The sequence below is a fragment of the Hyperoodon ampullatus genome (assembly GCF_949752795.1).
Source record: "Hyperoodon ampullatus genome assembly, chromosome: 5".
Classification (NCBI taxonomy): Eukaryota; Metazoa; Chordata; class Mammalia; order Artiodactyla; family Ziphiidae; genus Hyperoodon; species Hyperoodon ampullatus.
Genome location: NC_136918.1, coordinates 146,604,684 through 146,748,862, shown reverse-complemented (window position 1 = coordinate 146,748,862; position 144,179 = coordinate 146,604,684). Strand labels below are relative to the sequence as shown.

General features: G+C 45.9%; 2 pseudogenes across 2 annotated transcripts; both read right to left on the bottom strand.

The window, feature by feature from the left end:
• Positions 1 to 35,790: 35,790 nt before the first annotated feature.
• On the bottom strand, positions 35,791 to 37,436 carry LOC307053860 (putative ATP-dependent RNA helicase DDX28; annotated as a pseudogene). Its single transcript has one exon. The product of its transcript is annotated as a putative ATP-dependent RNA helicase DDX28 (transcript).
• Positions 37,437 to 59,694: 22,258 nt separating this feature from the next.
• On the bottom strand, positions 59,695 to 119,502 carry LOC307053859 (phosphoethanolamine/phosphocholine phosphatase-like; annotated as a pseudogene). The gene is made up of 3 exons: positions 119,435 to 119,502; positions 60,483 to 61,274; positions 59,695 to 59,712 (listed from the first exon to the last, which is right to left on the bottom strand). The product of its transcript is annotated as a phosphoethanolamine/phosphocholine phosphatase-like (transcript).
• Positions 119,503 to 144,179: the final 24,677 nt, after the last annotated feature.

Sequence of the window (144,179 nt, the reverse complement as noted above, 5' to 3'; positions counted from 1 at the left end):
CTGTCTTCTCATTTCTTTTAACTTCTATGTATGTCTAATGGAATGATGTAGAAAGGCTGGTTTTTATGCTTTAAAAGATTTTACATCACAAAGAAACTAGAAGTGGCTAACAGAACTTATTCACATCAATGTTACATAGAGACTTTGATATTAAATTTGTATACTAAAATGGGTTAATCCAAATTTTCTCTTTCTTTTTGAGTGAATATTTGTAACATATTTTTGTAGATAATAATTTATCCTAGATATACAAAATTGTGAGAATGGGTACCATTTTTCACCACTTAAATGATTTCTTTTAAATGAATAGGTCGTACACTTTAAAGGCCAATGTTGTCTTACATGTTGTTTTTTAATTCCTTGATTTCCAAAACTTGTGTTTATTTAATTGATTTCTATCTAATAATCTGTGTCTCCTTTATTGTTTCTTACTTTATATTTTATTGATCTATAGTTAATTTACATTATTATATTAGTTTCAGAGGTACAACATAGTGACTCATAAATGTTTAGGTTCTTCTCCATTTATACTTATTATAAAAGAGTGGCTCTATTCCCCATGCTATACAGAACGTCACTGTAGATTATTGATTTTATACATAGTGGATTCTTCCTCAGAATCTCCTACCACTATTTTGCTCCTCCACCCTGTCTCTCCCTGCTGGTAACCACTAGTCTGTTCTTTAATCTGTGAGTCTGTTTCATTGTTGTTGTTGTTGTATTCAATGTTTTAGATGCCACGTGTAAGTGATAACCTACCAGGCTTGTTTTCTCTGCGGCTTATTTTACTAAGCATAATACCCTCCAAGTCCATCCATGTTCTTGCAAATAGCAACATTTCATTTTTTGCTGAAGTCATCATAAATATCATTTTTTATCCCCTAACCTATTGATGAACACTTAGTTTGACTCTATATCTTGGCTATGGCAAATAACACTGTTATGAACATTGGTGTGCAGTTATTTTTTTTTTAGATAGTGTTTTTGTTTTCTTCTGATATACCCAAGAGGGAAATTGCTGGATATTATGGTAGTTCTATTTTTAGTTTTTTGTGGAACCTCCATTCTTCTTTCCACAGTAGCTGCACTACTTCACATTCACATCGAGAGTTCACAAGAGTTTCCCTTTCTCCACATCCTCACTAACCTTTGTTATTTGTGACCTTTTTGATGACAGCCATTCTGACAAGAGTGAGGTGATATATCTCATAGTTTTGATTTGCATTTTATTGCCGATTAGCTATGTTTAGCATCTTTGTGCATTCTGGCTGTCTATCTGTATTTTTTCCTTGGAAAAATGTCTATTTAGGTCTTCTCATTTTTAAAAAAAATATTTTGGGTGCAGTTCTGATATTGAGCTGTATGTGCTGTTTCTGTAGTTTAGATATGAACCCTTGCTTGGTCATCTTTTTGGTGTTAACCTCTTATCATGTGCAAATATTGTCTCTCCTTCAGCAGGTTGTCTTTTCATTTTGTCTTTGGTTTCCTTTGCTGTGCAAAATCTTTTAAGTATAGTGAAGTCCCATTTGTTTATTTTTGCTTTTGTTTCATTTGCCTTAGTAGACTGAACGCAAAACTGTTGCTATCATTTATGTTGAAGAATGTTCTGTATTTTCCTCTCGGGGTTTTATGGTCCTACATTTAGGTCTTTATTCAGTTTTGCGTTAATTTTATATACAGTGTGCTAAAATACTCTAATTTTATTCTTTTCCATGTAGCTGACCAGTTTTCCCAGTACCACTTATTGAAGAGACAGTTCTTTCTCCATATTGCCTGCTTTGTCATAAATCAATTAAATATACGTGTGTGGGCTTATTTCTGGGATCTCTATTCTATTCCAGTGATCTTTGTGTCTGTTTTTGCTCTGGTCCGATTCTCTTTGATTACTGTCGCTTTGCAGTATAATCTGAAGTCAAGGTGCCTGATGCCTCCAGCTCTGTTCTTTCTCAAGATTGTTTGGCTATTTGGGGTCTTTGTGTTTCTATACAAATTTTAAAATTACTTTTTCAAGTTCTATGAAAATGCCTTGGTATTCTGATAGGGATTGCATTAAATCTGTAGATTGTCTTTGGCAGTATGGTTATTTTAACAGTATTAATTCTTCCAGTCCATGCACCTGCTATATTTTCTCATCTTTTTCTGTTGCCTTCAACTTCTTTCACCAATGGCTGATACATTTCTGTACATGTCTTTTACCTGCTTAGGTGTGTTTGTTCTTAGGTATCTTATTATTTTTAGTGTGATTGCATATGGTATTGTTTTCCTAATGTTTTTCTTTCTGACAGCTTTGAGTTTTGTTTTTTTCTTCTTTTTCTAATTCCTTCAGGTGTAATGTTAGGTTGTTTATTTGATATTTTTCTTGTTTCCTAAGAATAAGCTTGTATCACTATAACTTCCCCCTGTGAACTGCGTTGGCTGTGTCCCATAGATTTTGGATCACTGTGTGTTCATTTTCATTTCTCTTGGGTATTTTTAGAATCCCTCTTTAATTTCTTCACTGTTCCTTTCTTCCTCTTTTATTCATCTGTGATGTGAGGACTATCTTTAATATTGTTTGGATTTCTTTCAGTTGTGTGTGTGTGTGTGTGTGTGTGTGTGTGATTATTTAAGTGGCTGAGCTCTTAATTTCACGTGGACACTAACAACCCTGCATTGTTACTCTGCTCCCCCACAGTTACTGAATTTGACCTTATATTTTACATCTACTTGTTTTGTGTGTCCCTTAACTTCTTATTGTGAATATAGATGATTTTATTACTGTTTTCTTTCATCCTTCCTATTAGCTGTGTACATGGTTGATTTACTGCCTTTGTTGAATATTTGCCTTATCCAATGAGGTTTTTCCGTTAGTAAGTTTCCTTTTCTAATTTTTATGTTTCAGTCATGGCCTTTTCTTTTTCACTGAGAAAAGCCCCTTTAAGATTTCTCATAAAGCTGGTTTGGCGATGCTGTGCTCTTTTAGTTTTGCTTCTCTGTAAAACTTTAGATCTCACCATCAAATCTGAAGGAGAGCCTTGCTGGGTAGAGTATTTTTGGTTATAGGCTTTTCCCTTTCATGACTTTAAATATACCATGCCACTCCCTTCTGGCATGCAGAGGTTATCCTGAAAAGTCAGCTGAGAACTTAATGCAAGTTCGCATGTTTGTAACTTGTTGCTTTTCCTTTGCTCCTTTTAATAGTGTCTTTTTATCTTTATTTTTTTGCCATTTTAATTACAATGAGTCTTGGTGTGGTCCTCTTTGGGTTGATCCTGTTTTGGCCTTACTGTGTTTACTGGACTTGGATGTCTGTTTTCTTTCCCAGGTTATGGAAGTTTTCAGCTCTTATGTCTTCAGGTATGCTCTACACTGCTTTCTCTTTCCTTTTTGCTTCTGGGACCAGTATAATGCAAATATTAGTACACTTGATGTTTCACATGTCTGTTCAACTTTCTTCACTTCATTTTAATCTATTGTTTTACAGTTCATCTTCAGTGATTGCCAGTACTCTGTCCTTCAGTTTTCTGATTCATTCCTCTGTGTCATTTAGTCTATAGTAGTTTCCTTTTAGTGTTTTTTTCATTTCAGTTATTGTATTCCTCATCTCTGTTTTGTTGTTCTTTAATGCTCTAACTCTTTTTAAAAAAATTCTACCTTCTTGCTCTGGTCGTCCATTCTTCTCCTGGGTTCTTTGATCATCTTTATAGTCATTACCTTGAACTATTTTGTGAGGAGATTGGCTACCTCCACTTCACTTAGATCTTCTTCTGAGTTCTTATCTTGTTCCTTCATTTGGATCGTGTTTCAGGGTCACCTCATTTTTCTTAACTTGCTGTTTTTATTGCTATGTATGTAGTAGGTTCGTTACATTTCCTGACCTTCTAGAAGTGGCTTTTTGTAGGAGAGGTCCTATGTGTCCCAGAAGCCCACTGTCCCCTGGTCACTAGAACTATTTGTTCTAGGTGTACCCCCTATGTTGGCTACTTGGGCTCTTCTATTGTGGTGGGCTGACTACTGTGGGTGGCCTGGTAGGCTTGGCTGCCCCCAGACTGCTTGTTTGACAGACTCTGCCTTGTATGGAGGCTGTCTGTGCTGCTTGGTGAGGCTAAATCATAAGGCAGTTGGCAGCACGACTCTGTGGGACACCAAATCTAGTGCTGGTTCACTTATGGGTAGAATTGCAGTCCAGGTGATATCAGGGCTAGTGCCCAGTCACTGGGGTGATGCTGGCTACTGGGAGGAAGACACAGGTCCTGAGTTCTGGCTGCAGGGCCCAGGAGTCTCAGAGTTGGTGTTGGATCACTGTTCCTGACACAGCTATCTGCAGGGTCTGGGGTATCCCTAATCTTGTGCTGTCATTCTGATGGTCAGGGTCAAGACCCAAGTGAGTCCATGGCTGCTTCTGGCCTGCAAGTGAGTGTTCTGGTCACACAGGCTGCTGGGCTGTGGTATTCCTGGAGCTGGTGTGTGCCTGTTGGTGTATGAGGCTGATCCCACTGCTAGAGCAGATTTGTTGTTGGGTAGGTCCAAGCTCCATCCAGTCCCTGTGCAGTAATCACCTGCCGACGATGAGACTGATTCCAAGGCCAGAGCAGGCTCACTTGTCAGAGGGGCCAAGGACTCTGGTGCTGGTGCCTCTCCACTTAGGTGTGGAGGCTGGTCCTGGGGCTTTTGGTTGCTGGGCCCATGTCCAGCAGCAGCTGTGCATTGAGAGGGTCTGAAAGCAGCCTGTTTGCTGGTGGATGGGGCTATGCCCCTGCTCAGTTAGTTGCTTGGCCTGCAGCATCCTAGTACTTGTGTCTATAGTCTGGTGGAAATGGGTAGGGCTAGACCCTGAGGCTAAAAAGATAGAGGGAGGACTCTGAAATTATGCTTGCTGGTACCAGTGGCCACGAGGTAGAAGGAGCTCCCCCAAGTGGCTGCTGCCAGTGTCTATGTCCCTGAGGCTGTGCTGTAGTTGCCTCTGGACTCTCTGGGAGACTCTCCAAGATCAGGAGGTAGGTGTGACCCAGGATCTGTTCAAATGACTGCTTCCGTTCTGATTCTCGGGTCATGTGGGATTTTGTGAGCATTTTTTTTTTTTTTTTTTGGCAGTACGCGGGCCTCTCACTGCTGTGGCCTCTCCCGTTGCGGAGCACAGGCTCCGGACGTGCAGGCTCAGCGGCCATGGCTCACGGGCCCAGCCGCCCCGCGGCATGTGGGATCCTCCCGGAACGGGGCACGAACCCGTGTCCCCTGCATCAGCAGGTGGACTCTCAACCACTGAGCCACCAGGGAAGCCCTGTGAGCATCTTTTAAGTGTGGAATCTCTATTTCCCACAACCCTCTGGCTCTCTGGAAAATAAGCACCACTGGTCTTCAAAGCCCAACTTTCTAGGAACCCTTCTTTCCAGCACAGGGTCCCTGGGCTTGGGAGCCTGATGTTGGGTTCATACCCCTTGCCACCTTGGTGCACCTCAGAAATTGTAATTATTCTCCCATCTGTGGGCCACCCACCTGGGGGGATGGGTCTTGACTCTGTTGAGATTTTGCCCTTCCTTCCTGTCTTGCCGAGGTGCCTTCCTTATATCTTTAGCTCTAAAACATCTTTTATGGTAGGTCCCGGCCTTTTTCATCAATTGCTGTTCTGTAGACAGTTGTGACTTTGGTGTGCCCATGAGAGGCATCAAGCTCTGGGTCTTTGAATGCTACCATCTTAGACAATCTCTCCACTTCATTCTTAAATCATATGATTTAATTTTTCTTAGTATCTTATTTGACTAGCGACAGTTTAAAATTTATTATCACTCATGTTTACTTCTCCTGTTTTAAAAAAAATTGAATAGTGCATTCATTCATTTTGAAATGAAGGTAGTGACCTGTGAATTTCCATACCTCAAAAATCAAGGATAGAACAAAAGCATTTTCTACCGGTTTTACCCTCAAACTCTGCACCCCACGCCAGACTGGGGATTAACCTCTTGCACCCATGCTCACCTTCTTTTTTTGGACCGTTAACCATCGCTGCATCTGTATGTGTGTTGACAAAGTGAACTCTAGTCTTTCCAGTTTTTGTGTTTTGTTTTTTGGATTAGGGAACAGTCCTACTATGAATGTACATTTACTGGTCTGCTGAAGTTCATATTAAACCTGTCAAACACATTACCAGAATTGGAATTGCTTGTATGTACACTTTGATAAATTTTAGAGACAGTGGTAGAACAGAAGTAAATTGTATTTCAAATCCCACAATATTCTCACACCGTGAAAACCCTTCCCTTTTTAATATATTTGTGTGTAGTTTATCTTTTTGCCCATACTGTATTTCCCAGAGATGGGTAAGTGTTACGTTTCTTGCTAGCACATTTACGGTATTATTCAAAGTCAGGCGTTTAGTGATTTAACATGATCATATTTCCATGAACTTGCAAGTACAAGATCTTCTCTCACACTGTCTTTTACTCCCTGCTTTTTTATATTGCCCTCCTAATTCTCAGTCCTGGTCTTTCTTTATGTCCTTCATCAACCTGGATAGGTTATACTATTTTTTCCCTTATTCAAGACCAATAGAATAGAATAGAACACCCAGAAATAAACCCTGATATATGGCCAAATGGGTTTTGACAAGTTGCCAAGTCTTTTCAAAGTAGAAAGGATAGTATTTTCAACAAATGATGCTGAGAAGTCTTGTTGTCAACATGCAAAAGAAGGAAGATGGACCCTTACCTAACATCATATGCAAAAATTAATGAAAACATATCAAAAAACTAAATATAAGACCTAATAAAAAGTCTTAGAAGAAGACACAGGAGAAGAGCTTCATGACATTGTATTTGGCAGTGATTTCCTCAATATGAAACGAAGGAACAACAAAGGTACAGCTAACAAAAAAATAAACAATTTGCAGTACATATTTAAAAAAATGTGTATCAAAGGAATGTAAACAGAATAAAATGGCAACCCACAAGATGGGAGAAAATATTTGAAAGCCATCTATCTGACAAGAGATTTCTATTCAGAATATACAGAGAACTCCTACAACTCAACAAGAAGCAAACACCCTGATTCAAAAATGGATAAAAGACTTGAATAGATGGTTCTTCAAAAAGATGTACAAATGACTAAGCACTTGAATAGATGCTCCATATCATTAAATGCATGTTTATATATTTGTGTGCATGCATACACACACAAGCACACACACACATACACAAGCAGAAAACAAGTATTGGTGAGGATGTGAGGGAGTTGGAAGCATTGTGCTCTGTCAGTGGGAATGTAGAATGATACAGCTGCTTTGCAAAAGAGTATGGCAGTTTTTCAGATATTGAAAAATAGAATTACTACATGATCCAGGAAATTTTTACTATGAGGTATACCCAAAGGAATTGAAATCAGGGTCTTAAAGTAATATTTGTACTCCAGTGTATAGAGCAGTAATAATCACAGTAGCTAAAATATGAAAGCAACCTAAATGTTCATCCACTAGTTCCTGGATAAGCAAAGTGTGGTATACCCATATAATACAATATTATTCAGTGTTAAGAAGGAAAACATCTAGGAATATGCTACAACGTGGATGAATCCTCAGGAAATTTAGCTACCAAATATGCCATTTTTGTGACTTTTAGTGAGTCATAACAATGCAACTACTTATTTCAATTATATGGGGTACTTAGTGTAGTCAAAACCATAGAAATTGGGAGGGTAATGATGCTTTTCAGGTGGTTATGGAACAAAAAGGAAAGTTATGTTTAAAGGATATAGAGTTACAGTTTTAGAACGTAGAAAAGAATTAGAAAGATAAATGGCGATGTTGATCGCCCAATAATATGAATGTATTTAATATCACTGAACGGTGCACTTTATAATAATTAACATGTTATACTTTATGTTATTTGATGTTACTGACATACAAAATTGGGAAAGGATGTAATATCAGGAAAGGGAGTGGCCCTGGGATACAGCAGAGAGTAATCAGAAGGGTGAGACACTGCATATGTTGAAGAAGAAGAGCTGAGAGTCTTCATTGGACAGAAGAGACTTTATAAAAAAGAAAAAAAATACTCTGAGGGTGTATTAAATAGATATCTGTGGGTGTACTGCTATCTCCCATGGGTTATCTTTAAGAGTCTTTAATAAAGTCCATAAGGCTTGCTGAGGCTTTTTTAAAAACTGGATTCCCTAGGAGATAATTAGAGGGTGGTACTTAAGTCTATGTCTAAGTTGACAGATTTTGCAGGGAGGACGAACCTGAGAACAGTGGAGGTCCTGAGAGTGTAAGTACATGGAAATTGGAAAAAATAATAATAAAGGGAATTAGGAAAACTTTTGACTTTGAAGGTCATGTATTACTGAGTCATACCTGAGGTTTCTAAGGAGTTATATACACAGTTGCTATTTGGATTGCTTGTTGATGAAGATCAGTGGAAAAACTAGAGTCGTTTCCAAGTGTAGGTAAGATATAATGAGAGGATGGAGGTGGGAAGTAGGGAGGCCCAGAGAAAAGTGGGAAGGTCATACTGGGCCAAGATGGTGGTAATATCCAGCAGAACGGATGGTAGGGCAGACTGTGGTTTCATCTTTTTTATTTCGGCTCCCCACCTCATCCTTAATAATTCTTTGGGAATATTTCATTGCTCTGTGATGCAGGTACAGAATTCGAGTGAGGAGACTACACCCTCAGCGTCCAGCTGTCTGAGTCCTCAGTGTGCTTCAAATGATGGAGAACTATTGCTTCTTTATGAGAAGAGTTAGTACCTCGTAGCTAAGCTTTAGCTGGAGCTTATGCAGGATTGATTCCAATTTATATATACTGTTGGCATGGAGGTTCCTCCTCCTCTTTTCTTGACCATTATGAAATGAATCTATATTTCTCAATATTTGTGTATATCAGATAAATACATTAAGTAAAGGAATCTTATATATTGCTCCCTGCATAGTTTGCTCCTTCTTGTTTCTCTTTTACCTTTACTAAAGTAGCACAGTGAGAGACCGTGCAATGTTCTGATCAGGAGAGATTAGAACATCATATTTCTAGAGAGGTTGGTGGGACAGAGCAGGGGCCCCAGGGAGAATCAAAGCTTCTGTTTCTACTTGGAAGTGTACCTGTATAGAGTAGAGGGCTCCAGGCAATATCCTAGAATATTGCAATGTCCCTGCGGGAGATCATTAAGAGAGGCAGGATCTGGTCCCAGATCAGTGCACTATGACATGTTTGTCAGTCATCTGGTGTGAGATTCTCAGAGCCAATCCCATATGGTAAGGCTGAGTGCAGAGTATGAAGCACCTGTGAAAGCCTTTGATTGAATGTTAAAGATGAAGCTCTGATTTTGGGGAGAATTTTCTTACCTGACTGAATGTCACCCTTCTGTGGGGATGAGATTCTGTGCTTTTCTTCTCTTGATGACCACTGACTGAAAGTCATTAGAGGATCATGTCTAGACAGCATTCTTTATTTAATTTCTTAAAGAAGAAAACATAGAAAACATTTTTATCCACTTTCAAATTGAGGATCAAGGGGAATGACATCAGTGAAAATGTCAGAGTAGGGAGCTCTAGCTTGTGTCCATCACCAGAAACACTGACATACGTGGTAAAACCTGTCAGAATGATCTTATCAACACATGTAAGTTTTCTTTTCTTTTCACCCTGTAGATTTATCTTTCACTGAAACTTAACTTACTACAAGATGTGGAGAATAAACAGGGAAGTAGGAACTGCATTTCCTGATGAGAGAATCACTAAGTCACATTAGTTGTTCTAAGCTATGTCTTACTCACCGTGACTGTAATTAAAACAAACAAACAAACAAAACACTTTTTTTTTGGTAAGTCAGTTCTGACATTTCCTCGTTAAAGACAAGGTAACAGATACAGATTTAGATCTACCAGAACTGAGCAAAATGTTGATTGTACCTGTGCTGCATATATGAGCATGACCTGCTACAAATCTTCATTATACTTATTGCCACAACTGACAAATTCACTTTGGCCACTCCTGATATGTTGCATGTAAGGAATGCATAGGACACTAACCCCAGCTGGTCACAGGTAAACTCTGCCACGTGGATTACTGCATGTTTTCCTGCTGGAAGACCACACATTCTCGAGTATCATGACTGCAGAGTATGTGGGCTCTTCTTTTTTCTGGATAAAGGTTAGATAATCACCTAATTTTATGAGAAATATATAAATTGTATTTGCATATTCTTCAGGTTTTTATTTATCCATTCTCTTTCAAGTCCTAAGTGCAAATATTAAAGTGATTTCCAAGAGGTAAATAAGACAGCTACGTTTATGCTCCAAAATTAGCAATAAAGCATAATACAATTGTAAATGCGTTAATGTGTGATTATTATGTAGATACTATGTAAATGCAATTTTAGTAATGCTTTGTGGAGAGCTTCAGAATCTAGGTATTTAAAAAAAAAAAGAAGAAGGAGTTTTTGAAACTCTCATGGAATTATATAGAAGTCTTTGTGTCTATAATTATCAATCTGGAATAATGCATTTTCTCAGAAATAAACTAGGCATAAAATTGTAGGAAAAAACTTCATGAAATGAAAGAGCATGTGAGATGGGCATACAAGAAAAAGAATATTCTCAGAGAATAATGAACAGTGTGAAGTTCAGCAGAAGTGTAATACAGATTCAAAGAGTAAAACTTTGGAGAGCCTAATTATGAGTTCCTCATATTGCATCTTTGGAGAGACGGTAGTCATTTGAAATATGATGTTATAAGATGACGTTAACATACTTAAATACTTTCGTTTAGAAATGACCACTTAGAACCAGAATAAGTGAAAGAGAGCACAAAATTATGTTTTTGTTGATTTTTGAAGATCTCAGGTGAGTGCTGATAATGTAAATATATATAATGTCAGGCTTCCCTGGTGGTGCAGTGGTTGAGAGTCCGCCTGCCGATGCATGGGACACGGGTTCGTGCCCCGGTCCGGGAAGATCCCACATGCCACGAAGCGGCTAGGCCCGTGAGCCATGGCTGCTGAGCCTGCACGTCCGGAGCCTATGCTCCACAATGGGAGAGCCCACAACACTGATAGGCCCGCATACTGCAAACAAACAAACAAACAAACATGGTGTCTTTCACTGCAAAATAAAGGAGCTGTGGAGGATTCCTGGAATGAATGTCAATATTATGACAATAGTATGAGTGTGTTTCATGTTTGGTAATTACAATCCTTGTTGCTTTTGCTGTGGTCATCCATTTACAATGTTTGGTGTCAGTTGATTTTTCTCTTGTAAAAATAAAATGCAGTCTGTGTGTGTGGAAAAAAAACATACATGATGTCGTGATAAAGTTGTATGTAATTTGAGATCTGGGAAAAAGCATTTCTTTGCCATAATGCTAGGATGCTAATTGGACATTTTTGCAAGAAAGAGATTTCAGGATGCAAATCTCGTGTCTCTAAGGTGGGAAGCCAGTTCATGGTGGAACATTCTATTAAACTTGTGTGAGTGCAGAAATATTTCTTTGGAAGAAAGAGGTCATGAATCCCTTTTTAACAGTTAGTGGTTTATAGTATACCGAATGAGCAAAATGGGTATTTCTGAACTTTAGAAAAAAATAATATAGTTTTTCTGCATTTATATTATGCAGCTGATGTAGAATATCAAAAATTCTTTATTTTGAAAAACAGTGTAATCAATTTGACATAATTCATATATATTGAACCTGTGGTACACACACACAATAAAACATACATTCAAAAAATCTTTTTCACTTAAGAAATATTTTCTAGTGTAGTTGATTTACAATGTTGTGGTATTTTAAAATACATGTTTATTAGAGTATAATTGCTTTATAACACTGTATTAGTTTCTGCTTTACAACAAAGTGAATCACCTATATGTATACATATATCCCCATATCCCCCCGTCTTGAGGCTCCCTCCCAGACTCCCTATCCCACCCCTGTGGGGGACATAAAGCACCGAGCTGATCTCCCTGTGCTATGCGGCAGCTTACCACTAGCTCTTTTACATTTGGTAGTGTATATATGTCAGTGCTACTCTCTCACTACGTCCCTGTCTCCCCTTCAGCCCTGTGTCCTGAAGTCCGTTCTCTACATCTGTGTCTTTATTCCTGCCCTGTCACTAGGTTCGTCAGTACCATTTTTCTGAATTCCATATATATGTGTTCACATACAGTATTTGTTTTTCTCTTTCTGACGTACTTCACTCTGTATGACAGACTCTAGGTCCAACCACCTCACTACAAATAACTCAATTTTATTCCTTTTTATGGCTGAGTAATACTCCATTATATATATAGGCCATATCTTCTTTCTATATTCATCTGTCGATGGACATTTAGGTTGGTTCTATGTCCTGGCTATTGTAAATAGTGCTACAGTGAATATTGTGATACATGTATCTTTTTGAATTATGGTTTTCTCCGGGTATATGCTCAGTAGTGGGATTGCTGGGTCATATGGTAGTTCTATTTTTAGCTTTTAAGGAACCTCCATATTGTTCTCCATAGTGGCTCTATCAGTTTACATTCCCACCAACAGTGCAGGAGGGTTCCCTTTTCTCCACACCCTCTGCAGCCTTTATACATTATTGTATTAATTTCTGCTGTGCAGCAAAGTGATTCAGTCATATATATATATATATATATATATATATATATATATATATATATATATTCTTTTCCATTATGGTTTATCACAGGATACTGAATATAGTTTCCTCTGCTGTACAGTAGGTCTTTGTGGCTTGTCCATCCTATGTAGAATAGTTTGCTTCTGCTATTCCAAAACTCCCAATCTTTCCATCACTCTCTCCTTGGCAACCACAACTCTGTTTTCTATATCTGTGTGTTTGTTTCTGTTTTGCTGACATGTTCATTTGTGTCCTGTTTTTGATTCCACATGTAAGTGATATTATATGGTATTTGTCTTTCTCTTTATGACTTACCTCAGTTAGTATCATTATCTCTATGTCCATCCATGTTGCTGCAAATGGCATTATTTCATTCTTTTTTATGTCTGAGTAATATCTATTGTATACGTATACCACACTTTCTTTATACATTCATTTTTTAATGAACATTTAGGTTGTTTCCATGTCTTGGCTATTATAAATAGTGCTTCTATGAACATAGGGTTTTATATATTTTTTGAATTATAATTTTGTCTAGATATATGTCCAGAAGTGGGATTGCTAGATCATATGGCAACTCTCTTTATAGTTTTTTTGCGGAACCTCCATACTGTTTTCCGTAGTGGCTGCACCAACTTACATGGCCACCAACAGTGCTGAAGGGTTCCCTTTTCTCCATACCCCATCCAGCATTTGTTAATTGTAGATTTTTTTTTAATGATGGCCATTCTGATCAGTGTGAAGTGATACCTCATTGTAATTTGGATTTGCATTTCTCTAATAATTAGTGATGATTAGCATCTTTTCATGTGCCTATTGGCTATCTGTATGTCTTCTTTAGAGAAATGTTTATTTAGGTCTTCTACTCATTTTTCCATTGAGTTATTTGTTATATTGTTATTGAGTTGTAGGAGCTGTTTGTATAGTTTGTAAATTAAGCCGTTGTCAGTCTCATCATTTGCTAATATTTTCTCCCAGCCCATAGGTTGTATTTTCATTTTGATTATGGTTTCCTTTGCTGTGCAAAAGCTTATAAGTTTGATTAGTTCCTGTTTCTTTTTTGCTTTTACTGTAAGTCCGCTACGTATGAACAAGTTCTGTTCCAAGAGTGTGTTTGTAAGTCCAATTTGTTTGTAAGTCCAACAAAGTTAGCCGAGGTACCCAGCTTACACAGTCGGCTATATGGTATTGTACCATAATAGGTTTATAATACTTTTCACACAAACAGTATATAAGAAACAAACACAAAAACAAAGAAGACATTTTTAGTCTTACAGTACAGTAACTTGAAAAGTACAGTAATACAGTACAACAGCTGGGATACTGGGGCTGGCATCGAGGGAACAGGCGAGAAGAGTTACTGATTGGAGGAGGGAGACGAGGCGGGAGATGGTAGAGGTGAAGGATTATCAGCAGTGGGAGACAGGGGGCACGCTCCAATTTCACTCGTACCTGACATTGATGACGCAGGTTCTGGTTCCTTGCTGGATTTAATTCTATCTACCCTCTTGAAGAAATGATCCACTGATGTCTGGGTTGTAGCTCGTTTTTTCTCATCATAGATGATGACATGGTAGCACTGGTTTGCATTCTGAATGGCTGCTGCCACCTTTGGGTACCATTGTAGGTTCGAGCCCTGTGCCTCAAAAACTAACAGTGCCTCCTCAAATTTAGAAGATTCCCTTGCCATTTTCTGTGTCGTGAATCTCTTCAGTTCTTCAGTTACTTCTTCTTCCTCCTGTCCCTCTTCGTCCTTTCTCTGCGCCTCCAATTCCATCAGTAAGCTGCTCATGTTGCACAGCAAGGAGTTCAATGAAATCGTCCTCTTGCAGATCTAACTCCAGCTTCTCGCTGAGGGTCACTACGTTGCTGAAGACCTCTTCAGACTTCTGATCTGCCTTCTCAAATCCACAAACATCATGAACAAACTGTGGGCAAAGGTTCTTCCAAACCCCATTCATGGTGACCAACATACACTCACACCATGCAAAGTCAATGTTTTTTTATGGCCTTGTAGATGTTATAGTCCTTCCAAAATTGTCCCTAGGTTCTTCCTGATTTCTCACTTACCTTTACTGCCTGACAAAAAGTGTGACATAAATAATATTTCTTGAAAGTCGCTATAACTTCCTGGTCCATAGGATGGATGAGCAATGCAGTATTCGGTGACAGATGCACTACTTTGACGTTGGGAAAAGTCATCCATGAAAGGGGGGTGGCCCAGAGCATTGTCAAGCAGCAAAAGAATGTTTTTCTGGGACGTCCTTCTCCGAGCAATATTTCTCTACATCTGGGATAAAGTGTTGGCAAAACCAGTCCTGGAACGTGGCCTGTGTAATCCAGGATTTGGGGTTACACTTCCACACAATAGGAAGAGAGTCATTGGCTATGTTTTTAAGGGTTCTTGGATTCTCTGAATGATGAACTAAGAGAGGCTTCAGCTTCATATCACTGGAAGAATTGTCACCAAACAACAGTTAGCCTATCTGTTGCTGCTTTACAGCCCGGCATCAACTTTTCCTTCTTACTGATGTAACTTCGGTCTGGCATCCTCTTCCAGTACAGTTGTGTCTCATCCACATTAAACACCTGGTTGGGTAAATGCACACCATTATCAATAATTTCTCAAAGTGTTTCAGGAAGTTCCTGGACAGCTACCCTATCTGCACCTGCTGCCTCTCCACTTACTTTTACCTTGTTGAGGTTGGCTCTACTCTTGAACCGATGAAAACAGCCATGGCTGGCATTAAAAAATATGCCCTCTGATTCTTTCCCGTGTTTCTTCTTCAAATCTTCATAAAGGCTTTTAGCTTTCTCTTGAATCACCATAAGCTGAGCAGGATTTAGCGCTGATGTTGATCCTGCATCTGCACACTGAGAAGTTTCTCCATCTCCTCCATCACTTTTCCGTGCTTCTTTGATATTTTGTCATGAGCATTGAATATTATATTGGCTGTGGGTTTGTCATAAATAGCTTTTATTATGTTGAGATATGTTTCCTTTATACCCATTTTATTAAGCGTTTTTATCATGAATGGATGTTGAAGTTTCTCAAATGCTTTTTTGGCATCTATTGAGATGATCATTTGTTTTGTGTTTTTCCTTTGTTGATGGAGTGTATCATGTTGATTGATTTGCATATGTTGAAACAGCTTTGTGACACGGGGGTGAATCAAATTCGATCATGGTGTATGATCCTCTTATGTGCTGTGAGATTCGGTTTTCTAATATTCAGTTGAGAATTTTTGCATCCATATTTATCAGAGATATTGGCCTGCAATTTTCTTTTTTGCTAGTGTCTTTCTCTGTGTTTTTTTTTTTTTAAGTCTTTATTGAATTTGTTACAGCATTGCTTCTGTTTTATGTTTTGGTTTCTTATTTGTGAGGCATGTGGGATCTTAGCTCCACCACTAGGCATTGAACCCACACCCCCTGCACTGGAAGGCAAAATCTTAACTGCAGGACCACCAGAAAAGTCCCCATCTGTGTTTTTTATTTTTCACTAAATTTCTTTCTTTCTTTATTTTTGGATGCATTGGGTGTTTGTTGCTGTGAACGGGCTCTCTCTAGTTGTGGCGAGTATGGGTTACTCTTCGTTGTGGTGTGTGGGCTGTTCACTGCACTGGCTTCTTTTTTGCAGAGCATGGGCTCTAGGTGCGTGGGCTTCAGTAGTTGTGGCTATCAGGCTCAGTAGTTGTGGCTCGTGGGCTGTAGAGCACAGGCTCAGTAGTTGTGGCACACAGGCTTAGTTGCTCCACGGCATGTGAGATCTTCCCGGACCAGGGCTTGAAACTATGTCCCCTGCATTGGCAGATGGATTCTTAACCACTGTGCCACCAGGGAAGTCCCCCCCCATCTGGTTTTGATATCAGGGTGATGGTGGCTTCATAGAATGTCATTGGATGTATTCCTTAATCTTCAATCTTTTCGAAGAGTTTGAGAAGAATCAGTGTACGTTTTGCTTTGTATATTTGGTAGAATTTGCCTGTGAAACCATCTGATCCTGGATTTTTGTTGGTAAGGAGTTTTTGTAAATTACAGTTTCTATTTTGCTTGTAGTGATCAGTCTGTTCAAGTTATCTATTTCTTCTTGATTCAGTTTTGTTTGGCTGTAAAAAACAACATATATTTTTAAGTTATGTTAGCAGCTAAATACTTACCATGTATTAGACCACAAAGGAGCAAAGAAAAAAATATTAAAGTATTTTTTCAAATAGAAAAAGTATTGAAATATTTTTAAGAAATTGGGATAATAGTACTAGTTACAATAATGACAAATTGTTCTGAAATTAAACACTACTTTATCTAAGATGCATATCATATGCTTATCGTTTTACTGTTTTTAAATACATGGAATGTTTTCACCTTTCTAAAGTAATTATTTTATTTTACCTGTATATTGGGAAAAAATTTTAGTTGCACATAATATAAAAAATTACACTTTAATAGGAGACATTAATCCATTTACCTTTGCTGTAGTATTGAAAATACTTAGGTTTAGAGTTACCATGTTATTGAGTACCCTTATTTATTTATTTATTTATTTATTTATTTATTTTTTGCGGTACGCGGGCTTCTCACTGTTGTGGCTTCTCCTGTTGCGGAGCACAGGCTCCAGACGTGCAGGCTCAGCAGCCATGGCTCACGGGCCTAGCTGCTCCGCGGCATGTGGGATCTTCCCAGGCTGGAGCACGAACCCGCGTCCCCTGCATCGGCAGGCGGACTCTCAACCACTGCGCCACCAGGGAAGCCCTATTTATTTATTTTTAAAAAGACTTAATTTGGGGGAGGTATAAATTATTTATTTATTTATTTATTTTTAGCATCTTTATTGGACTATAATTGCTTTACAATGGTGTGTTAGTTTCTGCTGTATAACAAAGTGAATCAGCTATACATATAAATATATCCCGATTTCTCCTCCCTCTTGCATCTCCCTCCCACCCTCCGTTTCCCACCCCTCTAAGTGGTCACAAAGCACTGAGCTGATCTCCCCATGCTATGCAGCTGTTTCCTACTAGCTATCTATTTTACCTTTGGTAGTATATATAAGTTAATGCCACTCTCTCACTTCGTCCCGGCTTACCCTTCCCCCTCCCCATGTCCTCAAGTCCATTCTCTAGTGTGCGTCTGTATTCCTGTCCTGCCCGTAGTTTCTTCCCAACCATTTTTTTTTCTTTTTTTAGATTCCATATATATGGGTTAGCATACAGTATTTGTTTTTGTCTTTCTGACTTACTTCACTCTGTATGACAGACTCTGGGTCCATCCGCCTCACTATAAATAACTCAATTTCATTTATTTTTATGGCTGATAATATTCCATTTTATATTGAAGATGTGCAAAATCTTTTTTATCCATTCATCAGTTGATGGACACTTAGGTTGCTTCCATGTCCTGGCTATTGCAAATAAGAGTTGCAGTGAACATTGTGGAACATGATTCTTTTTGAATTATGGTTTTCTCCAGGTATATGCCCAGTAGTGGGATTGCTGTGTCATATGGTAGCTCTATTTTTAGTTTTTTAAGGAACCTCCATACTGTTCTCCATAGTGTCTGTGTATCAATTTACATTCCCACCAACGGTGCAAGAGGGTTCCCTTTTCTCCACACCTCTGCAGCATTTATTGTTTGTAGATTTTTTGAATGATGGCCATTCTTACCTGTGTGGGATGATACCTCATTGTAATTTTGATTTGCAATTCTCTAATGATCAGTGATGTTGAGCATTCTTTCATGTGTTTCCTGGCAATCTGTATATCTTCTTTGGAGAAATGTCTAATAGGTCTTCTGCCCATTTATGGATTGGCTTGTTTGTTTCTTTGATATTGAGCTGCAGGGGGTGCTTATAAAGTTTGGAGATTAATCCTTTGTCAGTTGCTTCATTGGCAAATATTTTCTCCCATTCTGGGGGTTGTCTTTTCATCTTGTTTACGTTTTCCTTTGCTGTGCAAAAGCTTTTAAGTCTCATTAGGTCCCATGTTTTTATTTTTATTTTTATTTTTATTTCCATTTCTCTAGGAGGTGGGTCAAAAAGGATCTTGCTGTGATTGATGTCATAGAGTGTTCTGCCTATGTTTTCCTCTAAGAATTTTATAGTGTCTGGCTTTACATTAAGTCTTGTATCCATTTTGAGTTTATTTTTGTGTATGGTGTTAGGGAGTCTTTTAATTTAATTCTTTTACCTGTAGCTGTCCAGTTTTCCCAGCACCACTTATTGAAGAGGCCGTGATTTCTCCATTCTATATTCTTGCCTCCTTTATCAAAAATAAGACCATATGTGTCTGGGTTGATCTCTGGGCTTTTTCTCCTGTTCCATTGATATATATTTCTGTTTTTGTGCCAGTACCATACTGTGTTGATTACTGTAGCTTTGTAGTATAGTCTGAAGTCAGGGATTCTGATTACTCCAGCTCTGTTTTTCTTCTCAAGATTGCTTTGGCTGTTCGGGGTCTTTTGTGTTTCCATACAAATTGGGAAATATTTTGTTGTAGTTTTCTGAAAAATGCCATTTGTATTTTGATAGGGATTGCATTGAATCTGTAGATTGCTTTGTGTAGTATAGTCATTTCACAGTGTTGATTCTTCCAATCCAAGAACATGGTATATCTCTCCACCTGTTTGTGTCATCTTTGATTTATTTCATCAGTGTCTTATAGTTTTCTGAGTAAAAGTCTTTTGTCTCCTTAGGTAGGTTTATTCCTAGGTATTTTATTCCTTTTGTTGCATGGGTAAATGGGAGTGTTTCCTTAATTTCTCTTTCAGACTTTTCATCTTTAGTGTATGGGAATGAAAGGGATATCTGTACATTAATTTTGTATCCTGCAGCCTTACAAACTTCATTGATTAACTCTAGTACATTTCTGGTAGCACCTTTAGGATTCTCTATATATAGTATCATGTCATCTAGTGGCAAACAGTGACAGCTTAACTTCTTCTTTTCCGAGTTGGATTCCTTTTATTTCTTTTTCTTATCTGATTGTTGTAGGTAAAAATTCCAAAAGTGTGTTGAATAATAGTGGTGAGAGTGGGCAACGTTGTCTTGTTTCTGATCTTAGTGGAAATGGTTTCACTTTTTCACCATTGAGAACAATGATGACTGTGGGTTTGTCATATATGGCCTTTACTATGTTGAGGAAAGTTCCCTCTATGCCTGCTTTCTAGAGGTTTATCATAAATGGCTGTTTAATATTGTCGAAAGCATTTTCTGCATGTATTGAGATGATCATATGGTTTTTATCCTTCAGGTTTTTTAATATGGTGGATCACATTGATTTGCATGTATTGAAGAATCCTTGCATCACTGGGATAAACCCAGCTTGATTATGGTGTATGATCCTTTTAATGTGCTGTTGGATTCTTTTTGCTAGTATTTTGCTGAGAATTTTTGCATGTATGTTCATCAGTAATATTGGCCTGTAGTTTTCATTATTTGTGACATCTTTGTCTGGTTTTGGTATCAGGGAGATGGTGGTCTCATAGAATAAGTTTGGGAGTGTTCCTCCCTCTGCTATATTTTGGAAGAGTTTGAGAAGGTCAGGTGTTAACTCTTCTCTAAATATTTGATAGAATTTGCCTTTGAAGCCATCTGGTCCTGGGCTTTTGTTTGTTGGAAGATTTTAATGAAAGTCTCAATTTCAGTGCTTCGGATTGGTTTGTTCATAGTTTCTATTTCTTCCTGGTTCAGTCTTGGAAGTTTGTGCTTTTCTAAGAATTTGTCCATTTCTTCCAGGTTGTCCATTTTACTGGCATATAGTTGCTTGCAGTAACCTCTCATAATCCTTTGTATTTCTGCAGTGTCAGTTGTTACTTCTCCTTTTTCATTTGTAATTTTATTGATTTGAGTTTTCTCCCTTTTTTTCTTGATGACTCTGGCTAATGGTTTTATCACTTTTGTTTATCTTCTCAAAGAATCAGCTTTTAGTTTTTTTGATCTTTGCTGTTGTTTCCTTCATTTCTTTTTCATTTATTTCTGATCTGACTGTTATGATTTCTTTCCTCTGCTGACTTTGGGTGTTTTTTTTTCTTTCTTTCTCTAATTGCTTTAGGTGTAAGTTTAGCTTGTTTATTTGAGATGTTTCTTGTTTCGTGAGGCAGGAGTGTATTGCTATAAATTTCCCTCTTAGAACTGCTTTTGCTGCATCCCATAGGTTTGGGGTCGTCATGTTTTCATTGCCATTTGTTTCTAGGTATTTTTTAATTTCCTCTTTGATTTCTTCAGTGATCTCTTGGTTATAAAGTAGTGTATTGTTTAGCGTCCATGTGGTTGTATTCTTTTACAGATTTTTTCCTGTAATTGATATCTATTCTGATAGCATTGTCGGAAAAGATACATGATACAATTTCAATTTTCTTAAATTTACCAATGCTTGATTTGTGACCCAAGATATGATCTATCCTGAAGAATGTTCCTCAAACACTTGAGAAAGAGTGTATTTTGTTGTTTTTGGATGGAATGTCCTATAAATATCAATTAAGTCCATCTTGTTTAATGTATCATTTAAAGCTTGTGTTTCCTTATTTATTTTCATTTTGGATGATCTGTTCATTGGTGAAAGAGGGGTGTTAAAGTCCCCTACTACGATTGTGTTACCTTCGATTTCCCCTTTTATGGCTGTTAGCCTTTTCCTTATGTATGGAGGTGCTCCTATATTGGGTGCATAAATATGTACAATTGTTATGTCTTCTTCTTAGGTTGATCCCTTGATGATTATGTAGTGTCCTTCTTTGTCTCCTGTAATAGTCTTTATTTTAAAGTCTCTTTTTTCTGATATGAAAATTGCTACTCTAGCTTTCTTCTGATTTCCATTTGCATGGAATATTTTATTCCATCCCCTCACTTTCAGTCTGTATGTGTCCCTAGGTCTGAAGTGGGTCTCTTGTAGACCGCATATATACCGGTCGTGTTTTCAGATCCATTCAGCCAGTCTATGTCTTTTGGTTGGAGCATTTAATCCATTTACATTTAAGGTAATTATTGATATGTATGTTCTTATTACCATTTTCTTAATTGTTTTGGGTTTGTTATTGTACGTCTTTTCCTTCTCTTGTGTTTCCTGCCTAGAGAAGTTCCTTTAGCATTTGTTGTAAAGCTGGTTTGGTGGTGCTGCATTCTCTTAGATTTTGCTTGTCTGTAAAGGTTTTAGTTTCTCTGTCGAATCTGAATGAGATCCTTGCTGGGTAGAGTAATCTTGGTTGTAGCTTTTCCCCTTTCTTCACTTTAAATATGTCCTGCCTGTCCCTTCTGGCTTGCAGAGTTTCTGCTGAAAGATCAGCTGTTAACCTTATGGGGATTCCCTTGTATGTTATTTGTTGTTTTTCCCTTGCTGCTTTTAATATTATTTCTTTGCATTTAATTTTTGATAGTTTGATTAATATATGTTTTGGCATGTTTCTCCTTGGGTGTATCTTGTATGGGACTCTCTGCACTTTCTGGACTTGATTAACGATTTCCTTTCACATATTAGCGAAGTTTTCAACTATAATCTCTTCAAATATTTTCTCTGTCTCTTTCTTTTTGTCTTCTACTTCTGTGACCCCTATATTCGAATGTTGGTGTGTTTAACATTGTCCCAGAAGTGTCTCAGATTGTCCTCAATTCTTTTCATTCTTTTTTCTTTATTCTGCTCTGTGGTAGTTATTTCCAGTATTTTATCTTCCAGGTCATTTATCCATTCTTCTGCCTCAGTTATTCTGCTATTGTTTCCTTCTAGAAAATTTTTAATTCCATTTACTGTGTTGTTCATCATTGTTTGTTTGCTCTTTAGTTCTTCTAGGCCCTTGTTAAACATGTCTTGTATATTCTCCATTCCAGTTCCAAGATTTGGGATCATATTTAGTATCATTACTCTGAATTCTTTTTCAGGTAGGCTGCCTATTTCCTCTACATTTGTTTGGTCTGGTGGGTTTTTACCTTGTTCCTTCATCTGCTCTGTGTTTCTCTGTCTTCTCATTTGGCTTTGTGGACGGTGTTTGGGGTCTCCTTTACGCAGGCTGAAGATTCGTAGTTCCCGTTGTTTTTGGTGTCTGCCCCCAGTGGCTAAGGTTGGTTCAGTGGGTTGTGTATGCTTTCTGGTGGAGGTGCCTGTGTTCTGGTGGGTTTGTCTGGATCTTGTCTTTCTGTTGGGCAGGTCCGCATCCGGTGTTGTGTTTTGGGGTGTCTGTGACCTATTATGATTTTAGGCAGCCTCTCTGATAATTGGTGGGCATGCATTCCTGTCTTGCTAGTTGTTTTGCATTGGATGTCCAGCATGGGATCTTACTGGTCTTTGAGTGGAGCTGGGTCTTAGCATTGAGATGGATATCTCTGGGAGGCTTTCGCCGTTTTGATATTACAAGGTGCCCAAGGTCTCTGGTAGACCAATATTCTGAACTCTGCTCTCCCAACTCAGAGGCACAGGCCTGACACCCGGCTGGAGCACCAAGTCCCTCTCAGCCACACAGCTGGGGGTGAGAGCAAGAGCTAGCTTTAGTACATCTCAAAGAACACCAATGAGATTCACTCACCATTTTCTCTCCATCAGTGAAGAAAACAAAATTCAGTGTTCGGTGAGTCAGCCACCTTGGTAGCCAGCCTCCAAGAAGGCCCTAATCATGCCCTAATTATCTCCCAGTCATCATGCACCTGTGTGCCTCCTCACAGTTGAAAAGGGCTGATGTTTTAACGAATAAGACATTGCAGAAATGACAAAGTGCAGCTTCCAAAGGTATAAAAGATATTGGAGCTTCTGCTTTGGTTTCTGCTAGATCACTCATCCTGGGGTAAGCCAGCTGCCATGGCATGAGGACACTCAAGCAGCCCTAAGGAGAGATTCATGTGGCAAGGAGCTGAGGCCTCTTACTTACAGCCACATGAGTGAGTCATCTCACAAGTCACAATACTTAATTTTATTTATTTATGATTGTGTTGGGTCTTTGATGCTGCACAGGGTTTCTCTAGTTGTGTCGAGCAGGGGCTACTCATCATGGTGGTGCATGGGTTTCTCCTTGCTGTGGTTTCTCTTCTTGTGGAGTATGGGCTCTAGGTGCATGGACTTCAGTAGTTGTGTCATGCAGGCTCAGTAGTTGTTGCTTGCAGGCTCTAGAACGCAGGCCAGGTAGTCGTGGCACACGGGCTTCGTTGCTCTACAGCCTGTGGGATCTTCCCAGACCAGGGATTGAACCCCTGTCCCCTGCATTGGCAGGCAAATTCTTACCCACTGAGCTACCCGGGAAGTCCAGTGTGCTCTTTTTTAAACCTAGTCTGTTTTCATTCTTTTCTCTCTTAACTGTTCTCTATTAAATAAAAAAAATACTCCTTTCTACCCCTCCTCTTTGAGGGTGATGTATGAAGAAGTATGTCTTATTTATTAATCTGAAATTTTCACCTTACTTTTAAGAAGTAATCACAATGTCAAGTATTTAATACCTTTCACTTCCACCTTGGAAAGCATGGATATTAAAGTGCTAATATAATTACCTTCCCTAGTCTATCATTTTTACTTTTTGTTATGTATAAAAAACAACTAAAAATATGCTTGTAAGGAAATGACAAATTTCAGAAAATTCAGAATCTGCATACACTCTATACATAGCTTCTAGATACAGACACAGAAAATTGCCAGATACTCAGAGCCCCCCTTGTCCAATTCTAGTGACTCCCCTTAAGGTTTAATATTGTTCTGGTATCTAACAAAAAGATCACTTTACCTGTATTTTGTATTTTATATAAATGTAATGGCACAGTAAAATCACTTTTGGATTGGGCTTTTTTATTTTGTTTATGAATACGCCTATATGGTTGCCTGTTGTTGTTGTCATGCACTGACACTGTTGCATAGGATTCCATAGTGTAAATATTTAACTATTAATCAATTTTTTCCAAAATGTATTACAATATGAGTGATTTTCAGTTTGGGTCTATTGAGAATTGCACTGGTATATACATACTAGAACTTGAGCTTTGGTGGTATGTGTATAAATTATTGTTCAATATACATGTAGTAGTAAAATTTTTGACTCATAGCTTTCATCTGTTTATCTTTTTAGATATTTCTAAATATTTTCAAAACATTTGTATGATTTTTCATCCTCAGCAGCAGTGAATGAGATTCAAGGATTACACACATTCTTGTCAAACTTGATAATACCTGTCATTTTCATTTGAACTTTCTGGTTGGTGAGTGATAATTCCAGGTATGACTTTTTTGCATTTAATTGACTACTAAGAAGCCAAGCATCTTTTGATATGTTTACTTAACGTTCTGTACTCTCTTTCTTGAAATATCTTTTGGTATATTTTTCCCATCTTTGCTATTACATTATCTTCTCATTGAAGACTTTTTTTTTTTAACATCTGAAGACTTCTTATTTAGGAGTTTTAAATATATACTTGATATAAATTCTTCTCTCTTTCTGTCTCTCCTCTTTCTTTAGATGAGTGTCAGTTTTTAATGTTAATAACATCTAATTTGTTATTTTCCTCTATTTAGTCTTATTTCTATTTATTTATGTAATCTTCTTATCTGTTGCAGAACACATTATATATTCTAAACCACAAATATGTTTTCATTTCTTCAATAAATCTAATTGTTAAGCTTTAAATTTAAGTTAACTTTCTGAACTAAATATGTTGTATCGTAGTGAGCATTAATTTGTCTATGACAGCTGAAAGGTTACATTTATTCAGAAAATGTTGTATTCAGCTTTCTTTTCATTTGCTCCTACTTCTCATTAATTCACAGAGGTAAACATCACTTCATCCATGGATCTGACTTTTCTTGACTTCTCATGGTCATTCTCATTAATTCTTCTTGCCTCATGAAATCTTTAGGCATTGCATTATTCCACAAAAGCAAAAAGCTTCCTTGGGCCTTTTTCCTCAGAAGATTGATTATTCCCACATTTTAAATGGGAGATTGCAATAAGTTAGGAGAAAATGCCACAGGGGTCTCTCTCTTTTTTTTTTTCTTTCACATCTTGTATCAGCCTCTGCTTGCACTCTGTGTTCAAAGATTTTTGTACAACACATTGATAGAAGTGCCAGGTGTTTCTCTCCTTGGGGCAAAAGACAGATTAATTACCTGACAAATAAAATAAAGACAGTGTCTTTCTCTGTTCAAATGTTGGAAAGGATTGCTTGCATCCTAATTTAAAAGTTTCAGGTGAGTGAAGCTTAAGATTCCAAAGCTTTAATCCATATTTGCACCATGCACAGCATCCAACAGGACTGCTTTACATAACCCCATGAGACTTTTGTGTGCAAGTGAAATAGATAAAAATATAAAACTATTGCTGTCTTTTTGGGTCATAAAAGAGATTTTTTGTCTCATTTTAAGTATTTTTTTTTCCTAAAATCCAAAAACGTGTCAGGCTAAAATATTGGAATTTCAAACATGGTAAAACCCCTTTTGAACGATGCGAAGTGAGACTTCTTTGTAGTACTGATTTGCATTGCCCACTTGCTTGGTTGGCCAAAAAGGGCCTACGCGTTTTTTCCTGAATATATTCAGGAAAAAAAAACGTACGCCCTTTTTGGCCAACTGCATCATTGTCGAAGTTCTGCCGCTTTTCATGTGCTTTAAAGGCGACTCCGATCTACCTCTTGAAAACGGTTTCCTGCAATTCTGCCTTGTTTTCAAATCCTCTTCGTTGCCTTACCTCAATAAGGTACGAAAGTTATCATTTATTATCCTGCAGGTTTGTGAATTTTAGTGCCTCTGAGATCCATTTTTCAACTCGCCTTTTTGGGAGCTGGCCTCCAAACCGCAGGATTGCTTCAGGCCCTATTCTGGTTCCGGGGGGCAGGCAGAGCCTTTGGTTAATTTCTCTTCCTGATTGGAAATTAGAGTGACATGTGTCTGTCCAAACACCTAGAGCTGATCTCTCATTGGTTCCCCCTCTACCCGTTCAACCTCTGGACAAATTGCAAACTGTACGAAACAGGAGGTTAAAGGTGCTGATTCTCCAAGTGGGGAGATTGTTGGTAAAGCAGCTGGAATGGCGAACCTGAGCACCACGTGATGAAAAATGAGGTGCGTTTTAGAAACGTTTCCTGATCATATGGTGTACCATCCTCTGGGTTTCCCATGCATGTTTTAGCTGTAGGAAGATTCCCTTGAACCTGGAGATTTCTGACCCATGGAATGGGTAGCACGCAGTATTACTTTAAAGGGTCTGCATTTGCTCACGCAACCTCACCAATCCGGTCGCCCTCAAGAGTGTCCAGCCTTATGTCTCTTCCAGCTGTGGGTCTAGATGTGGTCAATCCAGGTTGCATCACAGCCACTGAACGAATTTTGTAAGAAATTCTCTCTCTTCCAGCTGTGGGTCTAGATGTGGTCAATCCAGGTTGCATCACAGCCACTGAACGAATTTTGTAAGAATTTCTCTCTCTTTCACTATCTTTGCTTTTTTTTGTAATTTGTATTTATAATGGGATTTAGCTGATTTTCAATGCTGTGTTTGTGCCCCTTTACACCCACTATATTTGCTTACCAAGAAATATCAATAAATACTTTTTAAGATTCTTACTATGCGGATATATTCTTCTGTGGTGAATAAGGTGTGTTGAGTCCAGTTCACTGAGCAATGAGTAGGTCTTTTCTATTACATATTTGGTTGATGGAACAGTATCTGTGCTAATTTCAAACTATTGTTTTATGCATCACCCCACCTCACCTTTCCCCTTAAGCAGCCATAAGTGTGTTTTCTAAATGTGTGACTCTGTTCTGTTTTGTAATTTAGTTCATGTAGCGATTTTTACATTCCGTCTATAACTGATATCTTATGGTAAGTTTCTTTATCTGTGTGACGTATTTCTCTTAGAATCATCGTACCTAAATCCACTCATTATGCTGCTACAGCCTTAGGACATTGATTTCATGGCTGAGTGATATTCCATTGTACATAAGTACTACAACTTGTTTATCCATTTTTCTCTTTCATGAGATACTTAAGGTGTACCCGAGTCGAGGATTTTGTGAACACAGCAGCCCTAAAATTTGGGGTGCCTGTGTCCTGTCGATTTTTGGTTTTCTCAAGATATAAGCCCATGAGTGGAAGTGCCCTGTGCTCTGTAGCTCTGTTTTTTAGATGTTTTAGGAAACACCATACAATTTTCGAGAGTGGCCGTTGGCAATTTATATCACGCCCATCAGCGTAAAAATGCTCCCTTTTCTCCTTGACTTGCCCTGCATTTCTGGTTTTTACACTTTTTCAGCATGGCCCTTTTGACCAATGCCTAGTGAGACTTCTTTGCAGTGTTGATTTGCATTGCCCGCTTGTTTAGTTGGCCAAAAAGCGTGAATGCGTTTTTTCCTGAATATATTCAGGTGCTCACCAGGGCATGTAGCAGGTGTGGGTGAGTGTCACGTAGCGCACACCCAGCGCATAGAAGGTACGCAAGATGGAGAGGCTACTGTCCAGTGAGTGGCCGCCCTCCACACCAGTAAGGCAAGCCAACTTCCGGGTATTGTTGAGAGCTGGGGGCATGTAGGTCAGATGATCATTTTCAGAGGCAGGGGTAGCTTACTGAAGTCCCTAACACCCACTACCACCAGTCTGTTTACCTTTTTTTTTGGCCGTGCCACGCAGCATGAGGGCTCTTAGTTCCCCCACTGGGGATCAAACCCGACCCCCCCCTGCAGTGGAAGCGTGGAGTCTTAACCTCTAGACTACCAGGGAAGTCCCCCGTCTACCTTTAACTGAGGTCACAAGCTCCAGCTCAGAATAGGAGGCACACATGAGGCGGATGAGGTCAATTTGTTCCAGGGTGAGGTGCACAGCATCCCGTTCGTGGGTCTGGCATGGGACGTAGGCTGACCAGAACTGAGGGAATGACAGGGCTTAGTTTGGGCTTTGGAACTCCTTGGGCTTCTCATAGCCTCCTCAGCTGGCACAGCACTTACTGTGCCCAGAAGTCACATGTAATGCGTTGCTTTTTCTGTGGTACTTGGAAGCCCGTCAGGTGGGCTCACTGTGACCCCTGTAGCCCCCAGCATCCATGGCATGGCACTTTCTAGGTCACTATGGTAACTTCGTTCCAATGTGACTAACCTGTGGTCTCTGTGGCCCCCAAACTGCCCCACATTCCCCAGCAGCCATGGTGGCACCTTGTGTGTCCCTTTGGTACCTGGCCACCCACGAGACCATCTTTCAGCCTGTCCAAGCTGGTCTAGCCATGGCTGAAATTGCGCAGATTAACATGCTATAGCCCATTGTGGTAAAACTGCCTCAGGACCAGGGGCATGTTGTTGTGGCTGGAGGGAGGTCAAGGCGAATGGGTGGGCTCCTTAGGTCTTGGGATCGGGCAGGACACATTGCCTGGCCTGGGCCAGCCTGGGGGGTCCCCCACCTCACACTGTCACACAGACTATACTAGGAGCAGCTGAGGCCTGGGAGGGGATGACAGAGAAGGGGAAGGGCATCCATCCATAGATGATGGAGAGGACATCCAGGGGTGGTGTGAGGGAGCCTCCCCACTAGCGCTACATGCTCCAGACCTCCTCCCCTGCCCAGGGCCAGGCTAGGCCCCCACCGGCCCCCAGCAGCCCGCACACACTGCAGCCACCCTTCCACAAGCGGGAAGTCCCGCATCAGGGCCCGCGTGCGCTCCCTCGGACTTGGGGTGCTGGAGGTGCCCAGCGTGGTCTGCACAAGGGTTACCGATCACAGCAGCAGACCCAGCAGGAGCAGCAGGCACAGCAGAGGCCGCTGGCTGCGTGCACGGGGACCTTCAAGGCCCCCGGGCCGCAAGCTGCGCAGGGCAAGGCAGGCGGGCAGAGGCGGGTCTGAGAGGGGCGGGCGATGGGGTTCTGCCCGTCGACACAGGCCACCCAGCGGCGCGGCCTCGCGAGGGGGGCGGGGTGAGGGAGGGGATACAGAGTCACAGGACCCTGCGACCCGTGTGCGGAGAGCCGCGATCCGGGAAGCCCGGCAGCCACAGGGCGGCACTGCCCTCCCGCCCCCTGCTCAGAGGCAGCTCCCGCGGGCTAAGCTGGCCTCTGCTGAGAGCCCACTCGCCTCCCATCGCGGGTTCCCTCCGCCCCCGCCCCTCTTCCCACACCCACTGCTCCGAGGGGGCGCCCTAGGTTGCTCTCCCCCGCCTCTAACCTTCCTGTCCAAGCTGGGGTGCTTCTCTCAGAGGGCCACCTGCAGCCCGTGGCCTCCCGGGAGCACACCTCGTCCCCATCTGCCTGCAGCCGGCCCCGCCCACCCCGAGGGCTGCGTGCGAGGGTCTCTGTGGCCACAAGTGCTCTGGGCTCCCGGTTTCCCGGGACTGGGCCATGGGGGCTGGTGTGGAGGAAGAGATAGTTTCTGGAAATGGCGGGGGTAACCTTGTGAGCTCTGGATTCAGGAGGGGGCCCTCTGCCCCCGACCTTCTCTCTCCTCCTACTTGACTCCCCAACCTGCATGACCATTCTCTGGGGACTTGAACCAGCGCCTGGGAACTATCAGGAGCCTCCCCCACTTCTGTCAGCCAGCCCCAGGAGAGCGCCCTCAGGAGTTGCTACACCTCCCCAGGGCCTGAATAGAGGGACTTTTGGGATGTGAACTGAACAACCTTCTGGGGAGAGTCAACACCCTTTTACTCAACAGAGCAGGAACTCAGTCAGTAGGCTATTTGTGTGGAAGGAAATGAAGTCGCTTCCATGGCAGAAGAGCCCCCGCCGCAGCAACCTTCGTCCCAGAGCTGCTGGCTGACCTTCTGGCCAGGATCCCTCCTACCTCAGCGTGAAAGGCCCAGCCTCGTGGAGAAGTGTAGGTTCTGAAGAAAGACCTGGCACCTGGGTTCTGCTGCTACACTTGCCTTATCTCGTGACCCTTGTGGCTCTAGCTTTCCCAGAAACCTCAAGGGCTAAGTGCCTGTGCTTGCTCAGAGGCCGCACGCCATTCCCCATTTCCAGCCTCAGGCCCTCCCGCTAGCTGCCTCCTCTAGGGACCCCCTCCCCCCAACACACACACACACACACACACACACACACACACACACTGGGGATGTGCCTTCTCACAGCAGCTCAACCACTGAGATGATTTAGGGACTGTGCCCAAACTCCTGCATCCCCAGCCTCTCAAGTTTTTGCTCTGATCCCTGGCACCCCCTGGAGCTGTTCCACCTTTGGAATCTTTCCCAGGTGGCAGGAGTGCCTAGCACAGGGGTAGTGACCTAAGTCTGAGCACTGGCGACCCTACAAATCTGTTACAGAAAAACATTTTATTGAGCAGTAAGGGACCCCACTGGGGACAGAAAAGGCTGGCAATAAAGGAGCATGTGAACCTCGGGGCGGGGTGCGTGCTGCTTGACTCTCCATCCTGTTCTTGCTTCAGGGAGCAGGGCTTCCTGGGCCTCTCTATCCTGCCTCCTGAGACCCCAGGCAGGAGGCTCTTTGGGAAGCCACAGATTGCTGCTTTCAGTTTCAAAAAGCCCAGCTCCCCACTGGTTTGTGGTGGTGGCCGCTGACAATGGCTCAGGGCAGAAGCCCATGTGGTAGACTGCTAAGGCTTCTCTGCACCCTGTCTCTGCTCCTGCATCCTCCTCGGCTCGCAGAGTGCAGACTTCACTTTCTCCAGCTCACAAAGGGGCCCGTGAGGATTGAGCAGAGGAATGCCAGGTTTTCTTCCAGGCCAGCTTCCGCCCTGGGATGTTCAGGGCAGACTCTCATTTCAAACCTCACTTTCTGAGGCTCCTGGCTTATGGCCATTGAGTGTGCAGGGAGGCTCCTGGCTGAGGAAGGCTCAGACAGAACGACGCAGGTTCTAATCTGTGGTAGTGGGCAGTGGGGGTGGGCGGGAGGGGTCACTGCAGGAAGAGGCATTCGCTGTCTTAGGCAGTTAAACCATTGCCCTGTCTTCAGAATGGTTCAGCCAGCAAGAGTCTGTGGAGTCCGCCTCCTGGCACCGGATTTTGGGTCTGGAGCAACCGAGATCTTCGTCCGACTCTTCCGGAGCGTGCTTTCTCTCGGGAGCACATCTGGGGACTGGCTTCTCGGCTTCCGCCTTTGCTGGCGTGGCCAAAGGAGCATCCCCGTAGGCCCGGTAGCCACCAACCAGGCAGTATGTCTCCCCATGCCGGCCCAACTGCGTTTCTCCACACCCTCGGTTGAGGACATGGTAGTGACCAGGTTTAGGAGGAGAAATGGGAGCCACAGCTGCTGCAAAGAAAAGCAGAACTGATCAGTCACTTCTGCTGTACACAGTCTCCTGCCAGAATTTCCCTCTCTCATGTCTCTCCCAGTTTCTGGCTGAAGACCTTTAATCTACTTGACATCCAAAACACAGACTTGGCCCATCACCTCTATGAGTCCCTAGAAAAGGGACACTGGCTGCAAAAGCAATTCCTAGAGCCTACGGCTGCATCAGGTGAGGTAGTCTCTTCACCGTTGCCAGGGAAAACAGTAGAACCCAAAAGAAATTGCAATCATGATCCTCTCCATCTCTCCCTTCCACAACAGAGAAAACATTTCTTGCAGTGTGTCACTTCTGAGGCTTTAATGGAAACGTCTTTCAAGTTTTGGAAAAAGATAATCTAATATAAATAGGTTAAGGACCCCCTCCCACTTTGGCAACCCCTCTTGGGCCCCATTTATAATGCCTGTTACAACCACACTGAACTCTAGCCCTCTGATACTTTTATCTAGATTAGAACAAGGCCAAATACTGAGGCAGAGTGATCAGGAGACTCAGAACCGGGTTCTGGGTACCAAGTGTAGGCTCACATCCACCCAGCCTCCTGGGACACCATCTGCTCAGCCCTCCAGTCTCACTAGCACTTCATCACCCCCCTTGGTTCTTCCGGTATTCCCATGAATATGGCACCACCCTCTCCCCTAGTACTCAGCAGCTCTGTATGGGATGTGTCTGAGGGGACCGATATAGATGTGTACATGACAGCACAGAGGTACCTGGGTTTGAAGGTGTGGTTCAAGAGTGGCCCTCTTCCTCAAACTCCGTTTACTATCTGCCAACAAAAATGCACTTGCCTTTTGCTAAGAGGCCAATCAGGAAAGGGTCTGAATGGAAGCATCCTGTAGCCCAAAGCGGAAGGCAACATTTATAAAGATCAGAAGCTTCCTGAACACTAGTTCAGGGATGACCTTTCACTTGTCCTCAGCAGTGAGCACTGTGGGACCCTGAAGGTGTCCCAGGTCACTGGTATTACTTACAGCTGGGAAAGTGCTGAGGTTTACGTAGTGGGCACGCCCCACAGGAACATGTGGCAGCCAGGTGAGGTTGTGTGTACACCATGCCTCTTCTACAGATGCCCGGTCTCGGTGTACCTGCTGCACTGCCCAGCCAGGGAACAGAGCACAGGTTTGAGTAAATATAGACGATCCGGTCAGACATTCTCTCTCAGACAACCAAAGAGATTGGTATCTGGTGGAGAACTGGTAGGGAAGTTTCTCTGAGGGCAGCACGTTTCCATAGTTACGCTGCCATGGAAATTTTGAGAAGGCCTGTGAGGTCATCACTACCCAGTGAGGTCATAATAAGGAACCTGTGACTTGCGGTCAGGCTTCAGGAGGAGGGGCAGTTTTGTGGAGGAGAGCAGGGTGGAGGCAGAGGTACTCTGCCTGGTCCCTCACACCTGGGCCTCCCCGCCCATGCCCTAGTCTAGTAGACACCCCACGTGGGGCGTGCAGGTGGGCTGGTACAGCCCCAGGGGCCCCAGGAGGGCAAGAGAGACCCACATTCTGAAACTGGCTTGAGAGGCAAGATTAACGTTAAGAGACAGCTAGGTTGTATGGCACTGACCCTAAGAGGCAGAGAATTGTGTGGACTGGGGAATCAGGGGAGGCTCCTTGGCAGTGGGCCTGAAGGACAAGTGAGATTTGGACCCATGGGGAAGAGAGGGAAGACATTCCAGTTTGGAAGAATACAAGCAAAGACACACTCTTCTCGGCCTTGTCCTGCCCCAAATATAAATTCATAGAACCCTCACATTTTTACACCTGAGGGCTTAGAAAAACCAAGATGTTAAGGAGCCTACCCAGTGTTACACAGCTAGTGGAGAGGGGTTCTGCTCAATGGTTACGTTCATGTCGGGGCTCCGGATTTACAGCTGATAGGAATGTGAGGACGAGCTCATGCCGTTTCAAACATTTCCAAGTGATACTGAGAGAGATGTTAAAGGTGCAAACTGAGGGTGCTGAATGACCTCACAAAGTGGGAATGGTGGGCCCATTTTAATATGAAATTCAAAACAAATTCATGACAAAAGGACACAATACAAAATGACAACGTAATCATTCCACTCCCCTCTCCCCTAGAAGTAAAAATCATTACAATCCTCTCTCTCTCCACCATGAAAGGATGAGAGAAAGGCTCAGCAGCAGCCCCCGTGAAAATCACGGTCAACACTGTGAAGAGGGGTTAGTAAGACAACTTGGTCCGACTCAGAGAAGGAAAGAGACAACTCTGCCCTTAGCCTGATCAGGCCCACAGGAAGGAACCACATTTGGGGCAGCTTTTGATAGTGTGGCAATGAGAGAGAACCTTCTTTAGGAGGGGACTCCCTGTTGCCGACCTTGAAAAAGCAAAGATGGGACCTTCGTTTACTGGGGCTGTTGCAGAGGGGATGTGCCCTGGAGGTAGAGACTGCTTGGACTACCCTTTTAGAGGTTGGGCCACCCTGGTCGAGAACCACAGCACCTTCTGTCCCTAAACTGCTTGAATCAGTGGGTGCCCGTTAGGACAGACGAAGTCAGGCCTCATTGGAGCAGACTGCCTTTGGGAGTGGTAGAAGGTAAATGTGAAGGGGAATGCTCGCTCTGGCGGAGGTTTGTCACGGCAGGTGGGCCAGCATGAGACCATTCAGAATCTCCAAGGCTCCGGAGATTACCTGGCTGGGAGCATCCCTCTGATGTGGTGTGGGGACTCCTACCTTAACAGGACCTGGCTGGGCATCCGGGGGAGGCAGAATAAACGGTTTATGAACTTAAGAGAGCGAGCGAATCACCTGGGGGTTCCCCCAAACCACTTAAAAGGCCTTGTACCCGGAGTCTTGAGCCAACCCTCAGAAAACTTATCTAGACCTGGAGTAGGGCTCAGGAAGCTGCACTTTTCATAAGCTTCCTGGGCAGTCCCACCACAGCGGTCCATGGATAGAGAGACCAAATTATTGTGTATTCTCGGTTGCTTTTGGGAGTCAAAGTGGGCAATATTAAAAACTGCAGCAGGCATATGTATAAACAGGGGATATTCAAGGCAAGCAGAGGTGTATAGTTATTCTATGCATGAATCAGATTTGAGAAGAGCTAGCCTGGTGGTTAAAGAACACAACCCTGAGGACAGACAAACCAGATTCTTTCCTACTGACTTGTGTGATTTTGACCAAGTTCTTTTATCCTTCTGACTGTTTCTTCATATGGAAAAGAGCTATGACTGTACATTTAGCACAATATTCTCTTTCGGCAAAGGTTGCTCTGGGTCCATTTGTGTTCTCTGCAACTTAACCCTTTCCAGTGCGCAAGCATTTTTAAGTTGTTTGGTGAAGTATTACATTTGACTTTCAACAGTTCATTACTTTGGGCAAAGCTTATATAATGCTGCAGAGACTAGAACCTATGCAGAGATAGTGGCAGGATGTTATAAGCTTATTCTGGTTTATAAAAAAGTTTAACCTTTTCTTCTCTTCCTCCACCTGCCACCAAGAGATGAGAAAGAAGACAGAGCCTGGAAATGCACACCAAGCAATATTTCTGTGTCAGTTTGCCTTTTATTCCTCTGCCAGTACTTCCCAGAGAGATTTCACCAAAAGTGCTTAAGCTTGCCATGGCCATTGTTGTGAAGAAAATTTCTCTTTATTGCTAGTCACATCCCCTTTTCCTTCTCCTGGAGGCTTAATGGATGTTTGGGGGCAGGAAACAAAATTTAAACTAAAACATCAATTGAAAGAGCCTTCGTCCTAAGTGTGGTAGTTTGGAGTGTGAATCTTCTCAGGGTCTACTGAATTCTGCCCCAGTGGAAACTGTTATTAAGGGGAACCCATAGAAACATCGCTTATTGTTAGAAACCATGACATAATACAGAGCCAAGATCGACATTATTCTTCACGTGAAAGACTACAGAGAGCCAAGCTCAGTAGTTCACCCTCAAGTGTTGGCCAGCAACTTACCTTTTGAAGTCAGACAGCAGCCCGGGTCCTCAGAAGGTGACTAGGCAGCCCAGAGCACCCTACTGACAAGTGTGCTCACCCATCCAGCACAGAGGGAAAGGTCCCTGTTATGGCATCATATATAAGCCCGCTGCAATAAGGTTTGCTGGTGCAAAGGCTCTCTCACTGAGGACCCCAGTCCTGGAAGGCTTCTCCTCTGGCAAGCTGCCAGTTCAATCTTCTGAGCCAGGCTCACGTCCCAGGGATGGGTCACAAAGCTGATGACAGTGACTGGCACCTCGATCCCCACCCGGCCCACCCTCCCTGCTCTGTGGATGTAGTCTTGCAGGGTGAGAGGGAAATCATAATTGATGACTAGCTCCACCTGGGTGCTGTCCAGGCCCTGAGAGGCGATGTCTGTGCAGAGAAGAATGTCTCGGGAGCCCTTCTGGAAGGACTGGAAGATGCCTGCTCTCATTGAGGCTGACATTTGTCCCTGCAGTCTTAAGTGTTGGATTTTGTGGTCATCCAGAATATATACCCCAGCCAGTTCACAGTGCTGTAGCAATTACAGAACACCAGAACAGTTCCTGTGGCGCCAGTCCTATATGCTCTGTCATGCTGCCTAAGGATCTGTACCAACCCAGTCACCTTCTCTGTTCCCTTCAGCCTCATGAATGTCTGTCTGACATGAGGCATGATGCAGTGGAGCTTGTCACTGGTAACGGGGGTTAGAGAGTCTAAGCTGGCAACTTTACTCAGCAGCTGGCCTACACCTTCGGGAAATGTGGCACCCACCAGCACTAACTGAGCTTTGGGATTGAAGGGGTCTTTTATGTCAGCTGAGCCTTCTGCTATATGGCTCCCCTCCAAGATGTAATCCACCAGTTCCAGGAAGATTTCATCCAACAGCATATCTGTATCATCCAACACCAAGAAGGAGAGCTGCTCCAGGCTGATCAGTTGAGTTTTCAGGGCCTTCCACAGAGCCCCCGGAGTGGCCACCAGAATATCTGCTGGAGGTTGTTTGGACAGTTGCAGCCTGATCCTCCTCATGCCATGGCCTCCCCCTAACTCCCGCACCTGGAGGTCCAAGGAGCTGCCCAAGGCCTGGGCCACGGCACGCACCAGTTCGGCTAATTCTCGAGAAGGCACAAGAACCAGGCCTCGAGGAGCAGGGACACGACAGGGGTCCAGGCTTGGCTGGCCCAACAGCCATTGAAGGAGAGGTAGCATGTAGCTGAGAGTTTTGCCACTGCTGGTTTCTGCGGCGCAGAGAATGTGGCGGCCGCGAAGAAGTGGGGGAATGGTACTCGACTGCACGTTTGTGGGCCGAACAACTTCGGGAGCAGCCTCCTGTAGCGCGCTCAGAACGGGGAGCTACAGACACACTTCAGTGCAGCTGCCCTTGGGCGAAAGGTTCCGCAGCGCTGGAGCCTCATGTTGCGCGCACTCGATGGAGAAATGGTCCGCGTGGGTGCACCGATTCCTCCAGCCGCACGAAGAGAGTGGCGCGAGTTCCAAGAGCCCAGCGTGAGGTGAGCCGGCTGGTTCAAGTCGGGTCGCCTCACTGACATCAGCGGCAGCCAAGGACGCGCCAGCATCGGCCACGGGGGGGCTACGCCGGCCGCTATGCCGCTCTTCCTGCTGCCGCTGTAGAGCCCGCGGGATGCGCACCAAGGGCAGCGGCTCGTTGGGACCGCGGACCGTCAGATCCCGGCAAGACGCCAGAAGCAACCGAGCCGCGAGCGACAACAGCCGCAGCCACCATGCCAGAGCCATACTCCGCTTGCTGCGGGAGAGGCGCACGACAGTGACGTCACAGGCGCGCCAACACCCCTTGTGGCGGGAGAGGCGCACGCAGTGACGTCACAGGCGCGCCAAGGCCTCGCGGACGGCGGCCGGCGCGGCTGAGTAAGGCCCACGGACTCGGCGAACTGTGTGGAAGGAGCGGGATCTGTAGAGCTCAGCATCGGCGAGGTCTGTCGGTCCGAACCGGGGATGGTGACTCCAGACCCCCGCCGACCTTGGGGAAGGGTGCGCGACGGAGGCAGGACCGGGGTCCGGCGATACGCGGCGATGGGGCCCTGGCATTACGAACCAGGAGGGCGGAGGGCTTCTGGCGATCCGATGTCCGATCCCTGCCGTGCTCTTTTGTCGCCCTCACAGCTCCTGTCATGGCTTGGCCAGTTCGGGTCTCCCCCTGTGACTTATGATGAGGGTGCGGCGATGTTTTCCCAGATGTGGTCCCCGTGTAAGGTCTTTGAATACAAGTATTTATTGAGAGTCTGAGTGAATGGTCAGGCCTGGGGGCCGAGACCAGGAGTCCGGAGTCGTAGGTCCAGGCTCACCCTTCCCTTAGAGCTCCCCAGAGAGCTGAGGGCCCCGAGGGCAAGCTGATGGCTTTCAGCGTATCTTCTCTTCAGTCAAGAGAACTCATCTCTTGGTACTTTTCCCCTTTCTTTTCAGCTGAGGTTCATTCTCCCCTCCCTTGTCACCCTTTCCAAATTCTCATCCTGAACCCACTGCTTTCTTGGGTAGTTCACCTCCAACGGCTTTCCAGTCAGATACCTCAATTCCGTAAACAGCAGAGAGGAGGGTCCTGCTACAGGTTTGTGTCTTGTCTCACAAAGCCACGGTCAGGCAGAATATTTTACTTTAATTCAGTTGTTCAGGTTGCCAAAAAGCCTCAGACAACAGGTACTTCCTGAACGGATACCGAAAATGGGTGTCCGATCATTTCTGTAATTTCCAGTGTCTTGGGTAGGAGATAAGGTAAACGTGGATTAATCACCTGGGAGGTTATTAACATCTGGCGAAAGAGTTTTACTTTCATCAGATACCGTTATAGAGATAAATACTATCAAATTTCAAATAGCATTTTGATCCACGATAGACGTTCTGGAGAGTCGAATGCTAAGCCAGCAGAGGAGAGGGTTTTGAGTCCTCCTGGGTGAACAGAGTCATTGGAAAGAGCAGTGGCTCCTTAATGAGGGTGATTTTGCCATCACCCGTCCTCCAGGACGTTTGACAGTGGCTGGAGACATTTTTCTTTGTCACATCCGGGGTGTGTGTGTGGGGGGGGCGGTGCTGCAGACATCTAGTGGGTAGTGGCCAGGATGCTACTACATATGGTACAAGGCATAGGACAGCCCTCCCCACCACCCCAAAAGAATTATCTGGCCCAAAATGTCAATAGCGTGCTATGGAGAAACCTTGGATAGAGGCTGAGGACTGAAGAGAGGCTGAGGTTGTCCCATGTACTCTCACCTCAGGTTGTCAGTCACACTTGCCAGACCCTCGTGTGGCCCTGCCCCTTTCCTAGAATCTGTAGCAGGCACACTGATGCCATTGCTTGTCATGGCCTTGGGATGAGAAAACCTTGGGGGCTCCTCAAAGTCATAAACACAGGAAGGAAGGAGTGATTTAGGAGGGTGACATGGGAGAAGAGAGCTTCAGGGAGAACAAAATTGACCCTAATGGTCACTTCATGTGAACAAGTACTGCATGGCTGTAAAGAAAACCTTCCCTCAAAATGTCTTGAGGGAGGTAATGGCCAAAATATTTCAAAATGTGACTCATACTTTAAGAAAACACTTTGAAGAGCTAAGCTGTAATCACAGTGTGAAAAATAAGAAGGACATGCCTTAAAGCTTAATGTCAAGGGATTATGAGACACACGGAAATTCAACCACAAAGAGGTATCAGTTCACACCCCTCAGAATAACCTTCAGCACGAAACCCATAATCAATAAATGCTGGGGCTTCCCTGGTGGCGCAGTGGTTGAGAGTCCACCTGCGATGCAGGGGATGCGTGTTCGTACTCCGTTTTGGGAAAATCCCACATGCCGTGGGTGCCTGTGCTCCGCAACGGGAGAGGCCACAACAGTGAGAGGCCCGCGTACCGCTAAACAAACAAACAAAAATAAATAAATAAATGCTGAAGGTGTTGTGGAGAAATGCATACCCTTTCAGTGGGATGTACCCTGGAAAGAGCCACTAATGAGAACAGAATGGAGATGATGCCTTTAAAAGGTAAACATTGAGGTACAATATAAACCAGGAGGCCCATTCCTGGACCTATAACCAAAGAAGACAGAATTGGAAAGGCACAGGAAGGCAAATGTGCACTGCACATATTACAATAGCCAAGATAAGGAAGTAACCAAAAAGTCCGGCAACAGATGGGTGGACAAAGAAGAACTGCTACACGTAGAGATGGAATATTAGCTGGGGGAAAAATGAAACAATGCCATTTGCAGCACCATCGATGAGTCTAGAAGTAATCACCCGAGTTGTTGTAAGTGAGAAAGTGAAAGACACATATCCTATCATATCACTTATAGGTGTGAGCTAAAAGTTGATACCAATGAAGATATTTCCACAGAGAAAGGCAATTACAGATTCATTAAACCAACGTAGGGTCCACCATAAGGAAAGGTGTGAGGATTGGATACATTACATTATTGGGGTTTACAGAGATATACAAACGCATGTGAAATATATAATCACCAAAGACCTACGGCATACCAAGAGAAGACTACTCAACTTTGTGTCATAACCTACATGGGAAAAGGATCTGAAGAAGACTAGATATATGTATATGTGTAAAACATCCCCATCTTGCACACCTAGAACAAAGAAAACATTGTAATCAAATTGGCTGTGATCAAAAATAGTAATTAAATTAAAAAACGAACAGGACAGAATGAGACATAATCTTAAGGGGATTTTCCTGGCACTTTCCGTTCCAATTTACAACCTACAGCACAACTTCCATTTTGGCTGTCTTGCCCTAGAAACCAGATTTGGTAAGGAGAAATGCTTCTGTCTTCTGGCCGTTTCACACAACAGCAGCTTTGAACCCAGCGCTAGTGGTCATTTAATATTCAAAATAATTGCAGGCCTGTAATAGACACCTACCATCAAAGAAAAAAATCCTGGGGTCGTAAATCAATCAGAAAATTCAAAAGACGTCAACGTTTCAAAAACACAGTCAAGAGGCATATTTTACGCACATTTTGTCTTTTCTTGCTTTTTTTTTCTTTAAGAAAAAGGGAATGGGAATGCTCAACGTCAGCAATTAATAAAGATTGCAAATCCAATCTACAGAAACCTTTACCACACAGCCATCAGAATGATCACCAGGAGAATAGTGTACAAAGGTATAAATGCTGAAAAGGTTTTAGAGAACTATGTATCCTCTAGCCGCTGCGAGTAGATAAACTGGTAAGAGACAGTAGGGAGAAGAGAGTGGCGGTGCATTTAAAGGTAAAAATTGAGCTGCCATGTGATCTGGTAGGTCCTTTCATGCGCCTATCACCTGAGCAGACCAGAATGAAAAAGGTACCGGCTGGCAATACTGCACTGCAGGAACATTAACCATAGCCAAGACTTGGAAGAACCCAAAATGTCCATCAACAGAAAAATGTACAAGGAAGAAGTGGTCCATGTACACAATGGAATATTAGCCATGGAATAGAATAAAAGTGTGCCGTTTGCACCACCATAGAAGGACCTAAAGATCATCACCCAACTTGAAGTATGAAAAAAATTGAAAGACAGACATCCTATGACATCACTTATAGGTGTTAGCTAAAAATTGATACCCACAAACTTATTTCCAAGAGAAGGAAAAGCATGGATTAAGAAAATAAAAGTACATTTAACCTGATGGAAAGTTGTAAGGAATGGATGAATTAGGATATGGAGGTGAAGAGACATGTATTAATACATATGAAATATTTAATCACAAAATACCTATGGAATACCAAGAAAGGTCTACTCGACACTCTGTAATAATCTACACGGGAAGGGCTCCAAAGATGAGTAGACAGATACATTGATATAATGAACCAGATTCTGTAAACCTAGGAGAAACAAAATATTTTTTTTATTGAATTTGCTCTGATAATTAATAAAAACTAAATTTAAAAACAATCAAGAAGAAAGGAGATATAAGCTCTTGGGGGTTTTCCCTGGCACATTCTACTCTAATTTGCAGCCTACTAACACGATTTCCTGGAAGGCTGTACTGCCCAAAAATGGAGTGGGAAATGTACAAATGCTGCTGGACGTTTGTGGACGTTTCCCACAATTGCAGCTTTAAGCCCACAGCTAATGGTCACTTAACATTCACAAGGACTCAGCGCTGTAAAGGACACCTGCCCTAAAAAAATTGTGCTGCGGAAGGGAATGGACAAAAAATTTCAGAACAGGCAAATGTTTCAAGAAGAGAGTGTGAAGAGGTACGTTTGACTCACTCTCTTTAAAAAAAATGGAAAATGAATAAAAACCTAACCTTAGGAATTATTAGATTCATGCAACTCTAATTTACAGAAAGTTTACAACTCACACCTGTCAACTGACGATCAGCAAAAATTCTACAAACAATAAATACTGAAGGATATTTAGAGGACTGTGTACCCTCTAGCTGCTGGTGAGATGTAAAGTGGTAAGAGTGAATCATGAGAACAGAAAGGAGCTGTGTTAGAAAAACAAAAATTGAACTACCATTCAATGCAGCAGACCCACCAGCAGGCCTCTCACCTGAGAAGTGCCGAATCGGGAAGACAGAGGCTGCAACAGCTGCACTGCAGCCTTATTCACAATAGCCAAGATGGTGAAGCAACCAAAATGTCCATCAACAGGTGAATGGATAATGAAGTAGTGGTCCATGTATACAGTGGAACGTTCCCCATTTAAAACAATGAAACACTGCTCTTTGAGGCACCACAAATGAGCTTAGAGATAATCATGGAACATGAGGTAATTTGCAAAGCAAAAGACCTATATCCTATGATATTACTTATAGGCGTTATCTAATAGCTGACCCAAATTTACATACTTCCACAGAGAAAGACAATAACAAATGTAGGAAAAAAATATACTTACCTTAAAGGAAAGGTGGGTGGAATGGATAAATGAAGATCAGTGTTATGTATACCAATACATATTATATACATGTGTCAAAAAGACCGACCATATAGCAAGGGAGGTCTACGGAACACTGTGTAATATTTTGCATGGGAAGAGGATCTGTATATGAATAGACATATAAAATGTACAAATGAACCAGATTGTGTACACCTAGGACAAACAATATTCTAATCATTACACCGATTACAAAAATTAAGACAACCAACAAGAAGTAATGAGACATAAACTTATGGGGGTTTCTCCTGGCACATTCCATTCTAATTTACAACCTAGGAACACGACTTCCAGAAAGGCTCTGCTGCCCTACTACCCAGATTGGGGAATGCAGAAATGCTGCCTCCTAGTGGCCGTTTCACACAACAGCAGCTTTAAACCCACTGCTAATGGTCACTTAACTTCACCAATCTTGCAGTTCTGTAATGACTACCTGTCCACCAAAATAATCCCAGGGTCGAAAATTGAATAAGAAATTGAAAAGAGGGCAACCTTCTTAGAGGACAACTTTAAAAGGTTTATTGTATGCATACTTTTTTCTCCTTTTTTTAAAAACACAAACAAAAAGCTTGGAAAAATGATGAGTTTTAGGAATTTATAAAGACATGCAAACCCAAATTAAAAAAACCTATCAGCTCACAGCAGTTAGAATGGCCATTAACAAAATGCTGCAAGCAATAAATGCTGAAGCGATTGTGGAGAAGTGCGTACCCTCCGTTCTAAGGGGGATGTGGTAAGAGCCACTAATGAAAACACAATGGAGGTGCTTTGAAAAGGGAAACATTGCGCTACCAGGCAATCAATCATACCCACTGCTGGACCTGTCACCTGAGAAAATGAGAATCAAAACCTCACAGACTGGCAATTCTGCACTCCAGCAATACTTACCATAGCCAACACTTGGAAGCAACGAAAATGTCCATCAACAGAGGAGTGCACCAAGAAGCAGTGGTCCATGTACACAATGGAATATTACTCCAATAAAAAGTATAATTTAAATTTAAAATGAAATATAAGTAAGGAGACAGAAGCAATTGGGGGTTTATCCAGGCACATTCCTCTCTAATTTATAACCGAGGAACACCACTGGCAGGAAGGTCTGTTTCCCTAGTACCAGCATGGGGAACGTAGAAAGGCTGCCACCCTCTGGCCGTTACCTGCAAAAGCAGCTTAAAACCTGTGCTAATGGTCACTTCATGTGAACAAGTACTGCATGGCTGTAAATGAGACCTGCCCACAAAATGCCTTGAGGGAGGTAATGGCCAATAAATTTCAAAATGTGACACATACTTTAAGAAAACACTTTGAAGAGCTAAGCTGTAATCACAGTTTGAAAAATAAAATGGACATGCCTTAAAGCTTAATTTCAACGGATTAGGAGACGCACGCAAATTCAGCTACAAAGAGGTTTCAGCTGGTACACCTCAGAATAACCATCAGCAAGAAACCTATAAACAATAAATGCTGAAGTGTTTGTGGAGAAATGCATAACCTCAACTTTCAGTTGGACATACCCTTGAAAGATCCACTAATGAGAACAGAATGGAGATGCCTTTAAAAGGTACACATTGAGCTACAATATCATTCAGCAGGCCCATTCCTGGACCTATAACCAAAGAAGACAGAATTGGAAAGGCACAGGAAGGCAAATGTGCACTGCACAGTATTACAATAGCCAAGGCATGGAAGCAACCAAAAAGTCCAGCAACAGATGAGTGAACAAAGAAGAACTGGTACAAGTACAGACAAAATATTAGCCAAGGAACAAAAAAGGACACATTGCCCTGTGCAGCACCGTAGATGATTCTAGATGTAATCACACAACCTGGAGTAAGTCAGAAAGAGAAAGACACATATCGTATGATATCACTTATAGGTGTTACCTAAAAATTGATACCAGTGAAGATATTCCCACAGAGAAGGGCTATCAGAGATTCATTAAACAAATTTATGGTTCACCAATGGAAAGGTGTGAGGATTGGATACATTAGGATATTGGGGTTAACAGACGTATACAAACACAGGTGAAATATATAATCACCAAAGACCTACGGAATACCAAGAGAAGACTATTCAACATTCTGTCATAACGTACATGGGATAAGGATCCCAGGAAGAATAGACATATGTTTATGTGTAAAAGAACCACATCTTGCACACCTAGAACAAGCCAAACCCTGTAATCAAACTTGCTATGATAAAAAATAAAAATTAAATAAAAACAATGAACAAGAAGTAGTGAGACATATACTTAAGGGGCTTTTTCCTGGCACATTCCATTCTAAGTTATAACCTAGAACACGACTTCCATTGAGGCTCTGTTGCCCTAGTAACAAGATTTGGTAAAGGAGAACTGCTGCCACCTTGTGGCCGTTTCACACAACAGCAGCTTTAATCCCAGCGCTAATGGTCAGTTGATATTCAAAATAATTTCAGGCCTGTAAATGACACCTGCCCTGAAAACAAATCCTGGGATCATATATCAACCAAAAAACTCAAAGGCTGGCAATCCTGCACTGCAGCAGCATGTACCATCCCAAGACCTGGAAGAAACCAAAATGTCTATCAACAGAAAAATGCACCAAGAAGAAGTCGTCCATGTACACAATGGAATATTAGCCATGAAAAAGCATGGAACAGTGCCGTTGGCACCACTATAGAAGGATCTACAGATAATCACCCAACTTGAAGTAAGAAAGAAACCGAAAGACAGACATCCTATGACATCACTTAATAGGTGTTACCTAAAAATTGATACCCATGAAATAATTTCCAAGAGAAGGACACACATAGATTCAGAAAACCAAATTATGTTTAACCAAATGGAAAGGTGTAAGGAATGTATGAATTAGGATATGGGGGTTAACAGACATGTACTAATACATATGAAATATATAATCACACAATACCTATGGAATACGAAGAGAGATCTACTCAACAGTCTATAATAACATACACGGGAAAGGATCCAAAGAGGAATAGACAGATACATTGATAGGATGAACCAGAGACTGTACACCTAGGAGAATCTACATTTTTATCAAATTTGCTCTGATAATTAATAAAAATTAAATTTAAAAAACAAACAATAATTTAGGAGATATAAACTCTTGGGGCTTTTCGCTGGCACATTCCACTCTAATTTGCAGCTTACTAACACGATTTCCAGGAAAGCTCTGTTGCCCAAAAACCCAGAGTTGGAAATGTAGAAATGCTGCCGCCTTGTGGCTGTTTCCCACAAGAGCAACTTTAAACCCACAGCTAATGGTCACTTAACATTCACAAGGACTCAGGGCTGTAAAGGACACCTGCCCTAAACAATTGTGCGGAGGTAGGGAGTGGCCAAAAAAATTCAAAACTGGCAAATTTTCAAGGAGATAGTATGGAGGGGTAAGTTTTACTCATTTTCAAAAAAGAGGAAAATGGATAAAAGCTCAACATCAGGAATTATTAGACTCATGCAAGTCTAACCTCCAAAAATTTTCAACTCACACATGTCAACTACCATCAGCAAAAAGTCTACAAGCAATAAATGCTGAAGGGGTTTTAGAGAACTCTGTACCCTCTAGCTTCTGGTGAGATGTAAAGTGGTAACAGCAAATAATGAGAACAGAAAGGAGCTGCGTTTAAACGTAAAAATAGAGCCACCATTCCATTCAGCAGGCCCACTGCTGAGCCTCTCACCTGAGAAGTCCAGAGTCGAGAAGGCACAGGCTTCAACAGCTGCACTACAGGAATTTTCACAATAACCAAGACATGGAGGTAACCAAAATGTCCGTCACCAGATGAGTGGAAAAAGAAGGAGTGGTCCATGTACAAAATGGAATATTCGCCATGGAAAACAATGAAACACTGCTCTTTGAGGCACCATAGTTGATCCTGTAGATAATCACAGAACATGAGGTAAGTCGGAAAGCAAAAGACATATCCCATGATACCACTTATAGGCGTTATCTAACAACTGACACAAATGAACATATTTCCACAGAGAAAGACACTCACAGACTTAGAAAACAAACTATGCTTATCTGAAAGGAATGGTGGGGTGAAGGGAAAAATTAAGATTAGGGCTACCATACGTGTACAAATACCTATTAAATACATATATTAAAAAGACTGACCATATAGCAAGGGAGGTCTATGGAACACTCTGCAATAATTTACATGGGGGCTTCCCTGGTGGCGCAGTGGTTGAGAGTCCGCCTGCCGAGGCAGGGGACACGGGTTCGTGCCCCGGTCCGGGAAGATCCCGCATGCCGCGGAGCGGCTGGGCCCGTGAGCCATGGCCGCTGAGCCTGCGCGTCCGGAGTCTGTGCTCCGCAGCGGGAGAGGCCACAGCAGTGAGAGGCCCGCGTACCGCAAAAAAAAAAAAAAAAAAAAAAAAAAAAAAATTTACATGGGAATTGGCTCTGTACAGGAATACATATATATATATATATATATATATATATATATATATATATATAATGCACAAATGAACCAGATTGTGTACACCTAGGACAAACAATATTCTAATCATTACCCTGATTGAAAAACTGATTAAAAAACTAAAACAACGAACAAGAATTAATGTAAGATAAACTTATGGGGGTTTCTCCTGGCACATTCCATTTTAATTTACAACCTAGGCACAGGACTTCCAGAAAGGCTCTGCTGCCCTAGTAACCAGATTTGGGAATGGAAAAATGCTGCCGCCTTGTGGCCGTTTCCCACAACAGCAGCTTTAAACCCAGTGCTATTGGTCACTAAATATTCACACTCATTACAGGCCTGTGAATGACACCTGCCCTAAAAAACAATCCTGGCGGGCCTCCCTGGTGGCGCAGTGGTTGAGAAGTCCGCCTGCCGATGCAGGGGATACGGGTTCGTGCCCCGGTCTGGGAGGATCCCATATGCCGCGGAGCGGCTGGGCCCGTGAGCCATGGCTGCTGAGCCTGCGCATCCGGAGCCTGTGCTCCGCAACGGGAGAGGCCACAACAGTGAGAGGCCCGCATACCACAAAAAAAAAAAAAAAAAAAAACAATCCTGGGGTCGAAAATTGACCAAAAAATTCAATTTTGACGGCAACCTTTCAAGAAGACAATTTCAGGTGGTTAATTGTACTCTCCGTTTTTTTTTCACTTTTTAACAAATTTTAAAAGGTGTGGACATATGGTAGTATATATAAGTCCATGCCACTCTCTCACTTTGTCCCAGCTTACCCTTCCCCCTACCCGTGTCCTTAACCATATGTAAAACAGATAGCTAGTGGGAAGCATCCACGTAGCACAGGGAGATCAGCTCAGTGCTTTGTGACCACCTAGAGTGTTGGGGTAGGGAGGGTGGGAGGGAGGGAGATGCAAGAGGGAGGAGATATGGGGATATATGTATATGTACAGCTGATTCACTTTGTTATAAAGCAGAAACTAACACACCATTGTAAAGCAATTATACTGCAATAAAGATGTTCAAAAAAAAGGTGTGGACAAATGCTGAACATTAGGAATAATTAAAGACATGCAAATCCAAATTACAAAAATCCTATCAGCTCACACCAGTCAGAATGGCCATCAGCAAAAATTCTGCAAACAATAAATGCTGAAGGGGTTGTTGAGAAATGCCTACCCTTGGTTCAACGTGGGACATGGTAAGAGCCAGTAAGGAAAACACAAAGGAGGTGCCTTGAAAAGGTAAATAATGAGCTACCATTCAATCAAGCAAACCCACTGCTGGGCCTATCGCCTGAGAGGATGAGAATCAAAAAGACACAGGCTGGGCTTCACTGGAGGCACAGTGGTTGACAGTCCACCGGCGATGCAGGGGACACGGGTTCATGCCCCGTTTCAGGAAAATCCCACATGCCGCGGAGTGGCTGGTCCCGTGAGCTATGGCTGCTGGGCCTGTGTGTCCGGAGCCTGTGCTCTGCAATGGGAGGGGCCACGGCAGAGAGATGCCCACGTACCGCAAAAAAAAAAAAAAAAAAAATAAGACACGGGCTGGCAATCTTGCACTCCAACAATATTCACCATAGCCAACACTTGCAAGCTACGAAAATGTCCATCAACAGAGGAATGCAGAAAGAAGAAGTGGTCCATGTACACAATGGAATATGACTCCAATAAAAAAATATAAATTCAATTTAGAAAACAAACATAAGTAAGGAGACATCAGCTTTTGGGGGTTTATCCGGGCACATTCCACTCTAATTTATAACCGAGGAACACCACTGCCAGGAAGATCTTTTTCCCTAGTTACCAGATTGGCAAAAGCAGAAATGCTGCTGCCCTCTGGCCTTGACCTGCAACAGCATCTTTAAAACCTGTGCTAAGGGTCACTTCATATGCACCAGTACTGGAGGGCTGTAAATGAAACCTGCCCTCAAAATGTCTTGAGGGAGGTAATGGCCAAAATATTTCTAAATATCACACATACTTCACGAAAACAATTTGAAGAGGTAAGCTGTACTCACAGTTTGAAGAATAAAAGGACATGCCAGAAAGCTCAATTTCAAGGGATTATGAGACGCATGCAAATCCAACCACAAACAGGTATCAGAACACACTAGTCAGAATAAACATCAGCAAAAATCTACAAACAATAAATGCTGAAGGTGTTGTGGAGAAGTGCATACCCTCAACTTTAAGTGGGACGTAACCTGGTAAGAGCCACTAATGAGAACAGAATGGAGGTGCCTTTACAAGGTAAACATTTTGCTACCATATGATTCAGCAGGCCCACCCCTGGGCCTATAACCTAAGAAGACAGAATTGGAAAGACACAGGCAGGCATATGTGCATTGCCGCAGCATTACAATAGCCAAGGCATGGAAGCAACCAAAAAGTCCATCAACAGATGAGTGGAAAAAGACTACCTGGTACATGTACAGACGGAATATTAGCCAAGGAAAAAAAGGACACAATGCCATTTGCAGCACCGTAGATGAGTCTAGAGGTAATCACACAACATGTAGTAAATCAGAAAGGGAAATACACATATCGTATGATATCACTTATAGGTGTTACCTATAAATTGATACCAGTGAAGATATCTCCACAGAGAAGGGCAATCACAGATTCATTAAACAAACTTACGTTTCACCAATGGAAATTTGTGTGGATTGGATACATTAGGATATTGGGGTTAACAGACGTATACAAACACAGGTGAAATATATAATCACCAAAGACCTACAGAATACCAAGAGAAGACTACTCAACATTCTGTTGTAACGTACATGGGAAACGATCCCAGGAAGAATACACATGTTTATGTGTACAAGAACGACATCTTGCACACCTAGAACAAGCCAAATATTGAAATCAAACTTGCTGTGATAAAAAATAAAATTATATTAAAAAAACGAACAAGAAGTTGTGAGACAAACTTAAGGAGCTTTCTCCTGGGATATTCCATTCTAAATTACAACCTAGAACACGACTTCCATTGAGGCTCTGTTGCCCTAGTAACCAGATTTGGTAACGGAGAACTGCTGCCACCTTGTGGCCGTTTCACACAACAGCAGCTTTAATCCCAGCGCTAATGGTCAGTTGATATTCAAAATAATTTCAGGCCTGTAAATGACACCTGCCCTGAAAACAAATCCTGGGGTCGTATATCGAACAAAAAATTCAAAAGACGTCCACATTTCAAAACGACAGTTTCAAGAGGCATATTTTACGCACATTTGTGTTCTGTTTCTTTTTCTTTCTTTTTTTGTTAAAAAAACAGGAATGGAAAAAGGCTGAACATCAGGAATTAATAAAGCCATGCAAATCCAGTGTACAAAAACTTTCACCTCACAGCCTTCAGGATGATCATCAGCAAAAAAAAAGTCTACAAAGAATAAATGCTGAAGGGGTTTTAGAGAACTGTGTACCCTTTAGCTGCTGGTGTGATGTAACCTGGTAACAGCCAGTAGTGAGAACAGAATGGAGGTGCGTTTAAGGGTAAAAATGGAGTTACCATGTGATCTGGTAGGCCCACTAATGGGCCTATCACATGAGTAGACCAGAATCAAAAAGACACAGGCTGGCAATCCTGCACTGCAGCAAAATGTACCATAGCCAAGACCTGGAAGAAACCAAAATGTCTATCAACAGAAAAATGCACCAAGAAGAAGTCATCCATGTACACAATGGAATATTAGCCATGAAAAAGCATGGAACAGTGCCGTTGGCACCACTATAGAAGGATCTACAGATAATCACCCAACTTGAAGTAAGAAAGAAACCGAAAGACAGACATCCTATGACATCACTTATAGGTGTTACCTAAAAATTGATACCCATGAAATAATTTCCAAGAGAAGAACACACATAGATTCAGAAAACCAAATTATGTTTAACCAAATGGAAAGGTGTAAGGAATGTATGAATTAGGATATGGGGGTTAACAGACATGTACTAATACATATGAAATATATAATCACACAATACCTATGGAATACGAAGAGAGATCTACTCAACACTCTATAATATACACGGGAAAGGATCCAAAGAGGAATAGACAGATACATTGATAGGATGAATCAGAAACTGTACACCTAGGAGAATCTACATTTTTATCAAATTTGCTCTGATAATTAATAAAAATTAAATAACAATTTAGGATATATATGCTCTTGGGGCTTTGCGCTGGCACATTCCACTCTAATTTGCTGCTTACTAACACAATTTCCAGGAAAGCTCTGTTGCCCAAAAACCCAGAGTTGGAAATGTAGAAATGCTGCCGCCTTGTGGCCGTTTCCCACAAGAGCGGCTTTAAACCCACCGCTAATGGTCACTTAACATTCACAAGGACTCAGGGCTGTAAAGGACACCTGCCCTAAACAACTGTGTGGAGGTAGGGAATGGCCAAAAAAATTCAAAACTGCAAATTTTTCAAGAAAATAATATGAAGAGGTTAATTTGGCTCACTCTCTTTTAAAAAAAGGAAAATGGATAAAAGCTCAACCTCAGTAATTATTAGACTCATGCAAATCTACTCTACAAAAAGGTTTCAACTCACACCAGTCAACTGGCCATCAACAGAAAGACTACAAACAATAAATATTGAAGGGGTTTTAGAGAACACTGTACCCTCTAGCTTCTGGTGAGATGTAAAGTGGTAACAGCCAATAATGAGAACAGAAGGGAGCTGCAATTAAAATAAAAATTGAGGTACCATTCAATCCAGCAGTCACACCACTGGGCCTCTCACCTGAGACCTGAATTGAGAAGACCCGGGCTGAAAAATCTGCACTGCAGCCTTATTCACAATAGCCAAGACAGTGAAGCAACCAAAATGTCCATCAACAGATGAACAGATAAAGAAGAAGTGGTCTATTTATACAACAGAATATTAGCCATGGAAAACAATGAAACACTGCTATTTGAGGCACCATAGATGAGCTTGGAGATAATCACAGAACATGAGGTAAGTCAGAAAGCAAAAACCTATATCTTATGATATCACTTACAGGTGTTAACTAATAACTAACACAAATGAACATATTTCCATAGAGAAAGTCACTCACAGACTTAGAAGTATGCTTATCTAAAAGGATAGGTGGGGTGAATGGAAAAATTAAGATTAGGGTTACCATACGTGTACAAATACCTATTAAATACATATATCAAAAGACCGACCATATAGCAAGTGAGGTCTATGGAACTGTGGAGACGTCCCAATCACCTGACCGCCCTCCGACCTGCCGTGAATTGGAGACTGAGACCAGGCACGCCTCTCTCCTTCTCCATTCACTCAGGGACAGACTGGGGGTCATGGGAACCTCAGAATCGAAACCAGATTCTAAGACACCCCTGGGGTGTCTCCTAGCCAATTTTACAGCCCTCGGTTTCTCCCAAGTTCTCCGTTGCCGACGGCTTATTTTCTATTCCACTGTGGCCAGGCCACAATATCTTCTAGACAATCAATCCAAATGGCCTCCTGAAGGGACTTTCAATTTTAACATCCTCCGTGATCTAGATAATTACTGCCGCAGGATGGGCAAATGATCCGAGGTCCCCTATGTTCAGGCCTTCTGGTATTTACGCTCCTGCCCCTCCCTCTACGTCGATTGTTCCACTTCCCAGATCTTTCTTGCCAAACAGGCATCTCCTACATCCAAGCCCCTAATTTCCTTTGATGATGACTCCTCTCCACTAGGCGACCCACCCGAATCTCTCGCCTCTCCCCCCTCCAGAGCTCCTCTCCAGCCTCCACCCAACCCTGAAGCGGTCCCTCCTCATCCCGCAGCCGCTCCGGCCCATCCAACCGCATCCCCGCCTCCCTCAACGGTTTCTCCTCCCTCGCCCCTTGCTTCGCCAATTAGTGCACATACACGCTCTCACGACTCCCAAGATCCAAATCTCCTCTGCCCTCTGAGGGATATAGAAGGAGCGGAAGGATTAGTTAGAGTTCATGTTCCCTTTTCCCTCCAAGTTCTCGCTCAGATAGAAACGCGATTAGGCTCCTGTTCTGCTGACTCTTCCCGCTACATCAAAGAATTTTGCTACCTCTCTGAAGCTTATGATCTAACCTGGCAGGTTATCTTTGTGATCCTATCTTCTACTCTGACCCCTGATGAGAGGGAAAGAATTCAAACTGCTGCCCGAAACCATGCAGATCAGGTTCACCTTACCGACAACTCCATGCCTGTCGGAGTGACTGCTGTACCTGGTACCAATCCAGGCTGGACTTATCAGGATGGCCAAGATGGCCGTCATAAACACAAACTCATGATCCAGTGCCTCCTGGCTGGCATGCAGGCTGCTGCTCATAAGGTAGTCAATTTTGAAAAACTAAAGAGATAATCCAAGAACCTAACGAAAATCCAGCTATCTTTCTCTATCGCCTTACAGCGGCCTTAACTTTCTACACCCAGCTGGATCCCGACACCCCGGCAGGGGCAGCGGTCCTAGCCACCCATTTTATCACCCAATCAGCCCCAGACATCCGAAAGAAATTAAAACGGGCAGAAGATGGCCCTCAAACCCCTATTCGAGATCTGGTAAAGATGGCCTTTAAAGTCTACACTGGCCGTGAGGATTTGGCAGGATCCAGCTGACAGGCTCGGATGCACCAGAAGGTGGCCCTCCAAACCCAACCTCTTGTAGCCGCCCTAAGGCCGGCCATCTCCCATGTATCACAGCATCCATGGGGTCCGCAAAAGGCAACCCCGCCGGGGGCCTGCTTCAAATGCGGAAAAGGCCACTGGGCTCGCCAATGTCCCCATCCCCGACCTCCTTCTAAGCCCTGTCCCAGCTGCGGGCTAACGGGCCACTGGAAGAGCGACTGCCTTACGACTGGCCCTCCCTCAGCGTCTCCACGCGGGAGGCAGGCCGACCCAACGGCATTACCACTCGAACTGCTGGGATTGGCTGACGACTGACGACACCCGGACTCGAAGACCCCCATCACCCTCGCCGAGCCCAGGGTAACGCTACAGGTAGCGGGTAAGTCCATCTCATTTCTGGTGAACACGGGGGCTGCCTATTCGGTCCTGCCTACTTATTCTGGGCCTTACTCCTTCCCAGATCTCGGTCATGGGTATTGATGGCAAACCACCCTTCCCACTCCAGACCGGTCCACTCCCATGTCATATCGGAGAACTTCCTTTTACTCATTCCTTCTTAGTGATACCATCCTGCCCAGTTCCCTTGCTAGGCCGAGATGTCCTTTTCCACTTAGGGGCCTCCCTCCAGCTGGATAGACTTGACCCTAAGGTCCCCTCCTCCCAACTCCTGCTTCCTCTTCTCGGCCTGTCTCTAGAACCCTCCCCCTCCTATCCCCCTCTTCCAACCACACCGAACCCAATCAATCCCCATGTCTAGGATGCTTCGAAGCCCATAAAAGCAACACACCATTCCCCCGTCCTCATCCGCCTAAAGGACCCCTCCAAATTTCCATCAAGGCCCCAATTTCCCATCTCTGAGACTCACCTTAGGGGCCTACGACCTATTATCACCAGACTCCTAAACCAGGGACTCCTTATCCCCACTGACTCCCTGAAACACCCCCATCCTGCCTGTCCGCAAGGCCTCTGGGGATTATCGCCTAGTCCAGGACCTCCTCCTAATCAATGAAGCCATAATCCCTCTCCACCCAGTAGTACCAAACCCATACACCTTGCTCTCCCATATCCCCCCATCCACAACCCGCTTTACGGTTCTGGATCTCAGAGATGCCTTTTTCACTATCCACCTACATCCCGACTCCTATTTCCTCTTCGCCTTTACCTGAACGGATCTGGATACTCATACTTCCAGTCAGCTCACCTGGACAGTTCTTCCCCAGGGCTTCCACGACAGTCCTCACCTCTTCGGTCAGGCGCCGGCACGGGACCTCACTTCCTGCTCCCTTACCCCCAGCACACTCCTTCAATATGTAGATGACCTCCTCCTTTGTAGCCCATCTCTCAGCCTCTCAAGACAACATACTGCAGATCTCCTCAATTACCTTGGCTTTCGCGGTTATCGGGTCTCCCCAGCCAAGGCTCAGTTATCTGTATCTTCTGGAACCTACCTGGGGCTCTACCTTACCCCTACCACAAAAGATCTAACAGCCGATCACACCCAGATTATCCGTGAACTCCAGCCTCTGGAAACAGCGGAACATATTCTCTCCTTTTTGGGCCTTATAGGATTTTTCCGACACTGGATCCCCAACTTTGCTCTCCTCGCTAAACCCTTATATCTAGCCGCTAAAGGAACCCCTCAAGGACCCCTCACCTCTCCTTCCGCCGTTCGACAGGCCTTTCTCACCCTCCGTAACGCTCTGATATTTTCTCCTCCCCTTTCTCTGCCCAACCCAAACCGACCTTTTCACCTTTTTGTGGGTGAACGGGCCGGAATAGCCACTGGACTCCTTGCCCAGCCTGTAGAGCCTTCCTACCGCCCCGTGGCTTACCTCTCCAAACAGCTAGACCCAACCATTCGGGGATGGCAACAATGCCTTCAGGCCCTAGCAGCAGCAGCCGAACTGACCAAACAAACACTACAGATACTCAACCACACAGGAATAGGTAACATCTCCGGCTGCTTTCTATGTGCCTCGCTTGGCCGTCCACCCTTGGCTGCTGTCCCACTCAACCAGCCCTTCAATTCTACTTCCTACACATCCCAAAACCCACCTTTTTCCCCGTTAAAAGTCCCCATATTCCTTGATTCAAAAAAAATCTCACTGTTACGGCAGCCGCCCAAATCTAGCTGATACTGGGTTTCTTTGCAACACATCCCTCACGGTAAACACATCAATTGAAGCACCACCAGGCATGTTTTTGTGGTGCAATGGTTCCCTCACAAAAGAGATCAATTCTTCCTCCCCCTTCCCATGTATCCCCGTTACTCTTGTCCCACAACTCACACTGTATAGCCAAGACGAATTTTCCTCGCTAATCACGCCGCCCTTTACCCGACAAAAAAAAGCTATCTTTCTTCCTCTGGTCGCAGGCATCTCTCTCGCCTCCTCCCTGGTCGCTGCAGGCCTCGGGGGGCAGGGGGGAGCTCTCACACATAGTGTTTCAACATCCCGCGACTTAGAACATAAACTCCAGCTAGCCATTGAAGGCTCCGCCACCTCCATCTCCTCTCTCCAGGGCCAAATCACCTCCATAGCCTGAGTCGCTCTCCAGAATCGATGAGCCCTGGATCTCCTGACGGCCGACAAAGGAGGTACCTGCCTCTCCTACAGGAGGAATGCTGCTGTAAACGCCCTCCATCGCTTAAGAGAAGAACTCCAACGCAAACACCAACAGTCCGCCTCCCCAATTCCCGATTGGTGGCGATCCACCCTCTATACCTGGCTAACACCAATCTGAGGCCCCTTAATTCTCATGTGTATCTTGCTCATGTTTGCCCTGTTTTCTTAGGTTCCTTCGCCGGCGCATGAAGGAAGTCTCTCGGGTGGCCACAAACCAAATGTTCCTCGGTCCTTACACCTTGCTTCCTGCAGAAACCCCCACTGGTCTCCCCTAAGCCTCGGACCTCTGGTCGCCCGACTCCCCTTTTGACACCCCCATTCAGCATGAAGTAGCCAGAGATCGGAACGCCGCCCCATTACACCAAAGATGTCGGGATGTAAGGCCAACTGGCCCGAGGCAGGGGAACGCAATCAGATTCACAGGTTGCATCAGACCGAAACTCTCCAGACCACCCCGTTCCAGAAACTGACCTGGAGACATTCCGGACCACCCAGTTCCAGGAACTGACCTGGGGGCTTTCCACCCGGCCCAGCCTTCCCGCCTTTCGAGGGACGGGACTAGCGGTCCCAAGACTGATGGAACCGGCACCAGATAGTGCCACGACACCCGAAGAGACCACCAGATAAGGAATTCCCTGCGCCCTCCCAGGTTCACCACACCCCTTTCCCTTCTTCCCCTATAAAATCTTGCCCAAACTTCGCCCGGGGGCGACTTCTCTGGCCCCTTTCTCTCGGACCAGTGAAGCTCGCCCGGGAGTGCCCCCTAATAAAGCTCACTTGAAGCTTTCCTCTGTTTCGCGATGCCGTTTGTTAAGATCCGACCTTACACTTACACATCAAGGATGGCTCTGAGCTGAATTTCTGCAAAACAAGACTATCCCATGCAAAGAACAACCCAGTAGAGCTTTGTATCCCATCAGCTACAGAAGAGAATGGCTGCCGGCTACTGAAAGACAGCAGCATTTACAACTTAACTCCCATGGCCTCTGCAGTGGTACGTCTGAGTTTTCTGTTTCTGCCCCTGTACCAAACAGCTCTGGTGTAATTCGTCGTTCCTTCCTCCACCCACCCCCACCAACCCCTGTCCCCTTACCTGCGATCCGCAGCCCTCCGCTCCGCGCTCGGATGCCACTGGGGTGCCAGGGACCCACGGGACGGGTCGCTCCCAGCCGCCGGGCGCTGGCTCCCTAGACTCCCTCCGCTCCGCGCTCAGATGCCGCTGGGGTGCCTGGGACCCACGGGACGGGTCATTCCCAGCCGCCGGGCGCTGGCTCCCTAGACCCCCGCCAGCTCGCGTGGCGCCAACGGCGAGAAGACCCGAGGACGCCCCGCGCCAGGTGCGCTCTGGCCGGGACGCCCACTTCCGGGACACTCTCTTCCGGGAGAGGCGCGCAGACCGCCGCCGCGCTTAGGTGACCCGCAGCCAATGCCGAGCAAGACCCGCCCCGTTAGGCGCAGCACGATCTCGGTGCTCCAGGCACGGGCGCCGGGGGGCGGGCGTCTCCTTTCCTGAGAGGCAGCTAGCGATGCCCCGGGGCGCGGGCCCCTGCGGCACGCAGATCACTCCAGGCTGGACTCACCGACACCAACGCCGCCAGGAGGAGCGCTTGGCGGGACTCGGCAAACAACCCAATGTTTTAAATGGAAAAAGGACTTGAAAAGACCCTTCTCCAGATAAGACATACAAATGGTCAGCAAGCACATGAAGAGATGTTAATCGTCATTAGTCGCGATGAAATGCAAGTTAACACCACAACACTGACCCCTCCACACACTAGAAGGCCTACAATCAAGAAAGCTAAAAATAACAAATGTTGGCAAAAATTTAGAGAAACGGATACAGAATTTTCCATAGGGAAAATGAATAACTTCCGGAGGTGGATGCTGAGAATATTTGTACAACAACGTGAATGTAGTTAATGCCATAGAACTGTATGCTCAAAGTAATTTAAATGGTAAATGTTATGTGGGGGGTTTAACATAATTTAGCCCCTGCTTTATACCAGACCCCAGAGTCAAAGCTTCTCATCCATTTTCTCACTTTTACTTAACCTCCTAGGATCTTCACACTCCTATTTAACAGACGAAGCTGAACCTGAGAGGTTAAACTAAGTGACTTGCCCAAGGCTCACTCGGCCAAGTCTACACTATTCAATGTTACCTGCTAGAGCACCTACTGAGCAATACCTCCAGCACCTGCCAGAGACATTGTGGAAAGACCAGGATGAACGGGGGCTGAAAGCAGATTACAAAACATGGGTAGATCCTGGGGCCCTGCTCTCAAACACTGAAGTTTCTTGGAGTGGAGGAGATGGGCTTTGTCACCCTTGTGGAGCCTTTTATTCCACCCCACCGCACCCCCACAGAGGAGGGAAGCAGCTGGCCTGATACTGAATATTAGCTCACCTGGGAGGAGTCCTGGGGCTTTGAAGAAGGCATCTCCTGCCCCACTCCCCACATTGCCCCCTAGAGTCCAGTATGTGGGCACAAGCATCCCTATGGCGGGGCAGGATGCACATCTCATGGCACCCCTCTCCTCCCGCCCTGCAGTAATGACACTGTACCCATACACCCGCCAGAAGGACAATGAACTCTCCTTCTCTGAGGGCACCATCATCTGCATCACCCGCCACTACTCCGATGGCTGCTGTGAGGGCACCGGCTCAGAGGGGTCTGGATTCTTCCCCGGGAACTATGTGCAGCCCAGCTGCTGACAGCCTGGGATCTCTGGGATGCTGACCCAAGCACCACCTTGAGTGAGCCTCGAGTCCCACACCAAAGCCTGCTCCAGTCAAGACTGGACCAGCCCGGCACGCCTCCTGGGCTGTGAGCTGTGTCTGTTCCTTCCCTCCATTGCAGTGGGAAGGCGTCCTGGTAAAGACAGAGGAGGTACCCAGAGGCCTGCTGGAGACAGGAAAGAACTGGAAGCCAAGGAGTTTGGTGAGACCTTACCTACAGGGGACCCTTACGCCATGCAAGACAGGGTCTCAGCTGCAAGTGCCAACTTTGAATAAAATTCTGATGACGTCCTGATGATTGCCCTGCAGGGCTAGCGGGCCGAGGGACTGAAAGGCAACCCACCTGTAAGGCTCCCACTAGTTGAGCCTCCTCTGCCTGCCCTAAGCAGCAGTATCTCCCATCTCCTCGGTGCTCACTGAGCCCTCCACACTAGACCCGTGCCCCTCTGTGAAGGTGGGCCGCACCCTGCTCTTTTGCCTGTTGCCTGCTTTGTTATGTATTCAGTCTTGGTTCCCCAGGCTGGGCACTCCTCCAAGAGTGGGGACCAGCTCCCTCACTTAGGTGGGGCTCTCTGAGAGCAGAGCTCACCTCGCCCTCATCCCCCAGACGGCAGCGTGAGACACCTCGCTCACCTCCGCCCCTTCACCTCCTTCACAGCTCTGAAACTCCACAAGAGGGAGGTGGGCCTTGGGTTTCCACTGGCTCTGCTTTACAGCATCATGGCTTTCTGTTCCATACGGGAGGAGAGGGACTCAAAAGGCCCAGTCAGTGGGGCGACTTTGGTTAAGTCCCTGGTTTCTTGCTGCATAGACGAGGCTGGGGTGCGAGGAGACATCTTCGGGCTCTGTGAGGTCCCTGGCTGGCCAGACCCGAGCCCCGGAACAGTGTGCTACCTCTTTCCACCAACAGGAGGTGACTGTTCCCTCTAGCTTTTTATCCTGTGGGGATGCTAACAGGGTGGGGGGGCGGGGGTCAAGGAGCGTAGTGTAGGGTCACAGTAGGTAAAGCAAGATCTAGGCCTGGGACCATCAGCAAGGAGCACCACCTCTCTCCGTGGGGAGTCTGGTGCGGGGAGGTCGGGGGGGTACATTTCGGGGCCTGGGTCCCCTGGACAGAAGACTGGAGGAGGGAGGCCACGCAGCCCAAGGCAACAGTTAACCACAACGCGGCAGGACATGTTCCCTCTCTACCCTGACAGGGAACCCCGTCCTCCCAACTGAGGGGACAAGGTTTGTGGAAACACTGCTGCCTGCTCAGATATGCGTGCCACGCTGCTGCGGCCAGACTCCAGAATTCGCTTGCAGTGGAACTGGGGGAGGCAGCTGAGCTCGGTTAACTGGACAGATGTGGACAGCTCCCAACTCCCTCCTCCAGTCCCCAAATGGACCAACCTGGGATTCCGGGAAATCCTGGAGGGATATACCAAAACGAAAGGGAAAGGGAGTAATAAAACTAGCTTTCTCTTTCCCAACCCCCACCGCCCCACCCCCTCCCCACCCGGGTGGGCCCTGCAGGCCACGTCCTCAGCACCTGATGCAGGTGTAGGCGCACTTCACTGGAGGTTTCCCCGGGCACCACCCTGGCGCGGAAGGAGCTGGGCTCGGCCTTCTGCGCCTCTTGCATAAGGCGGTGCATGGGGTAGTGGTGGCGCGCGAAGGCCACGTCCCCGCCTGCCAGCAGCCCCATGGGGCAGAAGTCGTTGGCGCCGTCGCTCATGTAGAAAAGGTGCTCGAAGGGCACGCCGTCGTGGGCCTGCTCGCGCAGATAGTCGCTGAGCACCTTGTGCTGGCACATGTTGGCGGGGCAGCTAGCACAGCTGTGCGCATGGAAGGGCCGCAGTGCCAGCAGCCCCCAAGGGTCGGGCCCCGACGGGTTGCTGAAGATGCGGCAGAACAGGCCGTGGTGGCCGGCGGCGCGCAGCGCACTCTCCACGCCAAAGGTGTTGGCGTCTGAGATGAGAATAACCTCAAAGCAGGCGCCCTGCTTGGCCACAAACTGCAGCAGCTCGCCCGTGCCGGGCGACAGGGGGATGGCCTCGTAGATGGGGCGCAAGTCCCGCGGCCGCACGCCCTGCTCGCCCAGGTACTGGAAGACGCGCTGCATGTACTCGTTGTAGAAGCCCTCGCGCTAGGTGGCACGCAGGCTCTCAGGCAGCCGCTGGCCCGCCGCGGCACGCGCACGACAGAGTCGTCGCTGTTTTCGTCCACGATAGTCTCGTCCAAGTCGAAGGTCAGGAGGAAGCGTGGTGCGCCGGGCGCAGCAATCCCGCTGTCCTCTACCAGCTTTGTCCTGAGCGACCAAATCCTTTTGTGGTCACCAAAAAGAGTCCCTCAGAGGAAAGCGGGACAGGACCTCTGAGCTTCTCCTGCAGGGTGGGGAGCGGCGGCTGCGGAGGTATCTCCCGGGTGAGTCTGGAGTGTGACGAGTGGGGAGAGGGCCGAGCTGAGGTATTTGGGCGCAGGATGGAGCAAGGGGTGCTCACGGGAATTGGAGGGGACGCTGCGTCTTATCTGTTCCCGGATTTCTGGGCTCCGGCTCTGAGTCCCTCCAGTCCAGAGGGTCCGTGAATGCTGTGCATCTGGGCCGTTCCCTCCACTTGCCCCCCATCCCCATGTTATGTGTTTTTAAACACAATTTAAAAAATGAGTGAAGCACTGATAATCCATGTTACAACATGGATAAACATTGAAAACATTCTAAGTCAAAGAAGTCATACTGAAAAGGCCACTCATATCACAACCATCTTGTGTGCTTTAAATCCATAGCAGTTTTGAAAATGAGGGGATGGGACTTCCCTGGTAGTCCAGTGGTTAAGACTCTGAGCTCCCAATGTAAGGGGCACAGGTTCGATCCTTGGTCAGGGAACTAAAATCCCACGTGCATAGTATGGCCAAAAAATAAAATAAAATAAACGTCATTGGCCTGGTTTGGATCATAGCATCGTCCTTGAACCCATCAGAGCACCCATAGGATGGAACATGGAATTGGCTAAATGTGGATCATATGCCCATCTTCAAGGTGGGTAGCATCAGCCCTCTGGAACTGTTTGGACTGGAAACAGGTAAGAAGTTCCCAAAGGAAAGCTGAGGTTCTGGACTTTGGCATGAGAACAGATGCTGGCTTGGAGAAAGTGGCAGATTCCACACCACTGACGGCCCACTGCACAGCTGTGGGATCTGAAGGCCAAGGAAGGAAGGGGCTGATTTAGGGTCAGGGGCTGCAGCCACCCATCCAGTGCTCTTGCTGTCCGTCCACAACAGCAAGAACCTCTTCCTCTTGCAAAAGGCACAGCCCTCATTGATGTCTCTGGTGGTGGGAGCCCAGGAGTCACACCTGCCCCCTGGCCACATGACTCACCCATCCCCCAAGAACAATACTGCTCATTTATCCAGTCTCCTCCCTCCTTTACAAAGAGCAGAGACTAAATGCTATGGTAGTTAGGAAATTCTTGCTCAATGAAGCAGTGGGAGGCTCAAGGATTATGCCGTATCATGGAATCCATCATTGGCAGCTTTCAGAGACCACATGGGTGCACGTGGCTCTCCAAGACCATGCAGCCTCAGTGTGAAACTGTCCACTGGGTGGCCCAGTTGCTCCCGTATCTCTGACTCTTAATGAGTATGAATATCAAAAGTTTGTTACAGCTGGAAGCCCAAAGGACTGCAAGGCCATGGTCTGCTGTATGGTTGTTGTGTCAGGGACACACTCAAATGTTTAGACGGTTATCACCTCGCTTGGCAGGCTATGCGCCTGTGAGGGGGGAGGCCCTTTTCTCAACCACAAGGGTGTTAGTAACTGAAACATCCCAAAGGGCTGTCTGTGCTGCCCAGGTAGCTGTTGAATTGCCAGCAGCAAGGTCAGCTCAGTAACTGGCCACAGGGGCTTGACAGGGACCAGACTGGCCTGAGCTGGAGGACCATAGATGACTGCCTGGATGGTCAGAGGTCAAGGGCTGTCCTGAGACTTGATGTCTATTGATGCCCACTCAGATGGGACAAAGGATGCCTGCAGTCCCAGGAGGGCCCCACCAGCCCTCAGGAGGCAGCACCTGGGGGCTGGTAGGTCGCTGCACCAAGTTCTGTATAAATTCATAACATGACCATGGAGTGAGCTCAGTCAGGCCTGTGCTGCACCCGGGCTGCCCAGGCCAAGTGGGGCCAGCACTACTCTCTCCAGTTCAGATGGTAGGAGGAAACCCTGTGGGCTTCTGAGGCCCTAACAGCCGTTGACTGAGGTTGAGGTGGATTTGAAACAGTCAGTGACCAGAGCAGACGTTTCGTTCTTCTGCTCTCAGGTTCCAGGATGGGGGTAGATAACCAGCGGCCCAGGTGAACCCCACACTCGTGAGTGACCCCGGGCAAGTCCTGTCCGTCCTACAGGACTCAGAGGTGTGGGGTTAGGGGGGCCGTGGGCCAGTTGTGCTTAACACTAACCCACTAACCCTAACGCCCAAATCTCTACTGTTCACTCCCTAACCCTAACCTCCTCATCTCTAATCCTAAACCCTAAGGCTCCTAACCCCTAGCCCCTAGATACTCGACCTTGACCTGTAAACCTCCCAACCCTTACCCTGACCCTGACTCAGACCGTCTGACCTGACCCTCTAACCCTGACCCTCTAGCCTGCATCCTTTAACTCTAATCCCTCAAAACCTGGGCTCAGCTGAGTGGCTCCATCCAGAGGTGAAGCAGGACCTGTCTTTGGGCCCCCACTGCCTCTGCCCTCTCCTCCCCCCAGGAACCAGAAAGCCCTGGGTTGTTGGACTCTCCTGACCAGAGGGGCAGCTGCTCCTGGTCTAACTGCGCCCACACCCCCCTCCTCTGGGGCCCTTGGCCTCTGGACTGTCTGACCTTCAGTCCACCTTCAAGAGCCCGGAGACAAATCCAGGTGAGACGCCTACTTCATTGGCACAGGTGGGACCTGGTCCCCATCCTCACAGCCTGGCCAGAAAACTTTGTGTGTACTGTCTCATGAGGCTGCCTGTCCCCAACCAGCTGGAGGGGTCGGGAGTTAGATGCGGAACCGAAGTGTCCTTGAGGTTGGAGTGTGGGCAGGAGACGTCAGGAGGGGTGAGAGGTGAGGTGTCATCATTCCCAAATCAGGCAGGGAGTGTGTGCTGTGTTTGCATTTCAGGCAGGGAAGAGTATGTCAGATGGAAGCTCTGAAGTAGCACACCTTGCAGGCCAACCTACCAGGGCAGTTCTTCCCTAAGTCAACGGGTGGTGCAAGACAACGCAAGAAACTGTAAATATATCCTTACAATGAATCTGGCAACTGGAAAGGAAACGTCACAGGTCATGGCAACCAAGGCACGAGGAGCCCATCCCGCCCGCCCAGCCTTGCACAGTCTGGAGGTGGAGCCAGAATAGGCTGGAGAGGCAGCTCCCGGCTAGGGCCTGGGCCAGAGAGCCCCAGGAGGCATGGCAACCCGCAGACAATTTCCAGAGCCCACGGCAGCCGGGAGACGTTCCCTACAGAACAGCCTCTGGCCCTGTGTGTCCACCCTGCACACAGCACGACCCCGTCGACCCCTGGGCCTCATTCACGGCTGTCTGGCCACCCCTCCCCTCACTCCCTGAGTGTCTGAGCCCCCAGGGCCCCCTTGGCCGAGCCTTCTCTGCACACCTGGCTCTCCTGACTATCCCTGCCTCTCTGAGCACAACGTGTCCTTCCCTGGGGTCTGCGGGTCTGGCTAAGGGTTCCCCCTTGACCCCGGGTAGGCACCCCAGCCAACGCTGACACTTGCCTTTCCTGCAACATGGCCCCCTCAGTCTCACCAACTCCAAACTGTGTTGCGTTTACTTCTGGCAAAGAGGGAATGAAGAGGAAGCCCCATTCCGGCCTCACACAAGGTGCGTGCTAACCTTGTGGACCCAAGGGACCACCACAAAGAGGCTGGAAGCCTGGCAGAGGCACAGCCCCTACCGTCACCCCTCTTCCTCGGCCCAGCTTCTCTCTTCTACTATCAAACCCCTCAGCCGCCACCAGAGGAAAAATGTGGGCCTGATCCTGTCACTCTGGTTCCAAAACTGTTCTGTCTATAAAACGAAGTCAAAGCTAGCTGTCTGGCCACCCTTGCAGCCCCTCTGCGATGCGTCCTCCCCACGAGCCAGGCACCCAGCCCCTTCCCCCTGCCCCCACCCTCCTCTAGAGCGAGCTCCGTCCATCCCGCTCCTTCAGTTCAGCTCAGCTGCCACCTCCGCTGACCCACCAGCCAGAGGTAACCTCTCCCTCCGCAGACACACCTGGCCTGCAGCTTCTCTGCCCCGTGCCCGGCTGGGCTGAGCAGAGCTGAGAGCATGCACCTGCTTCACTGTGGAGCCCAGGCCCCAGCACATGGCACAGGCTCAGGGATGTTTACTGGACAGATGGATGACCGTGAGGATGAGCAGGCATATCACTCATGGTAGCGGGTAGTGGTCCTCCTTTTGAGTCTCTACACTTCACCACAAAGTGCTGAGGCAACAGCAAAAGGGAGGGTGGGGGAAGGCGACACCAGAAAGCAACAACTCCATGCCTTCCTCATCCCCCCACAGCACGCATGTGTACACACACATGTGCGCGTACATGCCCAAGCATACCGGCATTCACACACATGTACACACACACATTAAAATATGGACTGCAGTCACACACAGGCACACAATCACACGTGCTGCGCATGCAAAAACACGTGCATACACACATGTGCCTGCCTGCACATAAACACACTCACATGCACTCGGATATACACAGACCTGTGCACAGACAGCACACACACGCACGTGTTTGTGCACACTCACGTAATACACACACATACATACAAAAGCTCAGGAAATTTCACGAAGTTTGTTTTTGTTACAGCCTCCCCAAGAATGAGGAGACAGCAGATGGTCCCTGGGAAATAAAGATGGTCACAGCCCTGCATCTGTCACAGAGGCTAGTTGAAGGCTCAAGCACGCTCTGCCCTGCCCAGTCGTGGGGTACAGACCCAGCCTGCTCAGCTGCCTCAGCTGAGCCTTCCGCTGTCCCAGCCGCTCGTGGGAGAAGCAAGTCTCAGTGTCAGTTGCAGGTCATGTCTGTGCTACTTCCGGACTGGGGGTCTTGTGTTATCTTGCATGGTATCTTGCTGTGGGCTGAGGCTTACATTTTGCTAACTACTCTTCCATAAGCACTTCACCATATTCCTGAATGCCTATGCCCTCCAGAGGCCCCAGTTCTAGAACCCTGGAGTTGGGAAACAGTCAGCCGTCTCTGTGCACAATCACAAAGCTGCAGTCTGACCCAAGTCCACTTCTTGTATGTCTTAATGCTGCTCCACCTGGGGCTGATTGGGGAGGTGCTGGGTCTACAGTCCATGAAGATCAGGGAGACATGATCCCCCTCTCGCAGGCCTGCACGGACTTGCCTTTGCCTGTTAGTCCAAGTCATGCTCTATACAACATCTCTGTTTTTCTCCTCTAGAAAAAAATATTCCCAGAAGCAGCAGCATCTCTTTAGACCACAGTCAGGATGACCCTCCTGGAATGAGCCTCAATCCTGCCTCAACTGGACTCTCTCCTGCCCTCTGCCTGACAAGTACCAGGCCTTGGGTGTGGTCAGTCTCCCCTCCAGTCTGACTGGGCCTTCCTGACCAGAGAACCCAGGAATACCCCCTGAGCCTGTGGACTCAAGCACATGCTGTGGGAAAATGTGCTGATGCATAAAAAAAATGATAGGACTCTCCAAGACCATGAAAAATCACACACAACACGAACCATAAATAACAGCCAGGCTTGTTCTACACTGTGTGAAAACTGTCACTTTTTCACCACACTGGAACACACTCAGAGATGCTCTGGGCCTGGAAGAGCCCCAGGGCCCTGGTGCTGCCCAGACTGGAAAGGGCCTCACATAGCACCTTCTGGATCCTCACTGTGGTGGGATGGGGGATCCAGGGAGACTGCATAAGAAGTGGGTACAGGAGCCCAGCCAAGCTCCCAGGCTTTTGGGGCCTGGAGGGTCAGAAAGCTCCAGAGTATTCCCCTTGCTGAACTTGGATTCAGAGTCCCAGATGCTCTGTGGGCAGCAGGATCCTCCCATGAGGACACTGACCATCTCCTCCAGGCCTCTACCACACAAAGGGTGACCAAACACAGAGCTGTGCCACAGGGGCGCAGGCAGGCCAGGGAGCCTGAGGGAGAGGAGGCGGGAATCGGCAGCACCCCAGTTGCATGGTCTTCTCGTCCCCCTGGAGACCCTGCCCTGGTGCAAAGTTCACTCCCAGGCTCACCGTGAGAAACGCGCTGAGCAGGACTTAGTCTTACCGATGGCCAGATCTCTCGGGCACTCTGCGTCCTGTGTTTTGCTGCAGACAGTACACCCTTAGTAACTGCTCAAGTCACGGATCGAGAGGGTCAATGAATGAATGAGCAAGGGAATGAGTGAGCGAAGAAGGAACAGAAAAATGGGCAGATGGTGGATCCGCACTGCTGTGGTGACCCCGAGAATGAAATGTCACAGATGTGCAAGACTCTCCCACGAAACACAGTCTCCACTGCCTCCTGACCCCAAGCCACTCCCTTCAGGACACCCTTGCTCCACACCCTAAACTGTACCCTAACCCTAGCCCGTACCCTAAACCTTACCCTAACCTGTACCCTAACCCATACCCTAAACCTATTCCGTAGCCGTGACCTAACCCATACCCGAATCGAAAAACTAAGGCATACCATACCCTAACCCATACCCTAACAGTAACCCGTACGCTAACACTAAACCATAACCTAACCCATACCCTAACCCATACCCTAACCTAACCCTAACCTAACCCTAACCCTAAACCTGACCCTGACCCTAACCCCCAAACCTAACCCTAACCCTAAGCCAACACTAACACTAACACTAACCCTAACCTTAACCCTAACCCATAACCCTAACCCTAAACCTTACCCTAACCCTAACCCTAACCTTAACACTACCCTAACACTCACATTTACCATAAACCTTACCCGTTCGCAAACCCTAACCCTAAACCCTAAACCCTAACCCTAACCCGACCCTGACCCTAACCCATACCCCAACCCTAACCCATGCCCTAACCTTAAACTGTACCCTAACACATACCCTAAGCCTAAGCCGTAGCCATACCCTACTGTACCGTAACCCGTATGCTAACCCTAAGCCTACCGTAACTCTTACCCTAACCCTCACCGTAACCCTTAAACCCTAACCCCAAAACCCTAGTCTTGACCCTGACCCTGAAGCTAACCCTAAACCCTAACCCTGAGAGCCTAAAACCCTAAAACCCTAAACCTAACCCTAAACCCTAAACCTTAATCCCTAACCCTAAACCGAACCCTACCCCAACCCTAACCCTAACTAACCCTACCCATAACTAACACTAACGCTAACCCTAACCCTAACACCTAACCCTAACCCTAAACCTCTAACCCAAAACCTCTATCCATAACCCTAACCCTAACCCTAACAAAAGCACCGATGCTACTCCTATCTCAGGCCTTGACACTGTCCATATATAAAGACTTGCTGCTGTCAATATCTATATCCTGACACAATCCTAAGCTTATATCCTGACCTATCTCTTACTGAAGTCCTGAAACTCTCCCTAAGTGAACCTTGATGCTGTCCCTAAGTGAGGTCCCGAGGCTGTCCGTAACAGACACCCCGATAATATCTTTAACCAACACCCTGATGCTGATCCTACAGAGGCACTTGTGGTGCTACTAAGCCTTTCCCGGACACTGTCCCTAGATAAGGCCCTGACGCTGCTTCTAAATAAGGCCCTGATGCTCTGAGTAACTAAAGCCCTCAAACTATCCCTTGCTCATTTACTGACATAATCCCTAGCCCTTAACCTGACTCGATCCATAGCTAATGTCCTGCCTCTGATCCTACCTGAAGCCCTAATGCTGTCCCTAACTAAGGCCCTGACTAGTCCTAACTCAGGCCCTGACACGACACCTAACAAAGGCTCTGATTCTACTCCTAACTAAGGCCCTGACACTCTCCGTAACTAAGGCCCTGAACCTACTCCTAACTCAGGACCTGAACATGTCTTTAACTAAGACCCTAATACTGATCCTACAAAGGCCCTGATGCTGCTCTGAAGTCATGACCTGACAGTGTCCCCAGCTAAGGGCATGACGCTAGGCCTCACTCAGGCCCTGTCACTCTCCCTAAGTCAGGCTCTCACGATGTCCCTACCTGAAGCCCTGACATTGGTTCTAAAAATGGCCCTGGTACTCTCAGTAACTAACGTCGTGACACGATCCCTAGATGTTAACCTGACCCTGTCACTAGCTAACGTCCTCCCTCTGATGATAACTAAAGCCCTGATGCTGCGCCTAACTCAGGCCCTGAATTTAGTCCCAAGTCCGTGACACTGTCCTTAATTAAGGCCTAGATGCTTCTCCTAGGTCAGGGCTTGATACTGTTCCTAACTAAGGCCCTAACACTATTCCTAACTCAGGTTCTGACACTTTACGTAACAGAAGGCCCTGGCGCTAGTCCTAAGGCCCTGACACTACTCCTAACTCAGGCTCTGACGCTAGTCCTAACTAAGGCCCTGACACTGTCCCTAACTAAGGCCCTGACACTACACCTAACTCAGGCCCTGACACTGGCCCTAACTAAAGCACTGACACTACTCCTAACACAGGCCCTCACACGATTCCTTTGAAGGCTCTGATGCTAGTCCTAAGGCCCTGACACTGACCCTAAGGCCCTGCTGCTGTCAATATCTAAAGTCCTGACACTATCCTGAGAATATATTCTAACGAATGTCTTAATAACGTCCTAGAACTCTCCTGATGTAAGCCTTGACGCTGTCCCTAAGTGAGGCCCCGAGGCTGTCCCTAACATAGGCCCTGAGAATGTCTTTAACAAAGACCCTGATGCTCATCCTACAGAGGCAATTGTGCTGCTCCTAAGCCTGGCCTGACACTTTCCCTAGATAAGGCCCTGACGCTGGTCCTAAATAAGGCCCTGATGCTCTGAATAACTAAGGCCTTCAAACTATCCCTCGCTCATTTCCTAACATTTTCCCTAGCCCATAACCTGACTCGATCTGTAGATAATGTCCTGCCTCTTATCCTACCTGGAGCCCTAATGCTGTCCCTAACTAAGGCCCTGACTACTCCTAACTCAGGCCCTGACACTGGCCCTAACCAAAGCCTTCAAACTACTCCTAACTCAGGTCCGACACTGTCCCTTACAAAGACCCTGACACTACACATAACACAGGCCCTGACATGATGCCTAACAAAGGCTCTGATGCTAGTCTTAACTAAGGCCCTGACACTCCCCCTACCTAAGGCCCTGAACATACTCCTAACTCAGGCCCAGATCATGTCTTTAACAAAGACCCTAATGCTCATCCTACAAAGGCCCTAATGCTGCTCCTAAGTCATGCCCTGAGAATGTCCCTAGCTAAGGGCCTGATGCTAGGCCTCACTCAGGCCGTCGCTCTCCTTACGTCAGGCTCTGACGCTGTCCCTACCTGAAGACCTGACACTGGTTCTAAACAAGGCCCCTGGTACTCTCAGTAACTATGGTATTGACACTATCCCCAGGTCATTTCCTGACACTATACCTAGATATTAACCGAACTATATCTTTAGCTAAAGTCGAGCCTCTTATGCCGACTAAAGCCCTGATGCTGTGCCTAAATCAGGCCGTGAATTTAGCCCCAAGGCCATGACACTGTCCCTAACTAAGGCCTAGATGCTGGTCCAACGTCAGGGCCTGATACTGTCCCTAACAAAGGCCCTAACACTATTCCTAACTCAGTCCCTGACACTACCTAACAGAAGGCCCTGACCCCAGTCCTAATTAAGACCCTGACACTGTCCCTAACAAAGGCTCTGATACTAGTCCTAACCAAGGCAATGACACTGTCCCTAAGTAAGGCCTGAGATTACTAATAACTCAGGCCATGACACGATACCTAAAAAAGGCTCTGATGCTGTTCCTAACTAAGGCACTGACACTGTCCCTAACTAAGGCCCTGACACTACACCTACCTCAGGCCATGACAGTGTCCCTAAATAAGGCCCTGACACTACTCCTAACTCTGCCCTGACATTATAACTAACAAAGGCTCTGACGCTAGTTCTAACCAAGGCCCTGTCACTGTCCGAAACAAAGGCGCTGACACTACTCCTAACTCAGGCCCTGACACGGTACCTAACGAAGGCTCTGATGCTAACCCTAACTAAGGCCCTGACAGTGACCCTAACTAAGCCCTTGACCCTACTCCTAACTAAGGCCCTGATGCTACACATAACTCAGGCCCTGACACTGTCCTTAACGAAGGCCTTGACACTACTAATGACTCAGGCCCTGACACTGTCCCTAAATAAGGCCCTGATACTACACCTAAAACAGGCCCTGACACTGTTTCTAACAGAGGCACTGATGCTAGTCCTAAATCAGGCCCTGACACTGTCCCTAATAAAGGCCCTGCTGCTGTCAATATCTAAAGTCCTGACACTATCCTAAGCTTATATCCTGACCAATCTCTTACTAAGTTCCTGAAACTGTCCCTAAGTGAGGCCTTGATGCTGTCCCTAAGAGAGGCCCTGAGGCTGTCCCTAACAGAGGTCTTGATAATGTCTTTAACAAAGACCCTGATGCTGATCTTACAGAAGTACTGGTGCTACTCCTAAGCCTTGCGTGGACACTGTCCCTAGATAAGGCCCTGACGCAGGTCCTAAATAAGGTCCTGATGATCTGAATAACTAAGGCCTTCAAACTATCCCTCGCTCATTTCCTGACGTCATGCCTAGCCTGTAACCTGACTCAGTCCATAGCTAATGTCCTGCCTCTTATCCTACATGAAGTCCTAATGCTGTCCCTAACTAAGGCCCTGACTACTGCTAAATCAGGCCCTGACACTGGCCCTAACTAAAACCTTCACACTACTCCTAGCTCAGGTCCTGACACTGTCCCTAACTAAGGCCCTGACACTACTCGTAACTCAGGCCCTGAGACGATACCTAACAAAGGCTCTGATGCTAATCTAAACTAAGGCCCTGACACTCTCCCTACCTAAGGCCCTGAACATACTCCTAACTCAGGCCCTGATCATGTCTTTAACTAAGACCCTACTGCTCATCCTACAAAGGCCCCAATGCTGCTCCTAAGTCATGCCCTGAGAGTGTTCCTAGCTAAGGGCCTGATGCTAGGCCTCACTCAGGCCCTGTCACTCTCCCTAAGACAGGCTCCCAGGTGATCCCTACCTGAACCCCTGACACTGCTTCTAAACAAGGACCTGATACTCTCAGTAACTGTGGTATTCACACTATCCCCAGGTCATTTCCTGACACTATACCTATACCTTAACGTAACCCTGTCTTTATCTAAAGTCGAGCCTCTTATGCCAACTAAAGGCCTGATGCTGTGCGTAACTCAGGCCCTGACTTAGTCCCAAGGCCTTGACACTGTCCCTAACTAAGGCCTAGATGCTGGTCGAACATCAGGGCCTGATACTGTCCCTAACAAAGGCCCTAACACTAAACCTAACTCAGGCCCTGACAGTGTACCTAACAGAAGGTCCTGACGTTAGCCCTAACTAAGACCCTGACACTGTCCCTAACAAAGGCTCAGATGCTAGTCCTAACCAAGGCCCTCACACTGTCCCTAAGACCCTGACAGTACTCCTAACTTAGGCCCTGACCTGATACCCAACAAGGCTTACTTATTAAATAAGTGATAATTAGCCTACCTGAAGCCCTAACTCTGTCCCTAACTAAAGACCTGAATAGTCCTAACTAAGGCCCTGACACTGTCCTCACCAAGGCCTTCACCGTACTCCTAACTCAGCCCCTGACACTGTACCTAACTAAGGCCCTGACAGTACTCCTAACTTAGGCCCTGACACGATACCTAACAAAGGTTCTGACGCTATTCCTAACTAAGGCGCTGAAACAGGACCTAACTAAAGCCCTTGACTTAGGAGTAGTGTCAAGGCTTTAGTTAGGGACACTGTTGGGCCTTAGTTCGGACTAGCATCACAGCCTTTGTTAGGTATCATATCAAGGCCTGAGTTAGGAGTAGTGTCAGGGCCTTAGTTGGGGACAGTGTCAGGTCCTTAGTTAGGACTAGCAACAGAGCCTTTGTTAGTAATCGTGTGAGGGCCTGAGTTAGGAGCAATGTCAAGGCCTTAGATAGGGACAGTGTGTGTCAGGGCCTTGGTTAGGACTATCATCAGAGTCTTTGTTAGGTATCATGTCAGGGCCTGAGTTAAGAGTAGTATCAGAGCCTTAGTTAGGAACAATGTCATGGCCTGAGTTAGGAGTAGTATCAGGGCGTTATTTAGGGACACTGTCAGGGCCTGAGTTAGCAGTAGTGTCAAGGACTTTGTTACGGATTGTGTCAGGGCCTCAGTTAGGAATAGTATCAGGGCCCTAGGTAGGCACAGTATGAGGCCCTGACTTAGGATGAGCATCTAGGCCTTAGTTAGTGACAGTGTCACGGCCTTGGGACTAAATTCAGGACCTCAGTTAGGCACAGCATCAGGGCTTTAGTTGGCATAAGAAGCTCAACTTTAGCTAAAGAAACGGTTAGGTTAAGGTCTAGGTATAGTATCAGGAAATAACCTAGGGGTAGTGTCAAACTTTAGTTACTGAGAGGATCAGGGCCTTGTTCAGAACGAGTGTCAGGGCTTCAGGTAGGGACAGCGTCACAGCCTGACAGAGAGACGGTCAGAGCATGACTGAGGCCTAGCGTCAGGCCCTTAGCTAGGGACACTGTCGGGGCATGACTCAGGAGCAGCATCAGGGCCTCTGTAGGATCAGCATTACGGTCTTAAGACATGATCAGAGCCTGAGTTAGGGAGAGCGTCAGGGCCTCAGTTATGGATAGCTTCAGGGCCTATGTTAGTGACAACCTCACGGCTTTATTTGGGGACAGCGTCAGGGCTGACTTAGGAATAGTGTCAGGACCTTGGTTAGACATGGGTCAGTATATTAGCTCAGTATAGTGTCAGGCCTTTAGTTATTACTGTCAGCAGGGCCTACATTAGGGACAGCTTCCGGGCCTTACTTACAGACAGTGTCAGGGCCTTAAGAGGACTATTCAGGGCCTTAGTTAGGGACAGCATTAGGGCTTTACGTAGGATGAGAGGCAGGATATTAACTATGGACTGAGTCAGGTTACGGGCTAGGGATAAGGTCAGGAAAGCACCGAGGGACAGTTTGAAGGCCTTAGTTACTGAGACAACCTGGGCCTTCTTTACAACCAGCATCACGGCCTTCGGTAGGGACAGTGCGAGGTCAAGGCCTAGGAGGAGCATAAAGGCCTCTGTAGGATCAGCATCAGGGTCTTGGTTAAAGACATTCTCAGGGACTCACTTAGGGACAAGCTCAGGGTCTCACTTAGGGACAGCGTCAAGGCTCACGTAGGGACAGTTTCACAACCTTAGTAAGAGATGTGACAGGATATATGCTCAGGATAGTGTCAAAACTTTAGATATTGATGGCAGCAGGGCCTTTGTTAGGGACAGTGTCAGGGCCTGAGTTAGGGACAGTGTCAGGGACTGAGCTAGGGTCAGTGTCAGGGCCTTAGTTAGGATTAGCAGCAGAGCCTTCGTTAGGTATCGTGTCTGGGCCTGAGTTAGGAGTAGTGTCAGGGCCTTAGTTATGGACAGTGTCAGGGCCTGAGGTAGGTGTAGTGTCAGGGCCTTAGTTCGGACAGTGTCAGGACCTTAGTTAGGACTAGCATCAGAGCCTTTGTTAGGTACCATGGCAGGGCCTACATTAGGAGTACAACAAGGGCCTTACTTGGGGACACATTCACGGGTAGAGCTAGGAGTAATGTCAGGGCGTTATTTAGGGAGAGTGTCAGGGCGTGAGTTAGGAGTAGTCTCAGGGCCTTAGTTAGGAGTAGCACCAGAGCCTTTCTTAGGAATAGTGTGAGGGCCTGAGTTAGGACCAGCATCAGAACCTCTGTTCGGTATCGTGTCGCGGCCTGAGTTAGCCGTAGCCTCAGGCTCTACTTAAGGACAGTGTCCGGGCATTGGTTATGAGCAACAGAGCCTTTGTTGCGCACACTGTCAGGACCTTGGTTAGGACTAGTGTCAGAGGCTTCTGTTAGGTAAACTGTCAGAACTTGAGTTAGGAATAGTATTAGGGCCTTAGTTAAGGACAGTATCAGGAGCTGACTTAGTTAGAGCATCAAGGCCTTAGTTTGGGACAGTGCCAGAGCCTTGGGGCTAAATTCAGGGCCTGAGTAAGGCACAGCATCAGTGCTTTACTTGCCATAAGAGGCCTGATTTTACCTAAAGACAGGGTTAAATTATGCTCTAGGTATACTGTCAGGAAATGACCCAGGTATAGTGTCAACACCTTAGTTACTGAGAGTATCAGGGCCTTGTTCAGAACCAGTGTCAGGGCTTCAGATAGGGACAGCGTCAGAGCCTGACGTAGGGAGAGCGACAGGGCCCGAGTGAGGCCTAGCATCAGGTCCTTAGCTGGGGACACTGTCAGGGCATGACTCAGGAGCAGTATTAGGGCCTCTGTAGGATCAGCATTACGGTCTTCGTTAAAGACATGATCAGGGCCTCAGTTAGGTGGAGTGTCAAGGCCTCCGTTACGGATAGCTTCAAGGCCTGTGTTAGGGACAGCCTCACGGCTTTATTTAGGGCCAGCATCAGGGCTCACTTAGGGTTAGTGTCAGGACCTTGGTTCGAGATGGGTCAGTATATTAGCTCAGGATAGTGTTAGGCCTTTAGTTATTGTCGGCAGCAGGGCCTGCATTAGGGACACCTTCCAGGCCTTACTTACAAAAAGTGTCAGGGCCTTAGTGATGACTAGTGAGGGCCTTAGTTAGGGACAGTATTAGGGCTTCAGGTAGGGTAAGAGGCAGGACATTAACTACGGACTAGATATACAGTCAGGAATGGAATGAGGGACACTTTGAAGGCCTTAGTTATCGAGAGCACCTGGGCCTTCTTTAGGACCAGTATCACGGCCTTTGGTAGGTACAGTGTCAGGGCAAGGCCTAGGAGGAGCATAAGGGATTCTGTAGGATCAGCATCAGGGACTGGGGATGGGGATGGGGATGGGGACGGGGACGGGGACGGGGATGGGGATGGGGATCGGCTAGGGGAGGGCGAGAGCTAGGGTTAGGGCTAGGGCCATAGTTAGGAATAGTGTCAAGGCCTTAGTTAGGGTCACTCTCAGGGCCTTAGTAAGGGTTAGCATCACAGCCTTTGTTAGGTATAATGTCAGAGCTTGAGGTAGAAGTAGTGTCAGGGCCTTAGTGAGGGACAGTGCCAGGTCCTTTGTAAGGACGAGCGTTAGAGCTTTGTTATGCATAATGGCAGGGCCAGAGTTAGGAGGAGAGTCAGGCAATGAGTCAGGGACACTGTCAGGGACTTAGTTAGGGACAGTATCACGGCCTGAGTTAGTCGTAGTGTCAAGGCCTTAGTTGAGGACAGTGTCAGGGCAAGGATTAGGAGGAGCATAAAGGCCTCTGTAGGACCTGGGGCAGGAGCTGGGACTGGGGCGGAGGCTGGGGCTAGGGCTACGGCTAGGTCTAGGACTAGGGGCTTACTTAGGAATAGTGTCAAGGCCTTAGTCAGGGTCAATGTCAGGGCCTTAGTCAGGGTTAGCATCAGAGCCTTTCGTTAGGTAGAATGTCAGGGCCTGAGTTAGAAGTAGTGTCAGGGCCTTAGTGAGGGACAGTGTCAGGGCCTTGGTTAGGACGAGCGTCAGAGCCTTTGTTTTATATAATGGCAGGGCCAGAGTAAGGAAGAGAGCACCGCCCTTACTTAGGGACAATATCAGTGCCTTAGTTAGGGACAGTATCACGGCCTTGGGGCTAAATTCAGGGCCTGAGTTAAGCATAGCATCAGGGCTTTAGTTGCCATAAGAGGCTCGACTTTAGCTAAAGACAGGGATAAGTTAAGATCTAGGTATACTGTCAGGACATGACAAAGGTATAGTGTCAACACATTAGTTACTGAGAATATCGGGGCCTTGTTTAGAACCAGTGTCAGGGCTTCAGGCAGGGACAGCGTCACCGCCTGACGTAGGGAGAGCGACAGGGCCCGAGTGACGCCTAGGATCAGGTCCTTAGCTGGGGACACTGTCAGGGCATGACTCAGGAGCAGCATTAGGGCCTCTGTAGGATCAGCATTACGGTCTTCGTTAAAGACATGATCAGGGCCTCAGTTAGGTGGAGTGTCAAGGCCTCCGTTACGGATAGCTTCAGGGCCTGTGTTAGGGACAGCCTCACGGCTTTATTTAGGGCCAGCATCAGGGCTCACTTAGGGATAGTGTCAGGACCTTGGTTCGAGATGGGTCAGTATATTAGCTCAGGATAGTGTTAGGCCTTTAGTTATTGCCGGCAGCAGGGCCTGCATTAGGGACAGCTTCCAGGCCTTACTTACAAAAAGTGTCAGGGCCTTAGTGATGACTAGTCAGGGCCTTAGTTAGGGACAGTATTAGGGCTTCAGGTAGGGTAAGAGGCAGGACATTAACTACGCACTAGGGATAAAGTCAGGAACGGAGCAAGGGACACTTTGAAGGCCTTAGTTATCGAGAGCACCTGGGCCTTCTTTAGGACCAGTATCACGGCCTTTGGTAGGGACAGTGTCAGGGCAAGGCCTAGGAGGAGCATAAGGGATTCTGTAGGATCAGCATCAGGGACTGGGGATGGGGATGGGGATGGGGATGGGGACGGGGACGGGGACGGGGATGGGGATGGGGATCGGCTAGGGGAGGGCGAGGGCTAGGGTTAAGGCTAGGGCCATAGTTAGGAATAGTGTCAAGGCCTTAGTTAGGGTCACTCTCAGGGCCTTAGTAAGGGTTAGCATCACAGCCTTTGTTAGGTACAATGTCAGAGCTTGAGGTAGAAGTAGTGTCAGGGCCTTAGTGAGGGACAGTGCCAGGTCCTTTGTAAGGACGAGCGTTAGAGCTTTGTTATGTATAATGGCAGGGCTAGAGTTAGGAGGAGAGTCAGGCAATGAGTCAGGGACACTGTCAGGGACTTAGTTAGGGACAGTATCACGGCCTGAGTTAGTCGTAGTGTCAAGGCCTTAGTTGAGGACAGTTGCAGGGCAAGGATTAGGAGGAGCATAAAGGCCTCTGTAGGACCTGGGGCAGGAGCTGGGACTGGGGCGGAGGCTGGGGCTAGGGCTACGGCTAGGTCTAGGACTAGGGGCTTACTTAGGAATAGTGTCAAGGCCTTAGTCAGGGTCAATGTCAGGGCCTTAGTCAGGGTTAGCATCAGAGCCTTTCGTTAGGTAGAATGTCAGGGCCTGAGTTAGAAGTAGTGTCAGGGCCTTAGTGAGGGACAGTGTCAGGGCCTTGGTTAGGACGAGCGTCAGAGCCTTTGTTATATATAATTGCAGGGCCAGAGTTAGGAAGAGAGCACCACCCTTACTTAGGGACAATATCAGTGCCTTAGTTAGGGACAGTATCACGGCCTTGGGGCTAAATTCAGGGCCTGAGTTAAGCATAGCATCAGGGCTTTAGTTGCCGTAAGAGGCTCGACTTTAGCTAAAGACAGGGATAAGTTAAGATCTAGGTATACTGTCAGGACATGACAAAGGTATAGTGTCAACACATTAGTTACTGAGAATATCGGGGCCTTGTTTAGAACCAGTGTCAGGGCTTCAGATAGGGACAGCGTCACCGCCTGTCGTAGGGAGAGCGACAGGGCCCGAGTGACGCCTAGGATCAGGTCCTTAGCTGGGGACACTGTCAGGGCATGACTCAGGAGCAGCATTAGGGCCTCTGTAGGATCAGCATTATGGTCTTCGTTAAAGACATGATCAGGGCCTCAGTTAGGTGGAGTGTCAAGGCCTCCGTTACGGATAGCTTCAGGGCCTGTGTTAGGGACAGCCTCACGGCTTTATTTAGGGCCAGCATCAGGGCTCACTTAGGGATAGTGTCAGGACCTTGGTTCGAGATGGGTCAGTATATTAGCTCAGGATAGTGTTAGGCCTTTAGTTATTGTCGGCAGCAGGGCCTGCATTAGGGACAGCTTCCAGGCCTTACTTACAAAAAGTGTCAGGGCCTTAGTGATGACTAGTGAGGGCCTTAGTTAGGGACAGTATTAGGGCTTCAGGTAGGGTAAGAGGAAGGACATTAACTACGGACTAGATATACAGTCAGGAATGGAATGAGGGACACTTTGAAGGCCTTAGTTATCGAGAGGACCTGGGCCTTCTTTAGGACCAGTATCACGGCCTTGTTAGGGACAGTGTCAGGGCAAGACCTAGGAGGAGCATAAGGGATTCTGTAGGATCAGCATCAGGGACTGGGTATGGGTATGGGGATGGGGATGGGGACGGGGACGGGGATGGGGATGGGGACGGGGACAGGGATGGGGATGGGGATCGGCTAGGGGAGGGGGAGGGCTAGGGTTAGGGCTAGGGCCTTAGTTAGGAATAGTGTCAAGGCCTTAGTTAGGGTCACTGTCAGGGCCTTAGTAAGGGTTAGCATCACAGCCTTTGTTAGGTATAATGTCAGAGCTTGAGTTAGAAGTAGTGTCAGGGCCTTAGTGAGGGACAGTGCCATGTCCTTTGTAAGGACGAGCGTTAGAGCTTTGTTATGTATAATGGCAGGGCCAGAGTTAGGAGGAGAGTCAGGCAATGATTCAGGGACACTGTCAGGGACTTAGTTAGGGACATTATCACGGCCTGAGTTAGTAGTAGTGTCAAAGCCTTAGTTGAGGACAGTGTCAGGGCAAGGCCTAGGAGGAGCATAAGGGCCTCTGTAGGATCAGAAACCGGGGCAAGGGCAGGGGCAGGGGCAGGGGTAGGAGCTGGGGCTGGGGCTGGGGCTGGGAATAGTGATGGGGCTAGGGCTGGGGATAGTGATGGGGATAGGGCTAGGGCTGGGTCTTGGGATGGGGATGGGGATGGGGCTGGGACTGGGGCTGGGGCTAGGGATGCGGCTGGGGCTGGGGCAAGGGCTAGGGCTAGGGCTAGGGCCATATTTAGGAATAGTGTCAAGGCCTTAGCATCACTGTCACGGCCTTAGTTAGGGTTAGCATCAGAGCCTTCATTAGGTATAATGTCAGGGCCTTAGTGAGGGACAGTGTCAGGGCCTTGGTTACGACGAGCGTCAGGGCCTTTTTTATGTATAATGGCAGGGCCAGAGTTAGGAGGACAGTCAGTCCCTTAGTTAGGGACACTGTCAGGGCCTTAGTTAGGGACAGTATCACAGCCTGACTTAGTAGTAATGTCAAGGCCTTATTAAGGACAGTGTCAGGGCAAGGCCTAGGAGGAGCATAAGGGCCTCTGTAGGATCAGAGGCTGGGGTGCGGGCTGGGGCTGGAGCTGAGGCTAGGCTCTGGGGCTAGGGCTAGGGCTGGGGCTGGGGCTGGGCCTAGGGCTATGGACTTAGTTAGGAATAGTGTCAAGGCCTTAGTTAAGGACAGTGTCAGGGCAAGGCCAAGGAGGAGCATAAGGGGCTCTGTAGGATCAGCATCAGGGGCTGGGGCTGGGGCTGGGGCCGGGGCTGCGTTTCGGGTTGGGGCTGGGGCTACGGCCTTAGTTAGGAATAGTGTCAAGGCCTTAGTTAGGGTTAGCATCAGGGCTTTCGTTAGGTATAATGTCAGGGCCCGAGTTAGAAGTAGTGTCAGGGCCTTAGTGATGGACAGTGTCGGGGCCTCGGTTAGCACGAGCGACAAGAGCTTTTTTAATGAATAATGGCAGGGCCAGAGTAGGACGAAATTCAGTCCCTTAGACAGGGACACTGTCAGGGCCTTAGTTAGGGACAGTATCACGGCCTGAGTTAGTAGTAATGTCAAGGCCTGAGTTAAGGACAGTGTCAGGGCAAGGCCTAGGAGGAGCATAAGGGCCTCTGTAGGATCAGCATCAGGGGCTAGGGCTGGGACTGGGGCTGGGGTTCGGGTTGGGGCTAGGGTTGGGGCTAGGGCTGGGACTGCGGCTGCGGCTGCGGCTAGGGCTAGGGCTGGGGCTGGGGCTGTGGCTGGGGCTTGGGCTAGGGCTAGGGCTCGGCCCTTAGGAATAGTGTCAAGGCCTTAGTTAGGGTCACTGTCAGGGCCATAGTTAGGGTTACCATCAGAGCCTTCGTTAGGTATAATGTGGCCCTGAGTTAGAAGTACTGTCAGGGCCTTAGTGAGGGACAGTGTCAGGCCCTCGATTAGGACGAGCGTCAGAGCCTTTTTTATGTATAATTTGAGGGCCAGAGTTAGGAGGAGAGTGAGGCCCTTAGTTAGGGACACTGTCAGGGCCATAGTTAGGGACACTATCACAGCCTGAATGAGTAATAGTGTTAAGGCCTGAGTTAAAGACAGTGTCACGGCAAGGCCTAGGAGTAGCATAAGGGCCTTTGTAGGATAAGCATCAGAGGCTGGGGCTGGGGTTGGGGCTGGGGTTAGGGTTGGGGCTGGGACTGGAGCTAGGGCTGGGGCTAGGGCTAGGGCTGGGCCTGGGGCTGGGGCTGCGCTGGGGCTAGGGCTAGGGCTAGACCCTTAGTTAGGAATAGTGTCAAGGCCTTAGTTAGGGTCACTGTCAGGGCCATAGTTAGGGTGAGCATCAGAGCCTTCGTTAGGTATAATGTGGCCTTGAGTTAGAAATAGTGTCAGGGCCTTAGTGAGGGACCGTGTCAGGCCCTCGAGTAGGACGAGCGTCAGAGCCTTGTGTATGCATAATGGCAGGGCCAGAGTTAGGAGGAGAGTCAGACCCTTAGTTAGGGACACTGTCAGGGCCTTAGTTATAGGGACAGTACCAAGGCCTGAGTTAGTAGTATTGTCAAGGCCTTACTTAAGGACAGTGTCAGGGCAAGGCCTAGGAGTAGCATAAGGGCCTTTGTAGGATAAGCATCAGAGGCTGGCGCTCAGGCTGGGGTTGGGGCTGGGACTGGGGCTGGGGCTGGGGTTGTGGCTGGGACTGGGGCTGGGGCTGGGGCTGGGGCTAGGGCTAGGCCCTTAGTTAGGAAAGGTGTCAAGGCCTTAGTTAGTGTCACTGTCAGGGCCTTAGCTAGGGTTAGCATCAGAGCTTTCATTAGGTATAATGACAGGGCCTCAGTTAGAAGTAGTGTCAGGGCCTTAGTGAGGGACAGTCTCGGGGCCTCAGTTAGCACGAGCGTCAGAGCTTTTTTTATGTATAATGGCAGGGCCAGAGTTAGGAGGACATTCAGTCCCTTAGACAGGGACACTGTCAGGGCCTTAGTTAGGGACAGTATCACGGCCTGAGTTAGTAGTAGTGTCAAGGCCTCAGTTAAGAACAGTGTCAGGGCAAGCCCTAGGAGTAGCACAAGGGACTTTGTAGGATAAGCATCAGAGGCTGGGGCTGGGGTTGGGGCTGGGGCTAGGGATGGGGCTGGGACTGGAGCTAGGGCTAGGGCTAGGGCTGGGCTGGGCCTGGGACTGGGGCTGCGCTGGGGCTAGGGCTAGGGCTAGACCCTTAGTTAGGAATAGTGTCAAGGCCTTAGTTAGTGTCACTGTCAGGGCCTTAGCTAGGGTTAGCATCAGAGCTTTCATTAGGTATAATGACAGGGCCTGAGTTAGAAGTAGTGTCAGGGCCTTAGTGAGGGACAGTGTCGGGGCCTCGGTTAGCACGAGCGACAAGAGCTTTTTTAATGAATAATGGCAGGGCCAGAGTAGGACGAAATTCAGTCCCTTAGACAGGGACACTGTCAGGGCCTTAGTTAGGGACAGTATCACGGCCTGAGTTAGTAGTAGTGTCAAGGCCTGAGTTAAGGACAGTGTCAGGGCAAGGCCTAGGAGGAGCATAAGGGCCTCTGTAGGATCAGCATCAGGGGCTGGGATTGGGCCTGGGGCTGGGGCTAGGGCTGGGGCTCTGGCTGGGGCTTGGGCTAGGGCTGTGGTTGTGGCTGGGGCTAGGGCTGGGGCTGGGGCTCGAGCTAGGGCTGAGGGTAAGGCTAGGGCTGGGTCTGGGGCTAGGGCTAGGGCTAGGGCTAGGGCTGGGGCAGGGGCTGTGGCTGGGGTTGGGACTGGGACTGGGGCTAGGCCCTTAGTTAGGAAGAGTGTCAAGGCCTTAGTTAGTGTCACTGTCAGGGCCTTAGTTAGGGTTAGCATCAGAGCTTTCGTTAGGTATAATGACAGGGCCTCAGTTAGAAGTAGTGTCAGGGCCTTAGTGAGGGACAGTCTCGGGGCCTCGGTTAGCACGAGCGTCAGAGCTTTTTTTATGTATAATGGCAGGGCCAGAATTAGGAGGACATTCAGTCCCTTAGACAGGGACACTGTCAGGGCCTTAGTTAGGGACAGTATCACGGCCTGAGTTAGTAGTAGTGTCAAGGCCTGAGTTAAGGACAGTGTCAGGGCAAGGCCTAGGAGGAGCATAAGGGTCTCTGTAGGATCAGCATCAGGGGCTGGGGTTGGGCCTGGGGCTGGGGCTCGGGCTGGGGCTCTGGCTGGGGCTAGGGCTAGGGCTGAGCCTGGGGCTGGGGCTAGGGCTGGGTCTGGGGCTGGAGCTAGGGCTGAGGGTAAGGCTAGGGCTGGGTCTGGGGCTAGGGCTTGGGCTAGGGCTGGGGCTGCGGCTGGGGCTAGGTTTAGGGCTAGGCCCTTAGTTAGGAATAGGGTCAAGGCCTTACTTAAGGACAGTGTCAGGACAAAGCCTAGGAGGAGCATAAAGGCCTCTATAGGATCAGCATCAGGGGCTGGGGCTGCGGCTGGGGCTGGACCTGGGGCCTTAGTTAGAAATAGTGTCAAGGCCTTAGTTACCACATTGTCAGGGGAAGGCCTAGGAGGATCATAAGGGCCTCTATAGGATCAGCATCAGGGGCTAGGGCTGGGACTGGGGCTGGGGCTGGGGTTGGGGCTAGGTTTGGGGCTAGGGCTGGGACTACGGCTGCGGCTGGGGCTATGGCTGGGGCTGGGGCTGGGGCTTGGGCTAGGGCTGGGGCTGGGGCTGCGCTGGGGCTAGGGCTAGGGCTAGACCCTTAGTTAGGAATAGTGTCAAGGCCTTAGTTAGGGTCAGTGTCACGGCCATAGTTAGGATTAGCATCAGAGCCTTCGTTAGGTATAATGTGGTCCTGAGTTAGAAATAGTGTCAGGGCCTTAGAGAGGGACAGTGTCAGGGCCTCGATTAGGACGAGCGTCAGAGCCTTGTTTATGTATAATGGCAGGGCCAGAGTTAGGAGGAGAGTCAGACCCTTAGTCAGGGACACTGTCCGAAGAACTAAAGATGAAACAAGCAACGATGAACAACACAATAAATGAAATTAAAAATACTCTAGAAGGGATCACTAGCAGAATAACTGAGGCAGAAGAACGGATAAGTGACCTGGAAGATAAAATAGTGGAAATAACTACTGCAGAGCAGAATAGAGAGAAAAGAATGAAAAGAACTGAGGACAGTCTCAGAGACCTCTGGGACAACATTAAACGCACCAACATTCGAATTATAGGGGTTCCAGAAGAAGAAGAGAAAAAGAAAGGGACTGAGAAAATATTTGAAGAGATTATAGTTGAAAACTTCCCTAATACGGGGAAGGAAATAGTTAATCAAGTCCAGGAAGCACAGAGAGTACCATACAGGATAAATCCAAGGAGAAACATGCCAAGACACATATTAATCAAACTGTCAAAAATTAAATGCAAAGAAAACATATTAAAAGCAGCAAGGGAAAAACAACAAATAACACACAAGGGAATCCCCATAAGGTTAACAGCTGATCTTTCAGCAGAAACTCTGCAAGCCAGAAGGGACTGGCAGGACATATTTAAAGTGATGAAGGAGAACAACCTACAACCAAGATTACTCTACCCAGCAAGGATCTCATTCAGATTGGATGGAGAAATTAAAACCTTCACAGACAAGCAAAAGCTGAGAGAGTTCAGCACCACCAAACCAGCTTTACAACAAATGCTAAAGGATCTTCTCTAGGCAAGAAACACAAGAGAAGGAAAAGACCTATAATAACAAACCCACGCACATATGGTCACCTTATCTTTGATAAAGTGGCAGGAATGTACAATGGAGAAAGGACAGCCTCTTCAATAAGTGGTGCTGGGAAAACTGGACAGGTACATGTACAAGTAGGAGATTAGATCACTCCCTAACACCATACACAAAAATAAGCTCAAAATGGACTAAAGACCTAAAGGTAAGGCCAGAAACTATCAAACTCTTAGGGGAAAAACATAGGCAGAACACTCTATGACATAAATCACATCAAGATCCTGTCTGACCCACCGCCTAGAGAAATGGAAATAAAAACAAAAACAAACAAATGGGACCTAATGAAACTTCAAAGCTTTTGCACAGCAAAGGAAACCATAAACACGATGAAAAGACAACCCTCAGAATGGGAGAAAATATTTGCAAATGAAGCAACTGACAAAGGATTAATCTCCAAAATTTACAAGCAGCTCATGCAGCTCAATAACAAAAAAACAAGCAACCCAATCCAAAAATGGGCAGAAGACCTAAATAGACATTTCTCCAAAGAAGATATACAGACTGCCAACAAACACATGAAACAATGCTCAACATCATTAATGATTAGAGAAATGCAAATCAAAACGACAATGAGATATCACCTCACACCAGTCAGAATGGCCATCATCAAAAAATCTAGAAACGGTAAATGCTGCAGAGGATGTGGAGAAAAGGGAACACTCTTGCACTGCTGGTGGGAATGTGAATTGGCGCAGCCACTATGGCGAACAGTACGGAGGTTCCTTAAAAAACTACAAATAGAACTACCATATGACCCAGCAATCCAACTACTGGGCATATACCCTGAGAAAACCATAATTCAAAAAGAGTCATGTACCAAAATGTTCACTGCAGCTCTATTTACAATAGCCCGGAGATGGAAACAACCTAAGTGTCCATCATCGGATGAATGGATAAAGAAGACGTGGCACATATATACAATGGAATATTACTCAGCCACAAAAAGAAACGAAGTTGAGCTATTTGTAAGGAGGTGGATGGAGCTAGAGTCTGTCATACAGAGTGAAGTAAGTCAGAAAGAGAAAGACAAATACCGTATGCTGACACATATATATGGAATTTAAGAAAAAAAATGTCATGAAGAACCTAGGGTTAAGATAGGAATAAAGACACAGACCTACTAGAGAATGGACTTGAGGATATGGGGAGGGGGAAGGGTAAGCAGTAACAAAGTGAGAGAGTGGCTTGGACATAGATACACTACCAAACGTAAAATAGATAGCTAGTGTGAAGCAGCCGCGTAGCACAGGGAGATCAGCTTGGTGCTTTGTGACCACCTAGAGGGGTGGGATAGGGAGGGTGGGAGGGAGGGAGACGCAAGAGGGAAGAGATATGGGGACATATGTATAACTGATTCACTTTGTTATAAAGCAGAAACTAACACACCATTGTAAAGCAATTAGACTCCAATAAAGATGTTAAAAAAAATGATTCTTTGGCAAAATCCTGCACCTTGTTGCTACTTGTTCATTCCTCATTGCTTTCAATTCCTAGAAAGCATCTTTGCAAGGCAACATGGACATTCACACCTGGATGACGCTGTTTCTACAGAAGGCCCTGACACTGCCCCTAAGTAACGGCCTGACACTGGTCCCAAGTATGGACCTGATCCTGTCCATAACTAAGGCCCTGAAGATGTCCCTCATGAAGTCTCTGACACTGCCCTTAATAAGCCCCTGACACTGTCCCTAGCTAATGGCCTAAGCTATAACTTACAAAGTCCCTAACACTATCCCCAGGATGCTGACACCCTCCCTGAGGCTTTGATGCTGTCCCTTAGTGCCTAAATGGGGACAAAATAACACCCTGATTCTATTACTAAGGCCCTGAATATATCCCCAAGAAAGTCTCTGAAGTGTCCCTAACTAACGGCCTGAACTGTCTCTTACGAAGGCCCTCAAGTGATCTCTGAGGGCCTGACAACACTGTCCCTAACTAAGGCCCCGTTGCTGGCCCTAACTAACGTCCTGATGCTGAACCTAACTGAGGCCCTGATGCTCTTCCTAACTAAGGCCTTGATGCCCATTCTACCCGAGGCCCTAAAACTGTCTGTAACTAATGACCTCTTTTCCTAACTAACACCCTAATTTTGTCCCTCATTAATGCCCTGACACTGGTCGACACCACAGCCCTGATGCTGGCCCAATCTAAGGCCTTGACGATGTCCCTAATAGTCTTAGATGTCCCTCACCAAGGCCCTGACCCTCTTCCTAACTAACGCCCGGATGCTGTCTCTACCTCAGAATCTGAAATTCTAACGTCCCGACTCTCCCTAACATCCTGACGCTGCCCCTAAGTGAGGCCCTGACACTCTTCTTACCTAAGGACTTACCGCTGTCCCCACCTAAAACCCTGACACTGTAACTAATGACCTCTTTCCCTAACTAACACCACAGTTTTGGCCCTACCTAACGCCCTCACACTGGTTCTAATTATGGCCACGATGCTGGCTCTAAGGCCCTGAAGATATCCCTCAGTAACAGCCTGAACTGTGTCTAGCTAAGGCTCTCACATTCTCTCTAACTGAAGCACTGACACTGTCCCTAACTTAGGCCCTGATGCTGTCCCCTATAGTCTAAGCTGTCACTAAATAATGCCCTGATCCTGTCCATAACTAAGGCCCTGAATATGTCCCTAAGTGCATCTCTGACGATGTCCTTAACAGCCTGAACTCTCTTCAAGTTATCTCTGAGGCTCTGACACTGGCCCTTCCTAAGGCCTCACCCCGGCGTTGTCCCAGGCTGCTGGGCAGTTTTCTCTTGTCCGCATCTCTGGCCAGCTGCCTGCCATTGGCCACTCTAAGATTCTGTGATGCAGTGGTCCCACGTGGGATGTGCCTGTGTAGGCTCACCTGTGGGAGGAGAGTCATGGCCACTCCGCCCTCCAGGGGACTGCGGCTCAGGGTAGGAATCTCTCAGCCAGTGTCTGGAGAACGGGTTCTGTGTCCTTGTTTGTTGTAAACCCCTTGTGGAGTTACCTCTAACATTTTTAAAATGGATATCCCCCTCAGGATAATTTGATAATAATTTGATTATATCAATAATCAAGTTACTGATAAATAATATAAATTATTTACCACATAAAAATTCAGGAATGACATTATTAGAATGAGCAGGAAAACACTGGATGCCCCCCACCCCCAATGACCTATTACTTGCAGGACTTAAAATTCTAATGAGAAAACACTCACTCTCCTCACCCTCTTGGGCGTCAGCACAAGGCGGGAATCAGCTGCATCCTTTATTTATCCCTCTGATTTTCCAGAACCTTTCCTTCAAGGAGAAATCTCTGGGCTCTGCGGGAGCTGTGAGTGGTGACCATGAGACTGACAAGCAAGAGGAAAAGAGATAGAGGAGGAGATGAGAATCGGTGATGGGGAGAAGCAGGGGCATCCCCGTTCAATCGCAGGCCGAGGGTCTGGGTTAATCTCCAACGAAGCTAAGGACCACCAGGATCTGGCCCCACCGGCCTTGTCACCTGGTGTGGGGACTGGGGACAGCCAAACCACCATGGCCACTCTCAGAGAAATAAAGAAGGTGGGAGGGCACCCCGAGAGCCAGATTGAAAATGGTCATGCTGTGAGATAGTAAGATGCCCTTTTCAGAAAAGTGAAGACTGTTCTCTTGGCTCTCAAAGACTTGCAAATACTCTGTGTCCTTCTGGAGGCATGCTGAAGGCTTCAGCCTTCGAGGGCAGTAATGGGAGTGCATCGGGGCTCAAAACCATCCAGCACTCACTCACTCCTTGAGGGTGCCGAGGATGACCAGTGACCACCCCTCGGGTGCCGTGGGGCCTGAAATTTCCCTGATCACCGAGGACGGGAGGGGCCGCACAGACACTCCACTGGACCACCGGGGGCTTGGCCGGTGGGCTACATACAGTCCTTTATCAGATACATGGTGTGCAAACATCCTGTGCCATTTTGGATGGTGGATTATCTTATTCCTTGCTCCTTTTATACACAACTCTTTTTCATTTTGAGGAAGTCTAATTCATCTGTTTTGTCTTTTGTTGCTTGTGCTTTTGGTAGATCTAAGATATCATGACCAAATCCAAGGTCATGAAGATTTACTCTCGTGTTTTCTTCTACGAGTTTTATAATTTTGGCTCTTGTACCTAGGCCTTTGGTCCATTTTGTGTTGATTTTGTATGTGGGGTGGGGGGAGGTAAGGGTCCAACTTTACTCTTCTGCATGTGGGTATCCAGTTGTTCCACTACCTGTGCTAACTGTTTGGGAGAAAATACCTGCAAATGATGCGACCGACAAGGTCTTAATTCTAAAATATACAAACGGCTCATACAGCTCAAAAAAGAAAAAAAAATCAAAAAATAAGCAGAAGGTCTAAACAGACATTTCTCCAAAGACATACAGATAGCCAATAGGCACATGAAAAGATGCTCCACATCGCTAATTATTAGAGAACGCAAATCAAAACTACAGTGAGTTATCACCTCACAGTGGTCAGAATGGCCATCATTAAAATGTCTAGAAAGAAATGCTGGAAGGGGTGTGGAGAAAAGGGAACCCTACTACACTACTGGTGGGAATGTAAATTGATGCAGCCACTATGGAAAACAGTATGGAGGTTCCTCAAAAACTAAAACTAGAATTACCATATGACCCAGCAATCCCACTCCTGGGCACATATCCAGACAGGACTATAATTCAAAAAGATACATGCACCCCAGCATTCACAGCAGCACTATTCACAATAGCCAAGACATGGAAGCAACCTGAATGTCCCTCAGCAGATGAATGGATATAGAAGATGTGGTACATATATACAACGGAATATTACTCAGCCATAAAACAGAATGAAATAATGCCATTTGCAGCTACATGGATGGACCTAGAGATTATCATACAAAGTGAAGTCAGTCAGACAGAGAACAACAAATACCATATGATATCACTTATATGTGGATTATAAAATGAGACCCAAATGAACCTATCTACAGAACAAAAACAGACTCACAAATAGAGAAAACAGACTTGTGGTTGTCAAGGGGAAGACAGGGGAGAGGGATGGATTGGGAGTTTGGTATTAGTAGATGCAAATTATTAGATATAGGATGGATACATAAGGTCTTCCTGTACAGCACAGGGAACTGTATTCAATACCCTGTAATGAACCATAATGGAAAAGAATATGAAAAATATGTATATATGTATGTACGTATGTATGAATCACTTTGCTGTGCAGCAGAAATTAACACAACATTGTAGGTTAACTATACTTCAGTACCAATTAGTTTGAAGGCACTTTTATAAATTAGGTCTTAGTTCTCTTGTCCTTTCATCCTGGGACAAATGTATAACAGAAACTAACCTGGATTACTCCAGGATGAACTCATATCACACAGAACTTTAACTGTTGAACAAACCATGAATACCAGTTACACCATGGGATGTCCTGACCCGATATGAAGTTTGTAAACCTTGTAACAAGCCTGCAGAATCCACTAAATTTGGAAATTCAAACTGAAATGAAGCCACCTATCCCATGACTTCTCCACAACTAGTTATACAACATCAACTGGAAACCATATACGATCAAATGAATGTAGACAGAAACAACTATAGCCTTCCTTTTTTTCCCTTTTAGATGAATACGGTATTTAAGGTGATGTCTTGGGCCGTTTCAGGGTGTTACTCAATTTCCTGGGTATCTGCCATGCACACAGGAGCTACGTCCTGTGGATCACCTGGGGGGCAGTAGAAACGGTGAGATTTTAGTATTGCAATTTTTCACATTACTTCAAAAACTACGTTAAAAAATAAATTCAGTAAAGTTGCAAAATATGCAATCAATATACACAAATCAGTTTCGTTTCTATACACTAATAATGAACCACCAGCAAGAAACATTCAGAAAACAATCCCATTTACAATTCCATCCAAAAGAACGAACTATTTAGCAATAAATTTAACCAAGGACACGAAAGACCTATACTCAGAAAACTATAAAGCACTGGTAAAGAAACTGAAGACACAATAGAAAACAATATTCCACGCTCATGCATCAGAAAAATTACTAGTATTAAAATGTCTGGGAGAGCGGGAAGATGGCGGAAGAGTACGACACGCAGATCACCTTCCTCTCCACACATACATCCGAAATACAGCTACACGGGGAACCACCCCTACGGAACACCTACTGAACGCTGGCAGAAGACCTCAGACCTCCCAAAAGGCAAGAAACTCCCCACGGGGCTTCCCTGGTGGCGCAGTGGTTGAGAGTCCGCCTGCCGACACAGAGGACACGGGTTCGTGCCCCGGGCCGGGAAGATCCCACATGCCGCTGAGCGGCTAGGCCCGTGAGCCATGGCCGCTGAGCCTGCGCGTCCAGAGCCTGTGCTCCGCAACGGGAGAGGCCACAACAGTGAGAGGCCCGTGTACCGAAAAAAAAAAAGAAAAAGAAAAGAAACTCCCCACGTACCTGGGTAGGGCAAAAGAAAACAGAATAAACAGAGACAAAAGGATAGGGCCGGGACCTGCACCAGTGGGAGGGAGCCGTGAAGGAGAAACGGTTTCCACACACTAGGAGCCCCTTCGCGGGCGGAGACTGCGGGTGGCGGAGGGGGAAAGCTTCGGAGCCGCGGAGGAGACCGCAGCCACAGGGGTACGGAGGGCAAAGCAGAGAGATTCCCGCACAGAGGAGCGGTGCCGACCGCCACTCACCAGCCCGAGAGGCTTGTCTCCTCACCCGCCGGGGCGGGCGGGGCTGGGAGCTGAGGCTCGGGCTTCAGTCAGAGCGCTGGCGGCGTGAACACAGCCTGAAGGGAGTTAGTGCGCCACGGCTGGCCGGGAGGGAGTCCGGGGAAAAGTCTGGAGCTGCCGAAGAGGCAAGAGGCTTTTCCTTCCCTCTTTGTTTCCTGGTGCGTGAGGAGAGGGGATTCAGAGCGCTGCTTCAAGGAGGCTCCACAGACGGGCGCGAGGCGCGGCTGAAAGCGCGGACCCCAGAGACGGGCGTGGGATGCTGGGGCTGCTGCTGCCACCACCAAGAAGCCTGTGTGCGAGCGCAGGTCACTCTCCACACCTCCCCTCCCGGGAGCCTGTGCTGCCCGCCACTGCCACGGTCCCCGGCTCCACAGACAACATCCCCGGAAGAACGCACGGGCGCGCCTCGTGCTGACGCAACGTCACGCCGGCCTCCGCCGACGCACGCTCGCCCCGCCTCCGTGCCCCTCCCTCCCCCGCGGCCTGAGGGAGCCAGAGCCCCCGCATCAGCGGCTCCTTTAACCCCGTCCCGACCTACACGCAGAGGCGGGGCCGAATCCAAAGCTGAGCCCCGGGAGGTGTGCGAACAAAGAAGAGAAAGGGAAATCTCTCCCAGCAGCCTCAGAAGCAGCGGATTAAAGCTCCGCAATCAACTTGATGTACCCTGCATCTGTGGAATACCTGAATAGACAACGAATCATCCCAAATTGAGGAGGTGGACTTTGAGAGCAAGATTTATGATTTTTTTCCCCTTTTCCTCTTTTTGTGAGTGTGTACGTGTATGCTTCTGTGTGAGATTTTGTCTGTATACCTTTGCTTTCACCATTTGTCCTAGGGTTCTATCCGTCCGTTTTTTTTTTTTTTTTTTTTGGTTTTGGTTTTTTTTACTTAAAAAATTTTTTTCTTCATAATTCTTTATTTTAATAACTTTATTTTATTTGACCTTACTTTATTTTCTTTTATCCTCTTTCTTTCTTTCTTTCTACTTTTTCTCCCTTTTATTCTGAGCCATGTGGATGAAAGGCTCTTGGTGCTGCAGCCAGGAGTCAGTGCTGTGCCTCTGAGGTGGGAGAGCCAACTTCAGGACACTGGTCCAAAAGAGACCTCCGAGCTCCACGTAATATCAAACGGCGAAAATCTCCCAGAGATCTCCATCTCAACACCAACAACCCAGCTTATCTCAATGACCAGCAAGCTACAGTGCTGGACTCCCTATGCCAAACAACTAGCAAGACAGGAACACAACCCCACCCATTAGCAGAGAGGCTGCCTAAAATCATAATAAGTCCACAGACACCCCAAAACACACCACCAGACGTGGACCTGCCCACCAGAAAGACAAGATCCAGCCTCATCCACCAGAACACAGGCACCTTCCACCAGGAAGCCTACACAACCCACTGAACCAACTTTAGCCACTGGGGACAGACACCAAAAACGACGGGAACTACGAACCTGCAGCCTGCAAAAAGGAGACCCCCCCCAAACACAGTAAGATAAGCAAAATGAGAAGACAGAAAAACACACAGCAGATGAAGGAGCAAGATGAAAACCCACCAGACCTAACAAATGAAGAGGAAATAGGCAGTCTCCCTGAAAAAGAATTCAGAATAATGATAGTAAAGATGATCCAAAATCTTGGAAATAGAATAGAGAAAATGCAAGAAACATTCAACAAGGACCTAGAAGAACTAAAGATGAAACAAGCAACGATGAACAACACAATGAATGAAATTAAAAATACTCTAGAAGGGATCACTAGCAGAATAACTGAGGCAGAAGAACGGATACGTGACCTGGAAGATAAAATAGTGGAAATAACTACTGCAGAGCAGAATAGAGAAAAAAGAATGAAAAGAACTGAGGACAGTCTCAGAGACCTCTGGGACAACATTAAACGCACCAACATTCGAATTATAGGGGTTCCAGAAGAAGAAGAGAAAAAGAAAGGGACTGAGAAAATATTTGAAGAGATTATAGTTGAAAACTTCCCTAATACTGGGAAGGAAATAGTTAATCAAGTCCAGGAAGCACAGAGAGTACCATACAGGATAAATCCAAGGAGAAACATGCCAAGACACATATTAATCAAACTGTCAAAAATTAAATGCAAAGAAAACATATTAAAAGCAGCAAGGGAAAAACAACAAATAACACACAAGGGAATCCCCATAAGGTTAACAGCTGATCTTTCAGCAGAAACTCTGCAAGCCAGAAGGGACTAGCAGGACATATTTAAAGTGTTGAAGGAGAACAACCTACAACCAAGATTACTCTACCCAGCAAGGATCTCATTCAGATTGGATGGAGAAATTAAAACCTTCACAGACAAGCAAAAGCTGAGAGAGTTCAGCACCACCAAACCAGCTTTACAACAAATGCTAAAGGATCTTCTCTAGGCAAGAAACACAAGAGAAGGAAAAGACCTATAATAACAAACCCACACACATATGGTCACCTTATCTTTGATAAAGTGGCAGGAATGTACAGTGGAGAAAGGACAGCCTCTTCAATAAGTGGTGCTGGGAAAACTGGACAGGTACATGTACAAGTAGGAGATTAGATCACTCCCTAACACCATACACAAAAATAAGCTCAAAATGGACTAAAGACCTAAAGGTAAGGCCAGAAACTATCAAACTCTTAGGGGAAAAACATAGGCAGAACACTCTATGACATAAATCACATCAAGATCCTGTCTGACCCACTGCCTAAAGAAATGGAAATAAAAACAAAAACAAACAAATGGGACCTAATGAAACTTCAAAGCTTTTGCACAGCAAAGGAAACCATAAACACGATGAAAAGACAACCCTCAGAATGGGAGAAAATATTTGCAAATGAAGCAACTGACAAAGGATTAATCTCCAAAATTTACAAGCAGCTCATGCAGCTCAATAACAAAAAAAGGAACAACCCAATCTAAAAATTGGCAGAAGACCTAGACATTTCTCCAAAGAAGATATACAGACTGCCAACAAACACATGAAACAATGCTCAACATCATTAATGATTAGAGAAATGCAAATCAAAACTACAATGAGATATCACCTCACACCAGTCAGAATGGCCATCATCAAAAAATCTAGAAACAATAAATGCTGGAGAGGATGTGGAGGAAAATGAACACTCTTGCACTGCTGGTGGGAATGTGAATTGGCGCAGCCACTATGGCGAGCAGTATGGAGTTTCCTTAAATAACTACAAATAGAACTACCATATGACCCAGCAATCCAACTACTGGGCATATACCCTGAGAAAACCATAATTCAAAAAGAGTCATGTACCAAAATGTTCATTGCAGCTCTATTTACAATAGCCAGGAGATGGAATCAACCTAAGTGTCCATCATCAGATGAATGGATAAATAGATGTGGCTCATATATACAATGGAATATTACTCAGCCCCCAAAAGAAACGAAATTGAGCTATTCGTAATGAGGTGGATGGAGCTAGAGTCTGTCATACAGAGTGAAGTAAGTCAGAAAGAGAAAGACAAATACCATATGCTGACACGTATATATGGAATTTAAGGAAAAAAATGTCATGAAGAACCTAGGGTTAAGACAGGAATAAACACACAGACCTACTAGAGAATGGACTTGAGGATATGGGGAGGGGGAAGGATAAGCTGTGACAAAGTGAGAGAGTGGCTTGGACATATATACACTACCAAACGTAAAATAGATAGCTAGTGGGAAGCAGCTGCGTAGCACAGGGAGATCAGCTTGGTGCTTTGTGACCACCTAGAGGGGTGGGATAGGGAGGGTTGGAGGGAGGGAGACGCAAGAGGGAAGAGATATGGGAACATATGTATATGTTTTACCAATTCACTTTGTTATAAAGCAGAAACTAACACACCATTATAAAGCAATTATACTCCAATAAAGTTGTTTAAAAAATGTTTATTCTACCTAAAGCCATCAACAAACTGTGCCAGGAAAACTAGACACCGGACTCCAAAGAACGACAGTGGTCACCATCTACACTGCATATAAAGCTAACTAAAAGCACACAGTATTCCACATTAAACTCTTTCTCTCCTGAGTCCCCTGATGATGCACCCACCCAGCCAGCAGTCAGTTGCACAGGAAGATTCTCCACACTTGCTCATTTTTTCCTCTTGCGGAGTCTCCTCACCAGTGGCTCCTGAGAAAACCCAGCTCCTGTCAGTGTGGACAATGCCTCATGTTCCAGAAACCTAAGCCCTGACAGGAGACAAAGCTCCTGTCTGCTTGTCACAGAGCAAAGTCTGTGGGCAGGGTGCACCTGTGCACCCAGGGTCAGACAGGTGGGTTTGGCGCCCCCTGTGGGACGTGAGAAAAGTGCCGGGAGTGCCGCACTCACAAACCCAGAGGCCTCATCCGGAAGGCAGTTCTGCTATATATGCTAAGTTTGGAAATCCAAACTGAAATGGAGCCAAGTGTCTCACTGTATCTTCTCCAAAATTGGTTAAGGAGCAATTAATTACAAACCATATGTAATGAAATGAATGTAGACACAAACATTACAACTTAAACCAAAATTCACTCAAAATTGCCCATAGACAAATTTAAATTACCAAACTATAAAAATCCTAGACAAAAAAAAGATAATCTACATGACTTTGGGTCTGGTGACCTTATTCAGCAAACAGGAAGACAAACCACAAACTGCAAGAAACTATTTCCAAAACACATATCTGATAAAGGATTTGTACTCAAATTATGCCAACAACGCCATTAAAATTTAGTAAAGATTGAAACACACACCTAGCCCAGGAAGATAAACAGGCAGTAAATAAGCATACAAGAATATACTCAAGATGCTGGTGGAATGCATGTACAACCAACTTTGGAAGACAGTTTGGCAGTTTTTTCCAAATCTAAAAAGTCTCACCTTAGGATCCAAGAAGTGTACCTCTTGTATTTAGACAACTGCTTTGAAAAACTGTGTTCAAACCAAAACTAGCATCAAGTAATGCACAGCAGCTCTATTCATAATGGCTAAAAACTTAAGATATCAGGATGTCCTTCTGTAGATGAATTCATAAGCAAATTAGGGCACATACATGTCAAGGGGAGCAGAATACACCACCCCAAAATATGCCCATTTGACAAAAGGATTATTTTGGACTGATTAATTTAAGAAACAGCAGACCCAGGAGAATCTTTCAAAACCAAGTAGATGGCTTCCCTGGTGGTACAGTGGTTGAGAGTCTGCCTGCTGATGCAGGGGACACGGGTTCGTGCCCTAGTGTGGGAAGATCCCACATGCCGCGGAGTGGCTGCGCCCATGAGCCATGGCCGCTGAGCCTGCGCATCCAGATCCTGTGCTCCGCAATGGGAGAGGCCACAAGAGTGAGAGGCCCGCGTACCGCAAAAAAATAAATAAATAAATAAAGTAGAAAATGCCGTTTTAGGAGGTAAATTTCCATTTATTAAGGATATCTCCATTTGTAAGGGTATGTCCCTCTTTGGACCAGGAATTGAAAGATGACTAAATATCAAGAAAAGTTTGTTGGGACTTCCCTGCTGGTCCAGTGGTTAAGACTCCACACTCCCAATGCAGGGGACCAGGGTTCAATCCCTGGTCAGGGAACTAGATCCCACATGCTGCAATTAAGGGCCTGCATGCTGCCACTAAAGATTACACAGGCTGCAACTAAGACCCAGTGCAGCCAAATAAATAAATGTTTAAAAAAAAAAAAAAGCTTGTCAATGAAATAGGCCTGGATGTAAATCTGTGTAACAATCGTACCCTTGTTTACTGGGCTTTGACTAATAACATCCCTTAAATGGCTTCCTCCATTCCCTAACATCTTTCTTTTGTTCTCAGCAGAAGATAGCATTTAAGGTAATGGCTTGGGCCATTTCAGGGAGTGCCTCAGTTTTCCTGGGTATCTTTCAAGTATACAGGAGGTACGCATGGTATATATTAAATTCTGATTGTTTTCTCCAGTTCGTCTCTTTTTCATTACAAGGGAGATCTCAATAAAGAACATAGAAGTGTAGAGGGAAAATTATTTTTCCTCTCATATACATGCAGTGCAATAGTATTCAGAGATATAAAGGAATGGATCATCAACCCATGCAAATATATATAGATAGATATAGATGCAACTAACACTTACATTGCTAAGTGAAAGAATCCAGTCTGAAGTGCTACACACTGTATGATCTCATTTATATGACATTCTAGAAAAGGTAAAACTGACACTGGTAAACAGTTTAAGGAATATGTGGTTGAAATAGTCCATATGATACTTTAGTGGTGAATACCTGTCACTACGCATTTGTCTACACCCACAGATTTTTACAACACAACAAGTAATTTACAATCTATTCAAACTTAGCTACTTAGGATATGGGAGTGTCAAAGACTGGAATACAGAATGTAACAAAGAATCTAACTGTTTCAGAAATGTATGGAAAAACTCACTGTTGGTAGTGGGACAAATGGGCTGACCTAAGTTAACTTTGGAAAGGTACAGAATCTGTAGGCCAAAGACAAAATGTGCCATACATACACAGTGGACTCTAAGTTCTTTCCCATGAGGGGTAGTAGCTAACAGTACTGAAACTACTATATCAGTAATCGAATGGAACAAGCACTGAACTTAATAAATGACAAATGGTGGAAGCCAGGTTTCTTACCACTGGAGTGGGATGTTACAGTCAAACAAAGGGAAAAGGTTATGATATCCATGTCATAACAGATCCGGTTGGAAACATCGGTATAAACTATCTTTAGCCTACACATAGTTCCATATGGATATCTTTATAATTATGTGTATATGCATAGGCTGGGATACATGCATGTATTTCTATGTACTGCCAGCTGAGCATATTTAGCTCCCACATGTAAGTTTTTAATACCATTCTTTAATAAAAGGAACAAGGGCTCTTTGAAGAAAGGGCTGATGCTAGGACTGAGACAGTAAATATATGAAGCAGCATAATCTTAAAATATCAGAAAGTAAAGAAGTACCCAAAATTTTAAAAACCCACAAAAGAAAAATTATGTAAAATGAAAACAGGAGCAAATGGAAAAAGCGCTCAACAGCCAAAGCAAGAATGAACTAAGCAGTCTAATAATGTAGTGCTGGATTATAACCAAAAGTTTACAATAATCATTCACGTGTCCAAACTGGTAAAAATAAATTACATAGTTTTCGATGAATGGTGTTAAATAGAAATCTCCTATGCACAAAGCTTCTAAACAATTCATATGCACACTCAGCTGTCCATCAAGGATGTGAAGCTAACCCCTCTCTCCTCAAGTGTGGCTTCTGCATTATGACTTCCTCCTAAATAAGACACACAGGTTGGACATGGGAAAAAAATTAACCTGTGGGAAAACTTGACAAACACTACTTCAGCTAGGTGACCAAAGTTAAGAATATAAGTGAGAAGTTTCCTTAAGAGCCTGTCCTCTTAATATATGGTGAAGAGGAAGCACTTCACCTCTGTGATCTGCTCTTTCAAAGCCAAGTCTAACCACGGCAAAAACACCAAGCAAATCCCAGTGCCCGGCAGTCTATAAAATACCTGACTAGTCCTCCTCCACACTGTCAAGGTCATGGAAACAAGGAGAGTCTGAGCAACTGTCAGAGCCCAGAAGAGACTAAACAGACATGATGACCCCATGTCCTTTGAGACCCTGGAACAAGGAAAGGTATAACAAAGGAACGTGAATAAGGACTTCAGTTAATAGTAAAGTATCAGTATTTGTTCATTATTTGTCATGATTCTGTAGAAAAGTAGACAGGAAAAAGTAAACATCAAATAAGAGAAACCTACTGTAACAAACTGGAAACCTAGAGGAAAAGGGGGATTTCTTTGTAAAAACACATTACCAAAATGGTCCCTAAATTAAGGAAAACACAAAAAGGCCAATTAATCACTGAGGAACCTCTTCCTCGACTGGTTATCCTATCACTCTTCCAGGGTTTCCCTCTCCTGGGACAGGGAAGGAGCAGGGACAGAGATGTCTGGCAGCTCCCCTAGTACATGACCCCACCCAGTGTCTTCACCTCCCCCAGCCACGCCTACCCTGTGAGAACACCTGAGGAAGGGTCAGGGATTATTGACTCAGATGTATCAACCAGGACTTTTTCTTTTCCCAGCGACTGCACACACTTACGGAAGTAAAATAAATTAGTATTTATTGTAAGGGTAGAAATACATTAATACTTGCAAGTGACAAGTTGAAGAATGGGTTTGGACCTGGCAGGTCCAGCGGCTCACACTGTCTCAGTGTGATGTTGCTTCTCTCCAAATCTTTGTCCCGCTCAGTGCCTTTGGGGGACCCCATTCACAGGCACAGGCTCTCTCCCTGCCCTTGGGCCAACAGCAGTTCTAGGCTGACAACCACTCACCATCCATTTTCCGAGAAAGAGTTTCTCCTTTTCTTGGATTCCAAAAAGTCATGGTTTTAAATGCCTTTGATCTGGCTTGGGTTGCATTCTCATCCTTGACCCAACACCAGAAGATGGAAAATGGGACTGGCTAGATGTAGTTTGTAAACCCTTTTTCGAGCTGGGTGGACCATGGGGTCATCCTTCTGCAACTGTTTGGACTGGAAGCAAGTGAGATATAATTCCCAAAGGAAAACTGAGGCACTCGGGCCTGAGAACAGATGTTGGCTGGGAGAAAGCAACAGATTCTAAGTCAATGACAGCTCACTGCACAGCACAGAGTCTGACACAAAAGGAAGAAATGGGTTCACTTAGGGTCAGGGGCTGCAGCTATGTATCCAGTGCTCTTACTGTCCCTCCCAAGACTGCAAGAAGTTCTTTCACTTGCTGAAAAGTCAGGATCATTGGTGGTGGTAAACTCAAGTCTCTTTCCTTGGGCATCAGGCCCTCACATCTCAGAGGCTGGCCCAGAACAGCCCATGTGCCCTCAGAAGACCCACAGACCTCATTCCTGCCCCTGAGAGGTGGGAGCCCGTGAGTTATGCCACCTCCCTGGCCATATTAACTACCCATCCCTGAAAAACAATACTGCTCCTTTTCCAGTTTCTTCTCTCTCCTTTACTAAGAGGAAGAAACCAAATGCCAGGGTGGTAAGGAAACTCTTGTGCAATGAAGTAACGGGAGGCTCAAGAATTATTCCATGCCATGGAACCCATAATTGACAGGCTTCCAGAGGCCACATGGATGCATATGGCTCTCCAAGACAATGGCAGTGTCAGTGTAAACCTCCCACTGGGAGGTCCAGTTGCTCCCACATCTTTGATTATTAATGAATATGCATGTCAAAAGTTTCTAATGACTGAAAGGACAAAGGATTGCAGGGCCATGGTCTGCTGTATGGGTGTTGTGTCAGGGACACACTCCAATGTTTAGAGGATTATTACTTCTCTTGGCAGCCTATGAGGCTGTGAGGGGGATGCCTTTTTCTCAGCCACATGCATGTCGGTAGTTGAAACTTCTCAAAGGAATGTCTACACTGCCCAGGTAGCTCTTGAATTGCCCGGCATCATGGTCAGCTCCATAACTGTACATGAGGGCCTGACAATGCCCAGGCTGGACTGAGCTAGAGGACCACAGATGGCTGCCTGGATAGTCAGAGGTCAAGGGCTGTCCTGCCTGAGACTTGATCATCTATTCATGCCCACTCAGATGGAACAAAGGATGCTTCCAGTGCCAGGAGGGCCCCACCAGCCCTTAAGAAGGCAGCATCTGAGGGCTGGCAGGTCACTGCACCCAGTCCTGTATAAATCCACACGTGTCCGCTGAGTGCCCTCCTGTCTTGGCTGTGCTGGAACCTGGGGCTGCCCAGACAGAGTAGGGCCAGCATCACCCTTCCCAGGTAGGAGGGCAGAAGGAAACCATGCATGACTTCTGACACCCTCCCCAATCCTTGACAGAGGTTGAGTTGGATAAGAAACAGTCCGAGACAAGAACAGACATTTCATTCTTCTCTCAGAACCCAGGACTGGGGGAAGGGAGGCCAGAAAAACAGTTATTGACCTCAGCTCCCTGACTCCTGTTTGACCCTGGGCAAGTCCTATCCATTCTGGAGGCTTCAGAGAAAAAGAGAGGGGAGGGCAATGAGGGCCAATTGTGCTTAAACCTAACTCTAACCTTCACCCTAAGAACCCTAACCTCTAACCGTAACCCCCTAACAACCCTCCCCCCAGACCCCTAGACCCTCGCCCCTGACCCCTAAACTCTAACCCCCGACCCTTTAGCCACAGCCCTCTACCAGGACGCTCCAACAATGACCCATAACCCTAAACTGTGACCCCTGAACCCTCACACTGACTCAACCCCAGGCATAAAGCCTGGCCTAGTGGGTACCGAGGGATGACTGTATGAACTCTCAAATAAACCAAGGAATTAAATCTTGCTGACCATGAATTTAGCAATGGTTTCTTAGATTTGACAGTAAAGCATAAGAAATGAAAGAAAAAAATAGATAAATTGGATTTCCTCAAAATTACAAACCTTTGTGCACCAGAAAGTAAAAAGACAGCCCACAGAATGGAAGACAATATTGGCACATTCTATATCTGATAAGACTCTTTACCTAGAATATACCCAGGACTTTTCCAACTCATCAACAAAAAGGCAAACAATAAAATTTTTGAAACAGACAAATGGCTGCACGGACTGCTCTCCAGGCAAGACATACAAACGGTCAACAAGGACATGGAAAGATGTCAAACGTCAGTAGTCATGATGAAAATGCAAATGAAAGCCACAGTGTGATGCCCCTTCACACACACTAGAATAAAAATAAACTTTAAAAATCAATTTTAAAATATATAAATAAAAACAACAAATGTTGGCAACAATGCAGAGCAATTGGAACCCTTAAAAGTTACTTGTGGAGATGTACAATGGTGCAGTCTATGTGTACAAACCTTTACCATTTACTCAAAAATATAAAATACGATTACCATGTGGTTCAACAACTCCACTCCTAGATATATACCAAAAAAATGGAAAACAGGTGTTCAAACAAAAACTTGTACACCAATTATTCATAGCAGCACTGTTCACAATAGCCCAGGGTAGAAAAGATTTAAATGTCCATCAGCAGGTAAACGGATAAACAAAATAAGGTAGATCCATAAGCTACATTATTCTGTCATACAAAGGAATAAAGTAAAATTATACAGCCGCTGTGGAAAACTGTATGGTGGCTCCTAAAAAACATGGAAAATGTGTGATCCCTTGGTTCCACTCCAGGGTGTACACCCAGAATATTAGAAAGCAAGGACTGGAACAGACATTTGTACCCCATATTTATAGCAACATTATTCACAATAGCCAAAGGGTGGAAGCAACACAACACATCCTTCAACAGATGAATGGATAAGTACAGTGTAGTATATACACAATGGAATATGACTCAACCTTTAAAACTAAGGTAATTCTCTCACATGCTACAATGTGGATAAACCTTGAAGTCATTATGCTAAGTGAAACCAGCCAGACACAAAAAGGACAAACGTTCTATGATTCCACTAGTATGAGGTATCCAGATAAGTCAAACTCAAAGACAAAGTAGAATAAGGTTGCCAGGGGTTGAGGTGAGTTCGTGTTTAATGGCTACGGTTTCACATGGGGAAAATAAAGTTCTGGAGGTGGATGGTGAGGATATTTTTACAACAATGTGAATGCAGTTAATGCCACAGAACTGTGTACTTACAAATGGTTTAAATGGGGCTTCCCTCGTGGCACAGTGGTTAAGAATCCTCCTGCCAATGCAGGGGACACGGGTTCAAGCGCTGGTCCTGGAAGATCCCGCATGCCACAGAGCAACTAAGCCTGCGAGCCACAGCTACTGAGCCCTCGTGACACAACCACTGAAACCCGTGAGCCTAGAGCCCATGCTCCGCAACAAGAGAAGTCACCGCAATGCGAAGCCTGCACACGGCAACGAAGAGTAGTCCCGCTCGCCGCAACTAGAGAAAGCCTGCATGCAGCAACAAAGACCTGACACAGCCAAAAAATAGAAAATAAAATAAAATAATTTTAAAAAGCTTTTAAAAATGGTTTAAATGGTAAATGTTATGTGTTTTAATCACAATGGAAAAAATGAATGAAATAATGATCAATGTTTCAATGTGGATAAACACTGAAAACATCCTAACTGAAAGAAGCCATACAGAAAAACCACCCAGATCATGCTCATCTTGTACACTTTACACTCAGCAAGGTTTTTTAAGTGAGGAAAATCCCCAGTGATGGTTCCAAGAAAAGAAAACTGGATTCGAATAGAAAAATACATTTCCACAAAGCTGGGGCAGCTGGTGAAAGTTGAAGCAGGTCTGTGGATAGGATTATAATGTGGAAACCATAATTATTCCTCATTATGGGGTTATGTGCTGGTTCCCTGGGAGAGTGGCCCTCCCACTCTCGCAGGGTAAAACAAACTGGAGTATTTTGTGAATGTGGAAAACTTTATACTGCTATTTAAAGTTTTTTATACACTTGAAATTTACTAGAAAATAAAGTACTTATCAAAACAACCATGTCATACCACGCCAGAAATACAGACATCAAACTCTGTTATAGAGTCCAAGCCCTACCCAGATCCAGTTCACCCACAGTGGTGATGCTAATCACCCTTGTAGGAGTCCACATACTACAAGAAGCACCATAGGAAGATTATATTGGGAGCCACTATGTCTTGGGTGCTGTGGATAACCTAGATGTAGATGAAACAGTGGGATTTCTGAATTCTAGTTTTCCACATTCAACCACCAAAAAACTGTTACAACTAAAAAATGAATTCAGTAAAGCTGCAGGACACACACACAAAAAGAAAATCAATGCACAAAAATCATTTGTGATTCTATACACTGATAATGAACCATCAGAAAAAGGATTAAAAAAATCCCACTTACAATTGCATCCAAAAAGATAACTAGGAGTAAATTTAACCAAGGACGTGAAGGACCTGCAGACTGAAAACTGGAAGACACTGATAAAGGAAACTGAATGGACAAAACTAAATGGAAAGATACCCCGTGCTCATGGGTAAAAACAATATTGTAAAAATATGCATTCTAAGGTGGGACTTCGCTGGCCGTCCAGGGGTTGGGACTCTGCACGCCCACTGCAGGGGGCGCGGGTTCGATCCCTGGTTGGGGAACTAAGACCCCACATCCTGCATGCCACATGGTGTGGCCCACAATTTTTTTTAATTAAAAAAATATGCATTCTAGCCAAATTAATGTACACATTCAACGCAATCCCTACCAAACGTCCAATGACATTTTCCATAGAAACAGAACAAACAATATTAAGTTGTGTGTGGAACCACAAAGGACCCAGAAGAGCCAAAGCGACCCTGAGGCAGGAGAACGGGCTGGAGGCATCTCCCTCCCTGACTTCACACTTCATTACGAAGCTACAGTCCCAAAAAAGTGTGGAATTGGCACAAAAACAGGCACACAGACCAGAGCAACAGAGCAGAGAACCCAGGAATCAATCTACAGGTATGCGGTTGGTGGATGAATGTGGAAAACTAGAATTCAGAAATCCCATTGTTTCAACTACATCCAGGTCATCCACAGCACCCAAGACACAGTGGCTCCCAATATAATCTTCCGACGGTGCCTCTTGTAGTATGTGGACTCCTACAAGGGTGATTAGCATCACCACTGTGGGTGAACCAACAGATGTGCATAGCCCAAGGGGCCAATCATAATCTATTCAAATTTAGTTATTTAGGATGTAGGAGTGTTGCAGGATGGAATACATAATGTCACAGACTCTAACTATGTTAGAAATATATGGAAACAACTCACTGTAGAGGATGGAGTAAAAGGTGCTGACCTAAGTTACCTTTGGAAATGAATGGAATCTGTAGACTAAAGGCTAAATGGACCATATATAAACAGTGGGCTTTATTTTATGAAGTTCTTTCCAGGGTGTAGTAGCTAACAATTCTGAAACCTCTGCACATGTAACCTGTAAAGGAGCAATGCACAGATAAATGGCAGATGGTGGGAGCCAGGCTCCTTGCTGTGGGCGTGGGAAGTTACAGATAAGCAAGGGGAGAGCCTCTGCCCTCGTAATCCTGGATCTGGGCTTCCTGGGAGGATGCTGACTGGCCGGGGGAAACACACACATCTTCACGCTGGGAAGACCCTGCAGACATAAGAACTTCACACCCCATCTTTCCACCCATACCTGCTGGAAACACTCAGCCCTCCATAATCAGGCAATTGCAGCGTTTAAGACATTCTCACCCCCAGGCAGATAAAGGAGCATGAGGGTCTTGCTTACCCCTAAGCTGTCCCAGAATCCAGGCCCTGGGGGTGGAGCCACTTTGGGGGTTCCTGGGCCTCTGAATCCAGGCCCTGGGGGTGGAGCCAGGTTGGGGGTTCCTGGGCCTCTGAATCCAGGCCCTGGGGGTGGAGCCAGGTTGGGGTTTCCTGGGCCTCTGACCAGCAGGTGAGAGGAAGGAGGAAGACCGGTCCTGAGGACAGAGGTTCCCTCAAGTCTGTGAGCCTAGGAGCCCCGATGGGGTTCATTCCCAGTGAGGACATGGGTGGGGTCTGCAGTGGTCCTGTGTTCCCCCTGGGCCCCTTTGATGAAGCCATGGCAGCACTGGGCCCAGACGTCTCCTGGCGGTGTCTCAAACTCTGACACAGCGGTTTTACAAAGGAACAAGAGAATGGATCTGAGCCCCTGACGGCCACTCCTTTCTGGCTCTGAGTTGCTTCCACCAGGACCGCAGTCACCTGCACGTAGTCTGCTGTGACCTACCTGCCCCCATTGGCCTTTCCTCTCCCTCCCTGGGAGGATTCCCGTGACATTTCCAGCCTGGACCCCTCCCCAAGGCCAGACGCCTCTGTCCAGCCACTGCACCCCCATCTTACCTTGGGGGCTAACAGGCCCCTCAGAGGACTGGGATCCCGCAGCTCCCCACAGCCAGGAGCAGCCCCACCTTCCCAGGTTGCTGAGCCCAGGCACCGGGTGTAACCGAGCAGGACCCTACGGGGCCTTCCCAGGACAGAGCCCTCCCCCACGTCCTCTGCTGTAGGTCCTCTCTGAAGTACCCGGATAACAGTGTCTGACGCACGCTTCCTCCACCACCAAGTTGAAGGAATTAACTACTTGATGATCATGAACAGGTAACCCCGGAGCTTCTGGTGCCTAAGAATTTATAATGTTAACCGCCTGTTACCTCACCATCAACCAGAGAATTGTGCACCAGCTGATCACGTACCCTGCGACCCCCCGCCGTCACTTGGCCTTTAAAATTGCTTTGCTGAAATCCTTCAGGGAGTTCGGGGTTCCAGAGCACAAGCCACCTGGCCTCCTTGTATTGGCACTTGTACAATTAGAGCTGCACTTTCCTTCACCACACCTGGTGTCAGTAGACTGGCTTTACTGCACTCGGGCAAGCGGACCCACATTTTGTTCGGTAACACTGGGGTCTCCCAGGCTCCCACCCTCCTTGCGCCCCAGTGACTGTCATCTGCTCCTCCAGAGTCTTCTTGCAGCAAAAATAGAAATGAAGTTTTCCTTCCCCTGAGAACAAGGAAAACAAAGGGAACAGCGAACAGGCTAGAGAATAAACATTACCTGGCCTGAAAGAGCTCATCACTCCTTGTTTTCCTTTCTCACTCATTTGTAGTAACTAGATTTGTACTTTACAAAGCTAACCTCACTCCCTAACACTATGTAATTTACATTCGGCACCCATCACCCCTGACTCTGTGTGAGTTACATCCCCTGCCTCTCACTCCCTAACCTTATTATGTCCAGCACTTACATTCTATACGCCCCTCATAACAAGTCACCCCCTATAGTTTTTCATTTCAGAAACAAGGTCACCGGCCGATAAACCAGAGGCAAACGGATGCAATTACCAGACTGCTGGACCCCAATTACCGGGCGGTCTGATGCCAACTGTGACTGTTTAGAAATAATGCAAAGGAAAGGAGGAATGCAAGACCTTCACTACTTTGATCCTCATCCTATACTCCGGACTGCGAGAGCCCCACATATAAAATCTTCCCTGATTCTCAAGGAGGGGGTGCCCAGTTCTTGAGGCACTAGCCGGCTGTGCCTTCCCTTCTGCCTGGCAGAAAAATAAAGCCATCTCTCTCTTCCTCAAAAATCCCTGTCTCTCACATACAGATTGAAAGTAAGGGCATGGAAAAAGATATTCCAGTCAAATGGAAATCAGAAGAAAGCTGGAGTAGCAATTCTTATATCAGACAAAATAGACTTTAAAATAAAGACTATTAGAAGGGACAAAGAAGGACACTACATAATGATAAAGGGATCGATCCAAGAAGAAGATATAACAATTGTAAATATTTATGCACCTAACATAGGAGCACCTCAAGACATAAGGCAAATACTAACAGCCATAAAAGGGGAAATCGACAGTAACACACTCACAGTAGGGGACTTTAACACCCCACTTTCACCAATGGACAGATCATCCAAAATGAAAATAAATAAGGAAACACAAGCTTTAAATGATACATTAAACAAGATGGACTTAATTGATATTTATAGGACATTCCATCCAAAAACAACAGAATACACATTTTTCTCAAGTGCTCATGGAACATTCTCCAGGATAGATCATATCTTGGGTCACAAATCAAGCCTTGGTAAATTTAAGAAAACTGAAATTGTATCAAGTATCTTTTTTTTTTTTTTGCGGTACGTGGGCCTCTCACTGTTGTGGCCTCTCCCGTTGCGGAGCACAGGCTCCGGACGCACAGGCCCAGCGGCCATGGCTCACGGGCTTAGCCACTCCGCGGCATGTGGGATCTTCCCGGACCGGGGCACGAACCCTCGTCCCCTGCATCGGCAGGCAGACTCTCAACCACTGCGCCATCAGGGAAGCCCTGTATCAAGTAACTTTTCCGACCACAATGCTATGAGACTAGACATCAATTACAGGAAAAGATCTGTAAAAAAAATACAAACACATGGAGGCTAAACAATACACTACTCAATAACGAAGTGATCACTGAAGAAATCAAAGAGGAAATCAAAAAATACCTGGAAACAAATGACAATGGAGACACGATGACCCAAAACCTATGGGACGCAGCAAAAGCAGTTCTAAGGGGGAAGTTTATAGCAATACAATCCCACCTTAAGAAACAGGAAACATCTCGAGTAAACAACCTGACCCTGCACCTAAAGCAATTAGAGAAAGAAGAACAAAAACCCCCCAAAATTAGCAGAAGGAAATAAATCATAAAGATCAGATCAGAAATAAATGAAAAAGAAATGAAGGAAACGATAGCAAAGATCAATAAAACTAAAAGCTGGTTCTTTGAGAAGATAAACAAAATTGATAAACCATTAGCCAGACTCATCAAGAAAAAAAGGGAGAAGACTCAAATCAATAGAATTAGAAATGAAAAAGGAGAAGTAACAACTGACACTGCAGAAATACAAAAGATCATGAGAGATTACTACAAGCAACTCTATGCCAATAAAATGGACAACCTGGAAGAAATGGACAAATTCTTAGAAATGCACAACCTGCCAAGACTGAATCAGGAAGAAATAGAAAATATGAATAGACCAATCACAAGCACTGAAATTGAAACTGTGATTAAAAATCTTCCAACAAACAAAAGCCCAGGACCAGGTGGCTTCACAGCTGAATTCTATCAAACATTTAGAGAAGAGCTAACACCTATCCTTCTAAAACTCTTCCAAAATATAGCAGAGGGAGGAACACTCCCAAACTCATTCTACGAGGCCACCATCACCTTGATACCAAAACCAGGCAAGGATGTCACAAAGAAAGAAAACTACAGCCAATATCACTGATGAACATAGATGCAAAAATCCTCAACAAAATACTAGCAAACAGAATCCAACAGCACATTAAAAGGATCATACACCATGATCAAGTGGATTTTATCCCAAGAATGCAAGGATTCTTCAGTGTATGCAAATCAATCAATGTGATATACCATATTAACAAATAGAAGCAGAAAAACCATATAATCATCTCAATAGGTGCAGAAAAAGCTTTCGACAAAATTCAACACCCATTTATGATAAAAACCCTGCAGAAAGTAGGCATAGAGGGAACTTACCTCAACATAATAAAGGCCACATAGGACAAACCCATAGCCAACATCGTTTTCAATGGTGAAAAACTGAAACCATTTCTACTAAGATCAGGAACAAGACAAGGTTGTCCACTCTCACCACTATTATTCAACATAGTTTTGGAAGTTTTAGCCACAGCAATCAGAGAAGAAAAAGAAATAAAAGGAATCCAAATCAGAGAAGAAGAAGTAAAGCTGTCACTGTTTGCAGATGACATGATACTATACATAGAGAATCCTGAAGATGCTACCAGAAAACTACTAGAGCTAATCAATGAATTTGGTAAAGTAGCAGGATACAAAATTAATGCACAGAAATCTCTGGCATTCCTGTACACTAATGATGAAAAATATGAAAATGAAATCAAGAAAACACTCCCATTTACCATTGCAACAAAAAGAATAAAATATCTAGGAATAAACCTACCCAAGGAGACAAAAGACCTGTATGCAGAAAATTATAAGACACTGATGAAAGAAATTAAAGATGATACAAATAGATGGAGAGATATACCATGCTCCTGGATTGGAAGAATCAATATTGTGAAAATGACTCTACTACCCAAAGCAATCTACAGATTCAATGCAATCCCTATCAAACTACCACTGGCATTTTTCACAGAACTAGAACAAAAAATTTCAAAATTTGTTTGGAAAAACAAAAGACCCCGAATAGCCAAAGCAATCTTGAGAACAAAAAACGGAGCTGGAGGAATCAGGCTCCCTGACTTCAGACTATACTACAAAGCTACAGTAATCAAGACAGTGTGGTACTGGCACAAAAACAGAAAGATAGATCAATGGAACAGGATAGAAAGCCCAGAGATAAACCCACGCACATATGGCCAACTTATCTTTGATAAAGGAGGCAGGAATGTACAGTGGAGAAAGGACAGTCTCTTCAATAAGTGGTGCTGGGAAAACTGGACAGGGACATGTAAAAGTATGAGATTAGATCATTCCCTAACACCATACACAAAAATAAGTTCAAAATGGATTAAAGACCTAAATGTAAGGCCAGAAACTATCAAACTCTTAGAGGAAAACCTAGGCAGAACACTCTATGACATAAATCACAGCAAGATCCTTTTGGACCCACCTCCTAGAGAAATGGAAATAAAAACAAAGATAAACAAATGAGACCTAATGAAACTTCAAATCTTTTGCACAGGAAATGAAACCATAAACAAGATGAAAAGACAACCCTCAGAATGGGAGAAAATATTTGCAAATGAAGCAAATGACAAAGGATTAACCTCCAAAATTTATAAACAGCTCATGCAGCTCAATAGCAAAAAAACAAATAACCCAATCCAAAAATGGGCAGAAGACTTAAATAGGCATTTCTCCAAAGAAGATATACAGACTGCCAACAAACACATGAAAGAATGCTCAACATCATTAATCATTAGAGATATGCAAATCAAAACTACAATGAGATATCATCTCACACCAGTCAGAATGGCCATCAAGAAATCTAGAAACAATAAATGCTGGAGAGGGTGTGGAGAAAAGGGAACACTCTTGCACTGCTGGTGGGAATGTGAATTGGTACAGCCACTATGGAGAACGGTATGGAGGTTCCTTAAAAAACTAAAAATAGAACTGCCATATGACCCAGCAATCCCACTACTAGGCATATACCCTGAGAAAACCATAATTCAAAAAGAGACATGTACCAAAATGTTCATTGCAGCTCTATTCACAATAGCCCGGAGATGGAAACAACCTAAGTGTCCATCATCGGATGAATGGATAAAGAAGATGTGGCACATATATACAATGGAATATTACTCAGCCATAAAAAGAAACGAGACTGAGCTATTTGTAATGAGGTGGATAGACCTAGAGTCTGTCATACAGAGTGAAGTAAGTCAGAAAGAGAAAGACAAATACCGTATGCTAACACATATATATGGAATTTAAAAAAAAATGTCATGAAGAACCTAGGGGTAAAACGGGAATAAAGACACAGACCTACTTGAGAATGGACTTGAGGATATGGGGAGGGGGAAGGGTAAGCTGTGACAAAGCGAAAGAGAGGCATGGACATATATACACTACCAAATGTAAGGTAGATAGATAGTGGGAAGCAGCCGCATAGCACAGGGAGATCAGCTCGGTGCTTTGTGACCGCCTGGAGGGGTGGGATGGGGAGGGTGGGAGGGAGGGAGACGCAGGAGGGAAGGGATGTGGGAACAGATGTATATGTATGACTGATTCACTTTGTTATAAAGCAAAAACTAATAAAAAAAATCCCTGTCTGTATTTCTGCTCAGCCTCAGTGCACAGGGAAGCCGATATTTCGACAACAGTCTGTGGCCAGTTCCCGTACTAATTCCCCTCTACACCCACAGCCCTGGCCCAAGCCCGATCTTGTGCCTGGTTCCTCCATCAGGCCTGACAAAGCTCCCTTCCCCCACAGTGCATCTCACATCCCACCCCAACATGGTCTTTCTGAAGCATAAATGAGACTGTGACTCTCTCCCACCTGTAATCCCCCAAAGTTTCCCCACTTTCGCTAGGGTATCTGCCGGGAGAGACATCTGCCAAGGCCCTGAGAGTCCCCGGCATCCCCACTAGGCTGCTGACTCCTGGGTTCCCTGACAATGAGCACCTCAGCAGGCCAGGAGACACAGCAGGAAACCCCAGAACTGCTCACCTCCGGAGGGGACTGGCACTGCCACTGCCTGATCAAAGAGAGCAGAGAAGGGCTCCCCTGCTGGGACACAAACTCTACGAGTGGCCTCTCCTTGAGCCATTACATCACCTCGTGTGACTTGAGGGAAGGAAGCACCAAGGCACCCTTGGCTCCTAAGGAGGATGGTAGAGGCTCAGTCACGTCCCCCCAAATCCACATGCTGAATCCCTAACCCCCAGGACCCCAGGACGTGGCTGTATTTGGAGATGGGATTTTTAAAGAGGTGATCAAGGTAAAAATGAGGTCACTAGGCTGGATCCTAATCCAATAGGATTGATGTCCTACAAGAAGAGATTAGGACACAGATAGGCACAGGGGGAGACCATGTGAGGGCCTGGGGAGAAGACGGCTGTCTAAGCACCAAGTAGAGAGGCCTCAGGAGAAATCAGCCTGCAGACACCTTGATCTCAGCATCCAGGAATGGGAGATAGGTCTGTTATTCAAGTGGCCCAGTCTGTGCTCTTTGTTACAGGGGTCCTGAGCAGACTCACACGCAGGGTAACTCAGGGCTTAGACTGGACAGAGCCCAAGCTCCATCCCCCTGTATGTGAGTTACAGGATCCTCAGGACCTGAGGAGGGGGTCCCTGATGGGAGGCACGAGATAGAAGATGCTAGGCATTAACATGACTGCATTCACGTTAAACGTGCCTGAACTACATTCACACGAGATGGTTTTGTCCTGTATGTACATTGGCACCTTCAGTCTGAACTGCAGATCTTTGGCTTCACCACCTCCACTGAGGGCATTAGCTTCACCTGCTGTAGACCGTCTCCTATAGGATTTCCAGAACCACAAAGCATCGAAGCTTCACAGGCCCCAGAGTCTGTGCGCTACTGTCCAGGTGACCCTCACAGCAGAGCCACACAGCTGCCCATCAGAACCCATTTCCCTTTTTCCTGTTCACAGCTACCCTGCACCTCCCAACCTTCCCACCCCTTACAGCTGGGACGCAGGGTCTCGTGTTACCAAGGGGAAGGGGTGGAGGTGGTGAGGGCCCTGGCCAGCCTGCATCTTGGACAGAGGGCATGATGCCCAGCTGGTCACCCCACCCTGCTGGTTGGAGCCCTCACCTGGAAGCAGGGAGGAGAAACAAGGGGGACAGAGCCTGGGGCCTGACACCCACCTGCCCTGGACTCTCACAAGAAGGGGACAGAGACGTCTTGAGCTTCAGACCAGTTTTGGGAGACACTTTGTTCCAGCAACAAACCTTTGCCTTAAAAGCCAAGGTGCTTTACAAAGCCCTCCCCAGCTGTCACAGAAAGTCAGGCTTAATCTCATCACACTTTTCTCAAACCTCAGCTCACGCTGAGACCACCACTCAGGTGATGGTGCTTCAGAGCAGCCCCTTTAAAAGATCCCTGGAGTTCAGCTCCCTCAGCTCTGCCTTCAGTTTAAGGGAGAAGTTTCCTTGACAACCTTGACAAACCTGCTCAGTTTCCTTGACAACCAAGCTTCGCAATCTCCCAAACTCTTCTCCTTCAAACATTCCTATTCTAGGCTTGATGAGCCTAAAGTGACAGTGCTGTCATCATGTGCCAGAGAGTGACTCCTCCAAGCCCGTAGTTATTGGTTACATGATGCTACTGATGATGAAATCCCAGAGGAGCCAGCTTTGCAGTATAACCACTTCTGGACTCGGCACTGGGTCCCTTTCCATGGACAGAGTGGAGTGGCTGTTTCCACGGGCCCCGTGGTGGAAGAGCTCACCTAATGCAGCCAGGACTTCATCCTTTCCAGGTGATTCCAGGGTCCTCACTCTGCCCAGACCCCACCCACATGGCTGCTGTCTGTGCCAGTCTATATGGGACCTTGGTAACCTCCTAAAATGAGGGTTATTTTATACACAGATAATGGGTTGAATGCTGGCCCCAAAAGATGTGCCCCCCAGAACACGTGAACAGGACCATATCTAGGAAAAGGGTCTTTGTATATGTAGTGAAGGATCTCGAGGTGAGGTCATCTTGGGTTAGGGTGGCCCTCAATCCAATTGAGAGAGTCCTTATGAGAGACAAAAGAGGAGAAACACCGACATAGAGGAGAAGCCACGTGAAGACAGAGGCAGAGACGGGAGGGACGCAGCCGCAAGCCTGGGGATGCCTGGAGCCCCTAGAAGCTGGAAAAGGCAGGGAGAACCCTATCCTAGAGCCTTTTGAGAGACTTCCATCCTGCAACACCTTTATCTCAGATGCCGGGTCTCCAGGACTGGGGGAGGATGAATTCCTGTTGTTTTAAACCACCCAGCTTGTGGTCATTTGTTACAGAAGCCACAGAACGGTCACACAGACCCTGCTCTGTAGGATCCCGGAAGTGTGGGTCTCACTAAAGGCCGATACAGGCTGGATTGCAGAACCCTTAGAGTCAGCACTGAGCCCCAGAAATCCTAAAGCAGAGGCTGGACACCAGAATGTGGAGGGGTCAGTCGGAAGCCCATCCCTAAGGGTGCCGGCTGCACACGTCCTCCCCAGGTTTTTACGCCTGTACCTGTTGGGGATAAGTATTTCCATCCTGATTCAGGACCTCTGATGTCACCCTTCACGTTGCTAATTAAGATCCCACTAGTTGGAGCTTCCCTGGTGGTGCAGTGGTTGAGAGTCCGCCTGCTGATGCAGGGGACACGGGTTTGTGCCCCGGTCCGGGAGGATCCCACATGCCGTGGAGCAGCTGGGCCCGTGAGCCATGGCCGCTGAGCCTGCGCGTCCAGAGCCCGTGCTCTGCAACGGGAGAGGCCACAACAGTGAGAGGCCCGCGTAACTGCAAAAAAAATAAAATAAAATAAAATAACCACTAGTTACACAGATGAAAACCCTATCAGGACACTTGCTCCAGTGGTAAACAATTCTGAAGTTGGTCAGAGGTGGGAAATCGTCTCCCATGCAGCCAGCAGCCCCCCTGCAAGGAGTGTCCTCATTGCAAAGCTGGGGGACGGTGCCGAGGCATCTGTGAGTAAACGTGAGCTGAGTCCCAGGCCAGCTGCTGCTGAACTGTTCCCACCCTTCCCAGGTAAAACACCTGAATGTGTGCAAGGACTTGAAAGTCTAGAGGAAAGGCCGTGGAGCCACACCAGCGACAGCACGCAGGCCAACTTGGTGCCTGCAGGCCAGCCAGGATGGTCCTGGCCCTGGGCGCTCTTCTGGAAGCTTTCCATTTCCCTGCCTGAGATACCCCTCCTGTCCCGGCCCCCACTGTTCTTTTCCTTCCTCACCTCTGCCCGGGGAGAAATTCCAGCGGCAGGTATGGGTGACACATCCTCTTCTTTAGCAGGTGGCAGCCTGGCAACTCCTGCAGAAAGTCCAGCAGAGCCCCACTCACACCGGGCCACCCACAAAGCCACGGCCCCTCACTCCCTCCCACCAGCCCAGCCCCTACACTGCTGTCGGGGCAGAGAATATGGCGTCAGGCACAGCTGCAGGGGCTCTTGCTGCCTGGAGCGGTGTTTATATTGACCTCAACCCAGGCACACCTGGGGAGGGCTGGCAGGCAGGGTCAGGCTGCCCAGGTCAGCCAATCCTTGTCCATCAGGGACTCAGAGTTGCAGAAAATGGGCCTTGCTGCACCAGCCAGGTCCAAGGAACAGGTGTAGGGTCCTGAGGGTCAGGATAGACACGGGGCTGCAGCTCTGCTTGTTTGCTAATCATTTTCTCTGGTCCATGAGTGGGAGACAACTTCAAGACCCTCTCCTAATGAAAGGAACCAAGGAGTCAGGGAGAGGAGGGGTGGTGGGTGAAGACAGAGGCCTGGTGCCCCAGCTGCAGTGGAAGCCTCTGGAAGACCTGGTGGAGGGAGGCCACACAGAGTGAAGCCCAGGGTCACAGACCTGTCCAGGAGCTGCTGTTTGTTAGTCCTGCTCTGAGGTGCTCAGGGTCAGCTCAACCGACAGGTGGGCTAGGGGTGCTCTGCAATGAGGGCTACGTGCACGGTTCCTCTGTGCCCAGACCTGCTGGGTGCCTGCCCAGGGGAGCTCCATACCCGGGGAGGGGCCTGACCACGAGAGCCCCATGGGCTGCTGGGTACCTGCCCAGGTGAGCTCCATACCCGGGGAGGGGCCTGACCACGAGAGCCCTGTAGGCTGCTGGGTGCCAGCCCAGGTGAACTCCATATCCTGGGAGGGGCCTGACCATGAGGGCCCCGGGGGGCTGCTGGGTACCTGCTCAGGTGAGCTCCATATCCTGGGAGGGGCTGGCCATGAGAGCCCCGTAGGCTGTGAGGGGGGCGTGTGTATGAGCGCCCTCTCTGTGCAGCCGGCACAGAGTTGCTTAGCAACTTCCCTGTGGGCAGTGCTGGGATGAAATGAGAACCGGGAGCTGCCACGGACCCCCTGAACCACCGCCTCCTTACAGACTGTTACCAAGTGAAGTCACGTGGACCCTGCTTGGGTCCCAGCCTGGCGAGGCGCTCTGCCTCCACGGGGGACGTTTCCTTTTTCCACGTGGGTTCAAGTAGGCAAATAACAAAACCAAAGCTGAGACCACCACAGCACAGGCTCTATTCAGTGGCCAAAGAATGGAGAAGCGGGAACTAAGTTCACAGATCAACTTCTCGCCCTCCTGGAGAAAGTGGCTTAATTTTTTTTTTTTTTTTTTTTTTTTGCAGTACGCAGGCCTCTCACTGTTGTGGCCTCTTCCGTTGCGGAGCACAGGCTCCGGACGCGCAGGCTCAGCGGCCATGGCTCACGGGCCCAGCCGCTCTGTGGCACGTGGGATCCTCCCGGACCGGGGCATGAACCCGCGTCCCCTGCATCGGCAGGCGGACTCTCAACCACTGTGCAACCAGGGAAGCCCGAAAGTGGCTTAATTTTAAAGAGTGAAGACAAAGGGAGGAGGAGCGAGGCTAGTGAATGAAGAGGCCTTCCGGGGAAGGGGCAGGGCTATTCCCAAGGGGGTGGGGCTTTTCCCAAGGGGGTGGGGTACCACCTCCTTTTACCCATTTTTGGTCCTTCATGTCCAGTCATGGCCACCGGTAGGTGTGTCACTTAATATGCTGATATAGTAAATTCAGCATGTGATGAGATTCAGGGTCTGTTGGAGGTCACATTTGTTGCCATCTTGGTCCCAGGTGGTTCCATCTGTTTATTTGTTTGTAGCTTCCTTTCTTATCTCTGGACCCCTTCACTTAAATACTTAGGTGAACTCCTGCTGAAGTTGGGGGGTGGAGGACAGCCCTGTGAAAGGTGGGTCCACGGGTTTTGAGCAGGGCCTGGAGCAGCTCTGACAACAAGAGGAGGCTGAGACGGGTGGTCAGTCTGACGCCCGCACTGGGGCCTGTGGTTGGCATGTGGAGGTGGTCAGCAGGGGGCACGTGTCAGGGAAGGTTCTCGGTGTTTACACAGAAGATGTGAATGTGGACCCAGATGCAGAGCTGCCTGCAGACGCCGCTACAGAAACCCCTGATTCTTTCCTGAGAAAACTTCTGGGCGGTCATTCAGGCAACAGGGCAAACAGCTTGCTCTGGAGGCTCTTGTGGGGAAGTGGGGGCCTAGCAACAGGGGCTCAGCCCGCATAACCCCAGAAGCCCTCCCAGGACAGCCCCAGAACCGCTTCTGGAATGGCAAGCAGAAGTGGGTCTTCCACCTACTAGACGTGGAGGAGAGGGCTGGGGTCTGCAGGGCCTCCCTCACCTTCAGGGACTGGCTGGGAGGCTCACAGGACTCGGCACATGCTCGTGGCTTGTGTGCTCACAGCTGAGATGGGTCACAGCACGCAGTAGGGATGCCCGGTTGGGAGGGCCCCTGCTCCAGTCACCTCATGACCCGTCATGCCCCCTCCTTCCCTCGAGGGTCTCTAGGGTGTCTCTTCCCCCAGCGACGAAGGGCAGAGCCATGACAGTTACCCGCACCCCCGTCCCCCCAGGGAAGCTCACTAGAGGCTTGGCACCCGGCTGGGGGCTGGTCGCATGGTGTTCTCTGCCCTCACCCTCCAAAATGCCAGTGCCCAGAAGGGGAGCCGGGGTCCAGCATGAGCCACATGGTTTGTGCAAACAGCACAGGCGCAGGGGGCTGCCCCTAACGGGAGGCGGGAGGGTTTAGATCAGGCCCGGGAGCTGCTCACCAGCTGCATTGGCTTCCTGGGGCAGCTGTGACGAACGACCACAAACGGAAGCTCAGAGCAACAGAAACCTGTCCTCTCTCAGTCCTGGAGACCAGACGTCTGAGGTCAAGGTGTCCCAGGGCCACGCTCCCTCCGGAGGCTCCAGGGGAGGGTCCTACCTGCCTCTTCCAGCTTCTGGGGGCTCCAGGCATCCCTGGGCTTGTGGCCGCATCCCTCCTGTCTCTACCTCCGTCTTCACGTGGTGTCTCCTGTGTGTCTGTGTCTCTCCGCTTGTCTCTTAGAAGGACACTGTCACTGATTCAGGGCCACCCAGATCCAGGATGACGTCATCTCCAGATCCGCAACTAATTATACCTGCAGAGACCGTACTTCCAAATACGGTTCCATTCTCAGATTCTGGGGGGCATGACGTGGACATAACTTCTGGGGGGCCCCCATTCAACCCACTATAGCAGCCAGTTCCCAGGTGTCAGCCGACCTTCCTCAGGACAGCATCAGGCTGGTGATGTTCTGTGTTTCCTCACGGAGTTGTCTCTTGTTTCCTGTGGTAACAGTGAGGTTGGGTGGGGGGGCGCTGCCGGCTGACCTCCCCGTCATTCCAGGGACCATGCTGACGTGTCCTTCCCGGGAGGGTGCGAGCACAGCCAGGGCTCCCTGGGAATACTCCACACTGACCGCTCGGTGGTCAGACACCAGCATGCCTGGCCCGGTCCCCACACCTCTGCACCTTCTACACGTCCACAGCCTGGTGGACTCTGTGCGGGCCTGTGACCAGGAGGTGTGGACCGGCAGGCTCGGTGGGAGCCCTCCTGCCTGCCATGTGGCCTCCAGCCCACCACAGGCCCTCCAGTCCTGCCATGGACACCCCCATCCCATTAACCCCCAAGAGGCCTTCTGGGAGGGGTGAGAACTTGGCCATGAAGAAGGCAGGGCATGCCCTAACTGCAGCAGGTGAAGGCAAGGACTGGGGGTGCTTGGCTATTTGTCCCCCAAAGACCCCGAATGTGGGCTCTGACTTGAGGGGTCCACCTCCACCTGAGCTCACCTGGGGGGTCGCTTCAAGGAGAGCGTGTCCTTGGGTGACTTTCCAACTCTCCCCACACCCAGCTTCATCCTCTGGGCTCCCCTGGCCCCATTAATAGTCTTTAAACAGTGTCTCTCACCCATGAGGCCTGCGTGGGAGATTTTAATATCGTGTGGGAGTCCAGCGACCAGCGCCCACGTGTCCTGGGTGTCTTGGGAGGGGAGGGGGCCTCGCTCTCACGTTCCTGTCCCAGTGCACCTGGGGGCGGGGGCAGCAGACCCAGGCTCTGTTCCGGCAGAAGCTCCCTTTCTGTGAACAAGTCTTCCCCCACTCCCGTTATCCTCACTGGAGGCTCAGGAGGCCACAGCATCGGGGCACCTCCAGCACCAGGACCCCACCCTAGGGAATGTCTCAAGAGCAGGGACCAGGCCTGGGGGCGGAGGGGAGGAGGGAGCCGGCCTCTTTGGGATCCCCGGGGCTAGGATGCCTCCTACGCAGGAGGGCCTTGGACTCAGCTTAACTACCACCCGGGGTCTCCTACCCCTCCCCTGGTAGGGGGGCCCTTCAGATTCCAGGGCCCCAAGATCCTCCCCACTGACTTCTGACCTCAACTGCAAAGTCGGGGACCCAGTGACTCCCTCCCTGGCTTCTTTTTTCGTGGAGGCTCCCAGAATTCCCTGAAGCTGTTATACCCAGGGTTTATTATGGTGAAGGATGCAAGTTAAAATCAGCAAGGACAGTGGGGATGAGCAGGGTCCAGCCTCCTCGGCTGTGGCAGCCCAGGAAATCCCACCTGAGTCCTGAAGTGCAGGGTTTACTGGGGTCTGTCACGTCAATGTGGGGACCGCCATGTGCCTGACCTTGGCCTCCAGCCCCCGGAGGACTCAGGAAGCTCCACCATGTATCACGCTGTCAGCACAGACCAGCCTGGAGCAAGGCCCACGGAGCACGGACACTCCTGTCAGACTCAAGGTGACATCTGGAGCCAGGACAGAGACCCGGCCTCTCTGTGGGCAGGTGAGCCCACACCGCACGGGCCCTGGTGCAGTGCCCGTTCCGCATGGTCAGCGTGGGTGCATGCAGGTCAGCCAGTGTCTGTGTGTCTCAGGCTATGACCACCGACCACACTGTCCTGCTCTGCTCACAAGAGCGAGGCCAATGGAGGGACGACGGGGGTGGGAACAAAGCCGGGTCATGGTCCGGCTGGGTGAGAAAGCGTCCAAGGAGTGAGAACCCGGCTGCCCTTGCCTGGTGAGCCGAGAGCGGACGTCCGCCCTGTGGTCAGTCCATCTCCCCACATCCCGAGGTAAGGCTGCCTTTCCTGCACCCTGGGGCAGGGTCATGCCTGTGTATACAGCAGGACGCACAGCAGTGCACGCAGCAGGCCTGATGCCTGCCCTTGCCATGTACTTGGGGGCTTGGTGAGGATGGAACATCCCAACAGGATGTGGGCCGACCCCGGGGAGGATGTAGGGGTGAAGCGTTTGGGAGCCTCTGGAGGGGATCCTCACCTGTCTGCACAGGTGGACTGAGGACACAGACCGAGGGTGGGCAGGCGGGGAGCCCAGTCCTGGGTCATCCCTGAGGCTGGAAGAGGGGTGTGGAGCTGGGGGTGATCACAGGGCAGTGTGGAGACAGAGCATCCAAGGCAGCGGGGAAGGTGAAGACTGTGCCCGACGGGAGGACGGAGAAACCAGCAGGCGGCGCTGCAGGCGTGGGTAGCAGGGTTGCTCCCTGCAGGGCAGCGCCAGAGCCCCGCACCGTTGGAAACCCCACGGTGTCCAGACAGAACCCCAGAGGATGGGGGCCGGATGGGCGGGAAGAGTTTGGAAAAGTCACCCCATCTCCACATTTCCGGGGGGAGCACGGCTTGGAATCTGTCAGGAGGATGAATGGGAAGGGGGGAAAGGAATGAAAAACAAGCTCTACGTGCTTGGACAGCACATACCACTCTAATTTCCCATCAGGAAGAGGAATTTCCCAAAGGCTCAGGCCGCCCCTGTAACCAGAATGGGGCTTGAAGCAATCCTGCCACCTTGGGGCCGGTTTCAGAAACAAGTTGAAGACAGTTGCTCAGGGGCACTGCAATCCACCACGCCTGCAGGGTTGTAAATGACAACTATGGTGGGAAAATGTCTTGGGGTAAGTAACTGAAAAGGACTTGAAAACAAAGCAGAATTGCAGGAACCGGATTGCAAGAGGTAGATTGGACTCGCCGTTAAAGCACATGAAAGCTGCTCAACATTGCCTATGATTCAGTTGGCCAAAAAGGGCGTACAGGTGTAAATCCATACACCCTTGTGCCAGCCAAACATGCGGGAAATACAAATCAACACTACAAAGATGTGTCATTTTGCCCCAGTCAGAGTGGCCATCCTCACAAAGTGTAAAAACAAGAAATGGAGGAGAGGATGTGGAGAAAACGGAACCCTGCTATGCTGATGGCGGGAATGTCCATTGCTAACAGCCACTCTGGAGAAGGGTATGATGTTTCCTAAAATTTCTAAAAAAATAGAGCTATAGGGACTTCTCTGGTGGCGCAGTGGTTAAGAATCCAACTGCCAATGCAGAGGACACGGGTTCAAGCCCTGGTGCGGAAAGATAACACATGCCGCGGAGCAACTAAGCCCGTGCACCACAACTACTGAGCCTGTGCTCTAGAGCCCGTGAGCAACAACTACTGAGCCCGTGTGCCACAACTACTGAAGCCCAACGCCTAGAGCCTGTGCTCCACAAGAAGAGAAGCCACTGCAATGAGAAGCCCACACACTTCAACGAAGAGTAGCCCCAACTTGCTGCAACTAGGGAAACCCCGTGTGCAATAACAAAGACCCAACACAGGCAAAAAAGATTAATTAATTTAAAAAAAACAGAGCTACAGAGCATACGGCACTTCCACTCCTGGGTATATATCTCGGGATAACCATAAATCCATAGGACACAGGCACTTCAACTATTAGTGCAGCCCTTTTACAGGAGCCTTGACTTGGAAACAATATAAATGTCCTTGGAAGGAAAAAATGGATAAAGAAGGTATGGTACTTCTGTACAATGGAATATTACTCAGCCATGAAATCAATGAAATAAGGCCAGTTGCAGCAACTCAGATGGACATAGGTACGATCATTCTAAGTGACATAAGTTAGACACAAAAAGACACAGCATATAACTTATAGGTGGAATCTAAAAATGGCTACACATGAACTAAATTACAAAACAGAAACAGAGTCACACATTTAGAAAACAAACTTATGGCTGCTAAAGGGGAAAGGTGGGGCGGGGTGAGGCATAAACCAGAGGGTTGAAATTAGCACAGATGCCTTCCAAAGACCAAATAGGTAATCTACAAGACCTACTCTAGAGCTCAAAGGACTGGACTCAGCACACTCTAGTCACCAGAAAAGAATATATACGACTGATAAGAATCTGAAAAAGAATTTATGGATGTCTCTCTGTAAGTGAATCAAGTGGATGTGCAGCAGCAAGAAAGACAGCATTGAAAATCAGCTATACCCCATTATAAAAATAAATTACAAAAAAAACCACAGAGAGAAACTGTTACAAAATTCGTTCAGGGGCTGTGATGCACCCTGGATTGACCACATCTAGACCCACAGCTGGATGGGTCCTAAGGCTGGACACTCGTGGGGCTGAGAGGCTTGGTGAGGATGAGTCAGCAAATGCAGCCCCTTTAGAGTAATACTGCCTGGTCCCCATTCCATGGATCCCAAATCTCCAGGTGCACTGGACCCTTCGTACAGCTAAAACATGCATGGGACACCCAGAGGATGGTACACCGTCGGATCGGGAAGAGTTTGGGAAAGGCACCTCATCTCATCTCCTGGGGCTCGGGTTCCCTCCTCCAGCCTCTTTCCTAACAATCTCCCCACTAGGGGAAGTCAGCACCTTCAACATCCTGTTTCTCACTGTTTTGAAATTGTCTGGAGGATGAAGCAGAAGTGGGGGAAACAATGAGAGACAAGCTCTAGGTGTTTGGAAAGGTAAATGACACTCTAAATTCCAATTAGGAAGAGGAATTGACCAAAGGCTACCTTGCCCCTGGAACCAGAATAGGGCTTGAAGCAATCCTGCTGTTTTGTGGCCAGTTCCCAAAAGAGCAAGTTGAAAAATGGAGCTCAGGGGCACTGCAATTCACAAACCTGCAGGATTGTAAAAGATTCCTAACGTCAAAAAATGCCTTGAGGTAAGTCATGAAAAAGGACTTGAAAGCAAGGCAGAAGTGCAGGAATGGGATTTCAAGAGGTAGATGGGACTCGCCACTAAAGCACATGGAAAGGGTCAGAACTTCTCCAACGATGCCGTTGGCCAAAAAGGGCGTATGCGTATTCAGGAAAAACTCATACGCCCTTTTTGGCCAACCAAACAGTCGCACGGTGCAAATCAACACTACAAAGAGGTATCACTTCGCAGCACTCAGAAGGGCCTTCCTCACTAAGTGTGAAAACAAGAAATGCAGGATAGTCCATGGAGAGAAGGGAGCCCTGTTACCCTGACTGTGGGAATACAAATCGCCAAGGGCACTCTGGAGAAGTGTATTGTGTTTCCTAAAAATCGAAGAAACAGAGCTACAGAGCATAAGGCACTTCCACTCATGGGCATATATCTTGGGAAAACCAAAATTCAACATGACATAGACAACCCAACGTTTAGTGCTGCTCTGTTTACAAGAGCCTCGACTCGGATACAACTTAAATGTCCCTGGAAGGAAAAGATGGATAGGGCTTCCCTGGTGGCATAGTGGTTGGGAGTCTGCCTGCCGATGCAGGGGACACAGGTTCGTGCCCCGATCCAGGAAGATCCCACATGCCGTGGAGCAGCTGGGCCCGTGAGCCATGGCTGCTGAGCCTGTGTGTCCGGAGCCTGTGCTCCGCAACGGGAGAGGCCACAAAAGTGAGAGGCCCGCATACCAAAAAAAAAAAAAAAAAAAAAAAAAAAAAAAAAAAAAAGATGGATAAAGAAGATGTGGTATTTATGTACAATGGAATATTACTCAATCATGAAATCAATGAAATAAGGCCAGTTGCAGAAACTCGGGTGGACTTAGGTACGATCATTCTAAGTGACCTAAGTCGGGCAGAAAAAGTGACTTATTATAAGATATCACTTATAGTTGGAACCTAAAAATGACTACACATGAACCAAATGACAAAACAGAAACAGTCACACATCTAGAAAACACACTTCGACTGCGAAAGTGGAAAGGTCGGGTAGGGTGAGGCATAAACCAGGAGGTTGAAATGAGCACAGATACCGTTCCATACACCAAAGAGGTAATCGACAAGACCTACTCTATAGCTCAAAGAACTGAACTCAGCACACTCTAGTCACCGGAAAAGAATATATACGACTGGTAAGAACCTGTAAAAGAATTTATAGATGTCTTTCTGTAAGTGAATTAACTGGATGTACAGCAGCAAGAAAAATAGCATTGAAAATCACCTATACCCCATTATAACAATGCATTCCAAAAACAAACACAAAAACAGAGAGAGAGAGAGGGAAATTCTTACAAATTCGTTCAGAGGCTGTGATGAAACCTGCATTGACCCCATCTAGATCCACAGCTAGACGGGACATAAGGCTGGACACTCATGAGGCTGAGAGTTTTGGTGAGGATGGGACAGCAAATGCAGCCCCTTTAGAGTAATACTGCCTGGTCCCCAGTCCATGGGTCACAAACCTCCAGGTGCAGGGGAATCTTCCTACAGCTAAAGCATGCATGGGACATGCAGAGGATGGTACACCGTCGGATCGGGAAGAGTTTGGGAAAGGCACCTCATCTCCTGGGGCTCGGGTTCCCCCCTGCAGCCTCTTTCCTAACAATCTCCCCACTTGGGGAGGTCAGCACCTTCAACATCCTGGTTTTTTTGTTTTTTGTTTTTAACATCGTTATTGGAGTCTAATTGCTTTACAATGGTGTGTTAGTTTCTGCTTTATAACAAAGTGAATCAGTTATACATATACACATGTTCCCATATCTCTTCCCTCTTGCGTCTCCCTCCCTCCCACCCTCCCTATCCCACCCCTCTAGGCGGTCACAAACCACGGAGCTGATCTCCCTGTGCTACGTGGCTGCTTCCCACTAGCTCTCCACTTTACGCTTGGTAGTGTATATATGTCCAAGCCACTCTCTCACCTCGTCACAGCCTCCCCCTTCCCCTCCCCATATCCTCAAGTCCATGCTCTAGTAAGTCTGTGTCTTTATTCCCGTCTTACCCCTAGGTTCTTCATGAACTTTTTTTTTTCTTTCTTAGATTCCATATATATGTGTTAGCATACGGTATTTGTTTTTCTCTTTCTGACTTACTTCGCTCTGTATGACAGACTCTATGTCCATCCACCTCACCACAAATAACTCAATTTCGTTTCTTTTTATGGCTGAGTAATATTCCATTATATATATGTGCCACATCTTCTTTATCCATTCACCTGTTGATGGATACTTAGGTTGCTTCCATGTCCTGGCTATTGTAAATAGAGATGCAATGAACATTTTGGTACATGACTCTTTTTGAATTATGGTTTTCTCAGGGTATATGCCCAGTAGTGGGATTGCTGGGTCATATGGTAATTTTATTTTTAGTTTTTTAAGGAACCTCCATACTGTTCTCCATAGTGGCTGTACCAATTCACATTCCCACCAGCAGTGCAAGAGAGTTCCCTTTTCTCCACACCCTCTCCAGCATTTATTGTTTCTAGATTTCTTGATGATGGCCATTCTGACTGGTGTGAGATGTTATCTCATTGTAGTTTTGATTTGCATTTCTCTAATGATTAATGATGTTGAGCATTCTTTCATGTGTTTGTTGGCAGTCTGTATATCTTCTTTGGAGAAATGCCTATTTAAGTCTTCTGCCCATTTTTGGATTGGGTTGTTTGTTTTTTTGCTATTGAGCTGCATGAGCTGTTTTATTCAAAAAGAGACATGTACCAAAATGTTCATCGCAGCTCTATTCACAATAGCCTGGAGATGGAAACAACCTAAGTGTCCATCATCGGATGAATGGATAAAGAAGATGTGGCACATATATACAATGGAATATTACTCAGCCATAAAAAGAAACGAAACTGAGCTATTTGTAATGAGGTGGATAGACCTAGAGTCTGTCATACAGAGTGAAGTAAGTCAGAAAGAGAAAGACAAATACCGTATGCTAACACATATATATGGAATTTAAAAAAAAAATGTCATGAAGAACCTAGGGGTAAAACGGGAATAAAGACACAGACCTACTAGAGAATGGACTTGAGGATATGGGGAGGGGGAAGGGTAAGCTGTGACAAAGGGAAAGAGAGGCATGGACATATATACACTACCAAACGTAAGGTAGATAGATAGTGGGAAGCAGCCGCAGAGCACAGGGAGATCAGCTCGGTGCTTTGTGACCGCCTGGAGGGGTGGGATGGGGAGGGTGGGAGGGAGGGAGATGCATGAGGGAAGGGATGTCGGAACAGATGTATATGTATGACTGATTCACTTTGTTATAAAGCAGAAACTAATTTAAAAAAAAAGGGGGCCATCCTCACAAAGAGTAAAAACCAGATATGCAGGACAGGGCGAGGAGAAAAGGGAGCCTTGTTACGCTGATGGGGGAACGTAAATTGCCAACGGCCACTCTGGAGAAGTGTATTGTGTTTCCTAAAGCATCTAAAAAACAGAGCTACAAAGCATAGGGCACTTCCACTCATGAGCATATATCTTGGAAAAACCAAAACTCCACAGGACGCAGGCACCCAGACGTTTACTGCTGCTATGTTTACAAAAGCCTCGACTTGGGTATAACTTAAAAGTCCTTGGAAGGAAAAAATGGATAAAGAAGATATGGTACTTATGCACAACAGAATATTACTCAGCCCTGAAATCAATGAAATAAGGACAGTTGCAGCAACTTGGGTGAACTTATGTACAGTCATTGAGAGTGAAATGAGTTAGACAGCAAAAGAAACTTATCATAAGATATCACTTATAGGGGGAATCTAAAAATCGCCACACATGAACTGAATTACAAACAGAACACCATCACACATTTACAAAACACACATATGGCTGCTTAAGGGGAAAGGTGTGGTGTGGTGTTGCATAAACCAGGAGGTTGAAATTGGCACAGATACCGTTGCATAAACCAATAATGTAATCGACAAGACCTACTCATTGCTCAAGGAACTGGACTCAGCACACTCTATTCACAGAAAAAATATATATCTGACAACTAAAAACTAGAAAAGAATTTATTGATGTCTCTCTATAAGTGAATCAAGTGGATGTACAGCACCAAGGAACACAGCATTGAAAATCAGCTACACCCCATTACACAAATAAACTACAAAACAACAAAAAGACAATGAGAGAGAGAGGAATTCTTACAAAATTCGATCAGGGACTGTGATGCAACTGGACTGACCACATCTACACCCACAGCTGGATAGGATGTAAGGCTGGACACCCTAACCCTAAACCCTAAACCCTAAGCCCTAAACCTAACCCTAACCCAACCCTAACCCTAACCCTAACCATACCCTAACCCTAACCCTAACCCAACACTAACCCTAATCCTAACCCCAACCCTAACCCTAAACCCTAACCCTAACCCCAATCCAACCCTAAGCCTAACCTTAACCCCTAACCCCTAGCCCTAACCCTAACCCCTAACCCCTAACCCGTAACTCTAACCAAGTTCACAAGTAAACTTCTTGCCCACCTCGAGAGAGTGATTTAATTTTAAAGAGTAAAGACACAATCAGCTCAGTAATTGGCCACGGGGGCTTGAGGGGCCAAGGCTAACCTGAGCTGGAGGAATATGGATGCCTGCCTGGATGCTCAGAGGCCAAGGGCTGTTCTGAGACCTGCTTGTACACTCATGCAGATGGAACAAAGGATCCATCCAGTCCCAGGAGGGCCCCACCAGCCCTCAAGAACACAGCACCGGACCTCCCTGGTGGCGCAGTGGTTAAGAATCTACCTGCCAATGCAGGGGACACAGGTTTGAGCCCTGGTCCAGGAAGATCCCACATGCCACGGAGCAACTAAGCCCTTGTGCCACAACTACTGAGCCTGAGCTCTAGAGCCTGCGAGCCACAACTACTGAGCCTGTGCTCTAGAACTCGCGAGCCACAACTGCTGAAGCCCACGCACCTAGAGCCTGTGCTCTGCAACAAGAGAAGCCACTGCAATGAGAAGCCCCCACTCGCCGCAACTAGAGAAAGCCTCCACATAGCAATGAAGACCTAACACAGCCAAAAATAAATTAATTAATTAATTTTAAAAAAAGGGCAGCACCTGGGGCTGGCAGATTGATGCACCAAGTCTTATATAAACACACACACATCTATTTAGTATCCTGCATGTCAGGGCCATGCTGGACCTGGGGCTGCCCAGACAGAGTGGGGCCTGCATCACCCTTCCCAGGAGGGAGGGTGGAGGGAAACCCTGCATGACCTCTGAGGCCCTAAGAACCCTTGACTAAGGCTGAGCTCAATTTGAAACAGTGATTGACCAGAGCAGACCTTTCATTCATCCATCAATCAGAATCCAGGGCAGGAGGAGCAGAAAACAACGGCCGAGCTCAACCTTGACGCTAATCCCGACATGGATCCTCACCCTAAACTCTGATCCTGACCCTAAGCCCTGACCTAACCTTAGCCCTAACCCGTACCCTAAACCTGTACCTTATCCTAACGCATACTCTACCCGTATCCTACCTGTACCCCAATTCTAATCCATACCCTAACACCCACTCTAATGCAGAGCGCTAACACCCTGAGACCAAAACCATAAACCTTAACCAATAAGCAAAACCATAACCATAACCAAACCATAAACCATAAAATATATTCATTAACCATACCCATAAATAAGTCATAACCATAAAACATAAACCCTAACAGCAACCATAAACCATACACAGCCCCAGTCCTCACACCAGTCCCAGCCCTAATGCTAACCCTCCAAACCACTTACACCAAGCCAAATCTAATCAAATTATACAAATAAATCTTAAAAAAGAAAACTAGGGAATTCTCTGATAGCCCAGTGGTTAGGACTCTGTACTTTCACTGCCAAGGGCTCGGGTTCGATCCCTGACTGGGGAACTAAGATCCCACAAGCCATGGGATGTGGCCAAAATAAATAAATAAATAAAATGAAATAAAACCACTATTTAAGAAAAGAGATTTAAAAATAAAGAAAAAAAAGAAAACTACCCCAATATAACTTATAAATATGAATGTAAAAATCTATCACAAAATAATAGCAACATGAAACCAACAGACCTTTAAATGGATAATATGCCATAAGCAAGTATCTCTACACCAGAAATTTCAGGTTGCTCAACATATTAAAAGTTAGCAATGTATTGAACCACAGTAATGGTGGGAAGTAAAAACACATGATCATATCAGTTAATGCAAACAAATCTACAACGAAAATCCAGTGTTATTTCATGATAAACACTCAAGAAAGCAGGACTAAAAGGAAATGTGTTCAATATGGAAAAGAGCAGTACAAAAAGCCACAGCAAACTTCATGCTCAACGTTAAAGACTGAAAGATTTACTCCTGAGGTCAGGAGCAAGGCCAGGAAGCTGGCCTTCATCACCGTTACTCAATAGTGTCCTGGAAGTTCTACCCAGACTCCCGAGGAAAAAATTAAAGGCATCTGTGGGTGAGTGGAAAAATTAAAACTGTGTCTCTTCACAGAACATAGGTCACATCATCTTATATATAAAACTACCTATGGGCTTCCCTGGTGGCGCAGTGGTTGAGAGTCCGCCTGCCAATGCAGGGGACACGGGTTTGTGCCCCGGTCTGGGAAGATCCCACGTGCCGCGGAGCGGCTGGGCCCGTGAGCCATGGCCGCTGAGCCTGCGCGTCTGGAGCCTGTGCTCCACAACGGGAGAGGCCACAGCAGTGAGAGGCCCGCGTACTGCAAAAAAACAAAAAACAAAAAAAACTACCTATAATCAGCAAAGAAATTATTTGAGCTAATCAACTAATTAAGCAGTTATAGAACAAAATATCAATTCATGAAAATCTATCTTATATGTATATGCTAGCAAAATATAATCTGGAAAAGAATTTATGAAAACAATTCCATTTTTAATAATGTCAACGTCAATATTTAAGGGTATATTTAATCAAGGTACAAGACTTGTTTTATGTGTGTAAAGTTGTATGTTTGAAATTACTGGAAAGTAAATTATTTTTCAAAATATCATGTATGTCAATAGCACACCAGAAAAGCAGAGAAAACACCAAACTTCCATATAGAAACCAAGCTTTACCCAGATCCAGTTCACCCAAAGTCCACATGTAATACAGAGGCACTGTGGGAAGATTATATTAGGAGCCACTGTCCTCCGTGTTGTGGACGACCTAGATATGGTAGAAACAGTGGGATTTTGGAATTCCAATTTTCCACTTCATTCCACAAAAAAACTATTAGAACTAATAAATGAATTCAGTAAAGTTGCAAAATCAATACACAGAAATCAATTGCATTTCTAAACACTAATAATGAACCATCAGAAAGAGAAAGAAAGCAACCCTATTTACAATTGCATCAAAAAGAACAAAATACCTGGGAATAAAGTTAACCAAGGATGTGAAAGACCTGCACACTGAAAACTTTAAGACATTGATGGAGAAATTGAAAAACACACCAATAAATGGAAAGACATCTTGTTCTTAGGGAACGGAACAATTAATACTGTTAAAATACCCATTCTACCCAGAGCAATGGACACAGTGAGTGCAATCCCTCCCAAAATTCCACGGTATTTTCCCCCAAAATAGAGCAAATCCTCCTAATATCTGTGTGGAACCACAAAGGACTCCAAATAGCCAAAGCAACCCTGAGAAAAGAGAACAGGCTGGAGGCATCTCCCTCCCTGGCTTCACACTACATTACGAAGCTAGTCACCAAAACAGTGTGGAACTGGCTCAAAACAGGCACAGGGACCAGAGGAACAGGACAGAGAGCCCAGAATTCAGCCCACATGGACGGGGTCAGTTAATTTATGACAAAGGGACCAAGGACACACCATGGAGCACGACAGTCCCCCCAGTACATGGTGCTGGGAAAACTGGACACCCCGTAACTCATGCTGGCTACCCTGCACACAAACCTGAGCAAAAGCCCAGCTTTGCACACCAAGCCCTTCCTCGGTCACATGAAGATGGATCCCCTCAGCCGTCAGTCGCCCACAGGAAGCTTCTCCCCACTTTTCCTCACTGTCTCTTCACCTTTCCCTCAAGCATCACCTGGGTCCTCAGGAAACCTAGTTCCCTAGTCAGCGTGGACGCAGCCCCACTTTGTCCTGAAGCCGAAACCCCAGCGAGTCCTAAGGAGACGGAGACCGAGCTCCTGTCAGCAGAGATGCCGAGCCGGGCGTCCCACCCAAGCCCCCGCCCCCGCGCCTGAGGAGGCTCCACTCGTCTCAGCTGCGCTCAGAATCGAGTTCGCAGGGAACGAGCTTGCGCTGTGGGTCAGAGAGGCGAGCTCGGCGCCACCCTGTGGTCAGTGCAGGAAGTACAGGCCGCGCCTCCCTCACAGGTCACTGGAGACAGCGCCCCCTACTGACAGAACTGCTGAATCCATTAAACTGGAAATTCAAACTGAAATGGAGTCTCTATCCCAAAAGTTTTCTAAAATTAGTTAAGGAACAATTAATTGGAAACCATTTGGAATGAAATGAATGTAGATGCAAACTTTACAACTTATACCAAATTCACTCAAAGTTATTCAGAGGCAAATTTTATTTTATTTTAATTTTTAATTTATTTTTGGCTGCGTTGGGTCTTCGTTGCTGCATGTGGGATTTCTCTAGTTGCATCGAGCGAAGCTACTCTTCGTTGCGGTGCGCAGGCTTCTCATTGCAGTGGCTTCTCTTGCTGGGGAGCACCGGCTCTAGGCACGCAGGCTTCAGTAGTTGTGCAGCGCAGGCTTAGTTGCTCTGCGGCATGTGGGATCTTCCTGGACCAGGGCTCAAGCCCGTGTCCCCTGCATTGGCAGGCAGACCCTTAACCACTGTGCCACTAGGGAAGTCCCCACAGACAAATTTTAAATACAACACTATTCAAAATTATAGAAGAAAATTGACATGAGCTTGGGTTTGCCCATGTAAATCATGAGCTTTGGAGTTTTAACACACAACACGAAAAGGCAATCTAAAAATGAAAACAAGGAATAACATGGACTTAATAAAATTAAAGATTTGTACTCTATGAATGACCTTACTCAGAAAATCAAAAGACAAGTCACAAACCAGGAGAAAAATATTTGCAAACACATATCTAATAAAGGTTTTGTATCAAAACATACAAATAACTCTAACACAGACAACCCCATTAAAATAGGGAAAGATCTGAATGGACACCTGGCCAAAGAAGATACACAAAACTATGCCCAGGACTAGGGGGCAGAAAAACAATGGTCCACCTCAACTCCCTGAGACAGTTGTGACTGTGGACTAGTCCTGTCCTTCATGGGGGTCTCAGAGAGATGGGGAGAGAGGACGGGGAAGAGGGCCAGTTATGCTTAAACCTAACCCTAACCCTAACCCTAACCCTAAACCCTAACCCTAACCCTAACCTTGATATTAAAAAGAAATTAGTCAATGAAATAACTATATTCAGAGGTCAAAATAAAATATGACCATCCCAGTATTTGCCTCAAAATTCCATGATAAAAATCCAAAATGTATTCAAAATTAAAATAACTTGTAGAAGAGTAAGGATAAAGTGGTACATGCTTAACCTAGTAAAAGTAATTATAACCCTTGGTCTATAATCATCCTGTATAATGGTTAAACCTGTGAACTCACTCTTTGTGAATGGGAAGAAAACAGGATAACTCTTTTCATCATCTTTGTACCAGAGGAGATGATCCACAAAACACGGCAAGGAAATGACTAGCATAAGTTTGGGAAAGGAAGAAACACAATTTTCCCATTAGATGTTATTATTTTGTGTATATAAACCCCAAATAACCTAGGGTTTAAAAAGTAGAAATAAGAGAGCTTTACAAGGTAAGTGGATAAAAATATCACTATACAATAATCACTTGTATTTGTTTATATCAGAAACAAACTCTATTACAGGATAAATTTTAAGGTTGAGATACTCTAAATAGCATAAAAGTATCAAATAACTTTAAATACAAAAGACATGAGAGCAGTAAAAGTATATCAATTTCTTAATATTAAAACCCTAAATAAATGTAAAGATACAATACATTCAAAGACTCAAAGCTTTAATATGTTAATGATGACAATTTTTCAGAAATGATAATATGGATATTATAGAATCCAAATCTAATTCTGAGAAATGATTTTCCCAACTGTAGAATGTCTATGATATGCATAATGTCAAGAATAGTCAAAGCAATTTTTAACAGAAGAAAAAAAATGTGTAAACAATTTTTCCAGGAGGTATCAAGAGAAATCATTATAAAGCTAAATCATTAAATACAATCGTTTTGGTCCAGGAGGCCCCTACAAAACACATTAGAATTCCTGGAGATCACCCTACACATTTTTCTAGTCCTGATATATGATGCAGGAAGAAAGAAGAGAAGTGGGAAGAGTCTTTCACAAACACAATGTTCTTTTCTACAAATGATCTAAGATATTTCTGATATAATGCCATCATTTTTATATGCATTGAACATCTAATTATAAAAACAAATCTATTAAATACTTTGGAATTAATATAGGGAATATCTTCAAGAGTTTAGGCCAGATACATTTCCCTCAAATGTTTAAAAAAACAAGTAAAGATAAAATATTAAAAGATTTGACCACATTAAAGTTAAGACTACAAAGCGAGTGTAATAACCAGCCCTACAGAGGAGGAAGATATTTGCCACAAACATAACTGCAAATTCTGGTGTGCAGATGCATTAGGGTATGCAGATGTGTTTAGGCTAAAAGATAGTAGAGTTAAGTATAAACCAAAGGAAAACAAGGGAAAGAAAAACAAAAGGACAATAAATACTCCTCTGAAAATAGAGGATGGTGGAAAATCATGGAAACAGCAGAAATATGGTAATTAGTAGCAGAAAGAGAGAAGGGTGATGTACATTGCAGAAGTAGATAAACGGAAGAATGAAGAAAATGACTTGAAATATTAATTCATAGGAAAAATGATTGGATATATACTTAAAAGAAACAAAAGACTCTAAAAAAATGAGTGCATGAAAGTTGAAGAGAAAACACAACCAAGAAAAGAAGCAAGGAATAGAAATACAACAGGGGTAAAGACACACTCTTAAGGTGTAAAGGGCCAAGAAGAAATAATAAAAGAAAAAGGACAAAAAGGTTATGCAATCAATACATGATATATTTTGATCTATAATCAAGTATATTTGATTACCTTAATTGCATGGAAGAGATTTTTGGTTTTTTTGAAAATGAACAAATATTAAAGAAGAGAAATAGAAATGACCAGGGAAACCAAGAAAGAAATTTAAACAGGAAAGAAGAATTTAGTTAAAGGGGAATTACTAGTAGAATAGAAAAAAAGATAAACAGAAGAAATTTTTTAAGTTGCTATAGTAAAACCACAATGTAATCGTACCATAAAAAATTAATACAAAGAAGAAATTGAAATAGAGGGGGGAATGCAAGATTTATGAGCATGAGTTCAGATTTAGAAAGAAGAGAATAGAGTGAGTAGGAGAGAGTCTAGAAAAGGCTTAGCGTCTCCTTCACAGCCCTGAGACCCCAGGCACACCAGCATCCTGACCAAAGCCAGTCTCCGCTGCCCAGGTGCAGGAGGGTAATCTCATACGCTGTGCTGAAAAGCAATGACCGGATGCCAGAGTTATGGGGAAGGGGCTGTGTGATTTCATCTCCCACTGGGCACTAACTAGTTTGTTATCCAAAATGGAAATGGCCTTGTGTACAGGGACTCAATCTGGCATGCCCAGGGAAGCCTAAACTGCCCTCCCTAGACTCAACAGTTTCAAGTGTGCAATTACCTTCTGAATTGATAGATTGTTCCTGAGTTGAACTAAGCTTGGTAATTATTTCTCAGGGTTCCAGAACAATGCTTGGAAGGTAATCATAAATTTAATTCTCTCAGCTGACAAACAGTATGCCAATATTCAGTGTTACACTGGCCACCATGTAGCATCCCTGAGGCTGGGGTGGTGACTATTCACAGCTGAATTTCAAGTTTCTATCATTTCCATACAAAATAAGCGTATTGCTCTTTCTTGCTCAATGACCAAATCCTCATTTTTATTTGAATTCCCAGTACATACTCAGTGATAGAACTCATGCAGTTTTAAACACATGAAAAATTTACATTTTAAAATTTAAACCTTTTATTTTGAAATAATTGTAGATTCACAGGAAGTTGTAAAAGTAGTACAGAGAAGTCCCATTAACCCTTCACCCAGTTTCCCCAATGGCTGCATCTTTCATAGTTATAGTACAATATAAAAATTTTTGACATTGATGTAATGTCTATGTATGGTCACATCATTTTATCACATGTGTAGATTCATGTAACCATCATCTCCATCAAGATGCAAAACTCTTGGGGATTCCCTGGAGGTCCAGTGGTTAAGACTTGGGCTTTCACTGACGTGGACCCGGGTTTGATCCCTGGTTGGGAAACTAAGATCCCACAAGTCGTGGTGTGGCCAAAAAAAAAAAAAAGAAGAAGAAAAAGAAGATATAAAACTGTTCCATCCACACAAAGATTTCCCTCATGCTACTACCTCCTTATTCACTATAATTTTGTTTTTTCAAGAACATTATCTAAATATGATCATATAATTTTACAGCATACAATCTTTTGGGATTTGCTCTTATCACTTAACATTATTCTCTGGATCCACTCAAGTTGTTGCATATCTCAAGAGCTCAATCCTTCTGCTTCCTAGGGTTAAGTTGGCTCTTCTTTTTCTAGACCCTTAGGGTGTAAAGTTATTCACTGGACTGAGAGCTTTCTTTTTTTTAATATTCACATTTACCCTTATAAATTTCTCTCTGAGCACGGCTTCACTGTTTTGCACAAGTTTTGGTGTATTGTTCTCATTTTCATTCTTCTCTAAGTATTTTTTATTTTTCTACATTGCTAAAATATACATAATACAAAATTTACCACCTTACTAATTTTTAGCTTACAGTTCAGTGGCACTGAATACATTCATCATGCTGTGCTGCTATCACCACCATCCACCTCCTGATGGATGGAACCCCTTTATCTTGTGACACAAACTCTATACCCATTACAGGCACACCCTGGAGATATTACAGACCTGACTCCAGACCACCTCAGAAAATAGTCACATAAAACGTTTGGTTTTCTAGAGCATATAAAAGTAATGTTTAGGGCTTCCCTGGTGGTGCAGTGGTTAAGAATCTGCCTGCCAATGCAGGGCACACGGATTCGTGCCCCAGTCCGGGAGGATCCCACATGCCGCGGAGCAGCTGGGCCCGTGCGCCATGGCCGCTGAGCCTGCGCGTCCGGAGCCTGTGCTCCGCAACGGGAGAGGCCACAACAGTGAGAGGCCCGCGTACCGCAAAAAAAAAAAAAGTAATGTTTATACTGTAGTCTAGTGTATTGTAGAAATATGTCTTTAAAAAAGTACATACCTTAATTACAAAATGCTTTATTGCTAACAAAATGCTAACCACCATCTGAACTTTCAGCGAGTCATAGTAGTAACGTCAAAAACCACTGACCGCAGATTATCATAACAAATATCATAACAGTGAAAAAAAGTCTGAAGTGTTGTGAGCATTACAAAATGTGACACAAGATGAGTAAATGCTGTTGGGAAAATGGCACTGATAGACTTGCTTGACAGAGTTGTCACAAACTTTCCATTTGTAAAACAAAACAAAAAGCACAATATCTGTGTAAAGCGAAATAAAGTAAAGCACAATAAAACCAGGTAAACCTGTAAACTAGAACACCCCACTCTTCCTTCCTCTCAGTCCCTGGAAACAACCATTCTACCTTCTGTCTCCATGATTTTGAATACTTTAAGTAGCTCATATAAATGGAAACATACAGAATTTGTCTTTTTGTGACTGGTTTAATTCATCTAGTATAATGTTGAATAGAGTGCTGGAAATGAACATCCTTGTTAATCTTTTCATTGAACAAAATTTTTGTTGCATTAACTTTCTCTATTGTTTCTCCTTGTTACTGACCTTAGGGAGAAAGTATTCCTCTTTTGCCATTAAGTATGATGTTACCTGTAGGTCTTTTGTAGATGCTGTTAAACTGAAGCAACTCTCTTTTCCTAACTTCCTGAGAGGTTTTACCATGGACAGGCATTACATTTTATAAAATTGTTTTTCTGCCTCACTTGTTTGTTATGACTTTTATTCTTTGTCTCTTTGAACTGATGGTTTACAATGAAGATAAATTATACCAATTTACTTTCAAATGCTTACTAGCCTTGCTACATTTCATAAATTCCACTTAATCTGTATATAATTCTTTTTTATATTGTTGGACTTAGTGTGCTAATATTTAGTTCATGAGTTTTGTATCTAAATTGGTAAAAGATATTGGTCTGAGCTTTCTTTTCTTGGAACGTCTTTGTTTGGTTTGGGTAACAGAGTTATATTAGCCTCATAAAATATGGTTTTAAGCATTCCTTCTTCTCCGTAATGGAAGAGATTGTAAAATTCATGTTCAGTCTTTTTATATGTTTGGAAGACTTTTTCTGTGAAACCAGCTGAGCCCAGAGATTTCTCTGTTGGGAGCTACTTAATTATAAATTCACTGTCTTTAATGGACTATTCAGATCATCTAGCTCATTTGTTGAGTTTTGGTATTTGTGTTTTTTGAGGAATTCAGCATGACTGTTTCTTCTAAGTTTTAAATTTATGAGTGTAAAAATGTTTATAGTATTTCCCTATTAGCTTTTTCACAACTGGAGTTTCTTTCTCGATATTCCCCATCTTGTCCTGACATAGATGATTTGCATGTTCTTTATTTTTGTCATCCTTGTTGGAGGTTTATCAATCTTATTGATTTATTCAAGGAATCAGATTTTAGTTTCATTGATTTTTCTCTATTGTTTTCCTATTTTCATTTACTTCTTCTCTTACAGTCATTATTTCTTTCCTTCTGCTTGCTTTAGATTTATTTTTCTTTTCTTTTTCTGGTTTCTTATGGAAGAAGTTTAGATTAAATGTTTGAGATCCTTTTTCATTTATAGTGTACTCTGTAAATTTTCCTCTCCTTCCTATTATTGAGCTTATATTGTGAAGTTATTTCTAAAATTTGGCCATTGTGTTTTTTCAGTTCCAAATTTTCAATTTGGCTCTTCTTTATATTTTCTACTTCTTTTGCTGAGACTTTCTGTCGTTCTATCCATTTCAAGGGTCTTTGTCACTTTGCGTTATAAAATATTTATGGTGGTTTCTTTCAAGTTTTTTATTAGATAATTCCAAAATCTGGGCTAACTAAATGTTGACTTATGTATTTTTTCCCATGTGAATTGAAGTTTTCCTGATTCTTCTGAGTAATTACATGCTAAGTGAATATGTCATGTAACCAGGACATTTTCAATATTACGTTATGACCTCTGGATCTTGCTGAAGTACAATGGAATATGAGAAAATGTTTGTTTTAGCCAGCAACTGACCAAGTTATGTCCAGGCCACAGTTCTGGCCAGACTTCAGTGGGTTCTGCTTTCAATGTCAGTTATGTTTTCAAAGGCTTGACTCTTTGGATTTGTCACATGTGTGTGTCACCCAGTGGCCACTGTGACACCTAGGTAGAGGTCTATCCTGTAGTTATTCTCAGAGTCTGTGGTACATTCCTAAGGTCACATTCATGCATGCACAGCTCGAGGGCAAGCCAGGAGTTCAGCAACAAGCTTATAACGTTCCTTTTCTGAGATCCTCCCTTTCTGGATGTCCTCAATACTTTCTGGGTCCCTAGAGCTCTCTTTTTTTGGCACTCCAGCCAGAATGCTAGGACTTGATTTACCCTGCCCTTCTGCACCTTTCCTGTGACTGCATGTGCATCTGGGACAAGTGGTAAGAAGATATAGAAAAAAAACAATAATATGTTACTCATCCTCTTGGGACCACATCTCCTTTAATCTGAGTGGAATGGATCCCTCAGAGTTTTAGGTGCACATGATACCTCTACCGTCTATGTGTTGACCTGGTTACTGTCCAATAATAGAATTTTCTGCAACTCAATCAATTTTACTGATCAAGAAAAGAATATTAGGAGAGGAAGAACATACGCAGGAGAGATTGGCAAGACCTTTGTGGCCACTGTCTGTTATTCTGGAATTCAAGAAAGTGGTCTGGGTTATAGATCAACTACAAGTAGTGTTTGGGTCATAGACTAATAGGAGGGTGGAGGGAAGAATGCATCACAGTAAAGTAAAAGTGAGGTTGGAGCCCTACATAATTAAATGTTAGGGCAGAAATGGAACTATATACATACAATGCTAGCAAAAGTCTTTGGAAATTTTTAAAAATAGCTAGGAAAATGTCGTGCAATTGAAGCCGTGATAACAGAGTTTTTCATTAAAAACAGCAATCAAATATCACAAAGATATTGCGGAACAGGCATTGAACATTGATTGAACATTGAACATTGAATATTGATTAGGACAATGTATTTATCTCCCAGCTCACCAGTGAAGGTTTGAAATTAGATGAATCTGGGTTCAAGTAATAATACCAGCAACCACACGCACAGTTTATGTAGACACAGGTGTTTGTTTCTTGAAATTCAGTTGCATTACCTGCAAAATAAAGATAACAATGCAAAGTTTATATAACCAAGTGAGGAAAATGAGCTCTGTGATATCGAATGTCTTACATACTAGATCTTGCATTAATATAAGATTATATTCCTAGATGGTAAAAATTATAGTGAAGAAAATGGGAAAGGGTGTTAAAGGAAGTATTATAGCTAAAGAAGTAGGTTTGGTCCTTGTATGTTAGAAAAACTCTTTAAGTAGCTTTGCTCTGAAAAACATTCAATTGGAATAGAAACACTTGGGTGATGCTGCATAACCAAATGAAAGATAAGTGCCAATAAGAGAGAACTCACTATTTTATTGAATGAGAAGAATATTGTTGATGAGAAAGATTTTAGATACACAAATTGAAAACAATCTACATAAATAAGCTCATCAAGTAACTTTATCACAATAGCAACCATCAATTCTATCCTTAATATTCCATGAATCTAATAAATCAGATACTGAAATAAATTTAAAAAACAAAAAAAATTGTCCTAAAAAATCAATAGGTAATGGCTCTCAGGGATATTTTAACCAGACTACTTAAAAATACAAGAGTATAGTTGAAATTAACTCTAATGTTTAGGAGAAAAATTGTCAATTGCCAATTGCAAATTTGACCTTTGGGAAAGGCCTAGAATTTCCCAAGAGAAAGCCTAAATGAATAGGGATAAAACAGGAAGCTCACCTCCTCTGAGCCCTGGATTCTTTACCGTAGAGATCTTATCAATTCCTTGCTTTCAGACTCCTGAAACACGACTCATGGTTGGAATTCTGAGTAGCTGAGAAATCTCTTCCTATGAGACAGAATTATTACATTGACATTTTCTTCCCATTGGGGCTCAACTATTGCCAATTTTTATTCGTATAACAGAGGTGTGGTCCTCTTTAGACTGTTGTACAAAATTTCTAAGAATTAGATATTCAACTGATACCATTTTGGAAATTTTCTTCATCTCTCAAGTTGGCATTGGGAATCTGGGAAACCTGTTCGTATTAATATTATACACGTGCATTTAAAAAATTCATCCACACCAGAAGAAGCCCACAGATATGATTCTCATGCACCTAACCCTAGCTAATATCCTGACCATTATGTTCAGGGGCATTCAAGATGCAATGTCATCTTTTGGAATTTGGCCTATAATGGGTGATATTGGCTGTAAATCATTGTTGTACATTTCTAGGGTGACTCAAGGCATTTCTCTCTGCACAATTTCTATCTTGAACACTTTTTCAGCCCATCAAAATTAGCCCCGGAAACTCTAAGTGGGCATGGCTCAAACCCCAAACCTCCACATGCGTTTTGCCTTCATTCATCTTTTTCTGGGTCATCAACATGCTCATCTACATCTGGATCATCACAAACAATGAGGCCGTCACCAACGCCTCAGCTGCTCAACCTGGCTATTCTCTGGCTACTGTAAAACAAAGCGAGGGGATTACAGGGAGTCAGCAGTATTTCAGAGTGCCATGCTCATCCAGGTTTTCCTCTACATCAACCTCACGGTCTGGACCAGTGGCTGCATGGTGATGCTCCTCTACAATCACCACAAGACAATTCAGAATCTTTATGGCAACCATCTTTCTCCCAGGCCATCTCCTGAAACCAAAGCCACCAACACCATTCTGCTCGTAAGCTGCTTTGTCTTCTTTTGTGGGACCAACGGCTGTCTTACCACTTACTTGTCCTTAAAATCTGAAAGTAACATGTCGCTAGAGAGCATCACTGGATTTCTGTCCTCTTGCGACCCAGCCATGCGTCCTTTGGAGATGCTGAAAAATGCCAGTAGAATTTCCTGCCTCAACTCCTCCCCTGCCAAGATGAGAATGCTCTCTAATAAAAGGGAATTAATAGTGATGGCATGGTCACCACCCAGCCTTCCTCTCAATAGAAGGATACATTGCCATAAAAGTGTTTTGAAAGAAAAGACACAGTATTGAAAAGTTGTTTTTTTTTTTTTATTCTGTCTCTGGGCTCTACTCAAAAGGTAATAGAAAAATATAGTTAAAGTTTAATTAACCCTGTGAAAACTATGTCTGCTGCAGGATTCCTCTGAATTTTATCAGATTAAGAAATCTCTCTTCTATCCCTACTTTGCTAATAATTTTTCATTATGAATGTGTTTTGAATTTTATCATTTTTACATTTTTAAAAATTATATGATTTTTACCCCTTTCCTACTCATGTGGGCAATTTACTTCCCCACTGCATTTGAGTAGTTTATATTTAAATGTTTATTCAGTCTTTTAGTCCTGGAATTCAAATATACCTGTTGATGATATTTTATTTTTACATATCACTGATTTTAACTTGCTGGTATTCACCTATAATTATTTTTTCCACAATGTCGTTGTATACTTTTGGTACATTTATATTGGTTCAATAAAACAAGTGGAGAATGTTCTCTCATTTTTTATTCTCTGAAAAAATATGAGAGAATATCCAAGGGTGCCTCCTACTCACGGCCCCAAGAGGAGTCCTGCCCTGCTCGCTCAGGTCTGGATGTCCTCCTAGGGTGACGGCCCGTCTGGACCATCTGCTTGGCTCTCCCGGATGCTGGAGGATGACCCACACTCCCCCCATGGCCGACACCAGGGAAGGGCCCAGGAGCTCAAGATCCAACACGGTGAAAGACAGGATGGGTGAGTGAGCTGGACAGCAGGTCGGTAGAAAGTCGCCAGGATGACTGTGAGTCACGTGGGGCACGGTGAGTAGTTTCCAACAAATGTGTAAAGGAACCTAATACACAGAAGAGAGAAAGTAGGGCAGAAACAACATGTACAGCGAGAATGACCCAGAATTTTCTAAGGCTGATGAACAATATCAACCCACAGATTCAAGAAGCTCCGTGACAATGTAATAAAACTGCTGAAATCAAAGACAAAGAACAAATATTAAAGCAGGAGGAGCAAAAAAAGGCACCGAGCATTGAATTCGACAGCACAGAGCTGTTCAACTGCGAACACGATTATCCTTCAAGGAAAGGGAAGACTGACCCCCAGCGGCTGCCACTGCCCCCACAGGCCCAGGAGGTGAGGCTGCTTCCTCCTCATAGGGCAGGGGCGGGGGGTTGCCTCTTCGGTTTCAGGGCACCAGGATGACCCAGCCCAGGGCCTCAGGAGTGGGGCCCTCACAGAGAGCTGCTTGGGTGGCCCAAGTGGAAGGGTCACTGCCGCCCAGTGGGCTTGGAGGGAAGAGTATCAAACCAAAGAGGATTATTGTCCAGACCCAAATACTGATGGAACTTGCCTTGCTAGGTTTTGGACATGCCTGGGACCCACCACCCTTTTATTCCTTCCAAGTTCCCCTTTCAGAGTGGGATTGTCTGTCCTGTGCCTGTCCTGTCACTATGTTTCAGAAGCACAAACTCATGTGGTTCCATGGGTCACCTCTGGATGAATCCTACCTCGAGTCTCACATACATCTGGTTTCGATGAGATTTAGATGAGACTCTGGACTTCGGAGCTGGTGCTGGATTGAGTCAAGACTTTAGGGCTGTTGGGATGGAAATGAGTGTATTTGCAGGTGAGGACATGAATTTGGGGGACCCGGGGGCAGAATGCTATGGTCTGTGTCCCTCCAAAATTCATATGCTGAGGCCTTTGTTTGAGCTGCTGTAACAGACTATCATAGGCTGGGTGTCTTATAAACAACAGAAACATCTATCTCAGAGTTCTTGAGGCTGAGAAGTCCAAGGTCAAACACCAGCAGATTCAGTGTCTGGTGAGGCCCCCTTCCTGGTTCAGTCTTCCTGCTGTGTCCTCACACGGAGGAAGGGGACCAGGGAGCTCTCTGGGGCCTCTTAGCTAAGGACACTAATCCCATCCTTGGGGCTCCACCCTCATGACTTCATCACCTCCCAGAGGCCCCGTCTCCTAACACCACCATATTAGGGATTCGTTTTCAACACATGAATTTTGAGAGGTCACGAACATTCAGTCTACAGCAAATTCACAGTGTACAAGCCCATTCACACAATGTTTGAAACCAGGCTAAAGTC